This window comes from Schistocerca serialis, chromosome 9 (assembly GCF_023864345.2).
Source record: "Schistocerca serialis cubense isolate TAMUIC-IGC-003099 chromosome 9, iqSchSeri2.2, whole genome shotgun sequence".
NCBI lineage: Eukaryota > Metazoa > Arthropoda > Insecta > Orthoptera > Acrididae > Schistocerca > Schistocerca serialis.
The window spans coordinates 430,189,615-430,333,793 of NC_064646.1; the positions used below are offsets into that span (position 1 = coordinate 430,189,615).

The following is a 144,179-nucleotide window of genomic DNA, read 5'->3' on the forward strand; positions in this document are numbered from 1 at the left end:
TATATCTGATAGGGACAGATTGCACGTATGATCCGTGGAACACGCTAACTCACAACTTCTCTTAAAATAGTCCAGTGAGCGATCTTTTGTATATTCATGACGATTTTCATATCCTTTCCGTCTCCTGCCAAATTTTCCGCATTTGTATTCCGCCTATAATATTGACGGATTCTCCAACGAAACCTTCACTTAAAATATTTTCTAAACGAGGGTTAGTAATGTGTAGCAAACTCCAGCTCAAGAAGTTCTGAAGCCAACGACAAGGACAGATACATGTCAGAAATTGCGCACAACTAACGTTTGTAAGAACTTTATTTACCATCATAATGGCTCTGAGCCCTGCGGGACTTAACTTCTGAGGTCATCAGTCCCCTAGAACTTAGAACTACTTAAACCTAACCAACCTAAGGACATAACACACATCCATACCCGAGGCAGGATTCGAACCTGCGACCGTAGCGGTCACGCTGTTCCAGACTGTAGCGCCTAGAACCGCTCGGCCACACAGGCCGGCTTTTCCATCATAAACACTGTGTACAGGGACCTTGCGAGACTTACAGATTTGTCATTGTCTCCTCTATTCAATGGCGATTAAAAGCGGAAATCTGGCCACCACTTAACTGCATATGCCTACGTCGCTAACATAATATTTTAGATTCAGTTTTGGCTATTGCCTCGCATTTCTGCCCCTCTGCGTCCCCTCCACTGTGGGGAACAGTTTACGTAAAGACGAAAGGTTGACATGTTATTATGGTGTTAATGTGTCACTGTTTACTAAATGCTTTGAATGCACTGTTCACAAAATTAGAAAAATACGGAACGTATCCCACACATATATTGAAATTACAACAACTTCCACACTCACTTTCACCACTTGCTCGGCTTTCGCCTAAGCAGTGCACTCTCCACCACCATCCCATCCTTAAAAGTATTCTTCCGAGCTCTCGGCTCCACAGAGGTGGGAAATATGAATGAGACTGTCCGTAAGGCAGAGTTACTACATGCAACGTTCACATAATAGGGCTCTTGTTGATAACACATTTATAGTATCGTTCCCCATAACATGTTATGAGAGTGTGTTACTACAGTCGTAAAACTATCGTAGACTACCACAGACTATCTTAAGTAATATAAACTAGTTTACCTATCGTCTTGGTCAGTTACGATCGCAACACCGTTGCCTGTACGTTGGGTATGTTGCATACATATTGGGCGTTACCTCATTTGGATTGCTTGTGTTACTATTTCCCCTAGGCACTGAATGATGACATGTAATGGGCTGCACAGCCTACAGAGAGTCTTTGTTCGATATAGTTATCCTTGTGTGTGATGCTAAAAAATATACAGTATTTACAGCAAAATTGAAATTGTCTATGACTAATTCAAGTTTTATTCGAAAATTATTGATTTTCATGAGAAACAGGGGATATTTTAGTAAAAATAAAAAAATACAGGTTTATAGTATATAGATAAAAAACGCAATTTTCTCGCAAAAAGGTGAAAAAGAAAAACAATCACACATTGCTTCGATACCGGGTCGAGCTGATATAAAACATGTTTCTGTTATTCACAATTAACTTCCGCACTAATCAGTAATGACTGGAAACGTAAGATTTTGATCATGACGAAAGACTTTCTATTGAGTACAAAATAACAAGAACAGTTTTACAGATTTTTTTATTTTTGTTGATGTGAACTGTACTTGTATAAAAAATAATTGCTTTGATTACTAAGAACACAAAAGTTACGAGACCATCTAATTTTTATTACAGGATGGACGATGGTCGATTTTTGTTCTGTGCAAAACAAAGAAACAAACAGAAACGAAAGAAAAGTTGTCAGCTCCCATTTTTTCTTCCACATCTTCATTTATGTTCCTCTCCTTACGAATGTCACCAATACTGTCGGTAATCCTATCATTTACTACGTCATTGATCTACTGTACCAAAACTACACATCCGTAGTTTTGTAGAAAGCATCTCTATGTATTACACATTGTGACAGTGTAGATAGGAACATCCCGGCGATGGCAAGATCATTAGCGGCATAGCACAAGCTCGGGTTGGGCAAATTAGCCTTGAACTTTAAAAGAAACCACCCCGTCATTGGTCTTACATGATTTGGAACAATCAAGGGAAGCGTACAGGGGTTTGTCCCTCTGATATCGACAATACTAGTGCGGTGCCTGACTGCGAATTTTCCCTTTAAATGGTTGTGAATGATACTCAGAGAAAAGTCAAGCATTTTCAGTTTTGCGAATTTATTTATGTTGATACAGATCATTGTTCAACTTCTGAAGCCTTTCAGTGCCATATGTTCCATTTACTGCATTAATCCTAAATTCTTTCTCGTTATTTGGCCCTCGTTATTCCAACGAGGAAACATTTGATGACTGTGCGTCATAGTGTCCAATCTCTCCTCTCTTCCTACCCCTTCCATCTCTTTCTGAGAACTTCCTGGGATTCAGATATTCGACATCCTGCTGAGATCTAGAAGATTATTCTCTCTCTCTCACACACACTCACTCTCTCCCACTCTCTCTCTCTCTCTCTCTCTCTCTCTCTCTCTCTCTCTCTCACTCACTCAATCTCTCCCACTCTCTCTCTCTCTCTCTCTCTCTCTCTCTCTCTCTCTCTCTCTCTTTCTCTCTCTGTGTGTGTTTATGATGAGGTAATTTCTATAAAGTTGAAGCCGGACTCTGAACTTCGTAATAATCTTATCTGCAGCGAGCGGATGCACTAACCGGCAATAAACCTGTATCTCAGATAAGTTCCACCATCGACCTGTCTCTGACAAATGTTGCGTAATGCCTCTTCTGGTTTATAGCTACAATACAACTAAATTTATGTTCAGAGAGAAAATTATCGAACAAAATTGTGGGTAACGTTTCTAAACAAACACAAGGTAGTGCATTTGCGTAGTGAGACAGTGACGGAAACGATCGCCTACACAAAATTATTAAAATTCTCTACCATAATATAAGTAATAGGATATCGAATGCATTGTTTATTTCTGCTCGGTAAATGGTATCTTCAAACTATATTCATGAAACCACACTTGCAACAGGATATCTCTCTCTCTGGTACTGCCTATCGATGTTACATTCGGTTTCATCTCCAGCTCATATTGGTAATGTTACCACAGTCTAATTGACATTCACTAGTAATTAACATTCACTGTTGCTTAGGACCTACCGAAATCCATTCCTAATGTTATTACGCGCGTATCCACCGGCCGCTCATCAAACTAATATTAAAGGCATCATTTGAGACCATTCTTTTTTTTAAAAGAAAAAAACAAGAAAAGGCATATGCATGATTCCTATCTCTTGACGCACTGTCATGGTGATGGGTGCCAGTTGTTCTATCTTCCACTTCCAGAAACAAATGAGCTCCTCGCATAAACAGCGATGTACAGTGGCGATCTCATGTTCGCCAAGACTACAGAGCGAACACAGAATCAGATGTAGTCAATCTATTTGTGTCGTAGCTTCGCAATCAACTTGGGAGTCCCTGACGGGAACCACGTAACTTCTGAGAATACAGATCTGTACTGAGTCGACAACCGAAATAATGTTTTGACAAATGTTGACAGTAATGAGACCAGAGTCCGCTTATGTTTTGTGAGAGCTTTTTGCTGTTAAGTTTCTTAATATGAACTCAAATTTTCTGATCCGAGCCAGACCGTCCAGTTGTTAGCATACAGGACCCACATTCGGGAGGACAGCGGTTCAAATCCCTGTTCGGCCATCCGCAATTAGGTTTTCCGTGATTTCCCTAAGTCACTCTAGGCAAATGCCAGGACGGTTCTTTTGAAAAGGGCACGGCAGCTTTCTTTCCCCCTCATTTAGTAATCCGTGCATGTGCTGCGCCTAATATAACCGCGCTGTTGACTGGACGTTACACTCTTGTCCTCCTTTCCTTTCCAAATCCCGGAAGAATACATGCGAAGTAGTACAGTTTTTTGACTTTATACTGAAACGAGGTACAAAAATAGTTATCATTGTAATATTAAATATATTTGATTTATGTTATTATTAAAAGCGTAGTGACACGGTTCGTGCACTGCTTGAAAATCGCACTCTGCTTGCAGCATTTTACAAGTAGCAACAGTAACTTCAACAATTTGTGACGCAGTCGGCTGCTGGTCTCTCCCAGAGGTAATTCCCAAATCGACAGTTAATTCCAACTTTATAAACACGTTCTTCAATCGCGATGCTCAAAGAGGACATCTCCGTATTCCTTTAATTCGCCGAGACTCGCGGAGAGCAGCAGAGCTATTGCTGTTATTTTGATAAAACGGCTTTACGAGTAAAGCCTTGCTCACCTTTTCCGGATCCGTGTTGACTGTCTGCAAGCGTAATGCACACCGATGCTTATGTTTCAACCCAGTGTCGCCGTACCACTACCGGCGCCTAAAAGCAATTCATGATAATAACACTACTAAAATCACAAATCCTACAGAGCACAGTCTGAACATCATTCTTATAAAGTTTGACTCCCACACGGCAAATAACTATCAGTCTACAGTGCCTCAAGGTGCGAAAGCTTAATTACACAAATCAAAAAAAGTTTCTCATCACCCCATTTCCCAGAACTCCTGAAGACAGACGTTCAGTGTGGATATTGTATCACAGACACAGTCCCTTTGACTGTTAACAGATGTCACTAAACCTGCCCAAAGATGTAAACAAGCATCCAAGAGCAGCGCCTATTAGACGGAGGGCGTCCGACAGCTGATCACTTCCAGTCATTTCACGAGGTAGGAGGTACACGACTCGTGTTGTCTGTAGTTCAACCATGCCTAGACGGTCAATACCGCGGTTCGATCGCGTCCGCATTGTTACTTTGTGCCAGGAAGGGGTCTCAACAAGGGAAGTGTCCAGGCGTCTCGCTCAGGCAGCCCAAGGACTACTACTGCAGTGGATGACCGCTACCTGCGGATTATGATTCGGAGGAACTCTGACAGCAACGCCACCATGTTGGTTCAAATGGCTCTGAGCACTATGTGACTTAACATCTGAGGTCATCAGTCACCTAGAACTTAGAACTACTTAAACCTAACTGACCTAAGGACATCACACACATCCATGCCCACGGCAGGATTCGAACCTGCGACCGTAGCAGGCGTGCGGTTCCAAACTAAAGCGCCTAGAACCGCTCGGTCATACTGGCCAGCTGCCACCATGTTGAATAATGCTTTTTGTGCAGCCACAGGGCGTCGTGTTACTACTCAAACTGTGCACAATAGGCTGCATGATGCGCAATTTTACTCCCGACGTTCATGGCGAGATCCATCTTTGCAACCACGACACCATGCAGCGCGGTACAGATGGCCCCAAAAACATGCAGAATGGACCGCTCAGGATTGGCATCACGTTCTCTTTACAGATTAGTATCGCATATGCCTTCAAACTAACAATCGTCGGACACGGTCAGGCTGAACGCCTTAGACACACTGTCCAGCGAGTGCAGCAAGGTGGAGGTTCACTGCTGTTTTGGAGTGGCATTATGTGTGGTCGACGTACGCTGGTGGTGGTCAGGGAAGGCGCCGTAATGGCTATACGATACGTGAATGCCATCTTCCGACCGATAGTGCAACCATATCGGCAGCATATTGGCGGTGAGGCTTTCGCCTTCATGGACGACAATCCGCGCCCCCGTCGTGCAAATCTTGTGAGTGACTTCCTTCAGGATAACATCATCGCTCGACTAGAGTGGCCAGTACGTTCTCCAGACATAAACCCTATCGCACAAGCCTGGGATAGAATGAAAAGGGCTGTTTATGGACGACGTGACCCACTAACCACTCTGAGAGATCTACGCCGAATCGCCGTTGAGGAATGGAACAATCTGGACAAATAGTGCCCTGATGAACTTGTGGATAATATGCCACAACGAATAGAGGCATGCATCATTGTAAGAGGACGTACTACTGGGTATTAGAGGTACCGATGTGTACAGCAATCTGGACCACCACTTCTGAAGGTCTCGTTGTATGGTGGTACAACATGCAGTGTGTGGTTTTAATGAGTAATGAAAAGGGTGGAAATGATGTTTATGCAGATCTCTATTTCAATTTTTGTACAGGTTCCGAAACTTTCGGAACCGAGGTGATGCAAAACTTTTTTTGGTGTGTATACATCCACGCAGTGTAATCGGAGAGCGAATCTGATACCACAAAAGTCCTGTATTTAACACAAATCATAATTTGGTATTTGGTTGTCTCAAGTTGATGACCTAAGATATAATAAAATTTTAAAAATTCCTGTAAAAAGTAATGTATAGCTTAAACTCATTTAAAAATGACATCACAAAACCGAATAAAGTATCTGAAATATGTGTTTACTAACGCAAAATGACATTCCGTCACCGGCCGGGGTGGCCGAGCGGTTCTAGACGCTACAGTCTGGAACCGGGTGACCGCTACGGTCGCAGGTTCGAATCCTGCCTCGGGCATGGATGTGTGTGATGTCCTTAGGTTAGTTAGATTTAAGTAGTTCTAAGTTCTAGGGAACTGATTACGTTAGAAGTTGAGTCCCATAGTGCTCAGAACCATTTGAACCATTTGACTCTCCGTCAAGCGACCGTAATATTAATCTTGTACTTGATGCCGAGGAACCTTCCTTAAACCTGATGTAATGCTATCTATTATCTGAACATGGTCTTTTGACAGAAACTACTTGTACGTAAGTAAATACATACTATCCTTTTCATTGACTTTCAAAACAGAAAATAGAATAGACGCGAGCCTGTGACCGAGATGCTGCTATTACTCATGTCAATATGTAAAGATTTTCGTTACAGGTTGTATATTGTAATAGCAATACGTCTGAAATTACTTACTCTAGGAGGTATATTGAGAGACGTAAAGTAGTATATGAGTATTGCTATTTGAGGAGCAATATACGCCTAACTGGTGATTGCCGAGCTACAGAGGATACAAAACGCAGATTCGTAACAGCAAGAAAAGCATTTATGAAACGACGAGACTTGTTAACATGGAACATAAAATTGAGTGCTAGGAAGTCTTCTCTGAAGTTGTCTGTGTGGAGTGTAGCCTCGTAAGGGAGTGTAGCATGGACGGTAAGCAGTTAAGACAAGAAAAGAAGAGAAGCTCCTGAAATAATACTCAAGATTAGATGGGCAGATCGAACAACTAATGAAGTATTTAATTCAACAGGAAGAAAAATTATGGCACAACTTCACTAAAAATAGAGATCGGTACACAGGACGTATCCTGCGGCATTAAGAAATGTATGTGAACACAGAGAAGAAGGCTCTAATGCAGTAACACATTAGGAAAGTTTAAATGAATGTTGGTTGCAGTAGTTATTCAGAGATAAAGACACTTGGCACGCGTGATATTTTAGAGAGTAACATAAAACTGGTGTTAGGGCTGAAGGCCACAACAGTTACAAAGATTAAAGTTTTCAGAGTCTCTGAAAGAGCTCTGTAGATTACTTAGTACTTACCCGCCCACAAAGAGACCCATGTAACGCATTCAAGGTGGTTAAATTCCTGGAGACAACCCAAAAATGAATGTTATGTTACAAAGCAAGTCAGTATTTTTTCTGAACGCAAATAACGGCGACTTACTGATAGAAATTAAAGAAATAATATCTTGCACATAGTCCCTACTCTACATGAGATACAAAGCGAACCAAATAGTAGATGACACCAATATCGAAGAAATTTCTGGCTCTCACAAAACAATCGGAAGCAAATGTCTTTAACCTTGAAGTTCGGTATCGCATATCGGGATCTGAGATGACTCAAGTTGCTATCGGCAGTACCGGATACCGCCTTAATAATCAAATACGGTACCACTATCTCATACAAGAAGTGACGATATTTCGAGGGGTGTAGGTCTCAGATAAATAGACCGGCGCAGTGCCAGAACTCAGACTGGGTTCTCTGCTTCTGCCGCAACTGCTGAGAAGAGTAAAGCATTCGAGATGGTGAAACAGTTTTCTGGAAAGAGCTATGAACTGGACGTCGCCAGCATGGAGAACATGGAGGCGTTTCTGGACGCCAGCGGTGAGTCAATAAAAAGCGTCAACTTTGTCTTTGTCCTCTCCTACGGACCCTATACATAGTACCGGTCAGCAGGGACTTTAGATCATAACTATAGGCTGCCTACCCGACAGTGCGAAGCTTTGAGTTGCTTAAGAATGAAGAAGAAAAAAGAATCTTGAACTTTATACAATTACGCTTGAGATCAACATCTCTTATGCATGTTTATAAATACGAATTTGAGTGTGAATAGATAATTTCGTGTTACAATTATACATATGTATGATAGGCGTTTTGTGAACCTTCAGAGCATACTTTTACAATCCGAATAAAGGAATAGATCGAATTGCGTTAATTATTGAGTCACTTACATCGATAGTTTTGTTACAAGCAACAGTGAGACTAGACAAGCTTACGGGGAGGAAAAAATCAAAGCAATATAAAGGAAATTCGACCACCACTTCTGAAAGTCTCCCAAAAGTAATACTATAAATAATGTTGATCATATATACAGTTCAATGCTGTACAGATTCTCCCACATAAGTAACATTTTAACTACCGTACGTAATGTCGTAATTGTCTTCCAATGGAATGCTTTACATTTCTGAACTACTTCTTCAGAAACTTGATAAGGGGCTACAACTTAGTTGATTCAGTGTTAACATAATCTTCTCAAGTCACGTTAAGTTTACCTACACCGGCACAGTATTCCACCAAGATAATACTTACCATCCTTTTTATTAGTATAGCTGGATCATATGAAAACGAATGTTTTTCCAGTTTCTTCTGCCCCGCTACCATTTGTCCTATGAATTTATGTCCTTGGAACTGCCTCCTATTCTCTCTTGAGCCGTGTACCTACCGATTTTCCTCTCTGATTTTTGCGCTGTAATTTTATTGCAGGCACGCTTTGTGTGCTGCGTTCATTAACATGCATGTACAACTTCATTCTTGTCCTCTCCATTTTTTCTTGCGAGAGTTCCTCGTTTAATGTCACTGTGTCTGTTTTATTTCTTATTACGTCTGGTCTCACGCCTTTTATGACCATTCTCAGGAATTTCATCTTATTCGTTTGCATTTTGTCTACCTTCTACATAGATCAACATTTGTTTGTAGTGTGTTTGGTATACCATCCTCCTTAAGTTTTTGGGGTACGTGACCACGGCAAATGTTCTTTAAAGATATTGTTTCTTACTCATGCACATTAATTTCTTCACAGTTCTTCCCCATTTCTCTTATGGTAGTCTCAAAATATCTCTCACATTCCATCCTATTCAGTTAATATCCTCTCAGCCTGACTGCACGCGACGTTATTTGTGGTCTTCTAGATGTGACCAATACCGCTCTTAAATCTCCAAAGCTTAATTTCGTAACCATCCACGTTGCTCTCTCATGCGTGTAACTGCCACTGAACTGCCTCTTTATACTCCTCTCGCATGCCAACATTTAGTTTGCTCCAAGCTTTCCCGTCTCTATACCATGGTCGTGATGAAAAGCACATATTTTTGTTACAACCAGTGGGTTCTCTCTCTCCTCCAAATTATACAAAGCTTGGCTTTCATTATTTCATCTCCTTTAGATTTCTCTGAATCTTCCTTCTGTACTTAGCGTTAGATAGCTTTTGTGTACTGAGGTAAAACATTACCACAGCCTTCCCATCTAGATACTTGTGCTCTCGTACTGGATTTCCCTGGAATAAATGCGTGCTGTTCGTGTCACAGAACATTTTCTTGTGTATTCTAGACGTGTCTTTCTAAAATTTCCATTCTGTTTGCGTAATGGAACGTAATAAATCTTCATTTGGAACTGATGAAGATTTTCATCCGATAATAACGTTTATCGAGTCGCTCGTCAGGTAATGCAGCGAATCAAGTAACAAAATAGGTTTATTCTCTAACACATAAAATATAAATAACACGATTTTATAAGGCATAGTTTTTTCCTGGAAAAAGCATGTCTCTACGCCAAGGCAATGAAAATATAGGGCAATTTATCTCACATATTTTGATACCTTGCATGTATCTATATCGATTACAGGCACGAATCGGCGAAATTCTCGATTCCCGGGAAGGAGGAACTATCTATATACATAAATAAGTTCTCACGAAACCCTTGGTGCCTGAGACCTACTCGCACTAAACTAAATTTTCAAGTGTAACGAACAGTGCAGTGTTGTATTCGGTGATGGAAGTAAATGTGAGCCATGAACACGCATGTTCCATATCACCGGTAGACGCCAAACATCAGGAAGATCAGTTTTTATTTCCGAGAAACATAGGAACACGTGCTACGAAACTGACTCTATGACTTAGGGAAAACTTCTGACAGTGTTGACTAGAATACTCTCCTTGATATTCTGAAGGTATCAGAGGTACAATACAGGGAGCGAAAGACCATTTACAATTTGTACAGAAACCAGAGGGCAGTTATAAGGGTCGAGGGGCATGAAAGGGAAGCAGTGGATGAGAAGGGAGTGAGCGGGGTCATAGTCTGTCGCCAATCTGTACACGAGTAAGCAGCAAACGAAACAAAAAAAAAATTGTAGTAGTAATTAAAGTTCAGCGAGCAGAAATAAAAACCTTGAGATTTGCCGACGACATTGTAATACCATAAGAGACAGCAAAGGAAATGGAAAAGAAGCTGAATGGAATGATCAGTGTCTTGTAAGGAAGATATAAGATGGACATGAACCAAATCAAAACAAGGATAAAGGAATGTAGTCGAATTAAATCATGTGATAGAGTGGGAATTAGAATAGCGAATGAGACATTTAAAGTAGTAGATAAGTTTTGTTATTTGGGCACCTGAATAACTGATTATGGCAGAAGCAGAGAGGATATAAAATGTAGACTGGCAATGGCAAGAAAAGCGTTTCTGAAGAAAATAAATTTGTTGACATTGAATATAGATTTAAGTGTTAGGAATTTTTTATGAAAGTATTTGTATAGAATGTAGCTGTGTATGAAAGTGAAGCATGGATGATAAACAATGTAGATATGAAGAGAATAGAACATTTTGAAATGTGGTGTTTGGGAAGTACGCTGCAAATGAGATGGATAGATTACATAACTAATGAGGAGATACTGAATAGTATTGGGGAGAAAAGAATTTTGTTACAGATCCTAACTAGAAGAAGGGCTCGGGTGATAGAACACATTCTGAGACACCAAGGGACCACCAATTTAGTTCGCGAGGGAAGTGTGGGGAGGAGGGGGAGGATAAAAATTGTACAGCGAGATGAAGCGATGAATACTGTGACGAGATTCAGAAGAATGTAAGTTGCATTAGTTATTCAGAGATGAAGAGGCTTGACAGGATATAGTAGGATGGAGAGCTGCAACGAGCGAGTCGTTCTACGGACGACCACAGTAACAACAGAGCAGAACCAATGATGAACGGCATGTTTCTCCACGTGGTTGCAAAGTAGGCGCGAGAGTATTACGGACGTATTGAACTAATAGCAATGGAGGCCGCACGGTTGTCCGTGCAGTCTAACGCATGGCTTTCTGGGCGGGAAGGAGCACCCGGTCCCGGCACGAATCCACCCGCCTGATTTGTGTCGAGGTCCGGTGCACCGGCCAGTGTGTGGATGGTTTTTAGGTGGTTTTCCATCTGCCTCGGCGAATGCGGGCTGTTTCCCCTTATTCCGTCTCAGTTACACTATGTCGACGATTTCTGCGCAAACAAGTTCTTCACGTACGCGTACACCACCATTGCTCTACCACTCAAACATAGGGGTTACACTCGTCTGGTGCGAGACGTTCCCTGGGGGGTCCACCGAGGACCGAACCGCACAATAACCCTGGGTTCTGTGTGGGGTGGCGGAGGGGTGAAGTGGACTGCGGTAGTCGTCGTCGGGTTGTGGACCACTGCGGCTGCGGCGGGGTCGTTTCTAGGTCCCCGGTTAACACACAACACAGTACAATACAACAGAGTGGCATTTTGAATCACCAGGAGGTTTGGTGTTGAAATTCCGAGAGCATACATTCCAAGAAGAGTCGGCAATATACTACCTCCTTCGAAAAATTTTCTGAGAAAGTGCCGTGACGAGAAATTAGATAAAATGTAGCTCATACCGAGTTTATGGATTCTTGTTCATTCCATGGCCTACTCGCGAATCGAATGAGGAAGGTGGGACGTGATAGTCACAACAGAAGAACCCTCGCACCAAAGGGTGAGTTGCGGAGTATAGACGTAGATACAACAGTTAAGTTATCGGTACAAATCTTTCAGTTACCCACATCCTCCTAATGATGAGAATTTCAATCGGGAATAATAGATAAATTATCATTTTAAGTAACTCGACGCAGATATACTGCGTCTCGAAGAGGATCGATGAGACAAACTCCTTTCGAGTCTCTACACGCTGAGTAATTTCTCTTTATATTGATGTTAGTTTCTGACCTGCAGGAGTCACTGATCCCACGCACCGCCAGATGGCTCTGTCAGCGAAGGACACCTTGACTCTGACACTGGAGGGTGACAAGGTCACGGATGTGACCCAGCTGGGCGAGTACAAACACGTGCTGACATACCGCCTGGGGGAGGAGTTCACAGAGGACACGGCCGGCCGCAAGAGGAAGAGCACCGTCACGCAAAGGGGCGCCGACACGCTGGTCAAGGTCGAGAAGTACGAAGACGGCAAGACCGTAACCATAGAGAAGACCTTCAGCGCCGACAAGATGGTCGCGGTGAGCCCCAACACAAAACTCCCACTCTCAGCACTTTCTGTTTTGCATCTCTTCTTGCTGTGTGTATATGTTAGTGTGTATGTGTGTGTGTGTGTGTGTGTGTGTCTGTGTGTCAGATAGAATGTTGCAGTATGGTAACCCATGACAGTGAGTTCGAAATCATTTGAAGGAAGTTTTGTACCGTCTGCCTCAAACTTGTGTATAATTACTGCTATAACATCTCATGTGATTTCAAATTGGTAGTGTTGCCCGATACAAGGCATAATTCCCGGTTGATAGGTTTCTCAGATTGTGGTACAAACAAGGAACTGCTCGTCTGTGAGCATCACTGTAACTTTTAATCATAACCCCTCAGGAGAGTAATATGGTTGTTTCAAACATATAAAATTTGCTTCACAGAAAAATAGCTTGATGGGGACAATATGATTCTAAATTGTTGCTGCATGCCCTTTGTTTGGATATTATATACTGTTTTTATGGGATCATGAGATTCTATAGAACACTGTTTTGTCACCCCATTCTCCTTCTATGGACTTACCCGAGACATTGTTACAGTTACTTGTGCTCCACCCTTAATGTGTCAAATTTACCCATGTTTAAACACAATACCTCTAATCCATTAATTAGTTTCTTCGTGATTTTATATAATTTGTATGAGGGTGGTATGATTGGTCTGGTAAAAAAGCAAGAAAAATGTTATTTTGTAAAGAAAATCACTCGCCTTACTTCTTACAGTCTCATTTGACGGATGTACGATTGGTCCAGCGATCCTCCAGCTTTTTCTTCAAATCAGAGAAATAACAACTTTCAGACTCTGAAAAATACTAGTAGACTACAACTGTCACTTCCTTATTTGATGAAAATTTCTTCCCAGCAATCCAAAGTTTCAAGTTAAGAAACGGGAAGAACTCGGGTGAATAGAATGGATGAGGAACCAATTCAAAGCTCAGTCCACGCACTTTGGCATTTTTATCATTGTTGAGTAGGATGGCGCATTACCACAGTGAAACAACACTTTTTCCCTTACCGACCTAGGTCTTTTTTTCATCCAACGCAAGTGTCAAACGATCTAACAATGAATCATATTGTTTCTTGGGAAAGCCAAAAAACAGTGACCATCACCTTACCAGCTGACAAAATGGTCTTTGCCTTCTTCGGCGTACTTTCACCAGCCTTTGTCCGTTGTTTTGACTACCATCTTGAATCTGGTGTGTAATGCTGGATCTAGCTGTCACAAACGGTCACGAATCAACGCAAAAAGTCTTGCTGATTGCGTTTAAATATCGCCATACATTGTACTGAAATGTTGTGCTGGATGCTTTTGGTCGAGTATGACCAATCGGTGCACCCATCTCGCACACAGCTTCATCGTAGACAATTCTCCGTGCAGGATATTACGCACTCGCTCAGTTGAGATCCAACAGTCTCCGGAGTCTTACGAATTATTATTCGGCGGTCTTGCTGCGCCGTATCATGGATTTTGTCAACTGTTTCCTTTGAGGTAATCTCAACTTGACGGTCATCATGACCACGCTTAAATTCACTAAGCCAAAAGTAAATGGTCTTTAATAACGGTACAGAGTGCGCGTGCTCTTCGTCCACTTCTGTTTCGATTGCTGCGACAGCCAAGCCTTCAAAGGAAAATGATTAAGATTAGCACGAATCTCAGTTTTGTTAATTTTCAGTCGCAGTCAACACAGTGACCAATTCAGACGGTTATCAACAATGAACTGCACGTTGTACGTTGTTCAAATTCTTTATACGATCCTTAGAACGCGCCACATAAATGTTCCATTCTTTTGTGGAAATTTATCAGACTTATCACACCATCCTTGTATTTAATTACGTACCTCCACAGCTTCTTCATGTCCGTCATTTTTAATCATTAGTAAATCATTTGGTGTTCTTCTTCGCTTTCCATTTTGTGTGTGAGTGTGTGTGTGTGTGTGTGTGTGTGTGTGTGTGTGTGTGTGTGTGTTTGTGTTTTATACGTGCGTGTTTGTCATATTCATAAAATCGGATTAAAATAATTCTTACACTTGTTTTTATGTTGTATTTGTTACTGTTTGCCCTAACTCTGTCAGATGCCTTTCATTTTATCACAGTTCCCTTCTTATGAGTATATAGCAGCAGAGTAATGAATAAACTTCCGTGCGCAACAATAAACTTTCATACTTTCGTAGGCACTTCAGTGCGCACAAGTTCGTTTGTGTACATTCCATTACATTCTTGTCCTTAGCACTTTTTGCTCTGGTGTACGCATTTCTGTGGTGACTTGTTCAGTTTTTAATCAGACAATCTAACCTCTTATTATAGCTTGTACGTTCTACAAAAGCTTAAAATATGTTTCTCGTGCGCTATATGTGATTTTTAGTCTGGTCCCATACATATACACATCATATTTAACTATCACTTCGAAAAATATTTGCGCTTGTTAAGTGGTCTATTAGTGTTGGTAAGAAACACCTTCTACCTTCTACCTTCTATTTCTGTATTTCACGCAAGCATTTAGAAATTTCTGCTTTATCCCTAGGATATCCTCGTAGATCATTGAGGTTCACCCGGAGCACAGAACTGCCACAAATTTTTAGAAGCAAGATATTTGCTACAAATAGTAGTATTCGGTATGATTATACGAGCATACGTCGCCCTACAAGAGGTAAATGAAGGTTAATCTGTTCTGCGATAGAACACTGAAAACAAGAAACATGGCCCACACAGCTTTCTCTTTTCTAATTGACTAAAAAGAAACCGCATGAGCTCTGCAGTTTTTGCAGATCCTTGCAGTGTAATCCAAATACCATTCTGAAATACTTACTTGAGGTGGAAGTATGCAGCGATTAGTCGTGAATAATCTGAATTTATTGCAGACCTATTTCGACTGTAGAACAGCCAGCATCTGTGTGGTCACATCAAACGTCTGTGACAACATTGTATGATGTATGCACTGAGTCCAAACCGATCTGTAATAAACTGAGCTTATCCACGACCGATCGCTACATTCTACCACTTGCAAATCCAACGGTCGCTGGGCAGGGAGACCTATGGTTTCCAAAATAAATATATTTACTGGAACCTATGAGAAACTACTCTTTAGGTTTGCATATCTCTTCATCTTTCAGTCTTCCTCCTCATACGATCGTGTCTACGTTACTGTATTTTCTTTTTTTTTCCATTCTGTCTCTTTCACATGGATCATTTCTGTATTTTTATTTTGTGTTAGATCTTATTAACTACTTGTTAATTTCATTGTGACTGTGTGACAAACTCTTTATGAGCAGTTCATTTACAAGTCTTCACATCTACTACCCAGTTAGTCTACCAAATTCCAAAGACCACCTTTTAAGTCTCAGTTCTTTTATGTGACTGCACTGAAGGAGAATAATTAAGGAATTTTTCAATAACATTAACATCTTGTTTGTCGAACAGCCAATCCGCTAATATTATCACAAAATGATATTATGGATGAGTAAAATAATAACTGGGAAACCTTAGTACATTGGTGGACAATGAAAATGCCCTTTCTTATTTTGCCAATATGTATAACGAACTGGTACTATTGCATAATGAGTGCACTTTTACTTATTTCAATCATTGTTATGTTTGCATTATTATCTTTCTCATAATCATAATTAGTAATAGTTGAAACTAATAATTCTTTATGAGTTAATGATTTATAACAAATTACTTTTCTCTTTCAGACCCTCTCTGTTGGCAGCGTCACTGCAAAAAGGATTTACAAAGCAGTCTGAATTCGCCTTTCATTCGTCTAAAATTTAGTAATTTATTTCCTTTGTATATTTGCAATAAATTTTTTTGTCAGAGTATAACTTCAATATGAAACTCTTTTTGACTGCAATTGCTCTACCCGTACCCACTCATTTGTTATATTTTAGTGTCTGTTTCGTCTTGAATGTGTCAGTATGCGTTTCCAACAGACACTCACTGTATGAATAAAGATTTTCATATCAGCGCAGCTGAAAAATTTGCAGTCACAGAAAAGACGTGGTTAAAAAGTTTCATAGCAGTAAATGGAAAGCATTCAGTAATCTCAAAACATTTAATGTCCGTTATGAGTAATTGTACAGAATAATTGAGAGAACTCAGGGGAAGGTAGTTCTAATTGATTACTTATCGCAGTTTCGAAGCTTTTCCTCAGTCAATGACTGCTCCTTTAGCCAGTGCCTCGACCCTCGGCTGTAGACATATGCGCTTCACACTGACAGTCTGGAGCATCCGTCAGAAACAGCTCTGGTAATAGCCTCTTAAGCTATTATTTTATCCTCTCTTGTTCGTATTTTCCTCTTATACCTCGAGGTTTTTGTGTCGCATTGCCTAAAGAACTTTCGTGGAGTTTATACAGTATCCACACTGCATGGGTGGCACATACGGAACTGGGAAAACTACACATGCGTACGAGTTGTCCAATCCCCGCCCTCTGTTAACCTCTGCTCCGTGGACTCGCCAGACGCCGGAGGGCTGACCTCTGATCCTGATGCACAGTTATTTAGGATAAATAACATAGGGTCTTATAGAGTGGATATTTACCAGTGGAAATCAGAATAACTAATAATTATAGCAAAAATGTTTTTAAGGACAGTTTACAAGAGATGACCTGCGATGAAATATACAACGAATCAAATGCTAACATAAAATTTAATCTATTCCAAGATAAATTAATATCATTATCGGAAAATACCTTTCCACATCAGCTAATCAGAAAAGACATTAAATAACAACGTAAAAACCCATGAATCAATAGGGGGCTTAAAGTATTCTGTGAAAGGAAGAGGGAAATATATTTATTGGCAAGAACAAGCAGAGATCCTGCAGTAGCTGCACACTAAAAAAACTGCTCAAATTTACCAGAAAAATTATTAAAAAATCAAGGAACATGCAGATAAAGTCAAAAATCAGTAATTCAGACGACGAACTTAAGGCTATATGGAATGTAGCGTCCTAACCACACATAAAAAATAATAACATAATTATTTAACTGAATGGGAGTGCTACAAATGATCAGACACAGCTGGCATATATATTTGATATTAATTCCTTAAATGTAGTAGAAAGTCTAGGGACAAACAGTTCAAGAGAAAAACCACATCAGTATATTGGAAAGGTATATCTCACAAAATTCAGTCATAAGGATCTAATACCAGCTTCACCTTCTGTCGTTAAGAAAATTATACATCCTCTCAGGAATAAAAGCTCATCTGGTTCTGTTGGTGTTTCCAGTAAAAATTTAAAGATTTGTTCTGACATAATAAACTCAGTCTTATCTGAAGCATGTAATGCATCACAAACTCAAGACATTTTTCCACATAAACTGAAATATATGATTGTTAAACGCCTTCTTAGGAAAGCTGATATGGGAGCTGTCAGTAACTGCCGACTTGTTTCACTATCGATATTTTCCAAAATTTTTGATAAGATGATGTATTTTAGAATAGTATCTCACCTTAGTAACAATAATGTCCTCAGCAAATCACAGTTTGCGTTTCAGAAGAGTTGCTCTACTGAGAACGCAATCTAAATGTTCAATCACCAAATTTTACAAGCATTAAAGAATAAAATAGCGCCGATTGGTATTTTCTGCGACCTATCTAAGGCATTGGACTGTGTGAATCATAGCATTCTCCCAGACAACGTGAAGTTTTATAGGTTTGATGGATACCCAACCAGTGGATAATGTGATATCTGCAGAAAGTTATATTTGGTAATTTAACCAATATAGTCTGGGGTCGTAATTCTGACCGGGGGGAAATCGCGTATGGCGTTTTCCAACTGCCAGTCTCAGGTCCACTAGTGTTCCTTATATATGTACTATCTTCCGCCTAATATACAACAAGCAGAAGTCATTGTTTTCGCAGATGACGCCAGTATTATAATCGAAGCACACATAGAGAAACAGAGAAGATGGTGAACAATGTTCTTAAAACTATTATTGACTGGTTTTCTGCGATAAAATTGTCTCAACCTCAATTTTAAAATGACACAACATATTCCGTTCGGCACATCTGGATGTCCTACATCAGTAACAAGTATAACACATGGTAAGGGAACAATAAATAGGATGGAAACTCCATAAGTCTAAGGTGTCCATATTCATGAGAATTTAAACTGGAAAAGCACATTTTGGAACTCCTAAAACAACTTATTTCAGCCACATTTGCAAATCTTCAAGAGAGGCAACGTACTAGGCTGACATATTTTTGCATGTTTACATGAAGTAACTTCATATGGAATAATGTTCTGGGGATAGCTCATTTTTAAGAAAGAAAGTATTCAGTGCTCAATAATACGCTGTATGGATAATATGTGTTGCTCACCCACGATAATCTTTCAGACATCTGTTTAAATTGTTGTGCATTCTCACAATGAAATCACAGTTCATTTATACACTCAAGATGTTTGCTGTGAATAATCCACTACATTTCAAAAGGAACAATAATGGACAGAATTACAAGACCAGAAGGAAAAATGATATTCGTTATTCACGTTGAGACTGTGTTTAACACAGAGAGGTGTGCATAGTGCTACAACAAAAAGTTTTGATCACTTAGCCAGCGGTATAAAATGCTTCACGGAAAGAAAAGTTAAATTTGGAAGCAAACTGAAAAAGTTTCTCCTTGATAATCCTTCTATTCTACAATAGAATTTCCATTATAGTAATATGTAAAATGTGGTGGATAGGGACTACTAAGCCACGTCTGCATATTTAAAAGAAAATTTGGAAGGTTCGAAGTGTTCAGAATGTATCCATATTTAAAAATTAATTGCGATATGAATGTAAATGACCCGATCCACATCATTACGATTAATCGTGCAAAACTGACTAACAAATCAACAGTCGACATGGAAAATTTTTGAAAGCATTAAATGTGTAATGGATTTTTTACTCAGATGATATCCAATGATTAGGCCATATTCGAAGTTACACCACCCTCTTGACTGACACAGTTTGCTGTAACGGTTTCTCTACAGACGACAAAATACTCCTCACGTCCTTTTACACCGGCGGATCTGCGCCTCATAACACGTAGCAGTCAGTTCCACATCACATACAGATGTCCATCACATACAGATGCCATGATACTTTTGATCACACAGTGTATTTCAACATTCCTGGTGAAAAATCTTCATTATGGGTATGTCGTGAATGAGCGACCGTTGTGACCGAGCGCTTCTAGGCGCTTCAGTCTGGAACCGCGCGACCGATGCGGTCGCAGGCTCGAATCCTGCCTCGGGCATGGATGTGTGTGGTGTCCTTAGGTTAGTTAGGTTTAAGTAGTTCTAAGTTCCAGGGGACTGATGACCTCAGATGTTAAATCCCATAGGGCTCAGAGCCATTTGAACCATTTTCTATGCCGTGAACACTCCCGCTTTCGGTTACATCCATGTATTCATGACTGTACCGACACGTTCGTCGTTTAACAAACCTCATGAACCCTAACACCTCTTGAGTGGCCTTCAAAATTACCCAGTCTGAATCCCCAAAAAAAAAGTCTGACACAATTTGGGAAAGCTGGTTCGTCAGAAGAACCTACGTCCGCGCAGTGTGGAAGCTGTACGGAATCCGATCATCAACGAATGAGCCGAACTCGATGTGGCGTACATGAAAAAATTGAGGCGCGAGACGACTTGGATGAGGAGTGGAGAACTGAGCTGTTTACGACTGAGACTGGTAGGTTGTAAACAAATTTATTTGTCAATTTTTATTTTTATTTTATTTTTCCAAGTTCAAACGCCAGTTAGTAAGATCCTACGTCCTTTGAGTGAGCTATGCGTCAGATGTGAGAACCGCGCCGTCTCTACGAACAAGGCGTCTTGTCGATAGCAAGGACGTCTCGCGCCCCTCAGCTGCTGAGAGTAAACGACAGAGGAAAGCGGAAGCCCTGAAACAGAGATATGAATAGCCAAGGCGATCTCACTTCAACCAACACCACTGGCTGACAGCTTTTGAATCGCACCAAGTAAAAGCATCCCATCCAACAACATTCTAGACTTTCACAATGATTCAACAAAGAGTTCAGAATTTCTGGACTCACAGAATATAAAGTAGGAAGGCGTCACGCCCTAGCATTTCGAAAGCCTATTGACAATAAAATAGTCGGTTGCAATGCCTTTGTTCCTTTGGAAGTGCACGCATGCCCGAAGAAACAATGCATCCTTCTTGTTAACAACACACTATTTATCCGCCGATACCAGGGAGCACCTCTCAGGTAAAATGCCTTCCCCTGTATGAGAATTACATAATGTGTGTAAGAGTATGTGACGCAGTAACGACGACATATGGGAGTTTGTGTCAGGCTGTGAGTTGTCCGCTTAGAGCGGGAAATCTGGGTTCGAGTCCCGGTTTGGCACAAATTTTCGTGGTCGTCATTCACTTATACAGCTGATAAAATAGTTATGTACGTATTAAACACTCACAACTTATCTTTCGGGACGTGCTCTTACTGCCTTCTTAACAGTGGGATGTCAATTCTGACTATTTGATTGGAAGGACAACCTCAGTCCGCGAGTGGAGAAGATCTCCGACCGGGCCTGGAATCGAACCCGGCCCCCTTCGGTTAGGAATAGGTCGCACTGACCACACAACTACCTACATACCAAACATTTACACGTACCCGACCAGCAACAAAATTCACTACACGTTAGTAGGCAGTTGTGCCGCTCTCTAAGCTACACCCTAGCTCGCTGTTAACTCCACATCAAGGACAACTATGCCAGCAGGTGTTTATCATAAGATGATACTCAATTATCGGGTGGTAACCGTCTTACGGTAATCGGCACTAGCCGTAGCTCAATCTAAGTTTTTATTTTATAGCGGGGACTTTATCCTTTTATAACCAAGCAGATACTAGCCTGATGAATCTACCGTGATAGCACAAGCGTAGGGCAGTACTGTTCCTAAGAATCAACAATTTGCCCCAAAAGACTTAGAACTACTCTCGCTGTATGACTTTGCAGTGAGAGCTTAGGACAACAGCTGGGGGCAGAGGACAACCTCGATAACGAAAATACGTCCGTTGTGCCTTACACATAATGTAAGAGAACATCTCAAAATGCGCATCAGTGAGCAAAATTAAATAGAACCACCCGGAGTACAAAATTTCACTAAACGCAAGCACCATAGACGTCGTTCCTCTGTACCTACCAACATCCAACGTATATCAATCTGATCATCACACATCGAAAACTTAAACACACCAATCAAGAAAATTAAAGTATCACTTTACCGAAACCCCCAATTGCCTCTCATAATGACGCACATGTTTAAAAAAAATTGGCTCGAATGCCCTACAACCTGCCTCCGTAATGGTGGAAAAGCGTGGTACCCTGCGCCCCTGAGCACGATAGAAATGTACCTTCACAAAATTTCGACACCAAATCAGCCTGAGGGCTGCTCTAATGTCTAGGGTTAGGCAACCCCTTCGACACCCCTTTGGTGCGATGTGCCTAGTTCACGCGCTAGAGTATTCGTCACGCTGAATTGGTGTCGAAGTTCCCGACAGGTACATTTGTAACGTTCTGGGAACTCACAGGGAAATTTTCCCTTTCTTTTCCCGCCCCGCGCCGCGGCACCCACCACACACAAACGGCCCTTTCAGGGCCACTGACAACTCTCCGTCGCCAGCAAACTTTGTCTGCCGTCTCGTACTCCACACAGTTCCCTTCCTTCCGTCCCTCCTGATTTCGCCAGGGCACACACAGGCCGACCCCTCTCCACAAACAGACACTCCTGCGCAACCTCCCTCCCCGGCATAAGCGTCACTCGCGGACACGGTACAAACAGACAGACAACACGTCAAAAACAAAAACTAACGGTGGAAGCCGCCGTCCGCACGCCAGTCGCGGCGCGCGCGCGCACACGCGCACACACACACACACACACACACACACACACACACACACACACAGAGAGAGAGAGAGACAGAGAGAGAGGCGCGCCCGCCCTCCACTTCGCACCACATACCGGCCACACCCATATTAATGCTGCCCTCCCGCATCATCACGCTACAAGAGGGAGGACGACAGAGAAGATGAAAAAGGATAAGAACTCTTTGCTGCTTCAGATAACGTCCAAATTCAGTCGAATGGTTTTGATAGGTTGCTAGTGGCACCACCCTGTTCAAAGAGTAAAAGTTGCAACTAAGCTAGCTAAACTGATTCTCTCTCGGATACGGCCCTCACAAAGCACCTGTACCTTCCATGCCAAGACAAACGACAGCTGAGATAACAACAGAACAACACTTCCAGGAGTATACTGCACGGTATCTCTGTGCATGTTTCGTTGCACGCGTGTAACTCATTACACTGCTACAGAAAACCAATAAGACATTTCAATCATATTGTAGAAAACAGCTCTCAATGTACATCTGATAGTATCAAGCACAAGCAAATAAGCTGTTGAGGACTATACCGTCAGACGTTTGCACGCACAGCGAACGTAAATGTTCCCTTAAGAACAGCTGCGATCCAAATTAGATGTCCCCAGCCAGAACGAGCACCTCATTGGTGCAAATCAAACCCGACAAATATTAATGACTAATTCTGTATGCGTTTGGCATACGAAACAACCATAATACGTGTCCCTAGCTGCTAACCACACGTCTCTGTGGAAACACCGTAGAGTCAACTGCCATTTCCGAACGTGTGGTGCATGACTGACTATGAACACCAACACGCACTAAAAATAAGAAACAACTAACTACACTCATGCTCATAAATTAAGGATAATTGCAGAATGTGGTGCCATTCAACGTGGCACTACACAATACTGGCGCTAATAGTATACGCACATAGAGAACACACACGACACAGATCTGTAAGTCCACGGTATTGGTAATAAGTTGAGAAAACCATCCCAAAACACATGTGCTACAAAACGCCACTGTTTCCTGTACATGCACCCCAACACCAATATGGGATACGATGACCATGCACACGTACACAGGCCGCACAACAGGTTGGCGTACTCTGGATCAGGTGGTCGAGCGGCTGCTGGGGTATAGCCTCCCATTCTTACACCAGTGCCTGTTGGAGCTCCTGAAGTGTCGTCGGGGTTTGAAGACGTTAGCGATACGTAGACCATCCCACACGTGCGCGATGGGGTTTCGGTCTGGAGAACACGCAGGCCACTCCATTCGCCTGATATCTTCTGTTTCAAGGTACTCCTCCACGATGGCAGCTCGGTGGGGCCGTGCGTTATCATCCATCAGGAGGAATGTGGGACGCACTGCACCCCTGAAAAGGCAGACATACTGGTGTAAAATGACGTCCCGATACACCTGACCTGTTACGGTTCCTCTGTAATAGACATGCACGGGTATACGTGCACCAATCATAATCTCAACCCACATCATCAAACCACGACCTCCATACAGGTCGCTTTCAAGTACTTTAAGGGGTTGGTATCTGGTTCCTGGTTCACGCCAGATGAAAACCCGGCACGAATCACTGTTCAGACAATACCTGGACTCGTCTGTGAACATAACTTGGGACCACTGCTTCAATGACCATGTACTGTGTTCTTGACACTAGGCTTTACGGGCTCTCGTGTGACCAGGGGTCTGTGGTATGCACCTTGCAGGTCTCCGGGCGAATAAACCATGTATGTTCAGTCGTTTGTAGACTTTGTGTGTGGAGACAACTGTTCCAGTGGATGAGGTAAGGTCCCGAGCAAGGCTACCTGCAGTACTCTGTGGCCGTCTGCGGGCACTGATGGTGAGATATCGGTCTTCTTGTGGTGTTGTACACTGTGGACGTCCCGTACTGAACCTCCTGGATACGTTTCCTGTCTGCTGGAATCGTTGCCACAATCTTGAGTAATCTTGAGATCACCCTTTGAGGTTCACGGAGGGCCTGTGCTATGACCTGCTGTGTTTGAACAGTCTCCAGTCGCCCTAGTATTCTACCCCGCATGACGTCATCAATATGTGTTCTTTGAACCATTTTCAACACACAGTCTCAATTTGCACGTCTGAAAACGTCTGCACACTTACTCGCTGCACCATACTCTGACATTCACCAACACACCTCTGCGTATGTGGACTACTGCCAGCGCCACCGTGCGACGTTCGCAGGTCAAATGCACCGCGTGGTCATACCCCGAGGTTATTTAAAGCCGCAAACCGCCCACCAGAGCGTTGTTTCACCATGTATCAGCATATCCTTAATTTATGAGCATTATTTGTAGAGTGTAACACACTAGCCGATTCGTCGTTTACTATACAAAATATCGAATACCTGAAGAAACTCCTCCAAGTAATTCCGTTACGTGGGAGAACACTAGGTAGAATGCAATTTGTTGCTCTTCACAGCGCGACAGAAACTTACGCAACAAGCTCTACATATATGACTGCTCGACTCAGCAACACAACAAGAAAAACCCTATCACACCACTAGACGTGGTCCCAATTACTGACTAGTTTCGTACTGATCGCTTTCCCGAGAAGACTCACAAGAAACGCTTGGGTGCGAGGTTGCAGATGGGAAATGATGTTTACAGCATTTGACGCCCCACATATTATGTACCATGCAACCAAAAATTTGCTGCTAAAGGCAACAGGGGGTGGAACTGGCGGTATCCAGTGGTGAGCACAGCACGAGGCTACCGAGCGTAATTGAACTGCTTACTGATGAGTAACTCACAACAGTGCTACAGAGATAATAGTATCGATACCAAGCAGAGCAACGGCAACGATAAACAAAGCTAAAATTCCATTATATCTACAACAACAGCTGTTGAAGTTGACATTTCACTGGAAAGGAACCCAAGAAATTTCATAGAGTGAGAAAGAAATGGCGGGTGAAATATTGGCGTTTATGCAAGATGAGCCAGTGGAATGTCTGATGTATACGTTCGACTGTGGGGAAAATGTGCATGTGGAGTATAATGACGACGATACGTGCTTAACAAGTGAAAGTGATATTGAAACATGTGTCGAGTCATGAAGTTCATTATCCTTGTCGGACGGCGAGCTGCAAATACTGTGTCCTGTGGGACGCAGGAAAGGAAAATCGTTGTCCAAGGAGCGGGTACAAAAAGTAGTTACGTAGATGGAAAATCATCCACAGCATAGTAAAAAAATAAATACAAACGGATTAGAATAAGTCTGCAGCACTATTACTCTAAAGGCGATGAGAAAAACTATGGATATTCAAGGGAGCACAAGACGGACTTGCAAAAGATGGTGTCTGCGCGTTTCAGGGCTACTCGATACAACTTACGGTATGCATTTCAAATTTCGAGCTACATAATTACACTGATTTCAAAAGAAGCAGAGGATGGTTTCACAAATTCAAACATTGCTATAGAACTGGAAGACGTAAGATAAAGAAATTTCACACAAAGCGTCAGTTTGACGATGCGCAGCGAACTGTGGAATCGGCTCGAAAATTTGTAGATGTCATGAACAAACTTATTCCATAGTTCAGAAAGGAATTTGTTTTAAACTCTGACCAGTCGTTATTTGAAGGGAAAATACATATGAAAGGAAGCCTGGAAATTAAGGATACCAAGAGAGTTGTATCAAGATCAACTGCCATCAAAACGCATTCGTATAGAATTATGCCGACTGTTAATCTGGGCCGTAAATTGGTTGGGAAGTTATGTATTAAGCTGCGAGAGGTTGGAGCTGCTCTGCCCCCTACAATTATTTCTCATGTGCATGATCGTGCAATGGCACAAGGGATATTTACGTCATGGCAAGCATGAGTGGAAAAATGCAGGTAAGACGACTACAACTATGGTGTGAGCATTGCTTTTCGCCAGTAGCTGGTCAAAATAACTTGCTTTTGCTTGATTCCTGGTCTGAATACAGAAATCGTAATACTTTAGAGTCGTAGCCTGTGGCCGAGATGCTACTATTACTCCTGTCAATACGCAAACATTGTTGCTTCACGTAGTATGCTATAATAGCAATACGTTTGTAATTACTTATGTTACTAGATACATTGGGAGGCGTCAAGTCGTATATAAGTATTACTATTTGAACAATATAACAGATGATGCCTGAACTAAAGAGGATGCAAAATGAGATTCGCAACAGCAAGGAAAGCTATTAAACGAAGAAACTTGTTAACATCGAATATAAAATTAAATGCAGGGGAATCTTCTCTGAAACTGATGGTCTGGAGTGTAGTGTTGTACGAAAGAGAAACGTGGGCAGTAGGGAATACAGTATTTACGTCACAGTACGCAAGAGTGGAAAAATGGACGTAAGAGAATTAGAACTATGGTATGAGCACTGCTTTTGGTCACTTGTTGGTCAAAATAATTTGCTTGTCTACGTATAAAAATCGTAGTCCTTTAGAGCAAACTATCCCTCCTGAAAAATGTGTGATATAGCAACATATATCACACGGAACCACTGGACAAATTTAGCCTCTGGACGTTCGTTTTTTCCGTGTCTGTAAAACATTATCGCACTACCTGCAACTACGCCTTAAAGACTAGCCAGTTTCACGAAAAGCTGTTTCGTATTCGGTTGCATGGCATCACGTTCCATCAGTTCTCATCACCTCGTTACACCAATATGATTCCATATTCAGTCTTTAAAAGTGGATGTCTAGTTCAGCTTACTGTACGATTTCTAACTCCCAAGGAGTTCGCCTTCGATCTTTGTGATGCTAAACTTTGTGATCAATGTGGCGTGCCATTTTTTCATTCGGTGTTCATGGTGCATGTTAATGCACCATGAGCGTTACTTGAATATCGGTGATGTCCATTTCCTGAAGGGTAATACGAACATACCATGGAACATTGATTTCTGCACCTGTAGACACTTATTTTCATTCGCCCTCCTGATGCACAAGACGAGTTAATAAGAGTTACTGTTTTTTCAGTCATGATTGTTAAAACAACACTTTCAACTGAGCCATACTAAGGACTGAACTTGCGTCAACGCTAGACGTTTGAGTGATATCTTCTGGGGGTGATTAGACTTTGACCGATGTGCTTATACTTCATGTTTAAAAAAATGCTGTTAGAGTATAACAAGTAGGACGCCTAAATACAAGCAATGGACGACAATTATGTGAGCCACGGAACACTAAATATCACAAGTGCAAAGCCTATGTTACGATACACAAACAGATTAACGACAGTAGCGCTGCTAGTGGCTTAGCAGTGAACTTCCAATACGAGTGAATTTGGCGCGAAAATCCGTATATTTCATTTGAAATACGCGATTTAGGTGACAATAGTTTTCATTTATGCTTCTGGGGTTGGCTTCATAATCTAGAAATAAAGAGCGAGCCAGGAAACCAAACGGTTTTTGTGATCTTCAAAATTAATATGTTCTCATTCAAAAACTAAGATTATCTTCTCATAGCTGATGTTCACAGTCATGTACAATTTTGTAAATGAAGAGTGGTCGCCTACTGACTGCAAAAACTGGATGATACTATGATCATTCATAATGACTCAGTCCAATACTAGTCATTCTGACACATATCGAACTGTAGTGTTATTGGCCAGAGTTCGCTGTTGCTCTCACTCTTTCAGGATTCGGACGTGTAAAGCTATGTCTGTTCAGTATGTGCAAGCATACATCTCGTATTTGATCCCCTGGTTCGGCTCCCCATTGGTCTGTTTCCCTACTCTGCGACTGCGTGTATCTCCGTTGATATCGAGAAACAAGACTTGGCATTTGGTTCCACCAATAGCGGTAGTTATTATAAGTCTACCTGTCAGCTATTTGTCAGTACTACCTGATCTTGTGGATTTGATGCCACAAATTCGTCGTTTCTCGTGGGAACATACTACGTCCAAGCCCAGTTCTTTCCCCATTTTTCATGTCTCTGCTGGGGTAGCGCTGCTTCGTATAGCTCGTCTTTGTACTAGCCTTACCACTTGATTTCCATCACTGCTGTCTAATGTAAACTGATCTACATGAAACTGTTACAGCATGAACACTTTGAACAAACGCTGTATTTTAGTTCGTTTGCGATACGTTGAAGAAAATTTCATCCTGTTGTGGATTTATTTTCTCTACAGAAAAATACCATTCCTACAGGTAAATAATGGTTTGAGTACATGATTACTACCAGGTGTGTCTAACGCTACAGAAAATTGTTAGGTGGAGTTTGTAACATGGAATATCTAGCCGACGTGCAGCTACACCTTATCAACATCTTTTGGACTCTGAGGTAGGACGAATCATTAGCATCAAGCTCATGGAGGATCAAATAGACGAGTAGTGCAGCCACTCTGCGGTAGTGTAGTGACTACAGAATGGACGATGACGAGATGAAGAAACAAAATTTTGGGAAGAGTGGTAGACACGCGGCGTTCCAGAAGCACTACACCCGGGAAGGGTGGTGGGACTGTTGGACCGGCTCTTGTAAATAGATGACAGCAGCTGTAAGTCGGGTAGAGGTTACAGCCAGAGTTCCAACGCGAACCGTCGGGATGTCGGTCTAATTCACGCGGACGTTCCATACTCGACCTGGTGGAAGGTCACAGGAAGACAGAGATTCTCGAGACCCATACTTTTCCGACACCTGGAATCATGGTTTGCGGAGCTAGTAGGTGTGATAACAGCACTGATGCCGTGGCTTAAAAACAGGCTGAAAGTTTATCAGTACGTGACAGAAGTGATAAACATTGCTGACATGCTCTTCACGAATAGGATACCACATTATGAGTACATACTGCAAGGTTCGAGATTTCAGTGCACACCAGTGTAGCATTTGGGAAACGGTTGTTTTGAAGTGAAGAGCATCCTGCCATAATAACAATTCACTAATCGTCTATACAATTCTTGAAAGTTATTGAAGACGAATGGTCGCTCTCCTCGGCAGGTCACTCAAATGTATGATACTTTTCGGCAAAATATTCGGAATACGTTATAAACAGTTGACTGACTCTGTTACAGGAAATATTACCCCCTCTTGATAGGCACCGGTCTGATAGTATGGAGCAAAGACAACGAATAAATGGGTGATTTCTTCAGTGTTGTCCTCGAATTCCTGGATATGTGCAATCTCTGATTCATAGTCACTACACTTCATTGAATGTAATAAACGGTGCCCATGAGAGGTCTCAGCAAATTTGTCGTATCCGATTTTACTCACCTCGATTCGATTGTTCTGCCATTATTTTTGTCTTTTCTACTGTCTCCGACAATACTACAATATACGATGTTTCCTTGTACAAATATATAATTGGCTGATGACATACACTCTGTCTTGTAGAGTAGTACTGAAACTCACTGTTCTGAATTATCTTTTATACACATGATAATTGAGTTAAATCGTACAAAATGTAAAGACGATCTAACAGATGTTCCGGTAAACATTTTGAAACAGAACTTTCGGGGTTTGGAAAAGGAAATTAATAAGATACAAAGTTGAACGTCTGAGGTTTAAGCCTGATTATTGAACTGCAGCAGTGTCAAGTGTAAGTAACTGCACAGTGCATCAATGTAAGAGATTTATGTAATCGGTGTCGAAGAAACAAATGCAAGTATTGTCAATGCAGTTATTATTATAAATGTTGGCGTAAATAACGCAAGGAAATATTAAATGGTGCCGATTGCTTGTGGTGCCCGACGTTAAGGCTATATGTATTACAAAGGAAGAGAAGTACATGCATAAAGATGTAGGTGGAACCAAAAACTCGACTGAAGTAATTTTGTTGCATTACTTCAGGATAGAGTTGTCGAAAGTCATGCTGAATTTAGCACATTCTTTATCTGGCTTTTAAGATCCAAAGTTCTTTATGTCAAAGAGTTTAATGGAGTATCCTTTATATATTGTTTACTTTCTGCACTTTTTTCCAAATGTCTTAGTGTACTCCAATTTGGGACTGCAGCCTACAATCCTTGTCTTTTCCTCTAAATCTTCCTGTAGCACCATAGGTTAAATTACCTGAAGTCTCAATGCAGTTTCTAACATCCTGTCCCTTCTTCTTGTCAGCGTTTTCCATACATTTCTCACCTCATTGATTCTGCTGAGAGTTTATTCATTCCTTGTCTTATCAGTCAACTAAATTTTCAGAATCTGTTTGTAAAACCACATCTCTACTTTTCCAGTTTTCCCACATGGCACGATTCTCTTCACTGTGACGCCTGCTTCATTTCCAGCCATTTCAGTCTCAAATTAAAGCCTGTTCGATACAAGCAGATCAGTTTTGGTGACGAATTCTCTCTTTCCTTAAGCCGGTGTTCTTCTGATACCCTCCTTGCTTCGTTCATAAAACTTTAATTTGCTCAAATGCTTTAGAATTCCTTCACATCGTCCGCTGTGTGACCTCCTGCTGTGATGCCAATCCTATCGCTAATCTCATTTCTGCCACACCTGATTAATTTTGCCTTTCTTTGTTTTACTCATTCTATGTTCTGTGTTCATATTTCCATTCTTCTTTCTTTTGTTTCTTACTGACTTTCCCCCTGACTTCTTCCTGATTTTCTGAGGATTGCAAACACTTGCACCACTTTATAATTTCTAATTATTTAAATTGGTCGACATTTGGTACGAATGTGCCTTGATCTTACATAAACCTTCCTTCCATAAGCGAGTGTAACATTGTAACAGCCTCCCCGGTGACGTTAGTTATCCTAAACCCAGTCTAACCATCATTGAAAAGATATCTTTTTTCTGTTGTAACTTCACATCGTCACTAATCGATGTAGATTATGTGACTTCAGCACTTTGCCAACAGTCTACGAGAGGCCGCATATATGTCTGTGTGAACAGGGGCGGCAATCCGACTAAACGCTTTCAGGCACGGCTGCAGATAAATAACACGACTAAAATAATTACAAGCTCCCGTGTACGAAACTCTGCTTTATTCAGTAACACAAATACATAACTATCATGTGATCGTCGTAAAAACACTTCTAGCAATCCCAGTGTCCTCTTCAGAGACAAACTCCAAATCGGTGAAAACAACTATCTTTTTTCCGGTGTAAACACTGGTCCATCGCAATGTCTGGCGTTATTAATGGACTACTGATTTCCGTCTGTCTCGTCGCTGGCGCGTGCGCTATTCTTTCAGCGAACATGCCACTGCTCTTCGGCAGGTGTGGTCGAACTGCTGATCTTGATGGAACTTTTCATTAAGCCACGGAACGCGGCTTGCACCACTGTGATATGAAATAGCGCCATACTTGTTACACGAGATAGCTGTGTGTGACATTCATTCATTCATCCATTCATTTCAATGTCCGGTCAGCATTTCCGGAACGTAACAACTCCGATGACCTTGTTGTTTCTCTAGTTCAGGTCCTGTGATGTGCAGGTTTATTCAAATTGAGGACAAATTAGCAGGTGGGCCGGGTGTATCTCCATCAGCTGGAAGAATGCCCCATTTTCGCATGTTGTTCTTACAAAGAGGAACGCCCACCATAAGACGACTGAGCAATCTTCAAATAGGATAGGGTAAGTCATTTCCTGGAGCTAGCTCTTCCTGTACAGGGATATCGGGTGGTAGCTTGCTCTTCCACCAGGTGATGCGGTTAGACCCTCGTGTTCCCTCTGGTGGTCGAGTCCTGGCGATGAAACCCTTTCTCGACTTCAGTCGACGGACTACAGCCTGGTGATCTGCAGTGGATGTCGGGGATCATAAGTTTGCTTAGCCCTCTCTATATCAGCAGCAAATGCCCTTCTAATAGTGGGGAGAACTATTCCAACAGTCGGGTAGATTTTATCGACTGGGGTTGGCCTCATACATCCCGACAAGATTCGGACGATCTCATTGGTTGCTATATCAACCTCTTTGGTGTGAGTGGATGCACTCCACACAAGTGAAGCGTATCCTGCAGTGGACACACACAAAGCAAGAGCCGAAATTCTCAGGACGGGAGGACTTGCTCAAATGTTCAAATGTGTGTGAAATCTTATGGGACTTAACTGCTAAGTTCATCAGTCCCTAAGCGTACACACTACTTAACCTAAATTATCCTAAGGACGAACACACACACACACACACACACACCCATGCCCGACGGACAACTCGAACCTCTGCCGGGACCAGCCGCGCAGCCCATGACTGCAGCGCCCGAGACCGCTCGGCTAATCCCGCGAGGCAGGACTTCCTCCCCAGGCGGTGGATGTGAACTTCCTCAAGATGTTATTCCGTGAACTAATTTTCAGCCTGGTGTTATGGCAATGTTTCTTGAAGAACAGTTCGGTCAAGGGTAACGCCTTGACACACTGGTGTTGAACAATACTCCGTTCCCAGAATGAGATTTTCACTCTGCAGCGGAGTGTGCGCTGATATAAAACTTCCTGGCAGATTAAAACTGTGTGCCGGACCGAGACTCGAACTTGGGACCTTTGCCTTTCGCGGGCAAGTGCTCTACCAACTGAGCTACCCGTGCACGACTCACGCCTCGTCCTCACAGCTTTACTTCTGCCAGTATCTCGTCTCCTACCATCCAAACTTTACAGAGAGCACTTGCCCGCGAAAGGCAAAGGTCCCGAGTTCGAGTCTCGGTCCGGCACACAGTTTTAATCTGCCAGGAAGTTTCAATACTCCGTTCGTTTGCCTTGCCATGTAACGTCCAGTTCCCGCCGAGCTTCTCTATTCTTCAAGTGAAATGCGCACACCTGAGTCTTGTTGGGATTTGGCTTTAGATGATTGGCTTTTTAGTAGGCGCCAAGCGTATCTAGCGCAGAAGTCAACTTTTCCTCTACTTCAAACGTCTTTCCTTGAGCAGCCACTGTAGTATGGTAAGCATAGATGAAAAGCCTGGAATTTTCCGTTGTGGGCTGGTCATTAGTGTAAACACAGGGGCGAACACACTGCCTTGAGGTAAGCCATTCTTTTGTATGCGCCACCTGCTCTTCTTACCATGGAGAGAGACTTGGAATCTTCTGTTTTGCAGAAGAGTACCAGTAAGGGATGTTAGTTGGTAATCCTTGGTGAGTTGGTAAATTTTCCTCAGCAACTTCCTGTGGTTCATAAGTGTCGTATGCAGCTGTTAGGTTGACAAAGGCAACTGCTGTTATCTTACCCTGTTCGAAACCATGTTCGATGTGTCGAATGAGGTTCAGGTCGAAAGCCAGCTTTTTGAAGGATGAAATTTTCTTCGAGGATGCCTCTAATTCGGTTAAGGAAGACCTTGAAACAGTGGCATAGAATGACGTAAAAAGAATCCCAATACATTTATCTAGGTAACATGTATAAGTGATTAAAGTTGCAAGTTCATAGGCTAATTTAAGCGCGAAAAATGCCACTGAAAGTGTGAAAACAGTGTTTTAATAATCGATGTAAGCTCCGAGCATACAAATGTAGATACATTGTGTCAGGCAGGTACTGGCTGTCAGTTTGTGCGATGGAGCTCCACGCACTTTGCACCTGGTAGGTCAATACAGGGATGGTTAATACTGTTTGTGGATGACGCTGTAGTTGTCGTCCGATGATGCCCCATATGTGCTCGACTGGAGACAGGTCTGGTGATCGAGCAGGCTGAGGCAACATCCCGACACTCTGTGGAGCATAGTTGGTTTCAATAGCTGTATTTGGGCGAGCCCTACCCTGTTGGAAAACACCCTCTTGGAGTGCTGTTTATGAATAGCAGCATAACAGTTCGAATCACGAGACTCATGTACAAATTTGCAGTCAGAATGCGTGTGATAACCACGAGAGTGCTCCTGCTGTCATAAAAAATCGCACCTCAGATCATAATTTCAGGCGCAGGCCCAATATGTCTAGGTCTCAGACAGGTTGCTTGTTGGCGCTCACCTGGCCCCCTCCTAACCATCACACGGTCACCAGTGGCGTCGACGCAGGACCAGATTTCATCATTTCTGATCTCATCTCCGCCCTCCAGTGAGCTCTCGCTTGGCTCCATTGAAGTCGCAGTGGTTTGGGGTCAGTTGAATGCACGCTGCAGGGCGTCTTTCTCGGCGCTGGCCATGAAGTAACCCATTTGCAACAGTTCATTGTGCCACTGTCATGCCAACTGCTGCTCTAATTGCTGCTGCAAATGCAGTGCGAAGCGCCACAGCCCTACGCAGAATACGACATCTTCCCACTTGGTAATGCCTGGCCATACAGCGTCTGGTCTTCTTGCAACCATAACTTTCCGTTCTCACCGATGCCAACAATAATGTACAGTATCTACATTCCTGCCAAATCTTTCTGCAGTGTCATGGGAAGGAACAGATGGTTTTTCGTGGCCCTACTACATCGTTCATACACAGAAAGCTGTTGATAACGGTGTCTTCGTCGACCTAAAGGCATTCTTGGCTAATATCATTTCTCTAAGTTCAATCCCAAAGTTAACTAACCCTCATGACAATTACAGGGCATATTTAAAAATGGTTCAAATGGCTCTAAGCATTATGGGACTTAAAATCTGAGGTCAAGAGTCCCCTAGACTTAGAACTACTTAAACCTAACTAACCTAAGGGCGTCACACACATTCATGCCCGAGGCAGGATTCAAAACTGCGACCGTAGCAGCAGCGCGGTTCCGGATTGAAGCGCCTAGAACCTCTCGGCCACAGCGGCCAGCTACAGCACGTATTTAAACCAAACCCGATTTGCATCCTCTTCGTGGTGCTAATAGCGCCACTCTAATGCGACTTCATCCTTCAGAATAGATACACGCCCACCACACCTCGCACTACTCCTCTCTGGTGTTTGGTTTTCTTTGATGTCAGTGTAGTTCCTGTTATGATGGCGACTCTTCATGAGGCCACTCGAATTTCTAGCGGTCTCACTCCTCCTGCTGGGTATGCTGCACGGTGAAACTTGCTGTAAGGGAGACTTGACTGCAGTCCCTGTGGAGCTGCGACCACACGACTCACCGTCGCATTCTCCCCACTGCCGCTCCCACCCCCTACCCGCCACTCACCAGGTTGCGTTTCAAAGCATCTTCCTGAACTGCTGCTATCGCTGTTGGTGGATGAAATCCACATCCGTGCTGACCTGCATGCTGCAGCCTCCATGGGGTTTGGTCGCTGTGGGGCTTCAGCACTGGTTCACGGTGGCTATGATTCTATGAATCCTCCTTCCCCCTCCAGAGGTGATTTGTTGTCATCATATGAAAGTGAGAAAGGTTTTTAGACTGCGAAATGTAAAGTCTTATAATTTTGTGGTTGTAGCTGGTGCACATGCTAACAGCTGGTACCACCACCTTCGTCTATTATCCGTATTTAAGACGTATCCTAGTTTTTATTCCCCTGTGCCAGGGTATCATACTTTTTCCCTCTGTGCACCTCTGAATAAATTACCTTATCATTAGTTATGAAGCTCCATCCACGAATTTTATTTTCTTTTGTGGCTGTTCTCATCTTTCTGTCATGGAGCAACTTCGCTGGGGACATTTTCTTATGCTGAGTGTTTCTGTAGGATTTTGGAAACATCGTTAATTTGTCTTCCTTAACGTATTCGTAGCTCAGTTTTCTCATTTGTCACCAAATTTCAGCAATAACGCTGGATTTAGTGTGGAATAATGTGTTATGCACATGCTCTATTCGCTTTTGTACAATATTCCTGTAAATTATGTGAAACATTTTACTGAAAATAACTTCTTAGTACTTGAAATGTTTTCATCGCATCTGTGATTGCCATTCTTGTGACGTACTGGAAACAGTACAGGTGTCAACTAGTACGTGATGATTCAGAGAGAAAGAACAGATTTCAATCGTTTATTACAGAAAAAGAAAGACAGAAACACATTGTGCACGCCACTAGATAGAGAAAGTTTCAGAGTCTTATCTTCGCACAAACAGTATACTATGCACTCAACAAGAGCACTTTGTGTTGCTCGAAAAATATCGAAACCGTAGTGCATTTAGTTCCACACACAGATCAACAGGTCCTTGTTCTGAATCGACAACTTAAACAATTCGATTTCTCAGCTCTTGAAGAGTAACTGTCATAGGTAGAAGAAAGACTCTATGTATCCACATGGAAAAAAAATCGCAAGGTGTGAGCTCTCGTGACCTGGGAGTCCAAAAGCAATAAACAGGATCTTGTTCTCCACCTCTTCCAATATAACATGTGGGATGTTGTTTCTAAGATAGCCCCGCAAACGAAGATGAAAGTGAGCCGCGGCGCCAACATCTTCCTGAAGTTGAGGTAACAACAAATTTTGCATCATGTCCAGGTACGACATTCCTGTCACAGTTTCTTCCGTAAAAAAGAAAAGTGCGTAGGCTTAGTGAACAGAAACGGCACAAAATACATAAAGTTTCGGTAAGTCTCTTTCATGGTCGACGACGACGCCAGAATTTTGTGACCCCCAAATCATTACATTATGGCAGCTTACTTTGCCCGACAGATGAAACGTCGATTTGTGCGAAAAAATGAGCCGCTCGGATTTGGTATTCTCTACCATGTCCTGGAGAACTGAAATGCTAAATTCGTACCTTATGATCACTGGGACGCAATTGACGCAGTAACGTGTAAGACTTCATATGCGGGTGTCTTTACAGAACACGTCACAGCGTAGTTTGAGGAAGTTGAAGTTCCTAGCCTGCCAGTCTTCTTGACTTCTAAGGACTCCGTGTGAACACGTCTCGGATACGCTCGACATTTTCACTAGGCATGTGTGGCCGACCAGTGCTCCTGCATTTGCATATGCAACCAGCATCCAAGTATTTTGTGTGACAGTCATACATCTGCCTCTGCAAAGGCGGCTTCCTGTTGAACCGATAGCGGAATGCACTTCTCGGTTGAATAATGGACTGAATTCGCGCAAGTTCCAACACACAAAATCATTTCTCTTGTGGTGTAGTCGCCATGTTGAGATAAATTAACAACACAGCAGCTGTGTCAATACTTGAAACATTCCTTTACCCAATGTGATGTGCAATGTGTCTATCTTTTATAGTTTGTAATAAACAGTTTAAACCTGATCTTTTTTTTTAATCATACGATGTAAGACAGTATTTCCCCCAAGAATGGTCCTCCATACACTAGGTGAATTCAACTCCAAGGATATGCCTCATAGGACTATAGAAAATGTGGCTTCGTCTGGACAGGTTGAAATTTACAGAACAGCATACATTTTATGCAACTTGATTTATATGGGCTTTTATTATTGTTAATGAAAATGCGCACAACTTGCAAATAGAAATAAGTGTAGATACAAAGCTGAGTTATATTATCTTAGTCCTAGTTTTATTATTGACACTGTACTTTTTCGTAGTTTTTGGTATGATATCTTTCACAGTGTTCATTTCACAGTTCACATATGCAGTCTTCATTCGGATGGGACTCTCTTGCTATGGTAGAACTTGTGGTAGAATCCATATTTTTGGGTATCGTGTCTGAGTTCGCAGTTTGCCTCTTTCCACTCTTCTGTCACTTCGCTCTCTGCCTCCCTGCTGTGTTTTTCTATAGGTGTTTAGTGTGAGCTTTTGTAGGCCTCGGTGCGAGGCAGGAGACTTACATCCTGACGTCTTTGATGAAGAAGGTTTCATTAAGACGTAAGCCACTCTCTAAGTCACTATCTTCCCGACGCCCAGGATTAGTTTCATATAGCGATATTGGACTTTCTCTAATATTACTAGGTCATCACCTTTTAGTGTGTGTAAGATTGCATGGATTGCGTAAGGTTCACAAGGCCAATAGGACCTACAGAAAGTGCTTAACAGACTCGTGTCATGTGGGAAATGACCTATAAACAAACCACAGCAAAAGCAAACCAAAAGACGCCCTCGCCCTTCAGAACACACCAGAAGAAATAGTTCCAAAACACAAATACCACAGAGTAATTCTGCAAAAAATACTGACATCATTGAATGCCTATGTGAAAGAAAGAGCTACAGCAGCAATAAAAGCAATTGACAGCATCCAACAGCCTCAAAAACTCTCAATAAAAACGGCAATGACACTATTTCAATCAGCCATTTCTATGGCCTTTGTAGTATAATTAAACGAAGCTACTCCTATAGCTGTCCCTACGATTGTGCTCACTTCTTTCATCTTAGTGTAGGATTTACAGTGACTGTTATTGATATTGAATTACATAACAAGTTTACTGATACCAATCACTGTTTATTTATATGCCCAACGCGTTTCCACGTTTTAAACCTTCACGATCAGATGCATTTATATGAGTTGTGTTACAACTTTGGCATAACCTGCGACACTGTCTAGTGGAATTACAATCTTAACAGCTAACAGCTCTGGCATAATAAACACTTTGCTCTCTTTCTCTCACTTATTTCATCGACTTTCTCTGAATCCTAGTCTAAATAGCCATTTATGTATAGTTTTTCCCTATTGGCAACATAATTATTGCACTTAATGTTTTCAATATGTCACCTGATTACATAAATGAGCATAAAGCTTAAACTATGTAATCTCGACAGAAAAAGATTTGTGTTCCACTTCAGTTATTTACTGTAACTTATATTTTCATCGCCTCAACCAAAGCTCTCCACGACGCTAAGACTTACTCTAAAATAATGGTTATCTTTTGCTATGGTTTCCTTGTGTTTTAAAATAAATATGTTCTTTACACCTAACCGTTGCTAGACACCATATTTTTTTAAAAATTATGAGCGTTTGTGTGTGATTTATTACGGCAGAGACAGGACCCTGTGGCCACTGGAGGTATCCTATTTTAGTTGTGTTATAGTTATCTTCACATTTACGTTTAACCTTTAGTCAAAAGTCTCCACAGAGCCACGTTCTGAAATAGTGTTTTGTTTCTCTACCAGACAGTGCTGCAGGTTATCCCAAATTCGTAACACAACACACACACACACACACACACACGTCATTTTAACACAGATATAGCCACCTGATGATGAAGGTTTAAATCTTTGAAAGGCTTTGTCAATATCAATCCATAACGCCTGGTAACGGTAACCTTTTTGTTTAATTCGTGAGCTTCTTCAACTTTTGCTTCTTGGCAAGGGTTTTTCTTCTTTAGAATCTGTTATGTAGACCTTCCAATGCAGCTTGCCAGTTGCAAACACAGTGGCTATCTACGCTACCAGGAAATAGATTTAGACAGTTGATAGACCCTATCAAGTTGAAACATGTCAAATCCTCCCATACTGGAAATTAATTGGATTTGCCCCCTTTTGCTGTTAATCTGATAAAACTAAATCGATTTATATCGTGAGAAAACAAATAAAAAACACTGGTCAGTGAAGTACCATGGAACCAGGTGCCTCAACCAGGAAGCAGTAGCCTGACAGGGCTGCGTGATTAAGCTCCAACACAGACTTACCTCTTGGTATTGCGTTCTCGACATCAATGGACCTATTAAGTTCACCTGTCTATAGCTGTAATGCGGTTGTTCATACAGTGTGCTCCAACATATGAGCTCTGATAACGAGTTATTCTAACACAACAACTAACTCGGTGAGGTTGGTGCACCATCAAATAAATATTAAAAGCTTGTTAAGCAGAAATTTCATCCAATTTGGAAGATGTACATACGTTAAGTTGATTCTATAAAGTTCGATGGCCGTTTTCAAAATTCACGGAGTTGCGGTGACTACAGCTACTTTCGGTTAATTCAAGACTGTTATGTCGGAGCCAAGGTAGCCCCTGAGGGCCGGCAACCCATGTTACACCACAGGGGATGGGGTTGTCTATGTCCAAGGAGTACCAAAAGCACCATGGTAAACTCCAGCTACTTACATGCAAGATAATGGAAACAGACATTCCGAGCACTGTTTCCTGCAGAGGGAGCTCGAGCCACGGCCTGCAGGAAACATCACTATGCCAAAACCTGATTAGCTGGAAAGAGCTATTTAGGGGCTAGAACCAGCCCTGAAGTTCAGTTCACTCCGGATGCTGACCTGTGGACTTCGACCGCTGAGGATTACGTCTTCGTCTCTGAAATGGACTTTTATTAGTGTGTATGTTACCACGAACCTTTGTGGAAATTTAGAAGTGAACTTTTGTTTGTCTCAATTAGGAGACTTTCTCTGGCATCATTATTATTACTTTTCTTTTGTTGTACAGTCACCAACCTTGTAAACTTACATAAATAAAAGCTGTGTTTGTGAAAAAATGCGAACTGTCAGTCACAACAAGGACTACCACCAAGAACGAGACAGCTACTTGCGTATGAATTTACGATTCTAAGCTACCAAAACACCGCTATAATGTACGGCATACGATTTATGCTCTTTGGCACGTGGGAATTTGACCACCAGTATTGTTATAGATCTGCTGGCAATAAGCAACACAATTATCCAAAACACGAAATGACAGAAACCTGCTGTCACAAACAAGAGGTTATCAGTGACGTTATAGACAATAATCAATATTAAGTCTACATCACCACATTTACCGACATGTATTGGGTTGATGGTATATTCAACGGCATAAGCTTTGCTGATTATCTATCATCGTCTAAGTCCATGTAGACTGTCACAATGAAAATATACTTTATCAACATCAATCAAAATTAGATGTTACTAATTTGACATGAGCAAAAACAAGGCTCATTATGCCATTGCTGTGGTGCTGCTGTTCGATAAAGGTCCACTCTATTGCAGTACCCGGTGCGTTCAACCTATTCAATGACTCATCAACACTGCTACTAACTTTTCTATCCTGCAGTGACATCAGAGGATCCGGCGTATCAGTTCCTCTCATGATAAAATGGCTAATTTCAATTGCTCTAGTAGAGGCACTCTCAGAATCCTATATAAAATATTTTCGCCTATCTTCTATTTCAGACAACACGTAATTTCAAGATGGGCTGTATTTCCTTCCTGCGCTGCACTGCCTTGTACTGTTAACTGGGTCATAGCTGAGGGCGTACTGTACGTGGAAATTCTGTCCTATTATTTCATTCCTGGTATTCTTATACCAACCCTCGAAAGGTCCCGACGCTGCCCTCAGAAATTCACCTATTGTGACTCCCGATTTTTGCGCTCGCCTTGTCCCTACTGTTCAACAATGGCTTCTCGTACCCGCTGCTAGCTACTGTATATTCTTTACTATTATATGCCACTAAAATTCAAATATCTCGAGACTGCAGGCCCCGATCACAACAAAGTTTTCATCAACTTCACTTTAACAAAAACTCACATCTATCTAATTATGTTTCCAGCGGATTCCTTATCTTAATCATTATTGTAATCCGCTAACTTAGAGGTTGTGAAAGGAGCTTGCACAGTGAGATAACATACGAATGCCGCATCTCACCTTGCTTCATTGTTTTTAAAACATGCACGACTTTATAATGACAGTATCATTAACACAACTTTTTGCCACTACTTAACACATCAAGTACACTTTACTTCTATCCAAATTTTTTAACACAAAAATTATTTCTGCATTTCATAGCCTTGTATTTTGGCTGGTTCGTTACCTTTTTATGCGTTAGCAATTTCTTTATTTTGTTTGTTTTTTTAATTTATTGGCTTTTTTGACGTGGCTGCTCAGCCTGCTCAAGAGTGTAATGTCGCTAACGATCATAAAAACATAATTACAACACAATACCCAGTCCTTCAGCGGAGAAAGTCTCTGACTCGACCGGTAATCGAAACTGGGCCTCTTCGCTAGGTAATCCGCCGCGCTGACCGCGGTGAACGTTCAGTTAAGTTACGTCAACAATGAATACGATTGATTGCAAGAAAAACATCAACATACAATCATCATTATCAGTTATCCATCCTTACTGATTAGATCTAAGCACAAATCCAGTTTACACGATATTGCACTAGGATACCGTCCTTAGGCGATGTAGGTACTGTCCTGACTGCTACTCTTCCACACATTAATAATATTCCGCTCCACGTTCACCACACAATTTCACATGATAGCATTAAAATTGTGATCAGAAAGACGTATGAAGATTGACTCTGGTTCTCCACCTCGAGGTAAGAAAGAGACTGGGACAGGGAGTAGTTCTGATGCACGCTGCAGTGCTGCGACGACACCAAATCCTTCTTCGTTACCAGCGCATTCTGCTGCAAACCCTACTCTGTGTCTCTCTTTCTCAACTTTGGACAGCTCAGAAACCTAAGAAATTCTGCCTCACACTGGTGCCTGAAGGCCCCTAATGGTTTGCCGTGTTATGAAATTCGTATATGGCGTAAACCCAGCACTCTTTTTCAGACTTCTTTTCCAGAATAGTTCTGTAATACTTTTGGGAAAATGTTGGAATCTCGTCTAAGGTGCTGCTGTCATGGACTGTGAGGCTGGTCCCGGCGGAGGTTCAAGTCCTCCCTCGGGTATGGGTGTGTGTGTTTGTCCTTAGTATAATTTAGGTTAAGTAGTGTGTAAGCTTAGGGACTGATGACCTTAGCAGTTAAGTCCCATAAGATTTCACACACATTTGAACATTTGTTGGAATCTCCCCGTTACTTCTTATCAAGTATTACTGTTACCAGTGGATCCAGCTCTCGACCCCATCGACTTTTTTCTCCAGGTTCTATACTGTTCTATTACAATCGACTGGTTCGCTTCTTTTACTTTTTCACTATATGTTTTGCACCTCTTCGTCGATGTGGGCTGCTCAGACATTGCTCCAAGCTCACGCCGCTACAGTAATGCCCATCTGAAAACAATATTTTGTTGCTCGATGCTCGAGTTTAATATAACTCCGATGACTGAATTGTCTGTGATGCAAAACATTGCTCTCGTTCAAAATAAACTTCATTCTTGTACACTAACTGCACGTCATACAGTTATCTCAGTTCCAAGCTGCTTCTTCTTTATAGGTAGGCATTATTCAACCTTTTTAATTTAAATCCTAACATTATTCGTCATCATATCCTGCATTATCGCTTCCAATATCCTGGGTTGGACATATTTGTTCCTAGTTTATATTTCATCTCCATGAATTTCCCTTTTATTCAAACCGTTATTCTCAATTAGCTAACTCGGGTACTTTACTTTTCTCACGCTACCTTCGGACCATTTCATATCCACATTTAACTTCTCGGCATAATCTCTTGTAATTTCAATAACTTCTCTGTGAATTATTTCATAAAACTTTCTCAGATTGCTATATCCACACTAGAAAGAAAGAAAGTACCTCAAGGGAAGACAGAGAGGAGGAGAATAGAAAAGGAAAATTTGTTCATGACAGCTCAGGTTCATTGGGATAACGCTTCCTGCACTGTCATCCGTTTATATATCTCCACCTAAAATATCTCTGGCTCTCTCTCTCTAGAAGATGGATCACATTTTCTCTTTGTGTTTCCCTTTTAACTCCGAGGCCATAGTTCTAACTATAGGAGACTGATGATCTCAGATATTAAGCCCCATAGTGCTTGGAGCCATTTGAACCATTGTTCCGAGACCATATAAAATTACGCTTTGTACCTCTTGTTTGTTATTGAGTTTGGCTATGCTCTGAAGTTCAGAGATTCCTCTAACACTTGTTTCATAACGGTACCAGAACATCCTTTGACTTGACATTAATTTTCATGTAACTCAGATCAAAATTAACATAATGGTAATACAAATCTAAGAAATCTACCCAAACCATGTTTATACCTAGCTTCAAATTGATCAAGTATTTGTGGTCTATGATGACATACTTAAACTGCACAGTTGGTGTGACCTCACGCCATATTGCTTCGGAAAACTTCTCTGTAGCACTGACGACTTTGGCATTTGATACCGGCAGTGTTGCCATAACTGCATGCTCTTGTTTACTCTCAATCTCGAAGGCCCCGATTTCGATTCCCAGCTGGATAGGGGATTTTCTTTGCTCAGAACTGGTTGTGTTTGTTGTCGTCATCATCCTCGATGCACAAGTCGCTGAGGTGCCGTCAACTACAAAGAACTGCACCAGGTGGCTGAATATCCCAGATGCAATTTACCGACATTTCTTGCAAAATGCATTGCAAATTTTATGTACTCCACTGAGACCTGAATCTACCTTTGAAACAATATTTTTGAACTGTATATCAACCTGCTGCTCCAATAGTACTCGTCATTGGGCACCTTGTTTTTCACTGTCATGCTTTACTTTCGATTTTACATTCGACACTACTGTTGACACACGAGAAGTGACTTTGTCAGTCTCTTCCTTAAATATACATGTTTCGTTTGCACATTCTAATTTACTTTCCTTTTTTTTAGTACCTGCTTGAGATTCCCTAAGAATCCAAATTGTGATAACAGTATAACGCGTTGGTAATCAGTTCTGACAATGAAGACAGTTCGCTACTGAATCTGTAATTGCTCGAATGTCATCAGCGCCTGCGGATATTCAATCAGATTCATTGCCAGTGATTCGACTTTAACTTGTTCTACTGACACAAAGCTCAGACAACATAATCCCATTTCATCTTCAGACAATACTCGTGGCGAGCACATATCAGGACTGAAAATTCCAGTACTGCTCAATTCATTCTTAATTCTCTCCATGCCAATTACACCCTCAACTTCACTTCGTGAAGTGGAAGCTAATGGTCTCGACACCTGTCGGCCATTCGTGTTTGAAATGCTACAACTGTGACCACAATTTGATAAAGAATTTGACAGAGTAGCTTTCACTGATTCCAGTGCCGCATCACCCACTGCTACAACAGCTGCCACCTTTGTTGGTATACGTATCCACCACACCACTTGACGCCGCTTGCGACCAGCGCCAATCCATTTGCTGCCAGATGGCTTGCGGCCTCCTGCTGCCTCCATTTAGGACCTGCCGAGGGAGAGGTCGGAGAGGATGGAAAAGGTGGGGAGAGCAAGGGACAGCAGGGGAGGCGGCGCGATGAAGACAGTAGGGGCGTCAGCAGGTACAACAAGAGGTAGGAGACTGGTGGGGCAGGAGATGAAGAGGGAAGACAAGGCAGGAGGGAGTGCAGAGACACTGAAGGGGAGCACAAGAGAGGGAGGGGGAGTAGGAGGGGAAAGCCACTCAGGAGAAGGTACGGGGAGGAGAGGTAGCCCTGAGGAGGAGGCAACAGGAAGATGGGGTAAGAGTTGGTAGGAAGGGTAGATGTCAAAGCGAAGCTCATCATCTGCGAGGGGTAGATGGTGGAAGTTGCGTTGGGAAAGGAGGCGGAGGGTGTAGAGATGGAGAGAGGTTGGGACACAACAGTAAAGGTGTGGAAACGGCCTGGGGGTGGAGAGGAAGGGAGACGCTAGGGGGTGAGGCATACCGTTCTGCACAAGCTTTGTTTACTATGTAGCAACATCAAAGTCTGTGAAGGTTGTGACAATGAAAATACACTTGATCAAAATCAATAAAGATCAGTCCCTAAGAGACCATAATTGACTAGACGTTTTGATCTCAATATGAACAAAAACGAAGGTTATTATGTCATACATGTGGAACTGCCTTTCGATGTAGGCCTGACCTCTTCCAATGACTGTGGTGCTCCCTCTGCACAACAGATCGTCACCCCTTCGCTAACCTTTCTGCTCTGCAGTAACGTCAGACAGTTCGAATGTTAATTCTTCTCACAATGTCAATACGTGGTAAGTGAAGATGCAGTGGTGTAGTGTGCTAATGACGTTTGTAATGTGACAATTGCACTGAAAATCGTAAGCTGGGACGTGACAGCGACTTTTGGAGCAGCAGTAATTCTGTGGTCATTCTAGTTGGTTTTGCATACCTAATACACTCCTGGAAATGGAAAAAAGAACACATTGACACCGGTGTGTCAGACCCACCATACTTGCTCCGGACACTGCGAGAGGACTGTACAAGCAATGATCACACGCACGGCACAGCGGACACACCAGGAACCGCGGTGTTAGCCGTCGAATGGCGCTAGCTGCGCAGCATTTGTGCACCGCCGCCGTCAGTGTCAGCCAGTTTGCCGTGGCATACGGAGCTCCATCGCAGTCTTTAACACTGGTAGCATGCCGCGACAGCGTGGACGTGAACCGTATGTGCAGTTGACGGACTTTGAGCGAGGGCGTATAGTGGGCATGCGGGAGGCCGGGTGGACGTACCGCCGAATTGCTCAACACGTGGGGCGTGAGGTCTCCACCGTACATCGATGTTGTCGCCAGTGGTCGGCGGAAGGTACACGTGCCCGTCGACCTGGGACCGGACCGCAGCGACGCACGGATGCACGCCAAGACCGTAGGATCCTACGCAGTGCCGTAGGGGACCGCATCGCCACTTCCCAGCAAATTAGGGACGCTGTTGCTCCTGGGGTATCGGCGAGGACCATTCGCAACCGTCTCCGTGAAGCTGGGCTACGGTCCCGCACACCGTTAGGCCGTCTTCCTCTCACGCCCCAACATCGTGCAGCCCGCCTCCAGTGGTGTCGCGACAGGCGTGAATGGAGGGACGAATGGAGACGTGTCGTCTTCAGCGATGAGAGTCGCTTCTGCCTTGGTGCCAATGATGGTCGTATGCGTGTTTGGCGCCGTGCAGGTGAGCGCCACAATCAGGACTGCATACGACCGAGGCACACAGGGCCAACACCCGGCATCATGTTGTGGGGAGCGATCTCCTACACTGGCCGTACACCACTGGTGATCGTCGAGGGGACACTGAATAGTGCACGGTACATCCAAACCGTCATAGAATCCATCGTTCTACCATTCCTAGACCGGCAAGGGAACTTGCTGTTCCAACAGGACTATGCACGTCCGCATGTATCCCGTGCCACCCAACGTGCTCTAGAAGGTGTAAGTCAACTACCCTGGCCAGCAAGATCTCCGGATCTGTCCCCCATTGAGCATGTTTGGGACTGGATGAAGCGTCGTCTCACGCGGTCTGCACGTCCAGCACGAACGCTGGTCCAACTGAGGCGCCAGGTGGAAATGGCATGGCAAGCCGTTCCACAGGACTACATCCAGCATCTCTACGATCGTCTCCATGGGAGAATAGCAGCCTGCATTGCTGCGAAAGGTGGCTATACACTGTACTAGTGCCGACATTGTACATGCTCTGTTGCCTGTGTCTATGTGCCTGTGGTTCTGTCAGTGTGATCATGTGATGTATCTGACCCCAGGAATGTGTCAATAAAGTTTCCCCTTCCTGGGACAATGAATTCACGGTGTTCTTATTTCAATTTCCAGGAGTGTATATCATGTTGTGCAGATATGGACACTGCATCATCCGGAACAGGCGAGCCCTGCTGAGCGAGGCAGCGCCACAGGGGACGCAGGTGGCGGTGTCAAAAAAAAAAAAAATAGTTCAAATGGCTCTGAGCACTATGTGACTTAACATCTGAGGTCATCAGTCCCCTAGAACTTAGAACTATTTAAACCTAACTAACCTAAGGACATCACACACATCCATGCCCGAGGCAGAATTCGAACGTGCGACCATAGCGGTCGCGCGGTTCCAGACTGAAGCGCCTAGAACCACTCGGCCACAGCGGCCGGCCATGTGACTGTGTCCTTTCACAACTTGAACAGTGAGCTCATGGCACAGAGGAAAGTAGAAGATGGGCTTTGTGGCGTGGATAGTTACGATGCCACAACGAAGGTGCACGCTCTCGTAAGGTGGCACGACGAGAGACGACTAACTACGCCGACCACAGCGCCCTCTGGCAGACGCTGTGGAGCTCAGTGGGTGCCGTCTTGATTTCGCCACATTTCATCAAGAGCCTGAAAATATCGCTTCTGCTACCGAGTGGGCCAGCTTGCTATTGAGACTTTGATTAGACATGGACTATGGCTTCACACCTACGTGCTCATCCTGGCCAAAGTTTTGTATGCCTTTGATATTTACTTGTGGTTTTGACTCTAGTAAAAAGTGTTAAAGTTACATGCAGTACCGAAGTGCTTTACCTCTCCTGCTCCTACTCGCTTCCTTCACTCTCGGCTACTACAGACCCACCCGCCGCCTATCCAGGCGCGATACAAAAGGCTTTCTGTTGGGACATGGACAGACACCAGACCATCACTGTGCCACAGACTGCCAGAGCCTAGGACAATACAGCTAAACACTTTTGCAGTGCTAAAAATACAACCCTTCACGTGGATGGAAAAAAAACTTGATGATAGTGCGAGGTATTTCAAAGAACCGCAACTCTGAGCTCGCAAAAGCCTAGGTTCCAGTCACAGATAACATCTTCAGAAGGCGTGACGTAGTGTTTGGCCAATGTAGAGAGAGTAGAACCTTTTTTTACCACGATGGCAGGATGAGCATTGTCTGTCACTACTAGATGGTCTGTGACATAGGTCCTGAGTTCCACTTCTCAGACTAGGATTGGGACAAGAGCTTATACAGAGCCTCTGGAGGAAGGCTGAAAGTGATTACAAAATTATGTCATTGCCCAATGCCGACGCACTGCACAGCATGTGTGGGTGAAGGTTGTACTATTGGAAAACACCACCAGAATGTTGTTCAGCACAACACGTCGCATTACCAGACTGACGTACAAATTTGCACTCAAGATGCAGGGGATAACCACGAGAGTCCTCTTGTCACCATACGAAATCGCACATCAGATCATAACTCCAGGTGTAGGTCCTGTGTGTCTAGCAAGCAGACAGGCCCTCCTTCTAACCAACAATGGCACAGAGGCAGAACCATCAGCTTCCATCAGAAAACACAACAGACCTCCATCCTGCCCTCCAATGAGATCTCGGTGGACACCACTGAAGTTGCAGATGGCGGTGACTTCAAGTCAGTGGAATGCACGATACAGGACATCTGGTTCGGACCTGTCCTTGAGGTAACCGGTTTGTAACAGTTGGTTGTGTCACTGCGTTACCAACTACCGCTCAGAATGCTGCTTCAGATGCAGTAAGATGCGCCAGAGCCATACGCCCAGTCACCTTGTGGTCGTACATTCCTGTGAACACCGCTGCCACCAATCATGTACAGTAACTACATTCCTGCTAAGTCTATCTGCAATATCGCAAAAGGAGCACCCAGTTTCTCGTAACCCAATTACATGACCTTGTTCAAACTCAATGAAATGTTGATAATGGTTCTTTATTGCCTTAAACGCATTCTTCAGTAACATCAAGTCACCAATTATAGTGTCAAATGAAACTAACGCCCACGACCGTTACGGCGTGTAATTAAAGTAATCACAGGGGTGGGGGGTGGGGGCTACTAGATGTAGCAACATGCCTACCAACTTTCATTTAAGATGCACAGCTTCTTCTTGTGTTGCGATTTTTTTGTTCCGTCAATGTATTTCTCCTACAACGTGGTTCGGCATCGCCATTGTCAGATCACTGTCGAAGGGATATAAAAAATATAAGTATAATGTATCTAGTCAAATCATACCATACAGTAATTTGCGTAGCAAATGCCGATGTAGACAAAAATTCTGCCCTTAAATGCATCGCTAACCTTGTTACGGATTCATACGACATAGTGCCACTCAGTAGTATTACTACTTCGTCAGAGATCTGACAGGCTTGCGGGAAGTACAAATTCCAAGGTTTATCGCCGCAAGTAGCAGAGAGATAACATCCTGTTTGTCCGCGGCTTCAGTTATCATCGAATAATCTGCCCGCCGGCTGCACATCAAGGTAGACCTCTCTCAAGATCACATCAAGGGTTTAGAGTATCTGCAGCCTCATATCCGTTTGACGGCATAAATAGCCGACTTACGCTGAGACAATGTCTCCTAACATCGTGTCGGACCTCCTTTTGTCTGGCGTAGTGCAGCGATTCGAGGTCGCATGGACTCAACAAGTAGGTGGAAGTCCACCGCAGAAATGTTGAGCCATGCTGTCTCTCTAGCCGTCCACATTTGCGAAAGTGGTTCTAGAACAGAATTTTGTGCACGAACAGACCTCTATATTATGTTCCATAAATCTTCGATTGGTTTCATTTCGAGCGATCTGGGTGACCAAATCATGCACTCGAACTCTCCAGAATGTTCAGCAAACCAATCGCAAAAATGTTGGTCTGATGACATGATGTATTGCAATCAATATAATTTCCACGGTAGTTCCAGTTAACAAAACGAGTTAACAGGAAACTGTAGTCAATTTTTTGCCCATTATACCTATTCGTGTTTTTACTTATTGAGGTTCCGAAACGGTGAAGTTTTGTTTTTATATACAAAGTCAATCATTTTACCTGCGTTTGAGTGTTCTATGAAATGAGTGAGCAATGAAATGCTAGGCGTAATGATGTAATTTTAGTAATAACCTAGAAAAAAACTGTACTTTTTATTTATTTATAGTTACTTGTCTGCAGATTTGCTACGGATCGAAATCGCAACACACAGTACGGCAGCATGCCACTAGAAACTGCCAAAGCCCATTGAGAAAGTCGAGTACTGTATGGTAATTCCTAGTGCTTGTCGAAAAGATATTCCTCATCCCTCCAAGGATTCCTCCTTAAGCTCACGAGAATTTCCGTAACACTCTAATACTGAGCAACCGAGCAGTAACAAACCTAAGAGTGCACCCCTCAATTGTTTTGACGTATCTGCGTTCTGTATAATCCCCCCTGACGGAGACTCTAAACGCCCCACCAGCTTTGAAGATACTGCTGGATATTGTAAGAACGCTCATCCACCTCTTACTTAATTTCTTGTTTCCTCAAGTGTTCACTCCCCCACCCCTCTTTTTTTGTGAAACTACTACCACACTCATCTGGAGCTTAATTAGGAGGCTGACAAACTCGAACTAATTGTCAATGAGGGCTGACTTTTTACAGACGAGGCACTGGACTGCAGACTACATTTACTTTTGCCATGTAAGAAATAACTTCACGGTGTTGCATACGTGGTATAATTTTAAAAAATGGGTATCTTTCCTTAATCTCTTTTAATTCTCTTGTACTAAAAATTACCTTGATGGTCAGCATCGTCTTTTCCGTTTGTCTAGCCGAACGCCAAGCGGTATGCATTTGCCAAAAACTTTTCAGTGATGCGCACATCCTAATCCGAAACGAAGCGGCTGGAAAGACTTTTACGAACGGATGAACTCGACGGTTGCACCCCATTGCAGCTTCTACGACATATACGGACAGTGGTGAGTAATGCACTTAGCAATGATGTACTACGAAACATCTGGTTATCTCAACTGCCTTAAAATTTCAACGATTTTTAATTACTTTTGAATAAATTATGGGAGTGACAGTGATCAATGTGTCCAGCGGAAGCAAGTTCTAACTCATTGGTCTGAAGATGACCACAGTAGTGGTCGAAACCGGGCACCATAATAAATAAATTGTGATCAAGACTGTTTTTGATAGTGAATATTCAACGATTTTTACCGGTGAAATGAACACCCTAGCACAGATAGCAGACTTAATTGAGTAAACATACCCATCCGCGACTCTCTCATCCCTGCAGTCGCAATTAGCTGGGATGTCTACAAATCACTTCACTGAGAATGACGCACACTCGTCGACGGCTACATCGGCGATCATCGTGAAGCTGCATACGATCACTTACTAAGTGGTATCATAAGAAGTTCGTCAACGTGCAAGTGGAAGCATGCCACAGAGTACCTGTCACCAAAAGCTGCTTCTAGCAATAGCATAGCCTGCCTTTGCGTCATGGACCGCGACACCGAAATACAGTATTTAGTAGATTCAGAGCAGAACTATCAGTGTACCCGTCAACCCGACTACCACGCCGCAGCTACGATGATTACTATTTATTCGCTGCCAGCGACTCCAAGATCAGAACATATGGCCACGTAACACTATTACGCAATTTCGGTTTACGTCACCGACTGCAATGGCAGTTCATGGTGTTAGACGTGACACAACCCATTCTAGGAGTTGATTTCTAATCTTTTTAATGCCTGGTCCCCGATCTACGACATCAGCCACTGATAAATTCTCCCACTAACTTTGATAGCCGAGGAAAGGAGCGTTGTAACATCCCGATGACAGAGTGAATGACTTTGGGCGATACTCCATATCTGTTACGGAAATTATGAGGTCATAAAACAATCGCACACCCTGACACCAGTGAAGCACACCAGAGTATACCATATTCCTACAACACCTGGACCTCCAGTCTACGCATGTCTTGAAAAATGAAAAGTTGTGAAGCAGGAATTCTGTGGCATGCTATCTGTTGAGACTCCAGTAGCAGTTAAGGAGCCCCTTAGTGCCGAAGAAGAATAATGGATGGCTCCCATGAGGCAATTACCACCTCCTTTACGCGAAGACCATACATGCTTAGTATACAGTGCCACACATAGAAAACTCTCCATTCAACATACACGCTGCAAGACGTCGTGGTCTCCTGACCTTCATTGCTTACTTATTCCGCCCCCCACAGTCATATTCTGCACATCAAGACGCTTCATTCGAACCCAAACTCGATACGATAAAGTCAATGTTGTATGAATTCATGTAAACGGTATGCAAATAACTAGTAAATCGCAAGTGTGCACCGAGATTGAAATACTCGGTGCTGGCGTACACACACACATTCCAGACACTATGGTCACAGGAGCACTTAGTTCGGGAGAGGCAGACCACACGCTGGGAGGCCGATCCCTTCAGAAGACGAGTCAGCCTATCTACGTCGGACAGAGACTGCCCCTAGAGCAGACAACGTTTCCCCGAGTGAAAGGAAGAATGACCCCACGTTCGGCTCAAAAGCAAATTCCGCTACATTGTGTGGGAGCGCCCAGCCTATGCATTCTTTACAAACATAGCACACAGTTTCAGAGGTTTTCACAGGGAGACAGCAAACGCCAAACGCCGATGCTACAGATTTCCGGATTGGTCGCCTTAAACGAAACGTCATTCTCCCGTTTTAGAAGAACAATGCTGATTGGCAGACGATATTCCTGACGCCTTGAGCTGAAGGAATAATGGAAGAGACCGAAAGATATACCCCTTTATGTCTTGAGTGGAGAGGAGGCCGTTCCGTTGCCCCTCTTGGAGCGAGAACACGAGCGTGTGCGCTCGTACGTGTACTCAGAGAGCGAGGAACAAGTGTCTCCGCAGTACTTCACTAGGAGAGCACCCCTGTCGAGAGCGAATCGGACTGCGACTCTATATTGAGGCCTTGCGATTAAGCGTTGTTCACTGTGTTGGCCGCCACACTTCACTGGTTATGTGACCAGTGTACCACGCAAATAGTTAGACTAGGGGCGAATAGGAGTCCTTGACTTCATCAAGGCGTAGGGAGAGTTTGATTGGCGAAGGTCAATCCAGATAGAACGAGAGTTATCTTATTTGTCATCACCGAGCGGGCATACAGCAGTCATCGCAGCTTACGGTATTGTGCGTTACAGCTCTTGTGAGCCCCATATTTCCTCCACAACAGTACACTTCACTGCATTTCACATGCGACAGCCTCGACCGTACCTAGCAACATTGTAACGGATAATTATTCAAGTTGAGTAGGCGCGGCCCTCAGCCATTCTGCCACGTCAATAACAATCTTAAACTTTGTATAGAAATTTCATTAGCGAATCCTATCCTTCAGAGATAACTTCACATTCCAAAAAGAACCAGGATATAACTTGTTCAATTAATAACCAAAAGTGCCATTGTGATTTCTCAGAATTTTTGAAAAATAAATAATAATTTTCGTTAGTTTTATGTTTTTCTTACACTAAGTAGCACTACTCCAGTACCCAAGTATCCCACTAGTTACGTAAGAAATTTTGTGAATTTTTGTGTCATTTCATTACAGCGGACGACTCCAGAAGATATTTATTGCTGAAAGTTTCTCAGGCATTTCTCTTTACAACGTTAGAAGCGTGTGTCTGACTTCTGTAGTAGTGTGGGGGTGGAAATTGCAACTTGCAGGAGCCACAGGGTAAAGGGTACATCTAAGATTAATCCGTTGCGCAAAATGACAGAATAGCACCCACACGCTCACAACGGTAAGAAAATATTCTTTACTATTGACTTAGAGCTAGTGGACTACCAAATTCCTGTCGCACCAGCAAACATATACAAGACGGCTGTAACAACACTCTTCGGTCTTTTTCAATTAGCGAGAGTGCCTTTCGGTCTCTGTAATGCAGGGCAGACGTTTAAACGCTTTATAGACGAAATTACAAGAGATTTGGATTTCTGTTATGCCATTATAAACTACATTTTTGTGGTGTTTGGGTCAGAAGCGGAATATCTACAGCGTTTCACCAAGATATTTGATCGGTTGCGTATGCAAGGCCCATTTATTAACCCTGCAAAACATACCTTTAGGGCAACAGAGGTCCAGTTTCTCGGATATACAATCGATGTCCCTGGCATTCGACCTCCTAAAGATAAGGTGTAAGCCATAGTCAAGTACTCGCATCCCGTTACAGTTAGGGAGCTATGTCGCTATCTTGGAATTATTAATTTTCATCATCGATTCATACGCACTCATGCACTGATAACAGCTTCACTGAATTAGTTTTGAAGGGCATGCTGAAGCCAAGTAACAGGGTGCAGTGGACAAGCGAAACATACGTCGCTTTCAAGCTGTATAAACAACAATAGCAGAGGCTTCACAATTAGCTCACTTATTATCACAGGGTCCACCTGCTTCAGCTAACACTATATTCGCTATAAGTTACTGATTTTATTCATAACACATTCTCAGAACACCATGTGAAACAATAAGATAAAATTATAATTTGTTATGTGAAGTACCAAACAGCCAATGCATCTCACAAAATGCAATGTCTAACGTATCAAAATACATACGACTCAATCAGAACAAATATTACTCCACATTGCAAAATTCATGACTGTTGTTATCCAAAGGAGTAAATCGTATTAATCAACATATTTTTTCCACCATACGCCGGATTATATTTATTTATTTGTTAATTCTGCCCAATGTATCACTAAGGAGGCGTATAGTAGTATTACGCGCACCCCTATTCACGGATATCAACGAAGTACGACAATATGAGGGAAGAGAACAGACTAATGGATACAACCACAGTAGTTGCAAGGCATACTGTAATACAAATTTCTTAAAGCTTTGTTGACTTCACCCTGACTATCCGATTAGCTGCGCTGGTAGTTAATGTAATTTCCCCGTAAATACTGTATCACAGACACCAGTGAACTAAAACAAACCTAAAACCATCCTCCTACTCAGAATTAAATTTAATTTACGTCTGCTAATTGGACTCGAGAGCAACAACCAGTTACCCCAGCAAATCATAGATATACAGTGGAAGAGTTACAATCCCTCAACATTGCTTCCCATCCATGGACCATTAGTATAAAATAACTCAACCACAAATCAGAAACATAGTTAAAAGAATGGCAATAGGGGCTGCTAATATGAGGTGGGACTGGTTGGGTGGAGGAAGGTGGTATTTCCTACTGTGCTTTCTTGAATACATCCCAAGAAGCCTACCCTCCAGGAGGTTCACACATAGAATCATATAATGCCAAGCTTAATTCCTTCATAGACCTGCAGCTTAAGACAGCCAGGGGAGAGGAGTTAAGAGAAACAAGGAGAAAGGGACGTTACATCTGTCAATCATCAGATAAAGGAACGATGGAAGGAGCACGCAGTGGCGGATATGAGGTAATCGTGGAGGAGCACGTACCAGACAGAAAAAAGTAGACAGATGGAGGGAGGAGAGGAGGGGAGGGGGAGGGCATGGAAGCCAGAATGGGAGAGGAAAAGGTGAATCAGGAACAAACGTGTTCTTGTTGTTGTTTTTGTCTTTGTTGTCTTCATCCCGAACACTGATTTAATGCAGCTCTCCGTGCAACTGTGTTCCATGCTAGTCTCTTCATTTCCGAATAAGTACCGCTAGGCTGAAATAGTTAAAAGAATGGCAATGCTTACTGTGTTCATCTCTTAGTCTTCCTCTACGATTTTTACCTCCACACTTCCCTCCAATGCTAAACTGGTGATCTCTCGATGTCTCATTATATGTTCTATCAACTAATCCCTTGTTTTGGCCAAGTTGTGCTGCAGATTTCCTGTCTCCCCAGTTCTGTTCTCTAATTCCTCATTAGTTACGTAATCTACCCATCTAATCTTCAACATTCTTTTGTAGCACAACATTCCATAAGCTTCTATTTTCTTTCTGAATAAATTTATCATCGTCCATATTTTAACTTCCATACACATCCACACTCCAGACTAACATTTTTAGAAATAACTTAACAAATTTCTCTTCTTCAGAAAAGCTTTTCTTGCCGTTGCCAGTCTACATCTTATATCCTCATTACTTCACCTATCATCAGTTCCTTTGCTATCCAAATAGCAAAGCTCATTACCCCTTTAAGTGCCACGTCTTCTAATCTAATTCCCTTAGACCTTGACCCAATTCGACTAGATTCCATTATCCTTGTTTTGCTTTCGTTGATGTTCATCTCATATAAGGGTTAAAGGAACAAACATATGATGTAGCATTAGAAATTGTTCTGAAACAGGAAAAAAAACCGTTTGTAACGAAACTCGACCTGTTCATTCAGAATCTTATCCGGTTCTTTCATATAACTTTTGAAAATCTCCAATTCCCTCATACTATCCAGGTGCACACCCTTCGTCGCAAGATGGAAAATCTTCATAGATGTATGTATACTACCGTCTCGGTGGCCCTTTTCCCTTAAATGCTGCCCCAACGCTGTTCTAGTATCGGGACCCACACTCTGTTTGAAGCGTTTAACAAAACTAGTGTCTTTCTGTCCTATGTAAAAAGACTTACACGAACCACAGTTTAACTTATACACACCTGATGACACATTATCTTCCACTCCCATCGTCTTCATTTCGTCGTTCCAGCCTATGCCTAAATTTATATCTCACCTGCCCACTCGATCGAAAATCTAGCCTGAATCTCTTTGGGAACACGCAAGCCGCATAACTGAAACAGGCCCCCTTTATTATAATATTAGAAATTTGTTGTGCATCTTTTTCCTGTACGAATTGGATATCCATGATGTTTAGCTGTCGCTACTAGTTTGAAAATATCTAACTCTTTCTTGATACCTTCCTCATCTAAGGGTTACCTTAATCTATGCGCATCATAGCCCTAAAGTAAGCAGCCTTGAATCTGGAAGGCTGATTCGAGCCATCACGGCATCAGACTGTGTCACCTTTTTGAGTATGGTGGAAAAATTTATTGATCGTTATAAGCCATTAATAGCTTAATATTTTCTAGTATTGTTCACGGTTGTTTTTTTCTTTAATGTATTCCCCATTGGGGGCAGGCTGGCAGCAGCATAGACGCTGCTCTACAACTGAAAGACATTAATTATAAAACGTAGGACATTTAAAATGACGTAAAGGAGAAAATATGGCTGTACATATAAAAAGGGGGAACGCAGAAAAAAGGGGACGACTGTAAAATGGAGATATAAACCTTAAGAAGTAGCATACACAAAAAATCACACACTGTGACAATTAAGTAGCGAAGTACGGCCAGAGCATAAAAGTTGCGACGAGCAGCGTATCACAGAACAATCACAGACAGCAATACTATGTACAAGTCCAGCACACAATGAAAATCACAGTATATGAAACAGTTATAACCGGTTTCGGCCATACAATGACCATCATCAGATTCTAAAGCCAGCATACACTGAACACAGGTTCATGTGTTCAACGTATGAATGCATGACCCAGTGTCCAGTGTATGCAGCCTTTGAAGATGGTCATGGCATGGCCGAAACTGGTTATGACTGTGTCGTAAGAATGTGATTGCGTCTATAAATAAACAAAAAAATTTTGCGAAATAATCAATCACTCACTCCTTGGATAAAATGTCGTTTTTTTTCCAATATCACAGCTCTTGACAGCATCGGAGAACAGTACCAAACACAACACAGACATAGCACACCGATGTCGACAAACAAACTGAGACGATCTGCCAGGGGTATGGAGATGAGGGAGAAGGGAAGAAAGAGGAGACAGGTGGTGCTAGAGGGGGAAGAGAGGGGGAGTCACGTGGCAGCGCGCCGATGGGGGCCAGGGAGGGAAATGTGGAGGGGGCAAACAGCTGAGGAGGGGATGCAGAGACTTAGGGGGAAAGGTAAAACTGCGCTAGGGGAAGGAGGGAAGGGGAAACAAGGGGGCCCTGGGGAGTGGGGTAGGAGGACAAGGCCAGGCTACAGTTGGTAAGAAGGGTCTTGGCGAATTTCAACATCCAGGAGGGGGAGGTGCTGGACATTGCCCACATGAAGGAGATGGAGGGTGTGGAGGTGGAGAGAGGTAGGAATACAGTGATAGAGGCGCAGCAATGGGTGGGGTGGAGTGGAAGGAGGACACCAGGGGGTGGCAGGGTCAAGCCTGTGGACAGTGTAAACGTTGCGGATTTGCTGAAGGGGATGAGGTCATACACAAGTCGTGTGGGGGATGGAAGGTACATATGGAAGGAAAGGAAGAGTGCGTGGCATTCTAGGGTTTAGAGGGCCTTATGAAAGCAGGGAGGGGCAGAGATCCAGGCAATGCTGGCATAACAGAAGATAGGATGGATGAGGGATTTGTAGGTGTGGAGGATGGTGGAAGGATGCAGTGCCCATGTCTGGCCAGACAGGAGTTTGAGTAAATGGAGGTGGGACTGGGATTTCTGCTGGAGGTTCAGGAGATGAGGTGTCCAGATGAGGTGAGGGTGAGGGCAAGGTATCTGAGGGTGGAGGCGACCTGGATAGGACAACAATAAATGCTTAGGTAGAAATCATGGAGATGGAATCAGCGGTTGGTGTGGTGTATGACGATTGCATGCATTTTGGAGGGGTTGATATGAAGGAACCACTGATTGCACCAAGTGGTGAACTGGTCAAAGTGGGTTTGGAGGGTGCATTGGGACCATTGAAGGATGGGATAGAGAGCCAGGAAGGCGGTGTCATTAGCATATTGGTGGAGGTGGACTCGCGGATTGCTTGGGCATATCTGCGGTGTACAGGAGATAGAGGAGAGGGGAGAGGACAGAGCCCTGGCGGACGCAGCAATGGGATAAAAGATACCAGAGTTGGCATCGTGGAGGGCGACAAAGAAAGGACGGCGTGAGAGGAAGGAAGCTACCAGATGGACAAAATTGATAGGCAGGGCGTAGGTTTGGAGTTTGAGGAGGAGACCGGGATGTCATTCATGCCCGTAGGCATTTTGGGATGATAGAAAGAGGTATAAGAGTATGCGCAAAGTCTTCCACAAGTTGGGGTAGAAGCCAATAGAGAGGATGACGTTGTATAAATCGGCAAGGACAGTCTGGAAGGAGAAGGGGCATTCGCTGAGGTGACAGTAGGTGACACAGTCGTGACCAGGGGCCGTGTTGCGTTTTGACCAGAGGATAAAATGAATGTCCTGTGGTGTGATTGAATTGTTTATGGAGACTGGGAGAAGGTGGAGCAACTGAGGTATCGGGGCGTTCCATGATGGTGGGGAGAAAAGGGAATAATTAATGGTTGTTACTGTGATCTTCATTTTAAAATACAGCTTCATATGGAAAGTATGAGAAGTTGGTTTTATTATACAGTTTTTCTTCAGACGACTTGTGATTTTTTATTTTGATTTTTAAATTTGAGAGTTTTTCATTAAAAAAGATAAAATTGGTTTTATTACAAACTTTTGTTTAAACTATTTGTTTGGTCTGGGCTGTTCTTGTTTGTAAACGATAGCTCATGTAGTGTTTTTGTGCGCCGAGTGTGGCGCAAAGTGTGTTCCTTTATAAATGAACTCCCTGTTTTGATTTGAGAAACTCTGTACAAAGAAACGATGTATAATTTCTCAGCGGTGTGACTCATACACTACTTTAGTCATTATTTTGTTATATTGGTGATAACTATGGTATGCAACAAAGACTTCCTTACACGTTCGATAGGGGCGCCACGTGCAGGAAAATTTCCTCAGGCTGACTGAAGTTAGACTGTCATTTTCTGTTTGTATCCGGTTTCATAATCACTTGCATTGTACTCCTTTGGATAACGATTGTCGTGATTTTTTCTGTGTGGAGTAATATTTGTTCTCATTGGATGGTACATATTTTTATATGTTAGACATTGCACTTTGTCACACGCATTGGCTGTTTGGTACTTCATGTAATAAATAGTAATATTAGCCTGTTGTTGCACAGGATGATTTGAGAATGGGATATAAATAAAAACCCGAAACTAGTCATCATCTACTAAGAAGAAGAGATATTTTGTAACTTCGTCTGTGTGTTTTATTGAAATTGAACATAATTGGAGACACCCGCCTTCTTTAGTTGCAATCTGTCCCCATCAAAGCAACTCTGCACAACTTACTATCAAGAACTGTACGCCGCATGTTCTGAGGTTCGGTAGTTACGACACTCGTTAGAAGGCGGCTCTTTACACTATACACGGACCATAAATGCTGAGGTACACTTTCAATAAGAACCCAGAGAAAGCATTAGCAAGACAACTTCAACACTTGGACTATGTCAGTTTACGACTCACATAGTCTACGAGCAAGGGAAATCCATTACGAGGTCCTCACTCAGTCCGGCAGCACGATGCAAGTTATTGGATCACCCAGGGGGATAGAAGTTACAACTCATGACGTTAACAGCAACAAAATTCGTATTGTACTGTAAGCAAAAGTACGACCGTTCTTACCTCACCAGTTTAGTTCACAAGTAACAGCGTCTGTGCACAACATGGCTCATGACGGGATCTGAGACACAGCGACATTAGTCAAACAGAGCTTCGTCTGGCCAGAAATGGATGCGGAGCGTGAGATGTGCGTCACACACTGCATTGCGTGCCAGAACAATAAGGCCACTCGGCTCGTCAAGGCGCCATTAGTCACGGTCCTCCCAGACCGCCAGCGCTCAGAACGCGTGCACACAGAGACGGCGGGCCCCCTTCCAGTGAAGGCACAGCTCCTTTCTCAAGGCCGTGGATTGATTTTCGAGATGATCTGAAGCTTTTTCTACGTAAGACAATACAGCCGAGACAACAGCGCAAACGATATCCCGCGGATGGATCACGCAGATTGCAACAGATGAAGGACGCCAATTCGAGGGATACGTATTCAAAGCATTGGCCAGTTTGTTGGGCACTAAGCGCTTTCGCACTACTACTCATCGTCCGACAGCAAAGGGAATAGCAGAACACCTGCACCGCCAACTCAAGGCAGCGGTTCAGCGTCACGCCATATACACTCCTGGAAATGGAAAAAAGAACACATTGACATCGGTGTGTCAGACCCACCATACTTGCTCCGGACACTGCGAGAGGACTGTACAAGCAATGATCACACGCACGGCACAGCGGTCACACCAGGAACCGCGGTGTTGGCCGTCGAATGGTGCTAGCTGCGCAGCATTTGTGCACCGCCGCCGTCAGTGTCAGCCAGTTTGCCGTGGCATACGGAGCTCCATCGCAGCCTTTAACACTGGTAGCATGCCGCGACAGCGTGGACGTGAACCGTATGTGCAGTTGACGGACTTTGAGCGAGGGCGTATAGTGGGCATGCGGGAGGCCGGGTGGACGTACCGCCGAATTGCTCAACACGTGGGGCGTGAGGTCTCCACAGTACATCGATGTTGTCGCCAGTGGTCGGCGGAAGGTGCACGTGCCCGTCGACCTGGGACCGGACCGCAGCGACGCACGGATGCACGCCAAGACCGTAGGATCCTACGCAGTGCCGTAGGGGACCGCACCGCCACTTCCCAGCAAATTAGGGACACTGTTGCTCCTGGGGTATCGGCGAGGACCATTCGCAACCGTCTCCATGAAGCTGGGCTACGGTCCCGCACACCGTTAGGCCGTCTTCCGCTCACGCCCCAACATCGTGCAGCCCGCCTCCAGTGGTGTCGCGACAGGCGTGTATGGAGGGACGAATGGAGACGTGTCGTCTTCAGCGATGAGAGTCGCTTCTGCCTTGGTGTCAATGATGGTCGTATGCGTGTTTGGCGCCGTGCAGGTGAGCGCCACAATCAGGACTGCAAACGACCGAGGCACACAGGACCAACACCCGGCATCATGTTGTGGGGAGCGATCTCCTACACTGGCCGTACACCACTGGTGATCGTCGAGGGGACACTGAATAGTGCACGGTACATCCAAACCGTCATCGAACCCATCGTTCTACCATTCCTAGACCGGCAAGGGAACTTGCTGTACCAACAGGACAATGCACGTCCGCATGTATCCCGTGCCACCCAACGTGCTCTAGAAGGTGTAAGTCAACTACCCTGGCCAGCAAGATCTCCGGATCTGTCCCCCATTGAGCATGTTTGGGGCTGGATGAAGCGTCGTCTCACGCGGTCTGCACGTCCAGCACGAACGCTGGTCCAACTGAGGCGCCAGGTGGAAATGGCATGGCAAGCCGTTCCACAGGACTACATCCAGCATCTCTACGATCGTCTCCATGGGAGAATAGCAGCCTGCATTGCTGTGAAAGGTGGATATACACTGTACTAGTGCCGACATTGTGCTTGCTCTGTTGCCTGTGTCTATGTGCCTGTGGTTCTGTCAGTGTGATCATGTGATGTACCTGGCCCCAGAAATGTGTCAATAAAGTTTCCCCTTCCTGGGACAATGAATTCACGGTGTTCTTATTTCAATTTCCAGGAGTGTAAAATTGGCTGGAGACGTTACCCATCGTCCTCCTAGGTCTCTGTACATTATTTACGAGCGATCTGAAGGCTACAGAAGCTTAATTAGTGTATGGACAAGCACTGCGCCTGCCAAGAGAGTTCATGCATAATATGACGTGTGATACGGTCGATGCGTCAGTCACCGAATTATGATGGCACATGTGACAACTCCGGCCAGTGCCACCTAGAGAACAAAGTTGACGAGACATGTTCTCATTCGAGAACCTCTCTCTTCATTTATTCTTACGGAACGATACAGTAAGCAAGCTGCTGCAGGCTCTATATGAAGGACTATGTACAGTATCGGGTAGAAGCAACAATACCTTTTAAGTTACAGATCAGGGGTGTGCCTACCACCGTCTCCATTGACAGACCCAAATCTGGCTTCTTTGATACATAAGACACAACGAAGACGACCGGCCGCACGACTGCCAAGGATAAAGATGTAATTCCAGAAGATACACATATCCAACATGATGACGATAAGATACAACACATGGGCGCTGTGTTGAAGAAAGTGACGTCCAGTGCAGTCCCCCCACAACCCGCTGGTACCATCAAGCTCAACAATATGATACCAGGTTTCCAAAAAACAGCGACAGTGGGTACAGGACTTCATGTCCGATTCAACATCAGATACCGTTGATACTCTGTGGGGCGGGGGGGGGGGAGGGGGAGGGGAGAGGGAGGGAGGGTGGGAGTCATATAGGATGTCACACCACGACAGAAAGCACAATCATAGCGTACGTAAATACTGTATCACGCCCATGATTCTATGTGTTATTTTTTGTCTCTTGATTTAGTTTTAGTATTCTATGCTACATGTATTGGAGATCACAACGTATCCCACCAGAATTAACGTAATAATATGAAAATAAGTGATTAATTATCAAAAGATAACCACAACCGTCTTGTCTCTTAGTTGGATGAACGTATTAAAGGTTACAGCGACTACTTTTGAAATAATAAAGAGTTTACTTATTTTTACCATGGGTCTCCTTTTTCATTTGGCTACCCTTGTATTTCTTTGTCTTTCCGAATAGACACATCTTTCAGAATGAGATTTTCACTCTGCAGCGGAGTGTGCGCTGATATGAAACTTCCTGGCAGATTAAAACTGCGTGCCTGACCGAGACTCGAACTCGGGACCTTTGCCTTTCGCGGGCAAGTGCTCTACCATCTGAGCTACCGAAGCACGACTCACGCCCGCTCCTCACAGCTTTACTTCTGCCAGTATCTCGTCTCCTACATTCCAAACTTTACAGAAGCTCTCCTGCGAACCTTGCAGAACTAGCACTCCTGAAAGAAAGGATACTGCGGTGACATGGCTTAGCCACAGCCTGGGGGATGTCTCCAAAATGAGATTTTCAATCTGCAGCGGAGTGTGCGCTGATATGAAACTTCCTGGCAGATTAAAACTGTGTGGCCGACCGAGACTCGAACTCGGGACCTTTGCCTTTCGCGGGCAAGTGCTCTACCATCTGAGCTACCGAAGCACGACTCAGGCCCGGTCCTCACAGCTTTACTTCTGCCAGTATCTCGTCTCCTACCTTCCAAACTTTACAGAAGCTCTCCTGCGAACATTGCAGAACTAGCACTCCTGAAAGAAAGGATACTGCGGAGACATGGCTTAGCCACAGCCTGGGGGATGTTTCCAGAATGAGATTTTCACTCTGCAGTGCAGTGTGCGCTGATACGAAACTTCCTGGCAGATTAAAACTGTGTGCCCGACCGAGACTCGAACTCGGGACCTTTGCCTTTCGGAGACGAGATACTGGCAGAAGTAAAGCTGTGAGGACCGCGCGTGAGTCGTGCTTCGGTAGCTCAGATGGTAGAGCGCTTGCCCGCGAAAGGCAAAGGTCCCGAGTTCGAGTCTCGGTCGGTCACACAGTTTTACTCTGCCAGGAAGTTTCAGACACATCTTTGCTTCTACAATCGCTAAAGAAAAGGCAAATAGGGACGGAAATTTAATTCACGTAATAGGGGATAAGTAAGTAACGAGGTAAGTTACGATACCCGTATTTCATCTCTTATATTAGTCCTTTTTAATTATAAATCTATAACTGCTATTCAAGTTTGAGTGATATTTGAATTTGTTTAAAAATTACAAATTACACCCATTATCTGCGGTAATCAGTCTTTGTAGCTCAACATAGTAAGCTACATACTACGGAATATGAGTTGAAATTGCATTATCGGTACACAGTGTCTGCAGCGACTGCATAAAATTAGCATTCCCGTATTACATAGCTGCACACATTGGACAAGCTGTTCACTTACCTTGGGAATAGAGACTGATGTTAGCGACCCTGTAAAACAGAATATTCGTACAAGCCGTCTTGTAAAAGAACCTGATCTATCTTCAACACTTATATGTCAAGCTTTGTTGCGCACAACAGTGCGTGAACTTAATAAGAATTTTTTATTGGCAAGAAGGGAATATCTGCAGAATGACAGAGCTTATTTTTCGCACAAGTACAATGGCTTCAGTGGAGTACAGTAAAACATACTGTTTTTCGACGTAGTTCAGGACAGCAAGGGTAACTTGCGGTCTTGTGTTATCTTGTTGAAAGTTAACAGCACGGATATCTCGAAGAAACGGCACACCCCTGCCCCCACCATATTGTATTAGAAATGCAGCAACTGATCCAGATTTCAGGCTTTGCGAATCAGAGGTGATTGTGTTGTCAACCCAATGCTAACTTTTTCCTTCTAACAAGGTGGTTCACCTGAATCATAATAAACTCAGTCTGACAAAGTTTATTCCCCTCGGAGCATAGATACCTGAATACATCTCTCGTGATGCCGTGAACACAACAACCAGAACTCGTCCCGAAAATCATAGTGCCACTCTTGGGTCGTGTCGTCCGTCCACATGTGTTCCTTGGATTGGAATTATTAGTATTTCATATCTGTGTTCCATGTAGTGCTAACGCACCTTGTGCAAAATAAACACACCTGGGCATGTCTGCACACTTCGTCGCCAGCGATTCATAAGGCGATCTACGAATTGTTTTGTAAGTTTTTCAACCATCCTGTAGCTGCTTTTTGTGACGTAGTGCTGTAGACAATATGGGGAACTGTCTGCTCGCTCTTCATTTTATAATTCTATCGAGGAGGGTAATGCATGGTAACAATCTAGCGATCTATCTTCCCTCATGCTTGTAACCTCCACCCCCACCACCGGAAGACGATTTACCTTTTTTATAGCTTTACCACACCTAGATGTGGTACAAACATTTAATATTTGTTCTTAACCAACGGTTTTTTTTGACAACATTAAAACTAACAGGACCGACCGACCGCCGTGGCGTCACTGGATTCGGATATGGAGGAGAATGTGGTCAGCAATCCGCCCTCCCGGTTGTATGTCAGTTTACGATAGTGGAGCTGCTACGTGGAAACTGCACTAGAGAAGAGATTAATGGGATATTTGTTGTGGAAAATTTAACGTACTTTTGCTCTGGAAAACATTTTCGCAAGAAACTGCCTTTTTTTACATAAACGATAAAAACCTTAAAAAGTTATCTTCAACGGTATTTTTTAGTATATTATTCATGATACTCCCTCCAATGACTGTCCAAAAATTTGAGAATACATGAATTTTTCCACCTCATTTTTCTTCTTTGACTGAACAGGTTTTCAGATATTTGAATGTAATTAGAAGAAGAGCAGTGATATAACTATCATATAGTTTACATCTACATCTACATGGAAACTCTGCAATTCACATTTAAGTGCCTGGCAGAGGGTTTATCGAACCACCTTCACAATTCTCTATTATTCCAATCTCGTATAGCGCACGGAAAGAATGAACACCTATATCTTTCCGTACGAGCTCTGATTTCCCTTATTTTATCGAGGTGATCGTTTCTCCCTATGTAGGTCGGTGTCAACGAAATATTTTTGCATTCGGAGGAGAAAGTTTGTGATTGGAATTTCGTGAGAAGATTCCTTCGCAACGAAAAACACCTTTCTTTTAATGATTTCCAGCCCAAATTCTGCATCATTTCTGCGACACTCTCTCCCATATTTCGCGATGATACAAAACGTGCTGTCTTTCTTTGAACTTTTTCGATGTATTCCGTCAGTCCTATCTCGCAAGGATCCCACACCGCGTAGCAGTATTCTAAGAGGACGGACAAACGTAGTGTAGGTAGCCTCCTTAGTAGGTCTGTTACATTTTCTAAGTGTCCTGCCAATAAAACGCAGCCTTTGGTTAGCCTTCCCCACAACATTTTCTATGTGTTCTTTCCAATTTAAGTTGTTCTTAATTGTAATACCCAGGTATTTAGTTGAATTTACGGCTTTTAGATTAGACTGATTTATCGTGTAAGCAAAGTTTAACTAGTTCCTTTTAGCACTCATGTGGATGACCTCACACTTTCCGTTGTTTAGGGTCAACTGCCACTTTTCGCACCATTCAGATATATTTTATAAATCTTTTTGCAGTTTGTTTTGATCTTCTGATGACTTAATTAGTCGATAAACGACAGCGTCATCTGCTAACATCCTAAGACGGCTGCTGAGATTGTCTCCCAAATCGTTTATGTACTTAAGGAAGAGCAGAGGGCCTATAAGACTACCTTGGGGAACGCCTGAAACCACTTCCGTTTTATTCGATGACTTTCCGTCAGTTACTACGAACGGTGACCTCTCTGACAGGAAATCGCAAATCCAGTAGCATACCTGAGACGGTATTCCATAACCACGCAATTTCACTACGAGCCGCTTGTGTGGTATAGTGTCAAAAGCCATCCGGAAATCCAGGATTACGAAATAGATCTGAAATACCTTGTCAATAGTACTCAGCACTTCATGTGAATAAAGAACTAGTTGTGTTTCACAGGAAGGATGTTTTCTAAACCCATGTTGACTGTGTGTCAATAGACCGATTCCTTCGAGTTAATTCACAATGTCCGAACACAAGCTATGTTCTAAAATCCTGCTGCATATCGACGTTAACGATATGGGCCTGTAATTTAGTGGATTACTCCTACTACATTTCTTGAATATTGGTGTGACCTGAGCAACTTTCCAGTCTTTGGGTACGGATCTTTCGTCGAGCGAACGGTTGTATATGATTGTTAAGTATGGAGGTAATGCATCAGCATACTCGGAAAGGAACCTAATTGGTATACAGTCTGGACCAGAAGACCTGCTTTTATTAAGCGATTTTAGTCGCTTCAGTACTCCGAGGACATTTACTTCTACGTTGCTCATGTTGGCAACTGTTCTGACTCGAATTCTGAAACATTTACTTCATCTTCTTTTGTGAAGTCATTTCGGAAGGCTGTGTTTAGTAACTCTTCTTTGGCAGCACTGTCTTCAACAGTATCTCCATTGTTATCGCGCAGAGAAGGCATTGATTGCTTCTTGCTGCTAACATACTTCAGATACGACCAGAATCTCTTTGGATTTTCTGCCAGGTTTCGAGACAAAGTTTCGTTGTGGAAACTGTTATAGGCATCTCGCATTGAACTCCACGCTAAATTTCGAGCTTCTGTAAAGGATCGCCAATCTTGGGGATTTTGCGTCTGTTTAAATTTTTTATGTTTGTTTCGTTGTTCCTGCAACAGTTTTCTAACCCGTTTTGTGTACCAAGGAGGATCAGCTCCGTCGTTTGTTAATTTATTTGGTACAAATCTCTCGATTGCTGCCGATACTATTTCTTTGAATTTAAGCCACATCTGGTCTACACTTACATTATTAGATTGGAATGAGTGGAGATTGTCTCTCAGGAATTTTACGAGTATGCATATAAGTTTTCTGATATTACGGAAAGTAACCACTTAGTGGAACAGGAAATTATATCCATTACAGGGGATAACTTATCTTTGTAGCACAATATTCGAGGTTAAGTACCTGAGAAAATACAGAGTGAAGAAAAATTCGCGCACGCGGACTTCACAGCGCGATTTCTCGAATACTAGCAACACAAAAATGACTCTCACAAAAAAAAAAAAAAAGAAAAAAAAAATTCGTCCTGCACATATTCACGGCCGTAAATGGACGTTAAATATTGGCAATCTGGCAACACTGTAATCACATGTACGGTAACTACCTGTGTCAGCATACAGCAGCAGTAGCGCTGTGCAGTTGGTGCAGTGTACAGCGCTTTGGCTAAACATAGCAGCAGGTCGAGGAGTAGTTGTTTTTATTCGCCTGTTTCATTCTGCTATATAATACTGTAGTATACACTGTTTCTTAAGCCAAATGTATTCAACGTTTAGATAGTACACGTTTCGAAATTATTTGCAAAGCACGTTGCTGGGCCTACTGGGTACGTAAAGCCATAACGAAATGTAATGGTCCTGAACATGGAAAGAATAATAATTGTTATTGATCTATGGGACCATTGAACGAGGATACACAGAAAACAGGTTTGGAACCTAATAGTTACAGTGGTATGAAGTATTTCGTGTCCAGTGTTTGTAGCGAGTACGTAAAATCTGTGTTCTCATATTAGACTGGGTGCTTCAGCTGCCACGTTATACGTAACTGACAACGCCTTCTAATACCACGCAGGAAATTCTCATGTTTTCTGGATCGCTACGTGCTAAGTGTTAGTCATCCAAAAAAGTGAACAGGACTTTTTGTAGGAAATAGACGTAATTAAATTTTATACTGGAATGCGATTTCGCTAGAAGTCGTTATTTTAGAGTTATTCAAGAAAAACATACAAAAGTGGCCTTAAACGCATTACCGTCCCGTTTCTTTAATAACTAAGAAACTGTGATTTTCTAGGAAAACATGTCCCAATATAAAATTTAATTACGTTAAATTTCCTTCGAAAATGTCCTGTTCATTTTTCTGTAGGATTGATAGTTCGTACTGAGCGAGAAGATATCAAAATCGCGTGTAGTTTTTAAATACGTTGCAGTTTGAATAAACTCTGTTGGTAGAAGCAGCTGAATCACCTTGTGTAAATGTAAATAATAGATAAATTGTTTGCCTAACTTGGAAGTAAAATCTGGTATTAGTGATCCTATACAAGTGAATATTCGTACAGACAACCATGTAAAAGAACTTGGAACATCTTCAATATCTGTAAGTCAGGTGTCGTTTCACACAAGACTGACTGAACTTAAATAAACGAAAATTTTGTACTGACAAGGAAAGAAATGTTTGCAAGAAGAATTGGGCTTATTTTTCTTAACAGTGCAGTGGCTTCCGTGGTGAACTAAAACACCGTGTTTACCGACATAGGACAAGACAGAAAGGGTAGAATGCTTTTCTGTTTTATCTAGTTGAAAGATAACGCCACGGAGATCTCTAAGATAGTGCACAACCACTGACCCTAATGTGCCAGAAATGAAACAGCTGCTCGAAATCACAGGCTTTGCGAACCGGAGGAGACACTGTTGTGTAACCAGTGGCAGCCTGTACCTTCACGACAGGTAGTTGACCTGATTGATGGTGAACGCAGCGTCCTACTGTTCGTTGTTCCCGTAATATCGACACGTATTACATGTATCGTGATGCTGCACATGGAACCAGCACTCGTCTCAAAAAGTGTGGTGCCACTCTAGTGCACTCGTTGGGCAGACCACTTTCGACACGTTTCTCTGTTCTGACGCGACAAAGAAAGCCGGAATAATCGTTGCCGTGTTGATGATATTGGGCTGTCCCTGTAGATGCATGTCGTGCTTGGAACTAGCCCATTTCCTAGTTCTTTCAGCTACCCAGGCTCGACTCAGCAGGGGACATCACAGCTTCACTTCCTCCAGTACTTCATCTCATACTTTGCAAACTTCACAGAGGTTCTCCTGCATACCTTCGCGACTAGAACTCCCGGTAGAAAAGATAGTGCGCAGAAATAGCTTTTAATCTGTGAGGAAGTTCCAGATCAATGCACATTGTATAGCAGATTGAAAAACTCCTTCTCAAAGTAGCTCCTTACTTTCTTTTAAAGTTAATAAAGTGGAAGTTGAATATTAATTTAAATTGTTGTTTCTCACCTTTTTTTATGTAGTTCATGGTTTAAAACCGACCTTCAAATGAAACACTGTTCAATGTATTTACAATAGCTTTTAATTTTGTAAATTTTCTGTATGTTCTTCGTCCTATGCCCTGTAGTTTAATCTCAATTTTCTTCATTTTATAACTTGTTGTATGACCCATTGCTGGAAGATATTTGCAATAAAGTCAAATCTTCAGAAAGAATTTTTCACCCTGCCGTTGGGTGTGTGCTGTTTTGAAACACTACGCCAAATTATGTGCGGAATCTATAATTGAACCCAGAACCTCTGGCTCCGGTTTCAAGTCCCACGCTGACTAGTCTGGCAGGACTAGTGTGGCTGGAAGCCCCAAAAGAAACAAAAAAATTAAGCTCCGCATTACATTGATACATGTTTTTATCTCACATCTGTACTTAATTTAAAGTATAAATATATTTCGACAATGTTACCTTTACCTGTTTGTCTCACACCATTCTTGTAAACCTCAATTTACAGTATCCAATTCGCCTTGAACATCTTTGCTGTTTGCAGTTCCTTATTTATTGTAGGGTGAGGGGTGGGGGGAGTCATCAGTCTCCTGACTGTTTTTATGCAGCCGGCAACGATTTCCGCTCCTGTGACAACCTCTTCATCTCAGAGTATCACTTGCAACCTATGTCCTCAATTATTAGCTGGATGTATTCCAGTTTTTGTCTTCCTCTACAGTTCTTGCCTCTACAGCTTCCTCTAGTACCATGGAAGTCACTCCCTGATGTCTTAACGGATGGTCTATCATCCTGTCCTTTCTCCTTGTCAGTGTTTTCCACATATTTCTTTCCCCTCCGATTCTGCGCAGAGCCTCCTCATTCCTTACCTATCAGTTCACCTAATTTTCAACATTCGTCTGTAGCACCACATCTCAAATGCTTAGATTCTCTTCTATTCCGCTTTTTCCAGTCCATGTTTCGCTACCATACAGTGCTGTACTCCAGATGTACACTCTCAGAAATTCCTTCCTCAAATTAAAGCCATTGTTTGATACTAGTAGACTTTTCTTGGCCAGGAATGCCATTTTTGCCAGTGCTAGTCTGTTTTTGATGTCCACATTGCTCGTCCATCATTTGTTATTTTTTGCCTAGGTATCAGAATTCCTTAACTTCATCTACTTCGCGACCGCCAATCCTGATGCTAAGTTTATCTCTGTCCTCATATCTGCTGCTTCTCATTACTTTCGACTTTCTTCGATTTACTCTCAGTCCACATTCTGTTATCGTTAGATTATACATTCCATTCAATAGATCATGCAATCCGTCTTCACTTTCGCTGGGGATAACAATGTCATCAGCGAACAGTATCATTGATATCCTTCCACCTTGAATTTTAATTCCACCGCTGAACCTATCTTTTAATTCCATCATTCCTTCTTCGATGTATAGATTGAATAGTAGGGACGAAAGACTACATCCCCATCAGCGAATAGTACCATTGATATCCTTCCACCTTGAATTTTAATTCCACCCCTGAACCTACCTTTTAATTCCATCATTCCTTCTTCGATGTATAGATTGAATAGTAGGGACGAAAGACTACATCCCTTCTTAATTCGAGCACTTCGTTCTTGTCCGTGCACTCTTAGTCATTACGAAAGCGTTCTTAAATTCGATCTGTGTGGCTAGGGACTGGAGATTGCCCAGAGGCGAAGGTAAATAATTCATTTAATAAATAAAATAATTTAACAGCAATAGCGTCTGTTACTGGAATATCTACATACTTTATTCTGATAAAACATAGTTGTGATATTAACACACTGTTGTTTCCATTTTCAAATAGAAACACAAATGTAGAATTCGTAAATGACCTTTTCCATTGGTGTAGCGCGACAGATTACAGCTTGAACCGATAAAATTATTAGATACACAATTGTGGATCAAACAGGTAAAAAATAGAAAATTTAAGGCGCTTTTGACGAAATTCCAATCATATCACACACAAATGCAAATAGACATTAAAATATGCAGCTATCAAACAAGTAATAACCGTTAGAACCATGTTAAAAGCTGGATAGGATTGATTGTCGAGGATATAAGGAACAAGTTAACCAGAGAGTGCCTTCCACGAAAAGAAATTTCCAACATCCGAAATTTAGTATTATTCAGTTTAATTTCCATTAACAGATACTGAGTGTAACAAATACTATGCATTAAAGGAACTTTGTAGAAAATACTTATGCTAGTTACAGCGTACAACGTAATTAACAATATCAAATTTTCTGTTGTTGAACTCCAGTTTTAATAATTTACTTGCAACTTTATTTTATCCACTTAGGTGAAGTATCTGTGCTAATAGACTAGGAACTCTTCAACGTAATTAGTCGAGTTAACGTTAGTCAAGAGTGATATTTCTACTGACTGTTAGTACACTGTTTATTAATGGTGATTGTCAATAAGTTTCATAGAAGCATGCTATTCGTACTGTAATAACACGCATTACAGAGAGTATTTTCAATGAAGTTATCAACTGGGTTGTGATAGCTCATGTAGTAAACCAATTCACCTAGTTTAATTTCGTATAGTAGTACGTTCTAACTCAATTAATTTCATTTCAGTGATGATGTTTACTTTGATTGCATCTCTTGTTCAAAGCCGTCGGAACCAGAGGTAGTAGCATTATTCAGCCCTATAGTTCATGTTCCACTTTCACCACAGCGAGCCTGAGTATACACAGTATGACAGTGTTATTGCACTCCTATAGCCTCGTTCAAATGTCCCCGTACCTTTTTTAGTTTACGTTAGACTAAGCGTTCACAGTCGATTAACATTATCGAGTACTTATTATTTGATGACTATTCGACATACTGCACATTTTTAGTCTAGCGTCTATGATGCATCAGTTTTTCTGGCTCTCAGGTGAAACAGTGGGTTGCGCGTCTGTGTCACTGTAGATGTCGAGCTCAATGAATTACAATGGATAATCGAAGATAGCTCCATCGATGAAGGACCGAAGCTGTACGACGCTCATTAATGTTCAGTTCTTCCTTGCAGGCGCTTAGGCACTAATCTTCGAGTAGACCACCTCACTTGCCGATTAGCATTCTTAGTGTAACCCATAACAACAAAAGACGTTGAGATGCAATCACATTGCACAGATCGCACTGACTTTGTGAGCAGATCACACCACGCCACGTCATAGTAGCCGTGTTGGAGAACTCAGGTCTACTGCTTTTAAAACTTAAAATGTCTTCAAGAAAATTCAATTTCAAGGGGTTCTTGAGATTGTAGTAACTGAATGTCACTTATTTACAGCGAGGTATTCTCGCCTTGCGACGATATCCTTGAGGGTGAGAGTCTGAAAAAAATAAAAGAAAACCAGCCATTAGTCGTACGCCCGTCACGTGAAAAGTAGGAAAGTGGAACTACAGCAGTAAAAATTGAATTCTTGACTTTATAGTAAATAAATTTCTACATTATCACTGTTTCTAGCTTTGTCACTCATAGAGCGCATCTGAGACGCTATAAGGAAACGCATACTTTATGTCAACCTCAATCCAGAATTCTGCACCACCTATCCATCACATGTGTATCAGATGTGGGAAGAACTTCCTCAAGATGATATTCGGAGGCTGTCTACTTCCACGGCTTAAAGAGTACCGAAGTGTATTTATGCCACATCTCATACTGATGTTTACGATGGATATTAGTTTTGAATGTATTTAAAGTTTAATTAATTGATACGAGACTTATAATAACATCTCCAACGAGTTTGATCAAGAGCGGACTAATGCTCCGTGGTAAAATACCCTCCCCTACCCTCCAGTCTATGTGTTTAAGAAATGTTCTTCTGGAGGAATTAAATTAGGAAATAATGCAGTAAGCTGCTATAACTGTTTGACTATTTAGGCAGGAAAGTAACTGATAACAGATGAAGTAGAGAGTATATAAAATGCCGACAGGTAGTACTAAGATTGTGAGAAAGATGACTTTGTTAACGTCTAACATAAATTTAATTGGTAGGAAGTCATTTGCGAAAGTTTTAATCTGGGGAGTAGCCTTGTGCTGAAGTGAAATGTGGACTATTAGCAGTTCAGTCAAGAACAGACTAGCGACATTTGAAAAGTGGTGCCAGAGAAAAGTGCTGAAGGTTACATTGGTAGATTTGACTAACTAATGAGGAGGTACTGAACAGATTTGAGGGAAAAAGAAATTTATGGAAAATCTTGACTAAGTGGTGGAGTCGGTTGATAGGACATATCCTCCACACTTGCCTCCAGTACCAAATATTAAATATATAACTATAATATAATAATATATAAATTCACTGTTATTTAATAATAGTGAATTTGGTACTGGAGGCAAGTGTGGAGGGTAATAAATTTACAGGGAGAGTTAGGTATGAATAGTGTAAGTATGTTCTGTAATTATTCCGAGATGAAGTGACTTTTACAAGATAGAATAACATGGCAACTTGTCTCCAACCAGTATTCAGTTTGGAGATACGCAACAACAACAACAATGACAACATAGTCATTAAGTTATACTGAAAATTGGCTTTTCCGCAGTTATCATCAGCTCCAGATGTAATTTAAGCAATTCTGGTGACAAACTCTCGTTATTCGTTTTGATATGTGAATGTCGCCGTAGTGGGCGAGCGGTTCTAGGCACTTCAGTCTGGAACAGCGCGACCGCTACGGTCGCAGGTTCGAATCCTGCCTCGGGCATGGATGTGTGTGATGCCCTTAGGTTAGTTAGGTTTAAGTACTTCTAGGAGACTGATGACCTCAGATGTTAAGTCCCATAGTGCTCAGAGCCATTTGAACCATTTGAATACAGAATCTCTTCAGAGATTTCTAACGAATGTCTTGAGAATTCTCTGGTTACCGGAAGGGATAGTGCATACCGCAGGCATTAATGTTCGACAGTACCGACGGGGGAACGTTGACTCAATTCTATTTTACGATCTCATCTATTAGTAAACTGTGCGGGAAGTTCGTCTCTTAGATTTCTGTAAAATTCGGACACTGAATACTTCGTCTACTGAATATGCGGCTTCAGCTGCAGATCGACGGCAGCTGCTATGACGATCAATGTTCTGATTTGAACAATATGCAGACTGAAGGTATACAGAGGACAGAGTCTACTTCGACAGTCACAAGGAAAGAAATGAGGAACTGTTTGGCCTACGTATTGACTCTAGAAAATGAAATGACTGTGACTCACTTTATCGCTCGACTTGTGTATCGCAACATTCGCTCAACTGCCTTATCAATAAACACATACCTGTACTGAAAGCCTACGTACGCGACAACAGAGTCTGTTTCATATTACGAGACTGAGCGTGAGTAATTCTCTGTATCATTATCTCTGCAGATGAAACACGAAAGCACTTCAAACCGAGTACGAGCTGATAGCAGACAAAATATCAGAATAATGACTCATATGTGGAAATACGAAATAAATGAATAAATGTTTAGGGAAAAAGTGAACACTAGTGAAAATTAGAGATATAAGAAAATAATTGTAAGCAAACGATACCAAAAACTCGGAAATAACAGCAAAAAAAAAAAATTAGAACAAAATACTAAATTTAGAAGGTTCTGAAAATAGAAAAAATAACAAAACATTGATGGAAGGAAGGGGAAAATCAACTCGGAGAGAAGATGAAGCCGGCCGTTGGTGGCCGAGCGGTTCTAGGCGCTTCAGTCTGGAACCGCGCGACCGCTACGGCCGCAGGCATGGATGTGTGTGATGTCTTTAGGTTAGTTAGGTTTAAGTAGTTATAGGTTCTAGGGGACTAATGACCTCAGAAGTTAAGTCCCATAGTGCTCAGAGCCATTTGAACCATTTGAGAAGATGAAGGAGTGTTGGAAAAACAGTATTTAAGAGAGAAGAGGAATTTTTCACTTGATTCTAGTTGTTCACTGCAGTGGGTCTTATACTGCACTTTTTAAATTTTTTAAAATTTTGGCTCTATTACAATAAACAATGATCTGCGCTATATTTGGACGCACTAGGATAAAGGGAAAGAGTGAACCTTACAACTCAGGAAATCATGAAAAAACAATCCATGTTCTTCATAATATATAACTTCCGCATAAAGGTTCATATATCACTTAATGTAGACAAGTTGGCTACTTCACGTTTCGTTAACTGAATTCTTTCTCATTTCAGAGATTGCATTGGTCGGATAACGTAAAGAGTCAACGATCAAAAGAGGGGGAGACAAAGGGCACAGCGAGGCGAGCCGGTCTCAGGGCAGACAGCAGTCCTTATATTTGTGTATCTTGTGCCCCATCTGACGCCAAAGCACCGTATTCGGATTATTTGGATTACCGTATCATTTCAAAGCTTTGTTGTTGTTGTGGTCTTTAGTCCTGAGACTGGTTTGATGCAGCTCTCCATGCTACTCTATCCTGTGCAAGCTTCTTCATCTCCCAATACCTACTGCAACCTACATCCTTCTGAATCTGCTTAGTGTATTCATCTCTTGGTCTCCCTCTACGATTTTTACCCTCCACGGTGCCCTCCAATGCTAAATTTGCGATCCCTTGATGCCTCAAAACATGTCCTACCAACCGATCCCTTCTTCTAGTCAAGTTGCGCCACAAACTTCTCTTCTCTCCAATCCTACTCAATACCTCCTCATTAGTTCCGTGATCTACCCACCTTATCTTCAGCATTCTTCTGTAGCACCACATTTCGAAAGCTTCTATTCTCTTCTTGTCCAAACTAGTTAGCGTCCACGTTTCACTTCCATACATGGCTACACTCCATACAAATACTTTCAGAAACGACTTCCTGACACTTAAATCTATACTCGATGTTAACAAATTTCTCTTCTTCAGAAACGCTTTCCTTGGCATAGCCAGTATACATTTTACATCCTCTCTACTTCGACCATCATCCGTTATTTTACTCCCTAAATAGCAAAACTCCTTTACTACTTTAAGTGTCTCATTTCCTAATCTAATTCCCTCAGCATCACCCGACTTAATTTGACTACATTCAATTATCCTCGTTTTGCTTTTGTTGATGTTCATCTTATATCCTCCTTTCAAGACACTGTCCATTCCGTTCAACTGCTCTTGCAAGTCCTTTGCTGTCTCTGACAGAATTACAATGTCATCGGCGAACCTCAAAGTTTTTACTTCTTCTCCATGAATTTTAATACCTACTCCGAATTTTTCTTTTGTTTCCTTTACTGCTTGCTCAATATACAGATTGAATAACATCGGGGAGAGGCTACAACCCTGTCTCACTCCTTTCCCAACCACTGCTTCCCTTTCATGCCCCTCGACTCTTATAAGTGCCATCTGGTTTCTGTACAAATTGTAAATAGCCTTTCGCTCCCTGTATTTTACCCCTGCCACCTTCAGAATTTCAAAAGAGAGTATTCCAGTTAACATTGTCAAAAGCTTTCTCTAAGTCTACAAATGCTAGAAACGTAGATTTGCCTTTTCTTAATCTTTCTTCTAAGATAAGTCGTAAGGTTAGTATTGCCTCACGTGTTCCAACATTTCTACGGAATCCAAACTGATCTTCCCCGAGGTCCGCTTCTACCAGTTTTTCCATTCGTCTGTAAAGAATTCGCGTTAGTATTTTGCAGCTGTGACTTATTAAACTGATAGTTCGGTAAATTTCACATCTGTCAACACCTGCTTTCTTTGGGATTGGAATTATTATATTCTTCTTGAAGTCTGAGGGTATTTCGCCTGTCTCATACATCGTCCTCACCAGATGGTAGAGTTTTGTCATGACTGGCTCTCCCGAGGCCATCAGTAGTTCTAATGGAATGTTGTCTACTCCCGGGGCCTTGTTTCGACTCAGGTCTTTCAGTGCTCTGTCAAACTCTTCACGCAGTATCTTATCTCCCATTTCGTCTTCATCTACATCCTCTTCCATTTCCATAATATTGTCCTCAAGTACATCGCCCTTGCCTAAACCCTCTATATACTTCTTCCACCTTTCTGCCTTCCCTTCTTTGCTTAGAACTGGGTTGCCATCTGAGCTCTTGATATTCATAAAAGTGGTTCTCTTCTCTCCAAAGGTCTCTTTAATTTTCCTGTAGGCAGTATCTATTTTACCCCTAGTGAGACAAGCCTCTACATCCTTACATTTGTCCTCTAGCCATCCCTGCTTAGCCATTTTGCACTTCCTGTCGATATCATTTTTGAGACGTTTGTATTCCTTTTTGCCTACTTCATTTACTGCATTTTTATATTTTCTTCTTTCATCAATTAAATTCAATATTTCTTCTGTTAGCCAAGGATTTCTATTAGCCATCGTCTTTTTACCTACTTGATCGTCTGCTGCCTTCACTACTTCATCCCTCAGAGCTACCCATTCTTCTTCTACTGTATTTCTTTCCCCCATCCCTGTCAACTGTTCCCTTACGCTCTCCCTGAAACTCTCTACAACCTCTGGTTCTTTCAGTTTATCCAGGTCCCATCTCCTTAAATTCCCACCTTTTTGCAGTTTCTTCAGTTTCAATCTGCAGTTCATAACCAATAGATTGTGGTCAGAATCCACATCTGCCCCAGGAAATGTCTTACAATTTAAAACCTGGTTCCTAAATCTCTGTCTTACCATTATATAATGTATCTGATACCTTTTAGTATCTCCAGGATTCTTCCAGGTATACAACCTTCTTTTATGATTCTTGAACCAAGTGTTAGCTATGATTAAGTTATGCTCTGTGCAAAATTCTACAAGACGGCTTCCTCTTTCATTCCTTCCCCCCAATCCATATTCACCTACTATGTATCCTTCTCTCCCTTTTCCTACTGACGAATTCCAGTCACCCATGACTATTAAATTTTCGTCTCCCTTCACTACCTGAATAATTTCTTTTATCTCGTCATACATTTCATCTATTTCTTCATCATCTGCAGAGCTAGTTGGCATATAAACAAAGCTTTATACATCTCATATTGTCACTTGTGACATACCTATTGTGGCTTTACAAAAACTCACTCTGCCCGTCTTTCATCCCGGTCATCTGCTGAATGAAAAACTAAAATGGTCAATGCACTGAAAAATGAGGCACGACAGTCTGACACAAATATTTAAAGGGCTGATGCAGGAATCGATCAAATTTCAGAAATGACCAATAATTGGGATGAACAGTTTCATAATTTTTAACATTTTTATGCGGCGACAGCAACTGATGTTGTTTATATAAGAACATACAGCCTACAGTTGCAGGTTAACTTTATCGTTTACCTAGGTTTCAACGTTAGTAATAACGTCTTCTTCAGAATGGGGCTCGTCGTGTGACGAGGCCCATACAACGGGCTTAAAGTGAATTTGCTACAGCTTCTTTTATATAAGTGACAAAACCTTATGGTTGACTGTTTTAGGCAAACATTTAAATAATATTTTATGTTCTGAAGAAGACGTTATTACTAACGTTGAAACCTAGGTAAACGATAAAGTTAACCTGCAACTGTAGGCTGTATATTCTTATATAATGAACAATTTGTTTCTAAGGAAATAGGACAGTTGAGTACTCAGTTCTTTAAGACACACACTTCGAATTAGCGTATAAATTAAGACATTTAGCTGTCAAACTGAAAGTAGTAAACTGTGATGAATTATTTGCAAATAAATAAATAAATATAAAAGAAGAGACAGACAGAGAGAAGCAGAAGGAATATCTTATTCTGTTAGTATCCAAATACATAGTTTCCTTGAGAATAAAAAATGATTTCATCACAGAAAAATAATTTTTAAAATGAAATCTCATTTCTCACCGTATTTGCCTCACAGACGCTGTACTCATTGGGTTTCATTAGTTTCATATATCATGTTCCCGTCGTATTGGTCAACCAACTAAATCTGTACAACATTTTAAGTGTTAAAAAGTGAATAAGAATTTTATGGATTTTTTCGTTTTTCTCCAAGTATAAGGACCCAAGGCACACCTTCCCGGGGACGAAATTGCACACAGTTCTTTTCTGTGCAACGAAACCGAACAGGAGGGTAGGATTAACAAATAATCAGTCTCGGGAAATAAGAGTCAATGTTACGATGGAGAAATTAAATAGTAATGAAGATAACCTTTTTAAGAATTGATGAAAACTCAAAACCAGGAAAAATCACCTTTCTGAAATTTACCGAGGAAACACAAAAGATCAGTCAGTCACTGTGTAAGAGACAAGTAGGTGTGCAAAATCAGCATGAGTCTTACGATTTCACGCCTGTATTCCTTGTTGTGGTCTTCACTTTCCCAGCTAGACTGTCCTGCGCAAGTCCCGTAGCTACTGCAACATAGACCACCTTGAATGTGCTCATTCTCGTCAAACTTTGGACCCCCTTTACAATTTCAATCGTCTATATATCCCTTCATTATCAAAGTAACTAATGATTGACGCCTCAAGATATGTTGTGTTGAGCTATCCCTTATTCTGAACAAGTCTGCCTTAACTTTATTTCCTCCATGATTCATTTGAGCACTTCTTCATCGGTTATCGAACCTACACATCTAACTTTCAGTATTTTTCAGCAACAGCACGGTTCAAAAGCTGCAGTTCTCTTCTGGAATGTAGAGTTTCCATCTTTCACATGCATATATGGCTACACTGCGGACAAATACTCAGTAATAAACATTGTAACACATAAATTTGTATTCTTGGTGACAATGCCCCCTTTTTCTGAAACGATTTTATTGTTTTTCATAATATGCTTTCTATAAGTTGTTTATTGTTGCCGTCGTCTGGTATATTGTTGTCCAGTTAGTAGAACCGGTGAACTACATCTCATTTCCTCATTCCCTCTTTTGACTTATTGATGTTCACTTTAGAAACAATTTTCAAGAAATTATCTTTTCTTTCGGTTGATGTACCAGGTCCTTTGCAGTCTCTGACAATTACAATATCATCAGCAAACCTAAATAGCAGTCCTGTCGAATGTGAGCAGTGATTATAAGACAGTCTCTACTCGGATAAGTAACATGCCACGGTTTTATAGAGCTATATATTTTTGACTCCAAAGACCTCACCATGTAATATTCGCTGAAGATGATCATATGACTGAAACCAGTTTCAAAAAATAAAATAGAAAATACAGCATCTTAGTTTTTAATTCTTTTCCCTACAAATGGGTTGCTTTTCTAAATTTCTTCTTGATTTTCTTCACTCTTTGTTGAATATACAGGTCGAACAAATGGGAGACAGGCTAAGCCCTATCCCATTTCATCTCTTATGCCTACAATCTGGTTTCTGTACAAGTTGTAAATAGCTTTTGTTTGATTGTATTTTATGAGTGATAACTTCAGTATTTCAATGAGTACAGCCCCTTTACCATTGTAAAGAGCTGTTATAAATCTACAAATGCTAGAAATGGTTAATCTTGTTCATTCCATCTTTCCAGATACATCATAGGGTCAGTATTGCCTCTACTGCACCTACGTTTCTTCTGATGCACCTACATTTTTACTGATCTCACCGGGGTCGGATTCTACCAGTCGTCCAAATCTGTACTCCATACGACTATTAATTAAATTTCATTACGACAGGCAGATTTTAAATACTTGGAGAAGTACATGATACACACTGTGCTGTCTTACGAAACATCAATACTATTAGTGCCAGAGTTGTAGCGTGTCTCCTGTGTTATTCAATGGCGTAAATATTGAGCAAACAGTAAAGTAAAGCGAGGAGAAATTTGGCAAAAACAAATTAAAGTTCAGGGAGAAGTAACGAAACTTTAAGGTTTGTTGATGGCATTGTAGTCGTGACAAAGACGGGAGAGGACGTGGGAGATCATTTGAATGGAACTGATTACGTCTTGAAAATATGTTGTTATTGCTGCTGTAGTCTTCAGTTAGAAGAGGCAGCTGCTCAGAACTGCAGTCTATATCAATTTGAACCTTCTTACTTTTGTAATGTCTTGATTTCCCAGTACAATCTTTAGCCGTTGCAATTTATTCCGTTATTAAATTGACGATTCCTTCATGTTTCAAGAACTGTTTTATTAACCTATCCTTTCATTTACTCAACTTTTGTCAAAAATTAGTTCTACCCGCTCATTAGTTGTCCGATCCACATGTCTAATCTTCAACACCCACTTATAGCACCACATCTTAGAAGCTACTATTGTTTTTTTGCCTGGTTTATATTATAGTATGAATACTTAAAAAGTGAAAACAAGTTGATATAATATAGAATTAAATCAGACGATGTTGAAGGAACTAGATTAGGAAAGTACACATGTATTTGTGCAGATAAAATAAATGTAGACAGGTGATATAGAGAGGATATAAAATGCAGACTGAAAGTATCAAAGAAACAGCGTTTCTTGGAAAGAGAAATATAAGAGAGGTAACACGTATTTGAGACTTAGGGTGTATTTTCATAAACCATGAATGAGAAACAGCCGGCTGGAGTGGCCAAGCGGTTCTAGGCCCTACAGTCTGGAGCCGCGCGAACACTACGGTCGCAGGTTCGAATCCTGCCTCGGGCATGGATGTGTGTGATGTCCTTAGGTTGGTAAGGTTTAAATAGTTCTAAGTTCTAGGGGACTGATGACCTCAGAAGTTAAGTCCCATAGTGCTCAGAGCCATTTGAACCATTTTTTTTTTTTTTGATGAGAAACAGTATAGATCTGAGGAGAATAGGTCTCTTGAAATGTTGTGCTACAGATGAATATGAAATTAGGTGGGTAGATCAAGTAAATAATCAAGAGATACTGAACCGATTTAGGGAAAAAAGAATTTTTTTGGTGCAACTTGACGAAAAGGATAGTTCTGTTGAGAGGACACATCCTGAGACTTCATGGGAAGCTCATTTCAGTAATTGAGTAAAGTGTGGAGTGTAGGAGTGTGTAGAGGGAAATCAAGAGTCGTGTACAGTCAGTTCAAGCGGATGTAAGCTGCAGCAGTAATGTAGGGAAGATGAGACCAGTATGGGAAAGACGAGTGTGGTGAGATGCATCACTCTCCGGGCGGGAGACCACAACGGTGTTTTGCTGGATGCTCGAGGAAGCTTACGCACCAGGACGAGCTTCTCGGGGCTGAAGCACTTCTCTATTTTCATCTGCAAGCCGTCCTCGTAGTCCTGGACGTGGCAGTGCGTCGTAGGGCCCACTGCCGTGATGACGCTGCGGATCTTGACACCGTTGTACGCCACCTGGTCGAAGGGCTCGCCCAGCCGGTACGAGAAGGACTCCTTCCAGTCGCCCGTCTGCGAGGTCTGCGTGAAGCGGTCGCCCTCCACCGTCAGCATGAACGTCGAGTCCAGCGTCACCGCGTTCCGGATCACCTCCAGGTCGTGGATGCCTGCAACAGCCGGATGACTCACACTCACGCCCACAGTCACAGCAGACGATCGGATTACAGGCCGTAGCGCAGGTACTAGGTAGGCGGAACAAGTAAAATGACTAGGAAAGTGTTTCATGCGCCCCATCCTTGGGAACCCGTATTACATCATCAGCGTCACGGGCGAGTTGCCTGCCTTAAGATGCGTGAAATACTCTGATCTAAAAAAGTTGAGAGCCAGATAGATAAAGTAACGTAAAATATTAACTACTCGGCTAAAATGATTGAAAGTGCAGGAGCATATAGCCAGAAATCTCCCAATCGTACACAAACAGTTGGACGTCACATGACGTGTGATTAGCGTGAGTATAGCGCCATATGGACCAGGTCCCACAATACGAGGCGGCTGCATGAACGGAAAAGATAGTACGTTTCAATCAGCGAACAGTTACGGAGCACTGTCGTGATGTTTTTCATTATAAATTGGGCCATAGACAACATTTGTATGAAATTTCCTGGCAAATTAAAACTGTGTGCCGGACCGAGAAGCACGACTGACGCCCCATCCTCACAGCTTTAAATCCGCCAGTACCTTGGCTCTTACCTTCCAGACTTCACAGAAGCTCTCCTGCGAACCTAGCAGAACTAGCACTCCTGGAAGAAAGGATATTGCGGATACATGGCACAGCCACAGCCTGGGGGATGTTTTTAGAATGAAATTTTCACTCTACAGCGGAGTGTGCGCTGATATGAAACTTCCTGGAAGATTAAAACTGTGTGCCGAACCGAGACTCGAACTCGGGACGTGGGGCGTGAGTCGTGCTTGGGTAGCTCAGTTGGTAGAGCACTTGCCCGCGAAAGGCAAAGGTCCTGAGTTCGAGTCTCGGTCGGGCACACAGTTTTAATATGCCAGGAAATTTCATATCAGCGCACACTCCGCTGTAGAGTAAAAATTTCATTCTAGAAACTTTTGTATGATTTGTTTCAGGGAATAAGAACGGATTCGGACGGTTGCAAGTCAGGTGTTTGTTGTTGTTCACCGCATTGTTTCACGTGCATGGGGGAAGGGGGAGGAGGGGTGACTTCCGAACCATAGACACTGCTGCCGGAAGGAGAGGAAGTGGTCGACCACAGTCACCTACACCAGCATATGACTGCTGCATCTTGCAACAGGCAAGAAAGCACCGGCATCCAACAGTGGGAGCAATTGGAACCACTTTATCAGAACTGCAAAGCACACAATCTCAGGCTCCACAGGAGGACGGCGACTGCGTTGGGGTGGTCACTTTGCTCAATTACCAGTACGCTGTGTACCGTTGAGGTTCGCACATCGGAGGCGCCGTCTGCCATAGTACCAAGAGCATAGGCGCTGCTCCGACGAGGAGTGCGGTGGGGTGCTCTCCGCGGGTGAGAGCGTACTCCATCTGAATGGTAATTCTGAAAGTACCTTCATATGGCGAGATATGGGATCAGATAATGCATCAAGGAACATTGTCTAACTTGACAAAGACTTACTGACTTCCAAATCTTTGAACGCGATAACTCACCTGTCAACGTTATTGTGACACACCACTCCTTCCCAAAGTGCGCCTTTTTAGGGCTACGTTCAGCCCTGACCTCGTTTTTATGGATGAGTTACCAGATCGAATAGTGCAGGTGGAGGAATTCTTCGAACGAGAGGATATTCGGCGAATGGCTTTGTATTCCAGTTCCCACCGACTTAAATTTCATCGGGCATATGTGTGCTAAGATGAGGGGAAGTATTACAGCACTCTCACATGCAACAAAGATCATCCAGCAGTTATCAATCCAGCATGGGAGCTCACTGCAAAACATGCACTGCTCCTCGTGGTGAGCACACACCCTCTAAAGAACCGTGTCTCGCCGTTTGTAACGCCTAGAGGATGATCATAAATTGCGGCGACTTCGGTTTAGTTACAGTCTTTGAAAATAGGGTCACTTCTGTTCCTCTCATTACTTGTTTCTTTCATTTACCTTCTCTACTGCATTCTCACAGTTCCTCCTATGTATGGCGCAAGTTTCATCAGGCTTTGTTACTTGACAGTAACAAATCATACAGTATACGATAAATCGCACAAGTCTAAGGATTGTCAATTCGACTAAATACCTAGGAATTACAATAACGAGAAACTTAAATTGAAAGACCACATAGATAATATTGTGGGGAAGGCTGCGCTTTGTTGGCAGAACACTTAGAAGATGCGACAAACCCACTAAAGAGATAGCCTACATTACGCTTGTCCGTCCTCTGCTGGAATACTGCTGCGCGGTATGGGATCCTTACCAGGTAGGATTGACGTAGGAAATCGAAAAAGTGCAAAGAAGGGCAGCTCGTTTTCGTGTTATCGCACAATAGGGGTGAGAATGTCACTGATTATACCCGAGTTGGGGTGGCAGTCACTGAAACAAAGGCTATCTTCTTTGCGGCGAGGTCTATTTATGAAATTTCGATCACCAGCTTTCTCTTCCGAATGCATAAACATTTTGTTGACACCCACCTACTTAGGGAGCAATGATCATCATAATAAAATAAGAGAAATCAGAGCTCGAACGGAAAGGTTTAGGTGTTTCTTTTTCCCACGCGCCATTCGAGAGTGGAATGGTAGAGAAGAAGTATGAAAATAGTTCGATGAACCCTCTGCCAGGCCTAAGTGTGAATTTCAGAGTAACCATGTAGATGTAGATCATACAAAAGCTACTTTCGTTCTTACGTCTTTCACGCCAGTGTATTTTTCCTCATTAGCTTTATTTTTCTCACCCTGCATACTGTTATCTATTTTGTCGAACAAAAATTCCTTCTTTTACACTAAGTGCAACGTCCTTAACATGCTTATTTTGTTTTCTCTGAAGCCATTGTAACTGTCAACGATTTAATTTAATGGTGTACCAGCCGGCCGCGGTGACAGAGCGGTTCTAGGCGCTTCAGTAAGGAATCACGCTGCTGCTATAGTCGCAGGTTCGAATCCTGCCTCGGGCATGGACGTGTGTGATGTCCTTAGGTTAGTTAGGTTTAAGTAGAAGTCTTGGGGACTGATGACCTCAGATGTTAAGTCCCATAGTGCCTAGAGCCATTTGAACCATTTGTACCATTTGGTTAATTCTTTCGACATTTAAGGTTTCCGGTGGTTTACGGAAATAATTACAGTATTTCACATCAGAATGGCTTATAATAAGTAACACCACCACCATTTCTGTAACTCTTGACATTTCCACTAACCGTCTGACATCGAGTTATTAAAGAACAGTGTTATTTATAAACTTCCTGGCAGATGATAACTGTGTGGAAACCCGTCCTTGATCCCTTGTTTTTTGCGGGCAACGATTTAATGAATTCAATTAGCCAGGTACTCTTCCCAACGTCGCCTTCACTGCATCACGTCTGCCATGTACCTCTCTCCCACTTTCCCTGTTTCGCAGAAGCTTACTGGCATATCTCGCTGGATTAGCATTCCTGGAAGAACGATTACCGCGTACGAGTGGCTTAGCCATGGCCTTTAGCTTCTTTCCAGAGAGAATCTTTCATTCTGTAACAAAGTTTTCTTTGCTTTGATAGTTTCCCACAGATTAAAATAAAGAAACGATTTCTTTAAATGACAGGTATGTTGTAACTCGTCCTTGATATTCCGGGACGGGGTTCAGGACTCAGTGCACATGTTCTATATGGCACAGATGTGAGGATGTTGCTGGTCATGGCCGAGCGGTTCTAGGCGCTTCAGTCCGGAACCGCGCTGCTGCTACGCTCGCAGGTTCGAATCCTGCCTCGGGCATGGATGTGTGTGATGTCCTTAGGTTAGTTAGGTTTACGTAGTTCTGCGTTCTAGGGGACTGATGACCTCAGATGTTAAGTCCTACAGTGCTCAGAGCCATTTGAACTACGGTGTACCAGCTTATAGCTTAATAGCAAGCTGTATTTCTTTCAGTAGTTTAAACCACTAGCCTTTCAAGATGTCACACTCACCACGAGTAAGTAGACAGTGGTTCGCCCTTACTGCACCCCAGAAAGGTATGGTTACCTCTTCCACTAGCTGCTCTTTACAGAAAGTTTCCTCTCCACAACGCTGTCGTTGTGGTCTTCGGCGTATAGCTGGCAAGAGACCGCTACCAAGTTGCTACCAGCCCCGACGCTTGTTGTGTCAAGAATGTAATATGAAGATCTCTACAGACAAGACGATAGTAATGGTATGGATAACAGTCAAAACATCTAAGATCTCAAATTGCAATTTACAGTGAGACAAAAGAAATTAAGTTGTTTCAACTGTTTTGGAAACCAAACTAGTTATGTACAACATTAGGGGGTAGATAAAAAGCTATCAAAATGGCTCTGTAAGTTTCATAATGTAAGCTGAACTTTAAAAAATAAGATAAGAATGAATTAATCTTACATTTTGTAAAACTATGGCAGCCTCCTGTACTATACTGCAGTTAAATATGGTCACTTGCGCAACGACACAGAAATAAGATTCAAGCATATGACTTGAGATTCCTAAAAACTGGGGAATAATGTGCAATAATATAAAATAAAAAACTAGAGATCGTAGGAATCAACTAAAGCTTGAACCAATAAATGATATAAAGGATGAATAAAGATAAATTGAAGGTCGATATAGAAGGACCAGAGTGGTCTTCGTTACAACAAGCCATGACCTATGTACCATGTGGAAGACCCACAATTACTGACGAGATGTCACGCCTATTTTTCCAAAATGAACATGATACTGATGATTCTCGATCTAGAAAAACATTTGGCAACTTAGTGGTCGAAGGTGTATGGAATCCTTCTAATAATGGATGTACGCTGTAGGGAAAAGAGAAGATAAAGAATATTTCTAATGTGTGTTCCCATATTCTTATGGGAATTCCATTTTCATTCTCTGTTTCCTGGATATAGACGTCTGTATGAGACTCGGCCCGCTATAGAACTTCGTCTCTTTTCAGCCGAATATCTGGCGAACTAGTGTGGGGCCGTAGTCTCCAGGTGGAAATAAATTGAAGGGAATTAGCAGTTCCTTCATTCGCACCACAAACAGAAGACATCTCCTGAAAAAGTTTTTAGGTTGCTATTTGTATAACTTAGTCTATTAGATTTTAACAATACTTATTTTTAACAACTTATTTTTAAACAATTTACCAATTTAAAGAGTGAATTTTCTTGTCCCATTAGTATCACTTGTTTACATTTGATGCTATCTAACTTCTTTACTATAGTCCACAATGTCGCTCCTCGGCATGAACTGGGAGACTGAATTTGTAATAATAACTACATACCCAATTTACCACATTAGGCGTCCAATTACGAAAAATGTTTTCTCAAAAGATGGTTAGCTAATATAACAAAACCCTCCTCCAAATTTTGTGTTTCGAGGAAGCTGACCGTTGATTCTTAGATTTTATCATGTTACTGCCCCAAAACAACATTGATACCTATTTCAGCCTCTTCGAGATTGAATTTTATTAAATTAATAAATGACAATAATAATAATAATAATAATCTATACTACTACACATAGTCAAATCATTCTTTAATATTGCTAGAAAAACCCTTGAAAAGCTATTGACTGATTTTCTAAATGTATTTGGTATATAAATACATATACATTGCATAAAGGGGAAAGGTTGTTATCAAAATTCTCGAAAAGTTCTTGACTGATATACTTCAAATTTCTACATGATACTCCAGTGAATGTTCATACATACATATGCTACACATTTTTTCGAAACTATTAAACGTTGTTACTTAAAATACCGAAACCTTCTTGCCTCATTTAGTTCAGATTTTTACACAAGCATCATTGCAAGTGACGCGATACGTAACATAAATTATTTATCAAACAGTCGCCACCCTGTTCCACCCTATTCTATTACACAGGAATTATTCTTGATGAGGAGCAACAAAAGGTGATGCATGGAACCACAGTAAAAGTTGTGGAAGTTGAATTTAGTTATCACACAACGCTCAAATAATACTATCATTTCAGAATCTCGTGAAAACATAGTACACTGTTCTCTTCACTGAGCAAACAGTTTCCATAGTCACTGACACTTACACGCTATAAGTTGTTTGGTTTGATCATTTTCTCTCCATTATATCAGATAGTATCGTATATAGGAGTTTTTCTGAAATTAAAAAGAGTGGTTCAAATGGTTCAACTGGCTCTGAGCACTATGGGACTTAACATCTGTAGTCATCAGTTCCCTAGAACTACTTAAACCTAACTAACCTAAGGACATCACATACATCCATACCCGAGGCAGGATTCGAACCTGCGACTGTACCTGTCACGCGGTTCCAGACTGAAGCGCCTAGAACCGCACGGCCACACCGGCCGGCTTAAAAAGTGTGTTTTAGCTAAGAAGAAAATGAATCGAAGGCCTGTTATTAGTATGGAATTCCTGCTCTGGTGTCCATGTATATTTACTTTTGTGAATATAGATCGTTTCAAATATAAATCGTTTCAAATGTTATTAAATGTAAACTGTCGACATAATAACGATTTAATGCCATGCAACTGTGTCTGTAATAGACTTCGAACAGAACTGTAAGTTTTAAATAATAAATCCGAGTTTTTAAAACCGAAGTTGAAAAGCTAATTTTTGGCATGCTCCTATTAGTGTGCAGTGGAATTCCTCCTAATGGTTTCTGGGCCTTTCGATGTATCACGTTACTCATTTCTATAGAAGATCTCATATCTTTCGTTTTAGTACCTATCCTACTGTTTACATCAACTTTGTCTCAGTTACCTATGTTTTATAAATAGCTAAAAATTTACTTTACGTATTTTATTGATATGACCGTTTCAGCCAAAATAGTCTATCTTCAGTCACTGCCATCAACTGGTGCCCGTAGTCAAAACAAAGTTCAACTCGGTTTTGACGACATACATCAGGTGTTGTTAGTGGGAGATATCCCATTTTGAGTTCAACTACACTCCTGGAAATGGAAAAAAGAACACATTGACACCGGTGTGTCAGACCCACCATACTTGCTCCGGACACTGCGAGAGGGCTGTACAAGCAATGATCACACGCACGGCACAGCGGACACACCAGGAACCGCGGTGTTGGCCGTCGAATGGCGCTAGCTGCGCAGCATTTGTGCACCGCCGCCGTCAGTGTCAGCCAGTTTGCCGTGGCATACGGAGCTCCATCGCAGTCTTTAACACTGGTAGCATGCCGCGACAGCGTGGACGTGAACCGTATGTGCAGTTGACGGACTTTGAGCGAGGGCGTATAGTGGCCATGCGGGAGGCCGGGTGGACGTACCGCCGAATTGCTCAACACGTGGGGCGTGAGGTCTCCACAGTACATCGATGTTGTCGCCAGTGGTCGGCGGAAGGTGCACGTGCCCGTCGACCTGGGACCGGACCGCAGCGACGCACGGATGCACGCCAAGACCGTAGGATCCTACGCAGTGCCGTAGGAGACCGCACCGCCACTTCCCAGCAAATTAGGGACACTGTTGCTCCTGGGGTATCGGCGAGGACCATTCGCAACCGTCTCCATGAAGCTGGGCTACGGTCCCGCACCATGAAGCTGGGCTACGGTCCCGCACACCGTTAGGCCGTCTTCTGCTCACGCCCCAACATCGTGCAGCCCGCCTCCAGTGGTGTCGCGACAGGCGTTAATGGAGGGACGAATGGAGACGTGTCGTCTTCAGCGATGAGAGTCGCTTCTGCCTTGGTGCCAATGATGGTCGTATGCGTGTTTGGCGCCGTGCAGGTGAGCGCCACAATCAGGACTGCATACGACCGAGGCACGCAGGGCCAACACCCGGCATCATGGTGTGGGGAGCGATCTCCTACACTGGCCGTACACCACTGGTGATCGTCGAGGGGACACTGAATAGTGCACGGTACATCCAAACCGTCATCGAACCCATCGTTCTACCATTCCTAGACCGGCAAGGGAACTTGCTGTTCCAACAGGACAATGCACGTCCGCATGTATCCCGTGCCACCCAACGTGCTCTAGAAGGTGTAAGTCAACTACCCTGGCCAGCAAGATCTCCGGATCTGTCCCCCATTGAGCATGTTTGGGACTGGATGAAGCGTCGTCTCACGCGGTCTGCACGTCCAGCACGAACGTTGGTCCAACTGAGGCGCCAGGTGGAAATGGCATGGCAAACCGTTCCACAGGACTACATCCAGCATCTCTACGATCGTCTCCATGGGAGAATAGCAGCCTGCATTGCTGCGAAAGGTGGATATACACTGTACTAGTGCCGACATTGTGCATGCTCTGTTGCCTGTGTCTATGTACCTGTGGTTCTGTCAGTGTGATCATGTGATGTATCTGACCCCAGGAATGTGTCAATAAAGTTTCCCCTTCCTGGGACAATGAATTCACGATGTTCTTATTTCAATTTCCAGGAGTGTAGATGTTGACGACGCGCAGCAATTGATACCAATGACAAATTTCCCACCATACATACTTTAGATCTGTAGATGGCCTACTTAGGTTAGAATCAGAGTCGATAATGAATTGTAGAGAATTTTAGAGATGAAAATTTCTTCCAAAGGAAAGATATGAACTGGCTTCTTCTGCGCTGAGTGGATCGTTGCTGTACTATTATACTCCAAAGGACTCAGTTTCAGAGGTGGGTAGGGACCCTGATCTGTGTCATGGCATTAGCACAACTATAACGAATCACAATATAAAAAAAGTAAACAGATAGAGGGGAGATTAAAAACTGTATTGTGCCTCATTCTTCTCCATTCTGAGAACAACGAGCAGTCGATGACTTTTGTAAAATGGGCAAGAATAAGGATAGCACTATATGCGAATAGTCCACTACAGTTCACCTGGTGAGTGTGTGTGTGTGTGTGTGTGTGTGTGTGTGTGTGTGTGTGCGTGTGCGTGTTCGAGTCAGATTCAGCAGTTCACAACAGGATGCACGTACCTGCCTCTGAGCACTTTTACAGTAACTGATAAGGGGATATCAAAGTCCCAGGAAGTGTATCAGCACTTTGAGATTGCGATACCGATATGATAAGGGTCTCATAGCCGACAGGTGACACAGCACAGCTTAAAGCCAGGCCTTTACGTCACAGTTCCGAGAATGATAGTGCAGTCTTGCTTACAATACGAAACTGTAATGCCTGTGTTGTTAAAAACTACGATGTAATGTTCCTTCGGACATCCATGCATGTCCAAAGGAACATTACTTTGTACTTCTTCGTAGCACAGGCACCGCAATTCCATATTTATCGGCCGATATCGGACCTGCTACTCAAAATGTCCCTCCTCTATGAGGGTAACATTAATGGGGTTTACGAGTACAGGTAATACAGATGAACGACCACTTAAGTACGTTTGGGTCTGGCCGTAGTCGTGATCGGACAAACGTTCGTGTGAATCGAGGAATCCGTGTTCGAATACCGGTCTTGCACAAATTTTCACTGTCGTTATTCCATTATATAGCTGGAGGTGCTTCATATTCGCAACTGCCAATACATTTCATGTCTTGCTCACAAACGTTTACTATAGTCTTGAGCAACAATATCACTTGACATAATTTCCTTATTCTACGCTAATTGAACTAACACAAAGCTCTACGAAGGTCATTATTTTCATCACGGCAGCGGCAACAGCAACCGTTACGAAATTGTCACGAATGAAAAACAGCCCACAGTAGCACTAAATTATGTTTATTTTAAACAGTATGAGTATAACAGAGGTAGTGGCGGAGGACATACGGTGCCATATGTAATTTTACTGAGGCTTATGCCTGTTGAAGTTATTTTATTGGTCTTGAAGCAGCCGCTGGAGTAAGAGCTTTTTCATTTATTTGTGTATATGACTTCTGAAGAATGCTGTATTATTATATTAGAAACAATGGTAAAGGCTTAAAATAAACATAATTTAGAGCAACTGTGGGCTGTTTTTCACTCGTGAGTCTACGAAGGTCACCTTCCTCTGCAAACAGCGTCTTCGACTAGTAATCTAACCATCCAGGGTCCGTGATTCGATTCCCATTGCTGATTAAATTTTGAAAAGAAGAAAAAGTATCATAAGCAGTGGCGACCCAGGAATTACAGTATAAGTAGTTGTCAAAGAAGGTGGAGACGTGAACAGATGATCAGAGCAGTCTGTATCCCTTGGGGTGGGAAACTGCCTCAAAGTGCAGAAGAATTAGCAATGATCAAAGGCATAAAGATGCAGAAATCAATAGAAATCACTGCTTTAGGGACTCGTGAACTGTATCCACAGGATACCTGTCCTGTAAATAAAACAGTGTCATCATGAGCTCTGCATTGGTGAAAGATTCGGGATTTTTATCCGATTCGGATCTCCTGGAATAAGAAAGCTAAGCAGTGGAAGAAGAAATGGCTGTCGGATGGACTGATGCAGCTTATAGAGACGTACAATGAAATTAAAAGGAAAGGTGTCAACAATAAAAGTGCAAGGGGAATATCACTATTAAATGCAGAGGAGACAGTGGATAGATGAAATGGGCACACTGAAAGCCTCTACGTTGATAGGAACTGATGACGTGATAAAAGGAGGTAGGAGAATCGTTAGTGGAGCACAGGGGATCCAGTGTTTGCGTCACAATTTAACAGGGCTGTGGGAGATCTGCGAGTAAGTAAGACGGAACGCTGAGATAACAGTCCTTTCGGAATTCCTGAAATCTTTGGGAGTGGGGGGGGGGGGGGGGGGTATCCAAATGACTATTGAAGTAGCTTTGTGGAATCTATGAATCCGGTGACTAACAGAATTTCAAAAACATGTTACACTCTGCACACAATCCCCAACATAGCAAGTGCAGGTCAGTTCGAGAACTATCACACAATCACCTTAACATCTGAAGCAACATTTAGGTACAGAAGAGTGAGAAAGAAAATGATGATTTGTTAGGTGACAGTCAATTTGGTTTTAGAAACGACAGAGGTACCAGAAAGGTGCTTCGGATATTGCTCTTGATAATGAAAGAATGACTTAAGAACTATCGACACACATTCTTAAGTTCTGCCAGTCTACAAAAAGCGTTACACAATATAAGATGCTGCAAAATTTTCGAGATTCTCGTGAAAATATATGTAATCTGTAGGGAAGGACTAAGATGAAGGGTGAACAATAAGACTGGAAGACCAAGGACGAAGACTTGAAAGAGTATGAGGCAGAGATGCAATGTTTCCCCTCCACTTCTCAGACTACAAATTGAAGAAACAATTACGCAAATTTTTAAAAAAGGGTTTTGGAATGCGCTTAAAATTCAGAGTGAAAGAATATCAATGGTAAGATTCGCTGATAACATTACTATCTTCAGTGAAAAGGAAGAAGATAAGTCGGACATACTGAATACAACGAACATTCTAATGAGCACACGCTGTGGATTGACAGTAATCAGCAGAAAAACGAAAGTAACGTGGAGCAGGAGCAATGAGATTAACGTCAAAATTGGTGACCACGAAGTAAACGAAGTTACGAAACTATGTTGGCCACGGAGCAAAACATACGTAATGGATGAAGCATGGAGGACATAAGATAACACAGTGGCACAGGAAAAGAGGAAATTTCTGACCAAAAGAAGTGTACTAGTATCTAAAATTGGCCTTAAATTGAGGAAGCAATCTATTACAATGTACGTCTGGAGCCCACGAGCGTATGGGGAGAATTATGGATTAGGTGAAGAGGTTAATCGAAACGTTTAAGGTGTAGTGCTATAGAGCAATGCTGAAATTCTGTCGACTGATAAAATTAGAAATGCGAATATTCTCCCTAGTTTCATAGAGGAGAGGGCCGTATAGAAAACACTGGCAGAAAGAAGGGATACATTGCTACGACATGTATAAAGAGCTCAGGGAGTAACTTCCATGGTACTAGGGGAAGATTTAGAGGGTAAAATACAGGAATCAGACTACATCTAACAGGTAATTGAAGACGTAGAGCGCAAGTGCTGCTCTGACATGAAGAGGTGGGCACAAAAGAGGAAGTAGAGGCGGGTTCCAATAAATCAGTCAGACAACAGATGGACCAAGTTCTTTATCTTTGGTGGAAATCTTGTCTGATAAGATTCGCTGCTGACACAGCAGCAATTACAAGAAGCGAATAAGAATACACTGAGGTTACAAAAATCGTGGGCTATATCCTTACATGGTGTCATATCTCCTTTTGTCCGGCAACTCAACAAGTCGTTGCAAGTCCCCTGCAGAAATAATGAGCCATGCTGCCACTGTAGCCCTCCACGATGGCGAAAGTTCTGCTACCGCAGGAGTTTCTGAACGAACTGACCTCTCGGTTATGTTCTATAACCGACCTAGAGGGGGTCAAACCAATAGCTCGAACTGCCCAGAATGTTCTTCAAACCTATAACGATCAATCGCGGCCCGATGACATGGTGCATTGTCATCCATAAATATTCCATTGACGTTCTGGACCACGAAGTCCATGAATGGATGAAAATGGTCTCCTAGTAACCATGAGTCCAGACTACACAGTCCTTTTCATGTTAACACAGCTCTCACTATTATGGAGCCACGACTAACCTGCACAATATCTCATTGACAACTTGGGTCAATGTGTATATGGGGTCTGTGTCACACGCTAATCCAATATCAGCTCTTAACAAGTGAAATCGATGGTCAGCTGATCAGACCACTGTTTTCCAGTCGCCTAGGATCCCAACCAATATGGTCAGGAGCCCAGGAGAGCCTCTGCATGCGATGTAGTGCTGTTAGAGAAGGCACTCTGGTCAATAGTCTACTGCCATAGCCTATTAACGTTGTATTTCACCTCTCTATTCTAATTCTTGAATAGAATTACACACACACACACACAATAAAATAATTTAAAAAAGAATATTTGTAGGTCAAAGACGAAGTAGTGGAAAGGTTATGTTGGCAACACTACAAAACACAAACATCAACACACACGTGAAGTACGAAAAGAAACAGAATACAGAGGTGTGCATAAAAGTGTGTTGTGAGAAATGCATAGTGCTGCAGAACATCTAAAAAGTAGACGAAAATTGTGTCTACCACAGAAAAACAACGATGTGCTAGCAAACGGCATTTTCCGATGTAAGCGAGAAAGCAGGCGAAAAATAACCTTAAGTACAAACCAACCTATTCTGAACGAACTGTTTCTCGATCTAAAAAGCAAATCAAAGTATAAATAAACTTCATTACAGACCACTGATGACGCTTTACCTCAATAAAACGAAACGCGTCTGGTGAAAAAATCACTCATTTTTTTAGTTGCAACGACGGGTCTAAAATATCCTCATGAATTATAAAGCAACTACGGTCACTATAGCCACACAAATGAAGAATTTAAACATTAAAAGTATTTGGCTGTAGGAACGATCTCCGGAAATTACCTGTGGCCCTAACGAATATCCATAAGCAGACGTCAGTAAAGGCACGTGCAAGAGGCTCTTCCTGACTCTTCTTCACAACGCACGGCGGATACGAACATCTGCATCTAGATACAAAGCAAGGCAAAGTGTACTTGGCACTGTAGCACATGATGATATTTCTTCTTGTTCCAATCGCTTATGGTGCGTAGCAAGAAGAACTGCATATATGCCTCCGTGCCATTACAGAGTGAATCATCTAAAACTTGCACTATAAATACTGCGAAAATGGAAAGTGGCATCGATGTGCGGTTTTCACAGAATGGATTGGTAGTCAGGCGCTCGTATTGTTGGACAATAAACAAGTTTTAGTAATACTTAGAACGTGGATTTTTGATCAAACATACACTTTTTAAATGGAACATTACCTATTCACATTAACAAACTAAAAGTAGCGTAAATCAGACTGCCAATGTGTTTGTTCCATGCTTCTAGTGCGACTCCCCCACCGGCGTTCGTTTTCTCAATTTAGTCCGCATAGTTGCAAGGTACGAAGTTGTTACGTTTGCTTACAGTGTGCCTGTGTGTTCGTTGATTGTATTGCAACTTGCTTGTCAGTTAGTGCACCACAGTCAATGCAGATGGTCTTGAGTGGGCAATGGAATTTACCAATGAAGAAAAGCCGACATATTCATGGTGTATGAACAGTGTAGGAAGAATGCAGTTCGTTCTTGTGTACTGTATGCGACAAGAAAATGGAAATGGCTCTAAGCACTATGGGACTTAACATCTGAGGTCATCAGTCCCCTAGACTTAGAACTACTTAAACCTAACTAACCTAAGGACATCACACACATCCATGCCCGAGGCAGGATTCGAACCTGTGACCATTGCAGCAGCGCGGTTCCGGACTGAAACGCCTAGAATCGCCCGGCCACAGCGGACGACTATGCGACAAGACATCCCAACAGACGTCATCCATCTCGGTAGTTATTTGTCAGGCTCTTCAACCAATTACTTGAAAGTAAGAGGTGCAAGCAATTGACGAGAGAAAAAATAATATTCTTGCTGCAGTTGCAGATGATCCGCACCTTATCTCCCGCCCAATCGCACGAGGAAGTGCCATGTGTCATGCAAGTGCCCCAGTCGTTATCCATCCACATACGTTCTACCCCTATTAAATCTCTCTCCATCAACAGCTCCATGGAGACAATTATAATTATGACAGTCGTGTTAACTTTCGTACATGGGCATTAAGACAGGATACTCCAGACGCATCACGTTTCTTGTTTACTAATGAAGCCACATTTATCAATCAAGGACACGTAAACTGTTGAAACATGCATTTTTTACTATTCCCGTTGGCTTCGTCAGGTGGAACGTCAGCGTCGATGGAGCGTAAGTGTGTGGTGTGGGATGGAGAACCATTAGCACATAGGCCAGTTTATCATAGACGGAACACTGAACGCACACAAGTATCGCAGCCTCCTTGCAGACCATCTTCCGCAGATACTAGAAGGAGTTCCTCTGCCTGCTAGGAGGAACCTGTGTACCAACATGATGGCTGTCCAGCCCAGTGCACGAAGTACTACAGCGTGTCTTCATGAACTGACTTCCAAATCGTTGGACTGAACGCAGAGGACTTGTGCCATAGCGGGCCCATTCCCGAATTTGACGCCTGTAGATTCTTTTTCTGTGAGGAAAGCTGAAAGACGCAGTCCGAAAGGCCATACCAATTACATCCGATGATATGCCGCAACGTATTGTTGCAGCCTGCTCGGACATCCCTACTGAAATGGTAGCACGAATGCAGCAGTCGCTCCACACCAGACTGGAAGCGTGCGTTGGCACTGCCGGTGGTCACTTTAAACACAGCCTGTGATGGTCCGTTGTCTTGTTAGTGGTCAGAATCCACATAACTAGTTCATGCACTTGTGTTGCTAGTTAGGGTGTGTTACCGCAGGTACTGTACAAGTGTCGGTGTGAGACCTTTCAAAATACGAAAGCCGGCCGGTGTGGCCGAGCGGTTCTAGGCGCTTCAGTCTGGAATCGCGCGACCGCTACGGTCGCAGGTTCGAATCCTGCCTCGGGCATGGATGTGTGTGATGTCCCTAGGTTAGTTAGGTTTAAGTAGTTCTAAGTTCTAGGGGGCTGATAACCTTAGCTGTTAAGTCCCATAGTGTTCAGAGCCATTTTTTTGAAACGAGATGGGAAAAAACACCGTAACTGTTAATACATTTATCTCACTGTGACCCTCATGCAAAAATGTATTCGGTAGTCACGGGAACTATGGTTATACCCAGTCGTGCATCTGTCATCGTCAGCAGACGGACGGCCGCGCATTTCTTTGTTCAGGGTCCAAAAATATTAAAATTGCTAGAGGAGAGATCGGAATGATATGGAAGACGCTTAGGGATTCCCAGCGAAACAGCTTTGGCAGTATGTGAGCGGGCATCCTCCTGCAGACAGAATGATACCATCCGTTAACTTTCCTGAGTGTTTGGACTTGATAGTTTCCTTCCATTGACTGCATAGTGTCCACGAACTGCTGTGCGTTAATTGTTGCGCCGTATTTCAGAACCGCAAGACCGCTACGGTCGCAGGTTCGAATCCTGCCTCGGGCATGGATGTTTGTGATGTCCTTAGATTAGTTAGGTTTAACTAGTTCTAAGTTCTAGGGGACTAATGACCTCAGCAGTTGAGTCCCATAGTGCTCAGAGCCATTTTTTCGTATTTCAGAAATTCAATGACCAGCGGGCCGTCGCAGACAAAGACTGGCAAGACTGTTGTTTCGACTACGGCGCAGAAACTTCGCTGGAAAGTCCTTACATATACTACATACTGTGCCGATCTCACCCCATGCGATTTCCGTATTTTTGGAGTCCTGAATGAACACATTCGTGGATGTCGACTCGCTTTGGACGACAAAGTGCACGTCTGTTTTTCCATCGAGACACTAGCTATCTTGACTCGCAGTAGGCTGGCCGGTGTGGTCGAGCGGTTCTAGGCGCTTCAGTCTGGAACCGTGCGACCGCTACGGTCTCAGGTTCGAATCCTGCCTCGGGGATGGATGTGTGTGATGTCCTTAGTTAGGTTTATGTAGTTCTAAGTTCTAGGGACTGATGACCTTAGATGTTAAGTCCCATAGAACTCGCAGTAGCACCCCTGTATCACCAGTTATGGCGATTACTTTTGATATAATACACAGTTTCCTTGTTTTTTTTTTCATCTGTCTCGTTTTCATTTGACTGCCCCTTGTATTTAGACGGAGAACACGTCAAATTCAATCATCGACAGATCTTCGAGTATCTCTCCGGGCCAAACCTGGAGTCAGCAAGTTGTTTCTCAAGTCATGACTCTCTTTCATTGGTTCGTCCCTCAAATTATTCATGCACATTTCGATCAATGAGCATCATTTAGACGAAGGAGGTCAATGAAACCATTGAGATTTCATTTTACATACGAATTGCACTGAAGAGCCAGATAAACTGATACACCTGCTTAATATCGTGCAGGGCCCCCGTGAGCACGCAAAAGTGCCGCAACACGACGTGACATGGATTTAACTAATGGCAAAAGAAGCTCTGGAGGGAAATGACACCATGAATCTTGCAGGGCTGTCCGTAAATCCGTAAGAGTACGAGGAGGTGGAGCTCTCTTCTGAACAGCACGTTGCAGATATGCTCAATAATGTTCATGCTGTGGAGTTTGGTGGCCAGAGGAAGTGTTTAAACTCGGAAGAGTGTTCCTGGAGTCACTCTCTAGCAATTCCGGACGTGTGGGCTGTCACATTGTCCTGCTGGAATTGCCAAGTCTGTCGGAATGCACAATGGACATGAAAGGAGGCGGGTGATCAGACAGCAAGCTTATCTACGAGTCATCTGTCAGAGTCGTATCTAGACGTGTCAGGGGTCCCATATCACTCCAACTGCATACTCCCCGTACCATTACAGTGCCTCCATCAGCTTGCTGACCTGCTGGGTCCGTGGACTCAGCTGGTTGTCTCCATACACGTCCGTACACGTCCATCCGTTCGATACAATTTGAAACGAGACTTGTCCAACTTGTTTCCCGCCATCAACAGTCCAATGTCGATGTCGACGGGTCCTGGAGAGGCGTAAAACGTTGTGTCGTGCAGTCTTCAAGGGTACACGAGTGGGCCTTCAGCTCCGAAAGCGCATATCGATGATGTTTCGTTGAATGGTATGCACGCTGACACTTACTTGTTGTTGACCCAGCATTGACATCCTTTTGCAGAAGCGTTGCGCTTTTGTCACGTTGAACAGTTCTCTTCAGTCGTCGATGGTTCCTTTCTTGCACGATCTTTCTCCGGACGGAGAGATGTAGGAGATTTCATGTTTTATCGGATTCATGATATTCGCGGTACACTCGTTAAATGGTCGTACGGGAAAAATCCCCACTTCATCGCTACCTCAGAGATGCTGTGTCCCAACGCTCGCCCGCCGCCTATAACACCACTTCCGTAAGTGGTCACTTAAATCTTGATAACCTGGCATTGTAGGAGCAGTGACCGATCTAACAACTGCACCTACTATATAGGTTACCGATCGCAACGTCGTATTCTGCCTGTTTACATACCTCTGCATCTGAATACGCATGCCTGTATAAGTTTCAAATGGCTCTGAGCACTATGCGACTTAATTTCTGAGGTCATCAGTCGCCTAGAACTTAGAACTAATTAAACCTAACTAACCTAAGGACATCACACACATCCATGTCCGAGGCAGGATTCGAACCTGCGACCGTAGCGGTCACGCGGTTCCAGACTGAAGCGCCTTTAACCGCACAGCCACACCGGCCGGCTTGTATAAGTATCCTTGGCGCTCCAGTGTACTTAATTTTATGTTAATCCGGCTTCTTCAAAAAAATGGCTCAAACGACTCTGAGCACTATGGGACTTAACTTCTAAGGTCATCAGTCCCCTAGTACTTAGAACTACGTAAACCTAACTAACCTAACGACACCACACACATCCATGCACGAGGCAGTATTCAAACCTGCGACCGTAGCAGTCGCGCTGTTCCGGACTGAAGCCCCTAGATCGGCTCGGCCATCGCGGCCAGCTAGTGTCCATTCCTCCCCACCGCCCCGCCCCCCCCCCCCCCCAATCATAAAATTTAATTTTACTCTGCAGGAGATTTTTTCTCTTAGATAACAACCACAGTTAAGATTCATTCATTGGGACTGAGTAAATATTTACCCAATGTTTCTGAAGGAATAAAGATGTTAATAGCCACAAAACCGTCTTTAGGAACCAAAGATTTAATGGTGAACTGTTATGTCCGTACGTCCTATCAAGACATGCACCATAGAAACTTTGTAGGAACAACAGTTAATAAGAAGTTAAGCCAGTGATTCAGTAATTGATAGCATAGCATGATATCCAGCATTCCCAAACAGATTTTCTGAAACTCATTGCCGTTCCTCTCAAGACACTTGAGGTCTCATACATTGGTCAGTAAGTATGAGTATTGTTCTGCTTCCGCGATCCTGTCTGGCGTCTGCGGTATTTCAAATGATCATGGTCCATTTCATCAGTGACTCTAAGCGCTACAGATTCGAAATTTCAATAACATAGTAACTGCAGTGATGTTATTCTGCCCATCTAAAGTGAGGGTTTTTTTCATAAATACGAAAGGTTTTATAAGGTTTTCACTCGATAAGTACATTTATATTACAATTTATCATTCATAAAATCGCTCAGTTCAATGCACATTTATGAGTGTTTTACGTGGAACCTTTAAAATCTTTTAAAGTTTGGAAGGTATCTGAGAAAACAGGACATTCGCAGTTGAAAACGCACCAAATTGAGCAAAACGTGTTACAATTATTAAGTAAAACTTATTTTTATTGTTGCATGAAGTTAATTAAAAGTACGCTGCTCCATATTGTGAACTACCTTCCTCATCTGCGTTAACGTTTGACAGTTGTCTTCATTTTTTTTCTATCTTGTTTGATTATATTTTTTACTGCAACCTCAGTTTTCTCTTACCAAGTGCACATTGTGATGTCCTTCCACAGTATTCTTCTTCAAAAAACACACCTACCTTTTTAATAACTCTGTATAATACTAGAGGCATTATTTGTGGTAATTACAACATCACAGGTCTCTGATTTTCTTATCCAAATAAGTACTCATATTGGTAAGAAATGATAATATGTAAATTATTACACTTTTCATTTCCTTGCCGATACACCTTCAATGTTACTGCACCACCACAACGGAAACAGTTTACTGCTTCACGCAGAATACAAGCCAAAATGCTTAATTCCACAATTGTGTTGGCTTTCACGTCATTTTCTACACTTAGTTCCTCGTAAACGCTGCAGTGCACTATTTTTTTCTCATGCTATAGGGAACGAGAGGAGAGGGGGGAGTGTGCTAAGGGTGGAGGTGGAGTTCCGATTACGCTTGTTTTGTTTCAGCCATCACACTTTCTTGTATTATACACTGACAGCCGAGCTTAACTTCAAAAATACATCTGCGGTACAACCTTTAGACATTTGCTTTCACGTTTCTTAACATTAGTTTTCGGGGGGGGGGGGGGGGGGGGGCGATGTCTGCTTTATATACTAACCCATAACTCTAAAACGAACGTACTTTACGGAAAACACCGCGTAAATCAAGCAAAGCTCTTCGAGATTCGAGAACAAATCACTACTTAGAGCAAGCTGGCCATAACAAAATAACGAACATCACAGGCTTCTAGAGTAAACAGTTTAGAAAACGTGAGCAGTCAAGTGTAATTCTCGAGGAGGCAAACTGACTATTCAGGTGTAAAGAAACTGTTTTTTCCCAGAAATAATATATGAAACCGTTCAGGACTTCCGACACTTTTTTAATGAAAAAAGGAACATTCATCCCCGTTTTAAAATTATCTGCTCTTGTTCCTCCATGAAATCGTAGTAGAAATAGTCATAAGTTACGTGTAGGTCAGGTTCCGAAGCCGAGGCAGAGGTCACTGCATGAAACATCCATGTTGCCCCCTGAACCGTGACCCGGCCAAGCAATTGTGTCGCTGAGGAAGAGGAAAGGACTGCGCTGCCCCAGCTGTTACTCACCGTAGGCGTACAGCAAGTCCTCCATGTTTTCCTGGCTGTCAACATCCAGCTTGTACGTGATGCCAGAAATCTTCTCCATTGCGGCCTGCTGTGATATCAATTCGCGATTCTCGACCCTTTCATACCACGAAACTCGGCAGTTTTCGACTCAAATTCAAGTGAAACGACTTTTTTTTCTTTATTTTTACGGTACGCGTGGCCAAATGAACCGGCCACGAAACGTTCACTGCTGTAGATGGCCGGCCTTCACAATCTCGCGACTCCGGGCCTCGATTAGATAAGGGCGACGTTTAATGTGATAAAGCGGCTCTTGTAACGAGACCGCCAGAAAACACGGCGATTTTGCCACAGATGAAAGGATATCGCTCCTTGGAATCGGACTAGTTTCACCGATCATGACTTCCGGCGAAATCGATTCTCTTTGTGATAGCTTACAAGTAGTCGCAAGGCGCAGTTCAGCGAGCATGTAAGAAATTTTACCTTTGGGAGCTTCCTTGGATGATTCTGCGCATCATATGCTTGATAGTAGGTGTACGATTGGAGTATCTGAGTATCTCCTGGAGAGTAATTTTTTTTTTTCACATCATCTACTCCGTACGTTCGAGATGCAACGAGAGAGAGCAGTGTAAAGATACTGAAAACCTCGGCAGGAGAAGTACGCCAACCATGAATCGTAATTGAATCGTAATATGTCATTGAAGAAAGATAACACACCAACAACAACTAGCGCCACCATACAAACGAAAATGACCACGCCAGAAGTTGTCCATTTGTCCGTAGTGTATGAAACCAACAACGAGTGAGCAAGTAGCGTTAACTTGCGTGTTCTTTGTTGTGGCCAAGGAGAGAGCATGATTCCTAGTCAAATTTAAGGGAAGTCTCCGTCTCTGAAAAGATCATTTGCTTGTTTAATCTCAACTGTTTACTTAATGAAATTATCGCAATAGCTCGAAATGCACGCCAGAATCTCTATGCTGTCGTATTCCATAACAGGAATGGTAGCAACGAATTGTTCTAAAAAAATAAGAAAAAAAAAACACTCCGTCTTCAGGCCACGAGTAGCCTACCGGGACCATCCGACCGCCGTGTCATCCTCAGAGGAGGATGCGGATAGGAGGGGCGTGGGGTCAGCATACCGCTCTCCCGGTCGTTATGATGGTATTCTTGACCGAAGCCGCTACTAGTCGGTCGAATAGCTCCTCAATTGGCATCACGAGACTGAGAGCACACCGAAAAATGGCAACAGCGGATGGATGGTCACCCATCCAAGTGCCGGCCACGGCCAACGACGCTTAACTTCGGTGATCTCACGGGGACCGGTGTAGCCACTGCGGCAAGGCCGTTGCCAACGAATTGTTCTGCAGTAGTAAATTAGTTCGCCTGTTGTAAGGTGTGTGACGCTTATCATCTCTACACTGTACACCGATCCGCGACGGTCTTGATGGTCTGAGCAATGAATGACATACCATAACTGTACGGGTCACGGTAGACTCCTGTCTTACGCAAACCTAGATCAGCGTTTAATGGCACGAAAATGTCTCTAATCTTAGATGTTGGTAGAGAAAATTTCTTTACGCCCTGTTCCCGCAGAATGCGAACTCCTCTGTTGGAAATGGCACTTGAGTGACGCATAGAGGCCGTAGGCTTAGATACCACCTCGATATTTTCGTCATTACTCGATTCACAGTTTCTCGACAGTGAAATACGCTTTTTATCTCTCTTTCATTGTAACCATTCTGGCAAAAGGTGATACCGACGTGGAATAACTCAGCTGACAAATTTTCAGGGTCTGAGACGTCTTAGGCACTGTGAACCCGGGTATGAAGTATACCCCTTCACGCAGGTCACAACCATCAACCTGAAGCTACTAATCAGAGTGAATTAGGTTCCTGCAAACGGCTTGTCCCAACGTACCTTCAACCTTGGTCAGGAGGAAGGTTAGTATTACGTTCTGTTTAGCGTCTAGAATTCAAGCGTGATGATGGTCATCTTAAATTTTGCGAACATCACGCCAGCAGGAATGAGAAGTGTGCTTCGAACAACAGTAGTATTATATCAGTTTAAGTTCCCAAAAGAGGAAACAAGAATGTTTCTTGTGGGTAAATTTTAGTTGAAATGCGGCTGAAATATACTAGGTTTTTCATAAGTACCCTCCAAATTGTAGAAGATGACTACGTGAAAACCAGAGTACATTCAGAAAATAGACATATCAATTGATACAGCATGTCTCCAAAATTTTAACCCACTGTACGGGTGCCCATGCGGGCAGATCATAGACGTCACTGCTACAGCTGCTTCTTGCGTAGCCACTGCGAAGGCATATTTCTTTGTACGTCTGTTCATTGGCATGTATGTCTACAGATGTGAAATAATTCGGTGCGGCAATACGGAGCGGATGAGTTGTCTACATCTTGTTACATGTCTGCCACCTAGTGGTGCTCTTTGTAAACTACTCCATAGATTTTTATCAATCACTTATCGAAACTTGGAGAGATGCTCTATCTAGTGACATGTGTATGTTTACTATACGCCTTGTACTTCTCATGCAGTCGTCTTCTGACACCCAGAGATATTCATCAACAATGCTGTATAGAAAGACGTAAGGTGACTTCGGGATTAAATGCCAGACTATAGATCCAAAGATCTGGAGATCGATGCTCGGTCGGTTTCCTGATTTTTATCTATCACTTGTCAGCCCTTTCATTTCCGGCAGTCTTTGTAAATGTGGAAAACGCCGACTTGCTACTTGGTTGGGAGTCCATGTTAATCTGTAAGTCCCCCCTTTAACTGGCTGGGTAAGTAAGTTGAAAGGTCGGATAACGACGGGAGCATCACTGCTACATCATGCCTAGGAGAGAACTGTGGTTTTTAAACCCTGCACCGCTGGGAAAGTTAAAAGCCACCGTATTTAGAAAGACAACACATACACTAGGCCGGCCGCGGTGGTCGTGCGGTCCTAGGCGCTTAAGTCTGGAACCGCGGGACTGCTACGGTCGCAGGTTCGAATCCTGCCTCGGGCATGTGTGTGTGTGATGTCCTTAGGTTAGTTAGGTTTACGTAGTTCTAAGTTCTAGGGGACTGATGACGTAAGATGTTAAGTCCCATAGTGCTCAGAGCCATTTTTTAACATACACTAGACAACAAGCTCCAACACACAACCAAAGATGACCAATGTCAGACGTTATCGATAGTGAAAAATTAAGGAACAACAAGTCAGAATATAACATGTTTTAAGTTAGACGGGAGCTTTCGGCTAGAATACGCAACTGCGCTCCGAATCCTTCACAGAGATTCATTTGAATTCAGTTTCAGTTTCCTGCCACAAATTTTTAACCGGCTGTCTCCAAAACCCTAAACAGATCGTACATATTCAATAACCATGGTGACATGCAATAATTTGTATTTTGTAAATAGTTATAAGTTATGTTAACAGTAACCGTTTGTGATAGTAATGTAAAAATAAAATGGAAAATAGGAGTAATTTAAAAAACATAAAATAAAAGAAATTAATCCACGTTCCAAGTTAATAACTTCCAGCTTATATTCATCTTATTCTATAAGAAAACTGCTTTTGTCTCTTGCATTGTGATTACGAAGATTACAGTTCGGCTTGTACTGACATCTGTTGTCAGCCACAAAAACCACTACGGAGTAAATGTAATGTAAGTGACAAGGGGAAGCCGCCATTGGTGGCTCTCTGATGCAATCGAAACTTGGCATGGTGATAAAGGGGTGACAACACAGGTACACCAATTTCAACTTAGGTGCCAACACTCAATAGTTTCCGAGAAAACGACGGTCAAACTTTCGGCGCGACATCATTAGTTGACTCACGCATTGCAAAATTAAGGGAGTTCGCGTCCCGTCTTCAAACCCGATATTATGTTTTGTTTTTCTTTTGTCATCACGAAAGTATGTGACATAGGTACGTTTTGTGACATCACAAAATACGATAGAATTATTGACAAAAAACATAACCATTTCAGATCTTATCATCAAAAATCTTATACAATTAATAGTAACTAAAACTCAAAAACATTTCAATTTTTGCTTTGTATTTTATTTTTATGCTTCAAGAGAACCATTGTATCCATAAAAACATTCAAAGGATAAAATTCGAACAAAGGGAGGAACGTAGGAAGGCATATGCCACAGTTCACAATTTTTGGTGTAAATCCATTAGAAAAAGACATCGCGATATAAAGATAAATCCATGGTAAATCACACACATCGAGGCATTTTCTCGAAAACTGGACCATGCAGCTGATTACAGATCAAGGTGCGTATCTTAGTTTCAACGCTTCCAATTTGATTTCCCTTTACTGTGTGAGGGGAGTAAGGCGCTTCCGTATCAGGGAAAGTAATTGTTCATGTGTCAGTAAAAGTATACGTTTAGTAACGGCATACACTTTGATGGCATTATTTTTAATGGACCTGGCGATATTCCGATTTGGTCGGCAAACAGCTCTTCGTATAAAGAGGAATCGTTTTGCTCATCCCACGAGTAAATAATGTACGGAAACGGTTCCATTTTTACGTAACGTTGCAAAGTTTATACAGAAACTGATTATAGGTTTCTTTTGTCCCCTTTCCAATTCTGTGGTTACTACGTGCACATTCTAATGTCATTTCATAACATGGTTTACATAGTGATGGACTCTAGGACCAAGCATGTAACCAGTTTCTTGGAAACGAACGAGACCTGTCGGTAGCTGTTTCCTGGAAGGCGTTAATCCATGCCAGTTGTGTCATACAAACAATTTTTAAAAGATTTGAAATCTTTGTTTTTTGCCATTAATTCCATGGTGTACCACGATGTCATAAAAATATAGATGTCACTTAGTAGAAAACAAAAACGTAAGACTGGATTTGAACACGGTGCGCAAAATTTCGGAGATCTGCTATTTAGCTACTGCGCTACCATCGCATTGGAGTCGAGGCCGCGTGAGTAGCCTGATGAAGTCGCGTCGAAACTTTGGTCATCATTTTCTCGGAAGCTATTGGTCGTTGGCACCTAAGCAAAATACGTGTCACTTTATTTTCATCCTTCCATAAACCAGCCAAGTGTCCACCGCATCAGTGGGAGATGTATGGCGGGTTACCCTTGTTAGTGTAAGAATTCTAAGATACTTAAAATGTTTTCTCCAAGGTATTTGGTTATATGCTTTACATAGTCTTCTTACAGCTTGTTACTGCTAATAAACACTCTGTTTACACTAGGTGTACAGCCTACTAAGATAGTTCCATAAGGCAACAAAGAGCGAAAATATTCAAAAAAGATATTTCTCTTCACTTTAGGTCTGCATTATGAGAGGTGCTTTTAAGAACGAAACGTGTTTAACTTAACTTTTTGATTAGTTCAGCTATTTATTCATTATGTTTCAACTTTTATCCAACTGGACCGCAAGGAATGCTATACATTGAGTTTCATTTAATGTTTGGACATCAAAGTTCACTTCTTTATGTCCCATCCGAGTATGATTAGTTTACGTACATGTGGCTAACCTAACGAAATACATGCTGTAAACTAAGGTCTTTTTTATCTGTGTGTGTGTGTGTGTGTGTGTGTGTGTGTGTGTGTGTGTGTGTGTGAAACAGAGAGAGAGAGAGAGAGAGAGAGAGAGAGAGAGAGAAGGGGAGACTGCACGTTTATGATTTTATGTGTGTGTAGGGGTGGGTGCGGGGTGGGTGGTTGTTTCAGTGGTTATTCAGGGCGAGTTGTAGAAAGTTAAATATGAATGTAATAAATTTCAGACAGTGGTTGAATATTTTGGTGTTCAGCTGATGTAAGTTTTGGTTGAAATGTTTTGTGGATGGGTTTATCGATGAGTAAGTGGAAAAATTTAGGGTGGTAGGAGTGTTACTCTATTATTTTAGCTGTTAATTAAGTAGTGAGTTGGCTGTCACATACACTTGATCATTCAACATGATTTTCTTTTCTGTTTTGCCTTTTTGTATATGATAGTTTTCTTGCAGTGTTAGGAGATTTTTCATTGTTGATTCTGATTGTTGTCATGACTTCTTCTCTACAGGTTGGTTTGTGCTTGTGTTCTCTTAGGTGTTCCGTAAATATGGTTTGTCCTATACTTCCAGGCCCTCATATGATCTTTGTGTCTGCCATCAAATGTACTATTTGCCCATGTACTGCTTTCTCACTCATAACGCAAGTGTTACATTGCCGTCACAAGTTTTGTATTGTCATTGATATACACCTGCTTGCCGGTACAGCCCGCAGCTCGTGGTCGTGCGGTAGTGTTCTCGCTTCCCACGCCCAGGTTCCCGGGTTCGATTCCCGGCGGGGTCAGGGATTTTCTCTGCCTCGTGATGGCTGGGTGTTGTGTGATGTCCTTAGGTTAGTTAGGTTGAAGTAGTTCTAAGTTCTAGGGGACTGATGACCATAGATGTTAAGTCCCATAGTGCTCAGAGCCATTTGAACCATTTTTTTCCTGGTACATATCTATGTCCTTTGTTAGTTTTGTGGTATATTTTTGGACAGAATTGTTTGTAGTGTATTCTATTTTTACGCCTAATCTTTTGAAAATCATGGTGATTTTGTCTGTGAGTTTGTGTCTGTGTGTCATTGTATACCATCTTCTGTGTTCTCTTATATTTTCCTGATTATTTTGTGTAGTTGTTATGGTACTGGGTGTTTGTGATAGTGTTTGGTTCTGTTGTGTTGTTGCCTGTGGATATATGTTTTTATTTCTCTTTCAATTTTGTTGTTGTTCTTTGTAACATGTTACAATAGAAGCCATTGTTTTTGGCTATCTGCATTATTATGTGAAGCTCTTTTTGGTAGTTTTCTTTGTTGAGTGACATTCTGTTAAGTCTATGGAGCATGTGTAGAAGTGCTGCTTGCTTCAGTGAGTGTGGGTCGTTCGAGATTGGGGAATGATGTCAGCTGCTGTGGGTTTGCAGTAAATTTCAATAACATACCTACTGTTTTTATACTGTTCTCTTTCAATTGTGAATTTCATATTTTTATGTATCTTGTTGACATCAGCATGTGGGTTTTCAGTTTTAATTGTGATTCATTTTGAAGCACAGGATGTCATCCATATATTTGTAAGAATGCAATTTTTTGCTACTATTTTTTTCGAAAATGATGTGTTCAATGTGGTTTATAAAAATATTTGCTAGGACTCCTTAGACTGGGGACTCCATTGGTAATCCACCTTCTTGTAAATAAGGTTCATTATTGAAATAGAGGTATTTGTTCTATTATGAGCTTTATCAATGTATTTCATTAATCTAGTCATCAACTGACTAGGTGTTTTCAAATTTTTATCTATGATGTGTATTGGTTCTGCTACTAGTACAATGGAATACACGCTTTCTATTTGAAATGAGAGAGTTGTTGTTATGTCTGGGATTTTTATACCTTATTTGTTGGATTAACTGAGAAGTTTTTTTAATAGTTCTCTGTTCTTACAGAGTGAAGTTTTCAGACTGTAATTCTAACATTGTAAGTGGGGAATTTTCTGAGATCAGTCTTCGGCTTTATAGGGATATTCGTTTTATGGATTTTTGGTTGGCTTCGGAGGACAGGTGAAGTGGGACTATTCTCCGACAGTTTTCTCTTATCCGTGTTATTCAGAGGGTTTTTTACTTTTGTCTGTAATCAGTTTGTTGGGCCATATTTTAATCTTGTTAAGTTATTCTGTGTGTTGAATTCTTGTATTTTTTTTTCAACATATTGTTCTTCATGTATAAATACTACTGTGTTACTCTTGTCTGCTGTTGAAATAACGACATTTTCATATTGAAGTTTTGTCCTAAGTTTTCTTAGTGTTTCGGATTCTGTGTTGTTTTGTTGTGTTTTCATGTTGGTTATTATGTTATGTATTCCTTTTTTTATTATTTCTCTATTTAATCCAATGTTGACACTGCTGTTTCCTCTTCTATCTAGTTGAAGATTACATAGGAAATCTAATTATAGAAGCAGAAAGCATATGGAGAAGGGAAGATATGAGAGAAGACAGCAGTGTCAACATCGGATTAACTAGAGAATTAGTGAGAAAACAACGTTAGTTTTCAGCATGTACTTCGTTAGGCTGGCAATATATATATGAACAAACCAAACAGAAAGAGACCTGCTGTGAACACACAGTAGTTACGACTTTAAATCACAGTTTTCGGTAAAATATCTACAACTAGTGGCAGAATACTAATAATGCTCCACACAAATTAGCACAAAGAACATGAAATTTGTAAAGAAAAAAGTTAGTAACATGAAAATGTGCTTATGTGTCGTAAGCGTAGTCATAATGCAACCTCCAGCATGTGACCAGATGGAAGGAAACGCAGATTCCATCCAAATACTCAAATAATTGTAAGTAACCACTTACTTATGTAAAAAAATGTGAACTGTTTTATAATCTACAAATATTGAATATCAAAACAAAACTTTAGATTCCATTGAAGATGCCTTAAAGAAAAAGGTGAAACGCTTCTGGAGCAAATAAAATACACTGGAATAAAAAGAAGGCAGCTTTTGTTTACAAAAGATTTCTGATCGAAAAAACAAATTCCAATTTTCGTGGTTCCGTCTTCATAATGGCCTTAATAGCGACATATTTCCAAAAACCGTTAGAGGTGGAATTCCGAAAAATCCATTCTTTGGGACGCCTACAGTGTACGATCAAAACTCTGTCCAGATTTCAGGTTTTTATCCTCAGCGTTTTGATGTGGGCGATGATGAGTCAGTCAAGACGTTGCCTTTTATATGCGTAGATTGGGTGACTATGGAGTATCGTCTGAGTTGTGCAACTGGATTCGAGATTTCCTGTCGATAAGATCACAGTTCGTAGTAATTGACAGAGAGTCATCGAATAAAATGTGATATTTGTCGTTCCCGAAGGAAGTGATACAGGCTGTTTGCTCTTCCTAATCTATATAAACTATATAGGAGAAAAACGTTCTTAGATTGTTTTCAGATGGAGCTGTCATTTACTGTCTGGAAAGCCATCAGAAGGTCAAAACCATTTGGAAAATTATATAGGCAAAATATCTATATGGTTCGAAAAGTGGTAGATGGCCCTAAATAAAGAAAAGTGTGAGTGCATACACATGAGTACCAAAAGGAATTCGTTAAATTTCGGTTATGTGATAAACCACATAAACCTAAAGGCTGCAGATTCAACTAAATACGTCGGAACTATTCGGATCGACTGAGAAAATTGGCGAAGTTCAAAGGAGGGCAGTCCGTTCTGTACTATCGCGAAACAGGGCAGAGAGTGCCACGTATATGGTAAGCGAACTGGGATGTCACTCGTTAAAATAAAGGCGTTTATCGTTGTAGTAAGGTATATTGCCATAATGTCAATCTCCAACGTTTTCCTCCAAATGCGGAAAAATTTTGTTGACACCCACCTACATACAGAGAAATGATCATTGTAATAAAATAAGAGTAAAAAACTTCCTGGCAGATTAAAACTGTGTGCCGGACCGAGGCTCGAATTCGGGACCTTTGCCTTTCGCGGGCAAGTGCTCTACCGACTGAGCTATCCAAGCATGACTCACGCCCCATCCTCACAGCTTTAATTCCGCCTGTACCTCGTCTCCTACCTTCCAAATTTCACAGAAGCTCTCCTGCGAACCTTGCAGAACTAGCACTCCTGGAAGAGAGGATATTGCGGAGACATGGCTTAGCCACAGCCTGGGGATGTTTGTAGAATGAAATTTTCAATATACAGCGGAATTAAAGCTGTGAGGACTGGGAGTGAGTCGTGCTTGGATAGCTCAGTCTGTAGAGCATTTGCAAAGGTCCCGCGTTCGAGTCTCGGTCCGGCACACAGTTTTAATCTGCCAGGAAGTTTCGTATCAGCGCACACTCCGCTGCAGAGTGAAAATTTCATTCTAAAATAAGAGTAATCAGCCCTCACATGAAAGATTTAAGTTTCTTTTTCCCACGAGTTGTTATGGAGTGGAACGGTAGAGAAATAATGAGAAAGAGGTTTCTATGAGCGCTATGCCAGGCACTTAAGTGTGAACAGCAGAGTAGTTACGTAGGTATGGATATAGATTTACAGCCATTTGACTAACGTTTATGGTAGAATATAAGGTTTCATTCTGAGTCTCTATAATTACTATCATAATGTCATTCAAACCTTTTCCCTCCTCTAGTAATTTTAAATTAATAGTACAGCTGCAGGAAATACTTCGGCGGACTGCTTTGCTGACCGCCGTATTTTTCACGTGGATCAAGGGAAGTGAGAACGTATGGAACTTTAAAAGTCGGGGGCATTCGGCATAACATAAGTGGTTGTAAGAGCCAATAGTCTAAATAGCACCAAGGCACGTAAGTTGTTTGATTATTGAACATTGACATGATGTGAATTCCATTTTCAAGAAGTCATAGTGGTTGCTAATAAACTACATCGTACTGTCATATTAACGTGACATTGCCCATGTTCGACGTCAACGTGCGATAAGGATTCATAGACGGCAAGTGGCAGCATTGCCGAGGCAACTGTGGCGAACTAAGGGCTGCAGATGGCAGAGATGAACGACTGCTACGGGCGGATACGCGTATCACCGTTGAGCGACTGACTGTCCAGATGAACCAAAGGGCTACCAGCAGTCTCTCCTCAACGGCCGTTCAGCTAACCTTGTTGCGCATGGGCTTCAGCAGCTAGCGCCTGGTCATCGACGACGAAGGCTGGAATCTGCACGCAAATACCGCATCTGGGCGTTCACTGAGTGGCGATAGGTGGTCTTTTCAAATGAATAGAGTCTTATGCTCCAACAGACAGATGGACGTTGGCGTGTTCGGTGTGAATCGTCTAAAACCAAACTCCCTGAAAGCAGGAGGGAGTGTTATGGCGAGGGGAATGTTTTGGTGACATTTCCTGGGTGATGTCGTCATGTTTGACTGCTTCCTTCAAACGTTTGCACCACACTGTGGCTTCTGGCTGTGGGTGTCACCTATTAAAGGGTAGACACAGATGGCGCTCTGTTAGCTATGACACTATCGTAGTGTTGGCGAACGGCGTTTAAACTATTATCTGTACCTCCACTACCCATCAGGTGGCATATGCCGTCATCCGAATAAAATCGACGTCGTCTTTCCAGATGTACTAATCTTTTTTTTTTTTTTTTTCAGCACTGTATAAGTTGCCGCTGATGGGTATGTACTTCCTTCACTAATACGACAATAAATTAAGTAAAGGTATAATAACATGACATATTTTCCATATCTGCAAGCTATAGGTAATCACAAACACAAGAATTTATCATTTAAGTTTCCTCAGCCTCTGTGGTACTTTTTCGTTCTCAGAGATCTATATATACAGGGTGTTTGGAAAAGAACTCTGTAGCTTTAAGTATAAATTTAATAGGGAAATTAACGAAAAATTATATCAATGAGTACATATCATGAAAGAGAATTCCTTCAAGTTTTGTTTAATGCAAATAGACTTCAGCGTGGACGCCATTTGTTGCCCTGCGCACATCGCGAGGATATTCCACTTTGAAAGGTGGCTACACTGAGTCACAGCGCCAGAGATTGCGCCAAAGAGTTTTATTCCGCCGCCTCCACTGGCAGTGCTTGTTCAGAAGCTGTGGTGGTTAGTGCTTTGCTGAGAGGATGTTGATAGCTGTACTATTTGAGGCCATGTCGTGTGCAGTTGTTTTGATAGGCTAGACAGCAGATGTTGTTCGAATGGAGATGTTGTAATGATCAGAGTGTATTTTTAGTCTATATATATGAAGGTAAAAAACATTTTTTTTATTTTCTTTTTTTTTAAATTTCCTAACTAACAATGCCTCTTGGTCACAGGTTCAGTCAACAAAGCATCTGGCTTGTGTTCATGTAGTAGACTGTAATTCGGGTTTCTATGTGCAATTATAGTATTTCAGTTTTATTTAATTAATTCAGTGTAAATGGTATTTAAAGTATCTTGTCTTATTGAGGAAGAACCGTGCCAGATGTGTACGTTGATTTACACTTCCACACACAGTACAGTTACACTTGTGCTTTGTTTTTTCGTAGCTTTTATAGTTGCTGGGGACTTAATTCATTAATTGTGTTAACGAAAGTTTCCTATCATTCTTTGTTGTTATCCTATGCAGTCAGATTGCGTACTAATACTAGTCAGGGCCAACCGGTTACGAGACAGCGTAACCGAACAGACAGCTACTAAATCTAAAAATTAAAATTATTTGCATTTTATTTAATTAAGCCCCCATGCAACTTCTCGCCACGTATTCACCAACATTTCACATGTAACTGTCCCAACCGCCACGACAATTCTTTCTCATAAATGATTGATGTCTCTGATCACCTATTCTGTGTAGAAAGTCAACAGCAAACTCATACCTTTCGATTTTATCAATAGGTTTTATTTCATTTAACAGCTACAATTTGTAGCCGTACAACTTAAGTCTTTTATGCACATCATACACAGTACATATAGGCATTCCTAATTGTAGACTACGTCTGGCAAATGATTTCTTCGGGCTCCTAACACACGAAACAAGGATCTGTTCAACAATGTCTTCAGAAATTCTCGGTCTACCTGCTGATTTTACTCTTAAAACGTTACCGTGTTCCTTGAAAGACTTTAGCCACTGACGGATAGTTTTTGCTATAGGTGGTTCACCACCATACTGACGTCTAAAATTAGATTGCACTGTTATAACTGACTCAGTTTTCACAAGCCAAATAACACTCTGCGCTTTCTGTTGCGGAGCACACATGGTTGCTCAGTTGCTCTGCATTGCATTGCACGCACGCCAGGACTGAACTGAAGGAACAGAGGGAAAGAAGGGCACTGGTGCCGCCTCAAGGTCAAGCAGACCAGCCAACTACAGGGGAGCCAAATCTGGGGAGTTGCTGAATCAAACACCACAAACTAGAATAGTGTATGTCATCTTGTACAGTTTCTAGGGCACATTAAAACTAGGGATTTATTTTTCAGATACACTGTACTTTCGTTATCTGCTGTTAAGCAAATTTCTTAAGAACGCCAAACGCTGGAGAACAGATTCATGTATCGCCGATTTCGGAAACCCTTCTAACAAATATCAAGTCTCCTCTATTATTAAACTTCCATTGTTCTCTTTTCCTACCGCTTCGTAGCATTTTACTCATGGTTATCAAAATAAAAATTGTGTGACATGAATGTGTGGGTGTCTGTACAACATGAAATGCAAGTTCAACAACATAACAGACACAATTTTTTCTAGGGCGGTGGTAATTACGAGATCAGAAGAATATAATTTGGAAAGATAACAGTTCGGTTTACATCTATCTTCCCGACAATTTGACAATAAGCGCCTTAGGCGAAACTAAGAAGCATTATGTAGATTTCCAGTAAATGTTCGTAGACAGCAGAAGTGGCAGAGGATACTCCGATATAACAGAAATACAAAACGTGGGGCCTCATATGAACGCCACACAGCTGTCAGTGGAGAGGATTCGGAAACACTGGAAGTTTATTCATGAAGTGAATTACACTGCAACACTTCGGCCTGCAGTTGTCAGCAATCGTAGTTTATGCAAAGACGTGTCACTCACCCATTTCGTAGACTAAGTCCTCCAAGTTCTCTTGAGTGTCAACGTCAAGTTTATATATTATTCCAGAGAACTGCTTCATCGATACACGGTTGGAGACGGCGTCGCTGGCAGATTCTACGGCTGAACCAAGAGTCATGATGGACACGTGAACAATGGATGTTAACAAGTTGCGCGGAGCTGCACTTGAATATATAGCTGTGTAGCTGCCTTACTTCTCTGCAAAACAGGAAGTACGATTAGATAACTGTGTTATCAGATAGCTAAAGCACAGTGCGCTGGAACCTGAAATTTGAGTGATATCAACGTGTAACGACATACGTTCTCCCGAGGTAAGAAGAGTACCTCAGGCATATACTGTTCACGTTACTGACTGCGTATTGAAGGAAGCAGTTCACAGCCAAATATGTGTTTTAGGGACCAACGACGTAATTGAGCTCATACGAAACTTTGGGCTTAATTACGCTGATCACTGCTTAGTCCGCCAGTCAACATCATGAATGTCTTAAAGTGAGCATCACACATATCACTCCCAGTATTACAAAGGAAGTGTTATGTGGTGTTACTAGCTTGGGAGTCCGCGAAAGTTGGTTCAGTCCCCCCCTAAATGGAAAATACTTCACACATTGACATGTTTCCTTCTCGATATGAGAACGTTACCTCCCATGTACAACATATCGGATGGACACAAAAATACGGAAACACAAAAAAAGAACACATTACCGTGCGTAATACGATGCAGGGAAAACGTTGACATTCAAAACAGCATCCATTCGTTCGGAAAGGATAAATGAAGGTACCGCACAGTTTTCATGGGAATCTTATACCATTCTTCGAGCAAAATAATGGCAAATTCAGATGACGTTGATGGACGTGGATAGTAAAATGGTTCAAATGGCTCTGAATACTATGGAACTTAACATCTGAGGTCATCAGTCCCATAGACTTAGAACTACTTAAACCTAACTAGCCTAAGGACATCACACACATCCATGCCCGAGGCGGGGTTCGAACCTGTGACCGTAACAGCAGATCGGTTCCGGACTGAAACGCCTAGAACCGCTGGGCCACAACGGCCGGCAAGTGGATAGTAATAAAGCACCCATTTCTCCCAAGCAGGTCACAAAGGCTTAATAATGTTGGCGTCTGATGACGGTGGTGGCCAGTGGATGTGCGACAGTCCTGCAGGACTCGATCTCTGTGAACAGTGGTCCTATAATCTTGGAGCGCAGCATCACCACTGCAGAACAAGCAATGCTCCATGGGATGGACCTGATTGGAGAAACTGGTCACATACTGAAACTTCCTGGCAGATTAAAACTGTGTGCTGGACCGAGACTCGAACTCGGGACCTTTGCCTTTCGCGGGCAAGTGCTCTACCAACTGAGCTACCCAAGCACGACTCACGGCCCATCCTCACAGCTTTACTTCTGCCAGTACCTCGTCTCCTACCTTCCGAACTTTACAGTAGCTCTCCTGCGAACCTTGCAGAACTAGCACTCCTGAAAGAAAGGATATTGCGGAGACATGGGTTTCATATCAGCGCACACTCCGCTGCAGAGTGAAAATATCATTCTGGAAACATCCCCCAGGCTTTGGCAGAGCCAAGTCTCCATAATATCCTTTCTTTCAGGAGTGCTAGTTCTGCAAGGTTCGCAGGAGAGCTTCTGTAAAGTCTGGAAGGTAGGAGACGAGGTACTGGCAGAAGTAAAGCTGTGAGGACGGGGCGTGAGTCGTGCTTGGGTAGCTCAGTTCGTGGAGCACTTGCCCGCGAAAGACAAAGGTCCGGAGTTCGAGTCTCGGTCCAGCGTACAGTTTTAATCCGCCAGGAAGTTTCATATCAGCGCTCACTCCGCTGCAGAGTGAAAATGTCATTCTGGCCACATACTACTTGGCAGTATTGCCTTGCAGATCAACTTTGGGTCATGGAATACCGCAGTAAAGCTGTCAAAATCCTCACCGAGTCAGCACCTAGTTTCATTCTTGGAACGCTAGTAGTTGGAAACAGTGTGAAACAAGACTCATCTGACAAAATGATATTTTTTCATTGCTCCATCCTCCAGTTTTATGGCTTCTGCACTGTGTCATTTCGGTTACAGGCATTTGCATCACTGGTGAGTATTGGAATTCCAGCTGCCTTTGTAATTCCCAGCGTATGAAGCCCTTTCCTGTTGTTTTGGTGCTGACATTCAATTCTGCAATGACTTTCACAGCTGTCCTCATCACATTTTTCATCAAAACCCTCTTCAGTGACCGTCTGTCGCTATCATTCAACGCACACTTTTGTCCGTGTTGTGACTTAGCGGACTTCCGCTTTCCTTGTACGCCGTATAAATCTTGAATACATTACGCCCTGAAAATCTTCGATACAATGCGTCCTGAAACCCCAAACACTTCAGCTCCCTTGGTGACGGAAGCAAGCACCATACGAGCACCAACAATTTGCCCACGTTCGAAGCTCCGACATAATACGCTCACAACTACACAGAACACTACTCTGATCGCGATTGACGCTTCCAACGTATTGGCGACATTGGACAGGTGCCGTTCGTAGATAAATACTGTGCACATCGCTAACCAAACTTGCCACTATTTTGCACCAAGATGATTCAAGATTTCCATGAAAACTGTACAGGACTTGTATTTATCTTTTCCGGAAGAGTAGAAGCTGTTTTGAATGTCAACGGTTTTCTTACACCGCATTACGCCTGGTAATGTGTTCGGTTTTTGTGTTTCATTATTTTTGCGTCCATCCTGCATGTGGTACGCAGGAGGGAACATTGTTATATCTAGAAGGGATCATATCAGTGTCTGAAGTACTTTTCATTTAGGGGACTGAACCAACTTTCATGGTTTCCCAACACAACTCTTCTTTTGTGATACTGAGAGTGATATGCGTGATGCTCACTTTAAACCATTCATGATGTTGGCGGACTGTACTAGTTGAAGGTAACGTTTGTGATCACCGTAATTAAGCCCAAAGTTTCGTATGAGCTCAATTACGTCCTTAGTCCCTAAAACACATATGTGGCTGTGAACTGCTTGCTTTAGTACGCAGTTAGTAATCGCGAACAGTATATGCCTGAGATATTTACAAGAGTTTTAATTTAGCTTTCACAGATGTTCAATATGCCGCCCATCGGACGCATGACAGTTATCCAGACGAGAGTGAAACTTCAGGAAGCCTGTCATGATTTGTTGCATTGCTTCCCGTTGCTTACAGCGTTGCAGGTAAGCCTAACTTGCTCTAGGGGAGGCAGACTAAGTGTACCAGAAACGTCCACGAGAAAAGAATCACGTGTCATGATTTCATGTGACCTTGGAGGCCAGCAGTGGAATGCCGTACACGTTGGGAGGTGGGGGCTGCAGACCCGCAATGCACCGGCTGAAGTGAGAACAGAAAACGCCTTTTGTTCCTGTGTTGTCACCGTGGCTGGCTCTGAGCACTATGGGACTCAACTGCTGAGGTCATTAGTCCACTAGAACTTAGAACTAGTTAAACCTAACTAACCTAAGGACATCACAAACATCCATGTCCGAGGCAGGATTCGAACCTGCGACCGAAGCGGTCTTGCGGTTCCAGACTGCAGCGCCTTTAACCGCACGGCCACTTCGGCCGGTGTTGTCACCGTCTCGGCCCGATGTACGTTGGGTGATGAACAAGCAAGTGAGCGAGCTCGCTAATGCTTGGAGTCCCCTGACAACAACCGCTTGAAAATGCAATTTACAACCGGCGCAAAGAAACTATTGGTTTCGGAGTGTAATTTACTATCCACTAGTACTTCGGTTTTAACCAAAGGTAGAAACGAAAAGATTAGGTCTAGTAAAAAAGACACAGGCTCCTTCCCCTCCCTCCCCTCTCCATTCTATTATTTAAATAACCGAACTCTCATACATAAAACATCCGTTTCACATATTTCAGTGTTGATGACGTCATACGCCTCAAGCTATGTGCCTCTCAATGATATAATGTATCAGGTATATTCAATGGCATATACAACCAGAAAACGTGTTATTAGTGAAGAAATAATACAGGAGAGGACGAGGAGATTAGTGTTTAACAACTCGTCGACAGCGAGGTCATCAGAGACGGAGCACACGTTCGGATTAGGGAAGGATGGGGAAGGAAATCGGCCGTGGCCCTTCAAGGACTCCATCCCTGCATTTGCCTGAAAGTATTTACGGAAATCAGGGAAAACCTAAATCAAGATGACCGGATGCGGTCTGAACCGTCATTCTCCCAAACGCGAATCCAGTGTGCTAATCACTGCGCGATCCCGCTCGCCCGATGATGAAGTTTCGCTGTGTGAGCAGCGAAAATGTAGCAAGCAATAAAGTTTCTCCCTTTCCTTATTTTGTGATTCGTGTCAGCGAGAAATTTCAAAAACATGGGAGATTATGTGCAAAGTTTCTTCAAAATGGCTAAGCCCTCTTATTCTCAAATACTGGGTGAACATAGTCTGAGTAATTTGTGCGCTGTGGGTTACGGTGCTTCAAGACACATGCACAGTTTCTAACTTTAAAACTGAGTTGGTGTGTTAAATTTTTGCCGGCCGTGGTGTTCTAGCGGTTCAAGGCGCGCAGTCCGGAACCGCGCGACTGCTACGGTCGCAGGTTCGAATCCTGCCTCAGGCATGGATGTGTGTGATGTCCTTAGGCTAGTTAGGTTTAAGTAGTTCTCAGTTCCAGGGGACTGATGACCACAAATGTTAAGTCCCATAGTGCTCAGAGCCATTTGAACTATTTTTTTGTTAAATTTTTAAACACAAGGCTACGACTCTTCAGAAGTCGAATACTATAGCATTTTAAATTTTTAAATTCGTTCTATAATTAATGAGTTAGTAAAAATAGTCAAGTCCACAACAATCATTTATTTAAAAATGATGACATATTTCGGGCTCTATGCTCCTCATCCTCAGATGTAACTCACTGTAAACTAGCATTGTGTGCGACAAAGAAAGATCAACAACATCGCATTTAGCCTGCCGGAGTGGCCCAGCGGGTTCTAGGCGCTACAGTCTGGAACCGCGCGACCGCTACGGTCGCAGGTTCGAATCCTGCCTCGGGCATGGATGTGCGTGATGTCGTTAGGTTAGTTAGGTTTAAGTAGCTCTAAGTCTAGGGGACTGATGACCTCAGAAGTTAAGTCCCATAGTGCTCAGAGCCATCGCATTTACCCATGTGGCTGCAGCCGGAAGTGCACGGGACAGTTGCGTGAAATCACACTCGTTTACTACTGCTGATGGGTTTTTATTATTGTTATTTCTTCAACACTCGTCCACACGGGCGGGTGAGCCGGCCGAAGTGGCCGTGCGGTTAAAGGCGCTGCAGTCTGGAACCGCAACAACGCTACGGTCGCAGGTTCGAATCCTGCCTCGGACATGGATGTTTGTGATGTCCTTAGGTTGGTTAGGTTTAACTAGTTCTAAGTTCTAGGGGACTAATGACCTCAGCCGTTGAGTCCCATAGTGCTCGGAGCCATTTTTTTTTTGAACGGGCGGGTGAGGGATGGGCTGTCAGTAGTACAGGCCAACTAATAGTAAAAAAAATTAAATTACACGAAAAAAATTACAAATGCTGGAGATATTTCCATTGAATTTAAAGCTTTTTAAAGGTGAAAAGTAAAATGGATGTTTTATAGATAAACTATAGATGTCTTCTTGCACTTTTAATCAAAACAGTAATAATAATAGGTAAAACAAAACGCAATAAGGGCACATTTAAAACATGTAGCTGAATCATTGATACGTGAAAGATGCACTTTCCTGTCAGTAGAAACTTGAGAGATCTGCTATGAAATAGGGAGTGAGTTGTTGAAAGGGAGAATGTTGGCCAGGGAGGGGGGCAGGAATGCAGTGATATAAGGATGGAGGACTGCCGTATAGCAGCAATGGGGTAGGAGTGGCTGGTGGGACAGAAGAGGAGGTGATGTAGAGAGGGGGAATTGGTAATAACTCATGGTTATTGGGGAAATGAGGGGGTGGGTGGGGGGGGGGGGGAGAAGAAAGGCAGATGGGGCAAAAAGGTGGGCTTAAGGAAGGTGGATTGGGTGGAATCGACTTATAGATATTAGGATGGGCAAATGTCAAGGCGGAGTTGGCGGAGTTCATGATTTGGAAGGGGACAATGGTTGAAGAAATGATTGAAGTTTCTTTGGGAGAGTATGTTGAGGGTGTGTAGTTGATGGGATATGTTGATAAAGGCGCTGCGTAATATGAAGATTGGAAAGTAGAGGGGAAACGATAGCATTATTGAGCTGATGGCTGATCTGTTACGTGTTAAGTAAAGTGGAGAACGCGCATTCTTACCACGTGACGTCAGCCTCAGCCAATAGACAACGGTTAACGAATGAAGTGTCCAAATGAGTGAATAAAGATATGGAAGAAAATATAAATATTTTGTATAATATTATACAAATAGTAGCTTACAAAAACTATACAGTAATAGTGTGATCCATAAACAATTCATATTAAAAGAGTCAGTGTGACAGGCTACATGGTAACTGGTCTCCGCCTCGTGGCGTTGGTTGGCAGTTCCAGGATCGCTGTTTCCACAGACATGTCGTCGTCAAGATGGCTGCTGGTAGCCAAAGATGTACCAGGAGGACGCTGGTATGGTTATCGATATGCTCTGGCAAGGATGAAGCATCATCATTTTGAAATAAATGGTTATTGCCATCTTGACTATTTTATTACCTGATATTTTGTAATGGATCTCTGTCAAACCCGCGAACAATGTTATCGTTCAAGAATTATACGAAACAGTTAATATCAATCTTCACTTGTCCATGAAAGCAGTTCGACAAGGTACGGCAGCTAGGCCTGGTCATTCTTTTATCTGTTCAGTGATATGGCGCTATTATTCAAATTAGGTCAAAGACTGACGACATTAAAAAAATTCGTATGGTTTTGCAGAAAATAAAATTTTTCAGATGTGTCAGAGTTATTAAAACTGGATACAACAAGTATAATGAAACGTTTCCCTAGTAAGAGAAAAATTCCACCATATTCTACTAGAGCAGGTTGCTGATTTTGGTAGCAAGCTACTTTGATAAAGGTGTTTTGATCATTGTTATTTATTATTTCTCTTGATGCCTAATTTATGAATTGAAGAAAAAGAAGAAAAGACAGAGAATACCAACAATTTTAATCATAGCATACGTACATGTTTATCATCTACATTTTATACCGAATTGTCGTCCTGCTCATCCAAATGTACATTTTCCCCATTAGTTCAATTGTTGCGAGAGGGTAGAGGCTGAAATCTTTATAAGAGTGTATTAATACGGCCAACGAAACGTATGGAATTATATAAGTGTTCGGGTGAGTTGTAAAGGGTTTGTCTAAAGTCTAGTAGTGGCAGACCATCCAAGATATCGATAACAGCTATTATTACGGAAAGTGGACCTAAACAATGATAAACAGTCATTATGGTGGATGCGTAGAGCATGGGCATTTTCTTTGCTATTGTGATGGGCAGCAACAAAACATTCAGTGCGTGACTTGGACAATGTAAAAAATATGTAAACGTAAATACTACTGTTTCTTTCCAGTATGGATCGGATATTGTAACCATAATTTAAGTATACTAATGAATGTCTTTAGCGCTGCGTTGATTTAAATTTGTTCAATGATCTTATTTCACGGAACACCATTTTTTACCTCACAACAATGATCTAGTTCGCATAAGTGTTACGCCAATCCTTTGGTAATTGGCTCAGTGGCTCAAATCCACTTTCGGGCATCCTTATGACTACCTGCATAATAGGTTGCTGGGACATGTTTTCAACGAAATATATCACCGATTCTGCTGTCGGTAGATTTGTGGAGCCATGTGGCAACGGATGCCTAGGGGGACCGGATGCCTAGCACAAGTCACGTGATTCCAGCTGGCTTGTGTACGCGATGACGGCGCTCGATACATACCCAGATGGGAACCATCGGTTTCACATCAGGCGAATTTGGTGACCAAGAAATTTCACTATCATGCTCCTCGAACCACTGCAGCACGATTCTGGCTTCGAGACACGGACAATTATGTTGCTGAAAGATGACATCGTTGTCAGGGAAGGCATCAGGGGCGAAGGGATGCAGGTGGTCGGCAGCTGACCCGGTCTTCTTATACTACCACAGCTGGAGAATGCAAGCGCAGGAGAATGTCTATCATAGCATAATACCGTTCCCACCAGCCTGCGTCTGTGGTTCGGTGCACGTTTTGAGCAGCGGATCGCCTGGATGGCTGTGTTTGTGGAGATTACTGTTGCCATGGTGTAGCAAAAACGTGATTCAACCGACAAGCCGACATGTGTTACTGTTGCGAACATCTATGGAAACAGAGGGGTGAAAGTATACTAGGTGCTAAATAACTGGACGTGCACGATTCTTCACAGAACGTGACATGGGGTCGGGGCTTGTTTGTGAAGTAGAATAGATAGTGATCTGTGGCATCTCTGCTGAAAGAGCAAATTGCTGGTAACGCGCGAGTGTTTCGGAGCCCACCATTCATCGTACACTGTCGAACATGGAGATACGAAACAGACCATCCATACTTGACATATTGACCCAACGGAGTCGTCAGTTACAATTGCAGTGAGCACGGGACCAGCTCTTCGAGCGAATTATATTTTTGCTACGCTAGGTCAATGTAGGTCTACATGAACGCCATCATTGAGGTGAACGGCGCCTCTGAACGTCCAGCACGCCACGGGCGTAGGCTGGCGGCAGCAGTATCATGTTATGGGAGACATTCTCCTGCGCTTCATGAGACCCGCAATAGTAATCTGCGAATCACCAGCATCCCTTCATGCTTGATGTCTTCCCCTAAGGCGATATCGTTTTCCAGCAGTATAATTGTCAGTGTCTCGGAGCGAGAACCGTGCTACAGTGGTTTGAAGAGCTTCATAGTGAACGTATGTCTCGGCGGCCAAACTCGTTCAATTTTAAACCTACGGAACCCACCTAGGTCCCTATCTGGCGCCATTACTGCGTTCCAAATCAGCGGCCCATTATTTAAACGATTTACTTGACCAGTGAGTAGACATCTAATGCCGCGTATCTCCAGAAACCTACCGACAAACTGGCGGATCCCTTACACGCTGAATCAGTTTTGTATTTTATTCCAAAGACGGAAAAACAAGGGCTGGAGCAAGTGGTCACAATGTTTTGGCTCATCAGTTAGTTTGATAGGAATCATTTTGATTTGTAGGACACAACACGTTATGGTCAACATTCGCATTTTCATATTGATCTTGGTGAATGATTCCATGTTTCTCAAAATGTTTGTTTTCGACAAGATAGTGAGAAGAAATGTTATGTTAATATATTGATTGGAAAGTATATGACCATCTTCTTAATAGCACATTAATCGACCTTTGGAACGCTATACACCTGCTATTCGACAAATCTTTGGTAACTTTTCTGGAGGTACGTGGTGCACTAGATGTCTAACATAGGTAACGCAATTTTAGTAAATTACAGGCCGGTAATTTTTGTGCACTTAGCTGGTGGGTGATAGCGTCCCATATGTGTTCCATTGGGTTCATATTACGCAAATCTGGTGACCAAGACATCAACGTAAGTTCTCTATCGAGCTGTGACACGATTCTGCACGAATATTTGTTCCTGCTGGAAGGCGCTATAGCCCTCTAGGAAGACAGAAAGCGAGAAAGGATGAGGCTGATCCCCAATAATATTCACGTAGTCACCTCCGATTACTATCGTTGGTTCAGTGTAAGCCCAGGAGACTGTCCCCTATAGTATAACACTGCTAAGTTACCTAATCACAAGAAATGTCATTCATCCGATTGACCAATACTTTTCGATTGATCTGATGTCGGATCTGCAAGATCAAGTGTCCACTTCAATTAAAATTGAGGATGTAGCTGAGATCAACATGGGAACACGTAGTGGTCGTTTGCTGCCGTGGTCAACAATTTCCTCTGAACGGTGTGCTCCGAAACCCATGCACGTGACCAGCATTATAGTCCACCGTCAGATCTGCCACAGATCGCCGCATATCCCGCGGCATCTAACGTCCAAGCTTCTCAACTCGTTCTGCCATGTGACGTGGACGCCCAACACTTCGTAGCGTGCAAGTGTCTTCAACCAGATTCTACACACGGTCGCGACGGAAAGAAGGGAACATCTGACCAGCTTCACCGTTTCCGAGACGCTCGCTTACAGGCGCCGCTCCACACTAATCTCTCCTTCGTCAGAGTAGAAAAAGTGGTTCAAATGGCTCTGAGCATTGTGGGACTTAACTGCTGAGGTCATCAGTTCCCTAGAACTTAGAACTGCTTAAACCGAACCAACTTAAGGACATCACACACATCCATACCCAAGGCAGTATTCGAACCTGCGACCGTAGCGGTCGCGCGGTTCTTTAGACTGTAGCGCCCAGAACCGCTCGGCCACCCTGGCCGGCTGTCAGAGTAGCTTATGGCATTGGAACTCTACATTTTCGGCCCGTATTGTCGCTAGAGTGATTCTTCAGCCGCCTCTGCTCTTCTTTCTTACTTTTCATACCGCGTTATGTGTCCGCAGCGGAACCAGGTGGCATTTAATCTTGGGGTAGGTAGCGATCCTAATGTTTACGTACATCAGAGTAGATTATTAATTCTCCAAATGAAACTTCATAACAAGTATCTCATGACGCAGCAAATAACCGCAGATTGCTCACATTCTTTCCGCCAAATTATTTATGTATACAGAGAACAACATCGGTGCTATTACTCTTTCCTGGGGCACCGTTGGCGATACCCTTGTCTCTGATGAACACTGACCATCGACAACAACGTACTGGGTTCTACTATTTAAGAAATCCTCGTGCCACACATATCTGTGAACTTATTCCACATGCTCGTACCTTCGGTAACAGCCTGCAATGGGGTGCCGCGTTTAATGGACCACCTTCATGCTGTCTCTCTACCGTTCCACTCTCGAACGGCACGCGGAAAAAACGATCACTTAAATTTTTCTGTGAGAGCTCTGATTTCTCTCATTTTATCGTGATGATCATTTCTCTCTATGTAGGTGGGTGCCAACAGAATGTTTTCGCAATCGGAGGAGAAAATTGGTGATTGAAATTTCATGAGAAGATCCCGTCGCAACGCAAAACGCCTCTGATTTAATGATTGCCACTCCAATTCATGTATAATGTCTGTGACATTATCTCCCCTATTTCGCAATAATACAAGACGAGCTGCCCTTCTTTGTACATTTTCGATGTCATCCGTCAGTCCCATCTCATGCGGATCCCACACCGCACAGCAATACTCCAGAATAGAGCGGACAAGCGTAGTGTCAACAGTCTCTTTGGTAGACCTGCTGCATCTTCTAAGTGTTCTGCCAATGAATCGCAGTCTTTGGTTTGCTCTACCAACAATATTATCTATGTGATCGTTCAAATTTAGGTTATTTGTAATTGTAATCCCTAAGTATTTAGTTGAATTTACAGCCTTCAGATTTGTGTGACTTATGGCGTAATCGAACTTTAGCTGATTTCTTTTAGTACTGATGTGAATAACTTCACACTTTTATTTATTCAGGGTCAATTGCTACTTTTCGCACCATACAGATATCTTATCTAAATCATTTTGCAAGTCGTTTCGATCATCTGATGGCTTCACAAGACGGTAAATGACAGCATCATCTGCAAACAATCTAAGACGGCTACTCAGATTGTCTCCTATGTCGTTGATATAGATCAGGAACAATAGGGGGCCTATAACACTTCCTTGAGGAACGCCGGATATTACTCGATGACTTTCCGTCTATTACTACGAACTGTGACCTTCCTGCCAGGAAGTCACGAATCCAGACGCACAACTGAGGCGATACACCGTAGGCACACAGTTTGGTTAGAAGACGCTTATGAGGAACGGTGTCGAAAGCCTTCTCGAAATCTACAAATATGGAATCAATTTGACGTCCCCTGTCGATAGCACTTATTACTTCATGAGTATAAAGAGCTAGTTGTGTATCACAAGAATGATATTTTTTGAATCCGTGTTGACTATATGTCAATAAATCGTTTTCTTCGAGGTACTTTATAATGTTCGATCACAGTATATGTTCCAAAACCCTACTGCAAATGGACGTTAGTGATAAAGGCCTGTAATTCAGCGGATTACTCCTATTTCCCTTTTTGAGTATTGGTGTGACTTGAGCAATTTTCCATTCTTTAGGTACGTATCTTTCTGTGAGGTAGTGGTTACATATAATTGCTAAATATGGAGCAAAATATTAGCATACTCTGAGAGGAACCTGACTGGTACACAATCTGGACCGGAGGCCTTGCCTTTATTAAGTGATTTAAGCTGCTTTGTTACACCGAGGATATCTACTTCTATGTTTCTCATCTTGGCAGTTGTTCTAAATTGGAATTCAGGAATACTTACTTCGTCTTCTTTGGTGAAGGAGTTTCGGAAAACCGTGTTTAATAACTCTGCTTTAGCGGCACTGTCATCAGTAACTTCACCGTTGTTGTCGCGCAGTGAAGGTATTGACTGCGTCTTGCCACTTGCCACTGGTGTGCTTTATATATGACCAGAATCTCTTTGGGTTTTCTGTCAGATTTCGAGACAGAATTTCGTTGTGGAAATTATTAAAAGCGTCTCTCATTGAAGTACATGCTATATTTCGAACTTCTGTAAAACTTTACCAATCTTGGCGATTTTGCGTTCTTTTTAATTTGGCATGCTTTTTTCGTTGCTTCTGCAACAACGATCTGACCAGTTTTGTGTACCATGGGGGAACAGTACCATCACTTATTAATTTATGTGGTATATATCTCCCAATTGCTGTTGATACTATCTCTTTGAAAACATTCCGCAACTTCTCTGCACCTACATGATCAGATCGGAAGGAGTGATGACTGTACCTTAGAAAGGCTTTTTTAAATAGATATACTTTGCGTTTCTTTTTGATGGTTGTAGGTGTTACGCTATTCAGCCTAGTAGCAACTGTCTTGTGGTCGCTAATCCCTGTATTCGTCACAACACTCACTATTTGTCCAGGATTATTTGTTGCTAAAAGTTCACGTATGCTTTCTCAAACAATTACGCTTCGAGTGGGCTCATTAACTAATTGTTCAAAATCATTTTCTGAGAATACATTCCGTACAGTATCGTATGATTTTTTTATGCCTGCCACCGGCTTTAAACGTATAATTTTTCCAGCATATCGAAGGTAGATTGAAGTCACCACCGACTATAATTGTATGAGCGGCGTCCTTATTTGAAATGAGACACAAGTTTTCTTTGAACTGTTCAGCAACTATGTCTTCTGAGTTGCGGGGTCGGTAAAACGATCCAAATAATAGTTTAGTCCAATTGTCAGGTATAACCTCTACCCATACTATTTCACGTGAACTGTCTACTTCAATTTCACTACAAGGCAAACTACATCAGACAGCAATAAACATTCCACCACCAACTGTATTTAATCTATCCTTTCTGAACACTGTTAGATCGTTTGAAAAAATTTCGGCTGATTTCTGGCTTTAGCCAGCTCTCTGTACCTACAACTATTTGAGCTTCCATAGTTCGCAGTATATCATGTGAAAAAAGGCAAGCTGAGTTTCGCACCAGCGATGTTTCTAACACCATGCTAATTCCATAAGTGTTACAAGTGCACATGTACGAGTGCATTATTTAGTTTCTGTCTTCTTACACTGGTGACACCGAGAAGCAAAAGCACTCCGTCTTCAGGCCAAAAGTGGCCCATCGGGACCATCCAACCGCCGTGTCATCCTCAGATGAGGATGCGGATAGAAGGGGCGCGTGGTCAGCACACCGCTCTCCCGGTCGTTATGATGGTTTTCTTTGACCGGAGCCGCCACTATTCGGTCGAGTAGCTCCTCAGTTGGCATCACGAGGCCGAGTACACCCCGAAAAATGGCACCAGCACATGGCGACTCGGATGGTCACCCATCCAAGTGCCAACCACGCCCGACAGCGCTTAACTTCGGTGATCTGACGGAATCCACTGCGGCAAGGCCGTTGCCTACCGAGACGGGTAGGATGTGTTAAATGGATTTTAGTAAATATTAACTGTCTGCCTGTAAATATTAACTGTACCAGTAAGAAAATGAGGCAACGGCCTTGCCACAGTGGATACACCGGTTCCCGTTATGCGCTGTCGGGCTTGGCCAGCGCTTGGATGGGTGACTATCCAGGCCGCCATGCGCTGTTGCAATTTTTCGGGGGGCACTCAGCCTCGTGATGCCAATTGAGGAGCTACTCGACCGAATAGTAGCGGCTCCGGTCAATGAAAACCATCATAACGACCGGGGGAGTGGTGTTCTGACCACACGCCCCTCCTATCCGCATCTTCATTTGAGGATGACACGGCGGTCGGATGGTCCCGATGGGCCCCTTTGGCCTAAAGACGGAGTAATAGTGCTAGTAAGAAAATGAAAGAAAATATTCGAGCCTCACATGGAAGTGACACAACAGTCAGTAACTTGGAAGATAGAACGTGCGTAGTTTCTGCAGGAAGTGGCTTAGATTGTAAAATTTCCACTTGTTGCTAGTAATCATGATTTATCTTAAGACGAGCTACTTACCGAACTCATAGTAGAAGTCCTCCATGTTCTCTTGGCTGTCGACATCAAGTAGATATATTATTCCGGAGAATTGTTTCATCGATTTGCGGTCGAACTCTGCGTTCTTGGCAGATATTGCGGATAGACGAAGAGTCATAGTGCACCGGTGTAGAACTGGCGGCAGCCAGTTGCATCCAACAGCCTCTCTGCATGTGGCCGCTTTGTTACTTTGCAGCACAGGATGGAAGGCGAGATAACGTTCTTATCGGATTACTTGATCCAGCTATTTATGTGATATGACAGTGTGAGTGCGTATTTCCGCGATAGGTGAAAAAAGTAGTGGAAACATTAAGGGAAGTGGATACTCCAAACACCAATAGTGCTCATGTACTGAGCCAGGCAGTTCACAGCCGTACAATAAACAAAGGAAGAGTGGCCTGGGAAACCAGAGGGTCAGGTCCAACAGCCTGATATGACTGATTTTTCGTCCTCCGCTCTTAACGATCCCTTTACTCGAGGTGTTTGAGAATAGTGTCGTAATTTTATGGATGAGCAAGTAAATGTAATTAATCGATTAATAGTAACTATTCTCGTAATCGATTATAGATGTGCCGATATTTGTTTCACGCCAGTTAGTTTTGCAGTCGATTATTCTTAAGAACGATTATTTCAGTTTTTCCTATTTTTTTTTTTTTTTTTTTTTTTTTTTTTTTTTTTTTTTTTTTTTTTTTTTTGTTTGTAGCCTATTGAGTGTTGCTGTCTGCAGCTTTACTACGCAAAGAATTCCGACTGCCCCCTAGTCCTCTCCGCGTAACATCAGCACAAGTAAGAACATTTCCTGTTGACTGTGTTCTGTATACGATTCCTGCTAACAAAAGTGTTCTAACGGTAGTATTTCTTCAGCAGCGCGGTGAAGTCTTCTGTTGCGGGTGTGTTAATTGAGAAATTAATTTCTAGCAGTAATAACTGAGAATGCCGCAAATATAATGTAGACTATTCACAAATTTTCATTGGTATAGGAACGTTCACTGGCCATACTGCCGCCCATTTCTTCATAAAAACTGGAGGCTCTTGAAGGAATGCTCCATGGTTTCAACATTCCAGTCTACAAAATGGACACTGAGCATTTCAGAACCCTTAACAGTGTTACCGACCTCATTATCCAATGAAAAGTTGAAGTTCGTGCTAACAACGTAGCCTACAGTTCATGAACCTTAAAATGATGAAGTTTTTAATAGTTTCCTATGAACTAATGTTAGTTTGTTAATTATTTATTTAAACTAGCATTTTTATTAATGATACTTTAATAAAGGTCCTTTTGATGACATATTTCTTCATTCTAAACATTTAAAATAATTTCTCCTTCTTCGGAACTCTTTTATGCCTCTGTCACCCTATGTTCTAAAAATGAAATTTGTTTCTTTATAAACGCAAAGAATTCGGATATTGTGCCTAATTCCAACCCCTTACACATTTATAGAAACTAATTTTCTTACTTTTGTGTCTAAAAACGTCTTCTCCTTCATTGTAGCAACTCTTTCGTACTGTGTCACCATTACATTTAAGTGCGTAAGCTGTATATTTAAACTACAAATTTTACCACTTTAATACTTCATTATCGTCTTTTCTGGTTCTAACTTACATTTTCCAGTTCCAATATCTTCACTTGATTACACTCAAGTGCGTAGGCTCTACTTCTAAGGTAACCATTTTAACATTGTGATAGCTCATTAACGTCTTTTCTGGTTCTAACTGAAATTTTTTTAAATTCCGATATCTATACTTGATTTTCACAGTCTTGTAACAATTCTGGGTTTTGGATTTGGATTAGGCCTAGTGTCTCTTAGCGTCTAATTCCACTTAGTTTTACTTGACCCAAAAATTCCCAACTTCTATACTATCGTCACTACTTTACTGTTATTGGCAAACAATCGTTTACGATTCATATTCAACCTCGCTTTCACCTTGATGACAGTAGTTGAAGACTCTATATTTACATCGTTTTCCTCCTCTTCGTTACTACTCTCAGAAATTTTTCTCTCTGAATTTTCGGTCAAAATTTAACTCGACTTTTCCCTATCAGCAGACTCACTCGTGTCCATCTGCGACTGTTCTGTTGTTTCAGATGTACATCTGCGCATGCTGCCACTTGGTGCACCAAGCATTCCGTTTGATATCCTTTCGCCAAAGCTCCGTACATTGCATATTGAACGACCTCGATCGCGGACATTTGTGAATTGTTTGTTGAAAATTGTCCCATCGTGATAGCAGGATAACTGTGCTGATCGCGTCGTTTACAATATGTTGCATAGACATTGCTAGTGTCAGCTACGGTTTCATCTTTAGCTGCCCTACTAACCTTGGCTTGGACTGCTAGATAATGGATTAGTATTTCCTGGTCCTAAATTGTCATGAGACTTCAACGTACGGCCAAGAGCGGAAATTAACTTTCGTTTAAATCTTTCCCGACATTACTACTGCGTTGATGCTTATCGTTTACCGACTGGAGACCATTAACAGAAGCTAAATTACTTTCAGCTGATGCAACACCGTTTGCCATCGCTTCTCTACTTATTCCTGCTACGAGGTCCAAAACTAAACGTTTACGTTTACTTAGGTTGAGGCCAAGTCCAAATTTTCGTATGGGACAGTTGTGTTTTATATGGCCTGTTTCAGACATATGAAGTATGCTGGACGTAATGCATGCTTCATGTCCCTCACTTCTCACTTAGAATGTGATCGGTTTTCTAACTTCCATTTTTTGTAGTTTTTGTTACGTTTGGGATGGGCAACGGCTAAAAATTTGCCCACACTTCGTTCCCAATACGGGAACGTTTCCATAACTCTGGAGTTTGAGTTTTATTGCTCTGGTTGCAACAGCCATGGGGACATTAAAAAGGCGCCCAAATCTCAACTTTCCTTCGCCTGGACAACGGTAAACTTCGAGACAGAGACTGCGGCCAATGTTAACTCAAAGCTACCAGCACACTCACGGATCATTCACTCTTACATTATCATACAGAAAATTTTAAATTAGTAGGTTCACTCGTTAGCATTGAGCAGCGCACTGCCTATTTAATCATTCGATAATTTCATGTGCTTAGCTCTACAGTTATGAATTTTGAAAGCTGCTCGTCGTCCTTGGCGAATTCCAGTTTCACTGTATTCTTCTGGTTGGTACTTCCACTGTTATTAGTGTTTTTTCACACGTTTTAAAATAAAGACTATCGTTTCTCACTTAACCCAGCTGTGTAATAGCTGCTCCGTTAGAGGGTACGAACACCAAGTAAACTGTCGAACGTATGCAAGTAAACAACCGAGTAACCGATTGCAATTATCTCATTGCGTGGGTACATTAGCCGTACTGTTTGGTTTATGTTCTTGGTGAGGAATCAGTTACAGTCACTTAATCGGAACAGAACGTGACGATAATCTGCCATATGGTACTATTAGCTTGGGAGATCCGAAGAGCTTTTCGAGTACTGTAATTTTGAAAGTACTTCACACGCAGACAATTTGGCACCACGATATGTAGATGTCATGCCTTATGGAAAATATGTTTATTATCCGTAATTGTGAGGGGTGTACCTAACGTTTATTATTACGAGGGCGGTTCAGAAAGTAACTTCCGATTGGTCACAGTGCGGGTTGTGGGGGGGAGTAGCGACGCCATCTGTGCGTTCACGCACTCAACAGGTCAGTCGGCATCAAGCCGTGGTCGAGTGAACGTCGTACCTGCGCTAGTTTAGTTTTTGTGGCAGTTTGAAATGTGTGCTGCAATAGAAAACCCCACCAAATGTGAAGTGCGTGCTCTCATAAGGTTTTTTACAGCCAAAGGATATTCTGCAGCAGCTATTCATCGTGAGCTTTGTGCCGTGTACGGACCAAGAGTTATGAGTGAAGGAGTTGTCCGTGAATTGGTACGTTTATTTAAAAGTGGACGAGAAAACGTTCATGATGAAGAGAGGAGTGGTAGACCATCATTGGTGACTGACGCACTCGTTCAGACAGTTGATGCAAAAGTTCGTGAAAATCGACGTTTCTCAATGTCGGAGTTGTCTACTGGTTTTCCACAGATTTCTAAGACTCTCTTGTACGAGATAGTGACAGCAAGATTGGGTTACCGTAAGTTCTGTGCACGATGGGTGCCCAAAATTCTTACCGACCACCACAAAACTCAAAGAATGGCCTCTGCATTAGACTTTCTGTCACGTTATGAGGACGAAGGAGAACCATTGTTAAACAGAATCGTGACCGGTGACGAAACCTGGATTAAGTACGTGAACCCTGAGACAAAAGAACAATCAAAGATGAGGGCACATTCAAATTCGCCTACCAAACCAAGAAAAGCCTCGCAAGATTTTTCTGCCAGAAAACTGATGGCAACGGTGTTTTGGGATGCCAAAGGGGTGTTGTTGGTTGAATTCATGGAACGTGGTACGACCATTAATCAAGACGTGTACTGTGAAACAATAAAAGAGTTACGACGGGCTATACAGAACAAACGCCGTGGTATGCTGACTTCCGGTATCGTTTTTTTGCACGATAACGCCCGTCCTCACTCTGCTCGCAGAACAACGGCCCTTCTTGAGTCCTTCAAGTGGGACGTTATCAACCATCCACCTTACAGCCCAGACCTGGCGCCAAGTGATTATCACCTCTTCATGCATTTGAAGAAATGGCTCGGGTCACAGCGGTTTAATGACGACGAAGAGCTCAAAGATGCGGTCACAGGCTGGCTCCAGGCACAAGCGGGTGATTTTTATGCAGAAGGAATTTCAAAGCTTGTGAAGAGATACGATAAGTGCCTCAATCGCTATGGAGACTATGTAGAAAAATAGTGCAAAGATGTAGTTGTAAGATGTATATATTAAAATATTTTTATTTAACTTGGTGTATTTTTTTAAATCAACCGGAGGTTACTTTCTGAACGGCCCTCGTATTTTAACGTTGCGGTTGCGTGTATGACAGTGTTAAACCCAGTCTCTGCACGCAACCTGTAACATGTCGAGTAGTAAAATGAGCCCATCAGGCTTAATTTACGCATAATATAAATGTACTGGATTGTTATCGGTGGCTTCTCCTGTGTACCTGTATGTCACATATATTTCAAACATGTGTGATTGATCTCCTCTTAATCTACCTCCCTCTTCTACTTCTCTCTCCCCACTATCTGCTTCATCATACTCTATCCCTCGTCCGCCTGCCTCCCTCATTCACCTGACTCCTCTAACCCTGTATCTTTTTACAACTTTTTCCTCTTCCACGTTTCCCCTCAAAACCTGTCCCTCTTCCACCTCTTTCCACTTCCACCTGCCTCTTTACATCCCCATCCTCTTTCACCTTAGATCTTCTCACTCTTCCACCAGTCTCCTCACATCCTCGTCCACTACCGTCTCTCTTTCCCTTCTCCCTGTCTATCTCCTCTCCTCTCTCTCTCTCTCTCTCTCTATCCATTTGCTCGTCCCTGTCCCTGTCCATCTCCTCCGACCCCTTTCTCTGTCCATCTCCTCCTACCCCAACTCTCTGCCAATTCTTCCTTCCCCTGTCGCATGCCATCTCCTTATCTATGTCCAGTTGGTTCTTACCCCCGCAGCACTTCTTTGCAGTTAATAAATAATATTTGGACCAAATCTGGTTGGAACTGAGCCTCGGAGATGTGTAACATACATGAATGTGACGATGAAAATTCTTCTGGGTGTTTTACCGCGTCATTATGTAATATACTTTAATTATAAAAGTAAAATCAACATTTCGACGGCTGTAATATGAGCGGAACATTGGTCTAAAGTTTATAATTAATGTATTTCATACAATAACGCGGTATAACACACAGAAGAATTTTAATCATCATGGCACCTGCCACGGATGCCCATACTGGGTGGCTATAATTAGAGAAGGCAGATACTCCTGAATACCAGTGTGAGCTGTAATTACCGTATGGTACCAAAATCTTATAAATACATTAAAGCCTTAATGCTGAACCGATTTACGCTGGGAAAAAATTAGTTCCAATTTTGGCCGTCAAGTGCTAATCTAGCGCTGTGAAAGCAATAAAAACGAATAGAAATGTTTCCACATTAAATAGAATAGGAACCAGACGTGGGTATAAAAGGTCAAACAAGCGAAAAAGGCAAAAAGCTAATTTTATCATCAACTGCTGCTTACACTATTTGCTAAGCATGAACACCGGAGATGTCGAAGACATGCTGTATCCGTAAAACTACGTAATCAACAGTTGTTTGCAGCAGTTCCTGTGGAATCTGAACAACGCGTTCCTGTATACTGGCCTTCAGTGCAGGTAGAGACCTCAACGCATTCCTGGTAAACGCAGTCTTTTAGATATCCCTAGAGCATTAGTTACATGGATTCAGATCAGATGATCTTGCATGCCGTGCATCTAGAAAACCTCTGGAATCATGCTGTTTCAAAGCAGGAGTCAAATACTGTGCAAAGAGGTCTCGATAACGTACAGAAGACACGGACCCTTCACAGCTCTTCTTGGTGTATTCTCATCAAAGACGAACGGACCGAGAATAGAGGTGCTTGGGAGTCCATACTACAGAGTAACATACGGCGAGTCTAATGGCTCTTCGTACACAACTCGCGGTTTAACAGTACCCCAAAATCGGCAGTTCTGTACCCTGTTGTGTAAAATGCGCATCCTCATGCCATAAATACTGCCCAGTCAAGTGCCATCGACTTCAGTCCTTGCCAGAAACTGTAGAGCAAATTCAGAACGTTGGTAAGGATCATGAGGTTTCAGTTACTGCACAGCCTGGATCTTAAACGGGTACCGCAGTAAAATAGACAGCAAGACTTCCCGTATTGTTGACCAGTGCGCGGACAGTTCTTTTAATACTGCACGAGATCTAGCACTGCCTGGAGCGCGTGCGGTATACTCAGTTATAGAAACAGAATCCTCGTCAATAACTTCCGCTAGAAATTATATATCTGTACAGCGGCCTACAAATACAGGAATGCACAGTACCTCACACAGTATCACTTGAAAACTGCACATACAACTTTGATTAATTACTTACAAATATTTTTCACGGAGTACTTAGTTGAGATATAGAGAAACACATACCATAGTCATCTCTGTTCAAATTACTAATTCGGATCTTAATATTTGACTGAAAATACTCTTGACATTGACTATGACATACAATACTGACACAGCACATGAATATAGTTACTTGCTCCATGGTTGTTGAAGGCATTCGTTTTCATTGAAAAAAAAATAGTTGAAGGGCTTATTTCAATAGTGGTACAAGTCCATTTTTGTTCATTTTGTGATACAGAGTCCTAAAATTAAATGAGCGCTGAAAAATCTGCAGTTGAGATACCAGAAATATTCAAGCATATGGTTATTTGCTAGCGATGAACCTTTCTTTCTGTTTGTTTGAATCAATAATTTCAGAAGCATTGTAGGCAGAAAAGTGGAGGTAATGGACTAGTACCACTATTGAAATAAGCCCTTAAGTTGTCGTTAAAAACTTGAGTATCGCTTTCTTAAAAGTAGACTTTTTTTTTAATTTCTTTTATATGTGTATAAAGTTTGTTACTTTGTACCTTAAAAGATTGTTTATTTCTGTGCGATAGCCTTGTTTACTCTTTTTGCATGGACATCATCGCACATTCTTCTATTATATGAATGCAGATCTGAGTTGGTTTTGAAATGTTCAATGCACGTTTTACGTTAATTAAACTTTTTTGTATGTAGATACATGGTAAAGGTATAATATTTTGCTGTTGAAATAGCTGCTTGCAGTGTGTTTGCCTTGATATTTATTCTAACGGCTCATTTTTCTGTTTACTAGACAGATCACTAATTACACGAAGTACAAAGCAAACAGAACTTAATTTGCTAGCAAGATAGTGGATGTGGGCTTTCCAATCTAAATTTTCATCTTTAAGGACACCTCAGAATTTTGTGACAACTACTATCTTAACTTTTTTATTTTGAATTCTAAGATTCAGGTCATTTTGTGACTTTGTTTTCCTGTAATTGATGCACTTAGTTTTTGAAATATTTGAAGTTAACGTGTTCATTCCAAATCAGTTTTGTAAATATTACAAATCTGTAGTTGTAGACGTTGGCAATAATTGCTTTGCTTGTTACAAAAACATATTATCACACCCAAATAGAGTTATATGAGAACCCACGACTGTAATTTTGATGTCATTTATATAAATTAGAAATAAGAGAGGTCTTAGAACGCTTTCCTGTGGTACCTCAATTAGCAGAGTCCGAAAATCAGATTTTGGTTTTTAATGTTGGCTGAAGTAATTTCTGCTATCTGTCTTCTGTTACGGAGAAAAGACTGAAACATTATCTCCACAACTCCTGTATACCAACAGCTTCTAACGTGTTTAGAAAAGCATAATGTTGGACTGTACCAAAAGCCATCGAAGTCCAAATTTATCCCTATTCTACTGTTTTGTCTGTCTTGTCTCATTACGATACTTCCCATGAAACGGAAAATAGCTGATTCTGTACTCAATCCTTTGTGAAATTCGCGTTGGTTTACAGACAAGAAGTTAAATTTTTCAAGAAAATTTGTAATTCTATGTTTCATGACTGTCTCTATTACTATTGAAAATACGCAAAACAAAGCTATAGGTCTATAATTTCCAACTTGATATATGTTGACCTTTCTATACAGTGATGTTTTTTTTTTAATTTTTTATCTTTTACGAAACACTCTTTCCGATAATCACATATTTATGATATGTGAGAGCTGTTCTGATATGACACTATCACATTTTTTGTGACTGTACCACATACTTCGTCAACCCCTAAAAACATTTAATTTCTCAATGTTTTTATTATTCTTAGAAATTATTTATTCATGGAGCATAGCAATATTGATTTGACCACTTTGGTCTCTTGGAACAGAGGTTCCTCTATTCCTAAGGCATTTTTACCCAGTTTTACTGGGGTATTTGTGAATTAGTTCAAAAAGAATGTTCAAATGTGTGTGAAATTGTATGGGGCTTAACTGCCAAGGTCATTAGTCCCTAAGCGTACACACTACTTAACCTAAATTATCCTAAGGACAAACACACATATCTATAACCCGAGGGAGGACTCGAACCTCCGCCGGGACCAGCCGAACAGTCCATGACTGTAGCGCCTTAGACCGCTCGGTCTGAATTAGTCATTTATGTAAATTGCTAGCGTAAGATTCCTGTGTAACACACCATGATCGTCTTTTAAAACAATGTCAACTTCATTTTTAACATTTCTGCTTATTTCTTTTTTTACTACATCTCACGTTGCTTTTCATGTGTTTAAAGACACTAAAATTGCTTTATCATTGTGCAATGCTTTAGCTGTTTTAATTGCCTTGCTATAAATGTCCTTATACGTCTTAACGTAGTCTGTGAAATGTTTCTTTCTTTTTTAATTGAGTGAGATGTTTTAAACTTTGACAAGGTACTCTGATACCTAGTGATATCCACTGCCTGCTGTTCGTTGCCTTGAAACTGATCCTCGCAAGATTTTTTGGAAAACACATCTCAAATAGAGGCCTGAACGTACTACCGATTTTAGGTAAAAAAGTACAGCTCCGATCGAAGGCTGTTACAAGAGAAAGTTGTATGACTTAAAATAGTTATAGATTGCTTTTTGTTGGTTTTTATAAGTACTGATTGCTTTTTATCGTTCCGAGAACTATCAAAAGAAACGTTAAATATTTCGTTCCCTCTAAGTTTTTATCATTGACAGGTCATTATCATTGACTTTCGCAAACTTGCTACTTACGAGAAATGTAGCTCGCAGTAAGGCGGAAAAGTACTTATTTGAAACATGATAAAATGTTCCAGATGTATCTATATTTTTTTTTAAAAAAAAGCACTCTCGAAAAGTGCATGGATGTGTTCAGTAAAGTAAAAAGCCAACAAAACTGCAAGATTTTTTAAGTAATTTTAGCCCATAAAGGTACAAGCTTTTCGAAGTAATTTTTTGATGCGTACAATTCATAAAATCGTACAAATTGTTTAGCAGCATGATAACACAACTCTTTGCGAAGAAATTAAGCCCTGGCCACCTGCTGAAAATATCTAGGAGCGGATTTTTGTCAAGAAATCGATAGTCGACATACCTAAAATAACTAACATTTTTAAAAGTTTCAACAAGTACTTTTTTTACTTACTGCAGACTATATTTGCAGAAATAGCAAGTATGCCAAAGTTAATGTTAACGAGTTACAGAGAACCGAATGTTTAGCGTTTCCATTGGTAGTTTCCGATACGAAATAAAACAACTGATAGATCTTTTTAAGCCATTCAACTTACTCCATTAAAAGTTTTCGATCAGAGATATAGTTTTTTACTTACTTAAGAAAAATCGCGTTTTGCAACTTTGATGATTTTTTTGGCCATGATCGCGATCTCTCATTGAGTTTCATAAGAAAGAAACGCTACCGGTATTAAAATTTAATTTCCTGATACACATGTTTTTTTGTTTTCGGAGAATAATTTTTGCAATCACTTATCCAGAATGGTTGGACTACTAACGCAATGGAAAAGCGGCGTAACGTCATTATTCTGAGCTGTTCCCCCAGAGGCAGTAACCACGTCACGGAAATTTTGCATCTGTCTGTGGATTGTGGCATCACTTTGTGTTTTACGATAGCCGATTGCTCATTATAGGATATTTTTAGAATTTTGAAGGTTTTTTCACATAAACCCAACAAATCTCAACTGTATTATTATTCTGTAACGAGCCACCGAAGATCACGAGTTAACTTACAACAAAATACTCATAAAATATCCTCGAACAACTTTCGAAATTTTGGAACTGAACTTGGTATTCGTTCTGTGTAGAAAAAATAACTGAGGTATAAGTGGTACACTGACATGAAAAGATTAGCACAAAACATATGGAAGTCTGATGAAGAAGATACGCTGAGCGGTCAAGCAAGCGCTGCGTTAGTTGGAAATGAGGGATTACCAACCCTGTGGCCAGCATGGAAGCACGTTCCACAGCATGCGTTTTCCTCCGCGGTGATTACATACCGTTGTAAGAACCATGACTTGCCTTTTGTAACGCCCAGGAAACCATCATAAATCGCTGTAACTTCGGTGTAATTACAGTATTTCAATGGAAGTGTCGTCTCTGTTAGTCTCATTGTGTATTTCTATCAGTTATCAGTAACTTCTGTACGATACTGTAGTAATTATTTCTGTGGACTGTTCAAATTTCGTCGATCTACAGGGTGAAAAGTATTTAAACCGACAAACTCTGGGAGGTTGTAGGGGACATCTAAACAAATAGTTTTCCCTAATGTCATTTTTTCGTATGAGGAGTAGTTAAACCGGTAGAGAAAGATTTCTCTGGCAGCAAATTAATTAAGCCAACAAACACTTTTCCATTTTTTTATGACCAAGAGACAACACATTAACACAACCCAATTACAATTACAGTAGATTTTCATATATGTCTCCATTGACACGTAAACAAAGGTTACACCGTCGGATCATGTTCTGACACGGGCAATTCCTGCTGCTGCTACTATCCGGGCAATCAGATCCTCTTCTGATACAACAGGAGTTGCGTAAACAAGGTTGCGCAGTTCTCCC

The 144,179-nt window shown here is 42.3% G+C and overlaps 2 protein-coding genes across 2 annotated transcripts; one reads left to right on the forward strand and one right to left on the reverse strand.

Moving 5' to 3' along the window:
- Window positions 1–7,957: 7,957 nt before the first annotated feature.
- Window positions 7,958–16,458, forward strand: LOC126419680 (fatty acid-binding protein, muscle-like). Its single transcript, XM_050086866.1, has 3 exons — window positions 7,958–8,039; window positions 12,426–12,706; window positions 16,408–16,458. The coding sequence occupies exons 1-3, from the start codon at window positions 7,958–7,960 to the stop codon at window positions 16,456–16,458; spliced, it is 414 nt and encodes a 137-aa protein (XP_049942823.1).
- Window positions 16,459–74,172: 57,714 nt separating this feature from the next.
- On the reverse strand, window positions 74,173–104,609 carry LOC126419681 (fatty acid-binding protein, muscle-like). The gene is made up of 3 exons (XM_050086867.1): window positions 104,531–104,609; window positions 83,870–84,153; window positions 74,173–74,229 (listed from the first exon to the last, which is right to left on the reverse strand). Exons 1-3 carry the CDS (start codon window positions 104,607–104,609, stop codon window positions 74,173–74,175), a joined length of 420 nt encoding a protein of 139 aa, XP_049942824.1.
- Window positions 104,610–144,179: the final 39,570 nt, after the last annotated feature.

Bases quoted from the DNA above. Each gene is read 5' to 3' on its own strand.
- LOC126419681 (XM_050086867.1), bottom strand. From the start codon at position 104,609: ATGGAGAAGATTTCTGGCATCACGTACAAGCTGGATGTTGACAGCCAG. The intron at 84,154-104,530 runs GTGAGTAACAGC...CGGCTGTTGCAG, and splicing joins GGACTTGCTGTACGCCTACG to GCATCCACGACCTGGAGGTG. The intron at 74,230-83,869 runs GTGCGTAAGCTT...TATTTTTTTCAG, and splicing joins GCCCCGAGAAGCTCGTCCTG to ACTCTCACCCTCAAGGATAT.
- LOC126419680 (XM_050086866.1), top strand. From the start codon at position 7,958: ATGGTGAAACAGTTTTCTGGAAAGAGCTATGAACTGGACGTCGCCAGC. The intron at 8,040-12,425 runs GTGAGTCAATAA...TCTGACCTGCAG, and splicing joins GGCGTTTCTGGACGCCAGCG to GAGTCACTGATCCCACGCAC. The intron at 12,707-16,407 runs GTGAGCCCCAAC...TTTCTCTTTCAG, and splicing joins GCGCCGACAAGATGGTCGCG to ACCCTCTCTGTTGGCAGCGT.